The sequence below is a fragment of the Gopherus evgoodei genome, chromosome 5 (genome assembly GCF_007399415.2).
Source record: "Gopherus evgoodei ecotype Sinaloan lineage chromosome 5, rGopEvg1_v1.p, whole genome shotgun sequence".
Taxonomy (NCBI): Eukaryota; Metazoa; Chordata; order Testudines; family Testudinidae; genus Gopherus; species Gopherus evgoodei.
This window is the reverse complement of record NC_044326.1, coordinates 115,017,421-115,161,599: the sequence shown is the minus strand read 5'-3', so window position 1 is coordinate 115,161,599 and position 144,179 is coordinate 115,017,421. Positions and strand designations below refer to the sequence as shown.

The 144,179-nt window shown below is 42.7% G+C and overlaps 1 protein-coding gene across 3 annotated transcripts; it reads left to right on the top strand.

The window, feature by feature from the left end:
- Positions 1-22,572: 22,572 nt before the first annotated feature.
- On the top strand, positions 22,573-140,828 carry ELOVL6 (ELOVL fatty acid elongase 6). 3 transcript variants are annotated; one of them, XR_004000676.1, is made up of 5 exons: positions 22,573-22,846; positions 95,165-95,296; positions 129,117-129,268; positions 134,564-136,328; positions 137,176-140,828. XR_004000676.1 is itself a non-coding variant. In XM_030564621.1 (5 exons), exons 3-5 carry the CDS (start codon positions 95,226-95,228, stop codon positions 134,986-134,988), a joined length of 648 nt encoding a protein of 215 aa, XP_030420481.1. In that variant the 5' UTR covers positions 81,637-81,644; positions 81,858-81,859; positions 95,165-95,225; the 3' UTR covers positions 134,989-140,828. The 3 variants fall into 3 exon arrangements, 2 of the variants coding, with proteins under 2 accessions (XP_030420480.1, XP_030420481.1); XM_030564621.1 differs by lacking the exon at positions 22,573-22,846 and adding exons at positions 81,637-81,644; positions 81,858-81,859 and having other exon boundaries at positions 134,564-140,828; XM_030564620.1 differs by having other exon boundaries at positions 134,564-140,828.
- Positions 140,829-144,179: the final 3,351 nt, after the last annotated feature.

The following is a 144,179-nucleotide window of genomic DNA, read 5'->3' as shown; positions in this document are numbered from 1 at the left end:
AATTTGGGTCTCCCAGTAAGCTGTAGAGTCATTCTAACACTCTCTGGCCCAATGAATATTAAAGAATTGTATACAAAGTGGAACATCATCCACATGTCAGTGTAATGAATGATTCATGAATCATAAACTTTAAGACTAGAGCTGTGTGGAGAAAATCCACAAATTTGGAAATTCTCCATGAAGAGGAATGAAGCTCTGGCTCCTGGTCCATGCACCTGGCAGGCTGCACCACATGTGCCCTAGGGTCCCTGATTCTGAGGTAATCCTCATGGTGGGCTGCCCATATCTCTGGGCACAGAAAACCCAGGGAGCCCATGCTGCTGAAAAACTGTGAGCCTGGAAGCTAGGACCTTCAGGGTTTACATGCCCTTAGCTCCCTATCAGCCCACCAGGCAGGCAGCCAAGGAGCCAGGCAGGTGAGCTGGCAGGAACCCTGCTTGGGTTGTGTCAGCATTTTGTAAAAATTGACATATCTCTGCAGAACATTTCGATTCTGACACATCAACATATTCCAATGAAAAAGTGTTTAGTTGGAGTTTTTCCAGTCATATCTAAACAACAGTTAGTAAAAGTGCTGATTAAATACCTTGATTAGAAAATGTCAAAAATATAAATGCATGATCTAATTTTTCAGAGCTGCTATGCTTTCACATCTACCATTGGTTTCAGTGGGTGTTGTGACTATCACCACCTCTGACAATTAGGTGATTATCTCCTTTCAGTAGCTGCCAGCACAGGCCAACTTCTTCCCTGAAGGAAACAGGCACCAATCCCATTGAAGATGCGCCTACTTCCTCCATGGCTGAATTTAGCCTTTTGAGAGCTCATGACCAGAGAGCTCTTTTTCACATCTGAAAAAGGGAGGGATAGCTCAGTGGTTTGAGCATTGGCCTGCTAAACCCAGGGTTGTGAGTTCAATCCTTGAGGGGCTACTTAGGGGTCTGAGGCAAAAATCAGTACTTGGTCCTGCTAGTGAAGGCAGGGGGCTGGACTCAATGACCTTTGTTGTGTCTAGCCCCTTAGCTCAGGAGCAAGTTGCAGTCTATATTGGCCACAGTCTTCTGTGGCCATGTGCAGTATAAGGGTGGAATGGTGGGGGGGGGGAACCCAGGCCCTCTAGGTCCCGAGCCAGGGATCCTCTAATGGCAGCCTCTTTCTGCCCCCCTGGTCTGCTTTCCTTCCTTGGGCCACTTCCCCTTTGACCCTGAAAACCTCCTTGGCCCTGCATAGCCTGGCAAGTAATGGGGCTGGAGCTCTCCCTAGCCTGCCCAGCACTGCTCTGTCCGAGGGGCTAATTCCTTCCTCAGGAGCCAGTCCTTCTCCCTTGCCAGCTAGTGAGAGGCAGCCATTATATAGGGTCTCGCCCGGCCCTGATTGGCCCTTTACAGGCCTTTGTTGGTAGGCTGCCAGCCTGTACAGCCGCAAAGGCCTGTTTCAGCCCTTTTCTCAGGGGGTGGGGTGTCTGCCCCACCACAATCCAATAAAAGATGTTACCTTGGCCACCTTCTCTCTCTCAATTCTTTGACCAATATGGCTGCAACACTGCAAAAGACAGATAAAGTGTAGAGAGGAAAATAGAGGCACTTGTCCAAATTCATGCAGCAGATCAATGGCAGAGCCAGGAAGAGAATTGAGGTTTCTGAAGTCCCACGTCAATGCCTATCTACTGGATGGTGCTACTGTGGCCTTCACATCTGCATGTAGAAAACACTACTGAAACGATGCTTTCAAAATATTTTAATTTCACCTTTACTTCTGTGCATATATATAAACAAAACAAAAATTCATAGACCCCCACATGACTTGTCTTTAACATTTGTTTTTAAGCAACATTTTTTCCTATTCTCGCTGATGGTTGAGGGAGTTTACTGCTAACCCCATGCACTGATAGTTTTGTAAACCTCAAGGATGATGATACACTGGCTGTTTCAGGTAGGGTTACCAGATAGCAACTGTTAAAAAAATCAGACCGCGCCGGAGGGGGGTAATAAGCATCTAGATAAGAAAAAGTCCCAAAAACTGGGACTGTCGCTTTAAAAATGGGACATCTGGATAATGCATTCAAAACCTTTCACTTCTAGGTTATTAGTTCAAATATAATCCAAGTCCATAATGGTCAAAAATCACTATTGTATGACAGTAGTTCAGTGGCATATGTGACATGAGATGGCAGTCCCTCTCCTAGCAGATAAGTGTCCAGATCAAGACAATCACCATGATTGACATTAACTGGCACCTATGACAGCTTCAGATGATAAACCAAAGATGGAATGTGCATGAAAACTGAAGTTTCCTCTCACCCCTAGAGGTCAGGGTTGAGGCACGTTGATAGGGTAGTGTGGTAAATTATGTACTACTGCTCTTTATGCTATACCTATTCTTCAATGTGGATTGAAGTCCTAATTGACCAGTGGTTTAAGATTGTATTTAACTTTGATGTCAATGGGACTTAAGCACATGCTTAAGTGTTTTATTCAATAAGGATGCCCTACTGAATTGCGGGCCAAAGCAAGAACTTCAGTTTATGCAGGGATAGCACCACTAAATTCATATTCAGGAGCACTAAATTCATTTTGAAAATTCAATTTAAAAAACATACACACAAGAAATCTGAATGTGCAAAAAAAATCTGACTGCATGCATACCTCTGCACTATGAGTGAAAATCAGCTGGCCAAAAACCTAGGAGAAAACTGAAAATGTAGTCAACATTTTTCAAGGTTTTTTTTCCATCAAAAATCAAAATATCAATGAAAGTTCAAAAAAAATGAAGTTCATAAAATTTTGATCAGCTCTAATGACCCAACTTTTATTGACTTCAGTTAGAAATTTGCCTGCTTATCCCAGTATTTAATTTGGTCCTAAGTGTTCATGTAACTTTGGTTTATTCAAGTTTGTACATTCATTTTATAAAATCCATGTTTTCCACTGTAACCAATGACTCATTGTAAACCTGATAATTTAAGCAAGCTGTATGATAGGTTTATAATATTATCTGAACCTTGTCAGCTAATAGATGCGTTAAAATTGCACCTGTAACAACATATTGCTGTTTTTTAAATCTGTGTTCTTTCAGGCATAGCTAAGAAAGTTCTCTTACACTGAGCCATGCTGATGGACACTTTTTCTGCTTGTCAAAATAAGATGCCTGGAATCATTAACATTATGCTTCAGTGCTCATATTACAATAAATTATAACTGTATCTGCACACAATTTCAATTAGGCACATTCTTGTACAGGGATGCTGAATCACTCCAGTGATAGCTACCCCAGCACAAATTCTCACTAAAAAGTACTAATTTTTATAAGGTGACCAGAAGAGCTGGTAGTGCTGCCTATGTTTAAGGTTCCCTGACACTTCCTTTATAATACATGGTTTTCAGTTGCTTAAAGTTTGACAAAGCTGTAACCATTCATGCAGAAATTTTCCTGAACTTCTGCTTCAGGCTGATTTATTTTGGTAAAGTTTCAGTTAAAATGGTTCAGATGTTACTGAGAACAAAATTAGGGAAACATACATTATTTTGGTCATGTTAAAAACATTCTTACAACAGTTTCATTCAAAAGCTCTAGTGCTCCCATGCTTTGGAGCTAGGGTCACCAGAAGTCCCGATTTTATAGGGACAGTCCCAATATGTCGGGCTTTTTCTTATATAGGCTCCTATTACCCCGTACCCCGTCCCGATTTTTCACACTTGCTGTCTGGTCAGCCTATTTGGAGCAGAAGCTTGAAATTTTGTTGTGGGTAGAGGTGTTGTATTTCTCAGGGGGGGGAAAATCCCAAATTTGGCCAAGTTATAAGCCATTGAAAAATCTCTGTTCTCACATGCCTAATGGAGACTTGTTAGTTTGGCAGCTAAATTCTCTGAAGATGCCATCTGCACTGAACATGCCCCATTCCCACTGGCACAGGGAGCCTTAATTCTAACATGTCCTTACTTCGAGTGTTTGACTTTGCAACCTTAATATTTCTTTAAGATAGGGGTGTGTGTGTGTGTGTGTGTGTGTGTGTGTGTGTGTGTGTGTGTGTGTGTGTGTAATATAAATACAAGCTAATAAAGCACAAAGCAAAATAAACAATGCCATTACTATAAAAGTATGCTGGAGATATAGAGCCTCATTATTCTCTCATTTGTATGGGTTCAATGCAGGAGTAACTCCACTGAAGTCAATGGATGTAAAACCAGTGTAAGTGTGAGGAAAATCAGGCCTATTGTTCCTATAAGATTTTGCCTTGCTAGGACTGGTTCATGACAGAGAGACTGATTCTGATCTCCTACCAAAGTAAATCAGGATTAACTCCACCGAAGTCAATATCATGTAAAATCAGGGCTAAAGGTACAGTCCAGCTCCAGTAGTAGTCAAAGTAACAGCCAGCTTTCCCTATTTGCCTCTCAACCTAGCTATCATCAATCGGCTAATTTCTTATAGATTATTGTTTACTGCTTTTTAAAGTAAACTGAAGTGATTTCTGATTCAAAACAATTTCAGAAATTAAAAAATGCATTTTAAAGTACCAGTCAGCTATTTAAAGACATGACTTTTATAAAAACAGCCATGTTATAAAAGTGTTAGCTGTTTAAATGATCAAGTTAAAAAAATAAAAATTAGGACTAATTTGACCTCTTTTGTACCTTAACCTCAGTGAAATGCGTCTGCTTAAGGAAACAACTAGGAGATAAAGTCTGTGAGTATGAATAATCTCTCTAGTGAGGTATACTGACTACCTATAAGTGGGTGAAATACAATGGCCTGTAATATACAGGAGGTTGATCTAGAATAGATGAACTAATGGTCCCTTCTGGCCATGAAATCTATCAATATAATATAGTTTTCCTTTAATCTTGAAGTCTCTTTTATCATTTGGGTTCTTGTACTGCACCCGCCACTGAATTATCTCATTGCCTAAAGGAGCCATCAGTTAGAGGTTGGCTCCAGACCCTAGACCTTTGGATTATGTTCACTATTTTTCAGTCAGTTCAGCAGGATAGATGCTAAGCAATGGACCAACGAGGAGGTGGTTAATAATAGCCTGTAAGTCAGTGTAGGCAGAAGATATGCTGTAAAAGTCAGAACCCTGAATTCCCATGTTCTGAATTTACTATGTTTCAACCTTACTATCACTTTTGGAAAGATGCATTGACATTGCTATGCAATTTTGCATAGAGGTGCTCTATGCTACTAGAAAGGGAGGGTTTTTAATCTCGCAGGATGGGATTGCAAACTGGTGCCATCTGAAACCAGGTAGCAAGCCCATTCTCAGTTTCAGCTCCCTGGCACAAAAGGCATGTCTGCAGCATGTCAAGATAGGCATAAGTAAATGCATCTCTGATCTCAGCTCTGGCACTATTTGCTCTCTCTGATAGCTTAATTATATAATATAAAATAAAACAGTGTATCTTAATATATTTCTCTGTTTTACAAGATATATGTATGAGATAATTTATATTTAAAGATGTGTGTTTAATTTAAAAAAAAACATACACAAGAGAGAGAAAAGAAAAAGATATACCGGGAACTGCAACAAACTGGATGATTATTGCTGTTTGTACTCTCTCAAGAGCAATTTTCCCATTCCTTCTATCTCCCCTATTTCCCCCTGGATCCTCAATCATAGACTGTCTATTTTTAGATTGTATATTCCTTGAGGTAGAAAGCATGGGTGAAAGCCTTGCCCTGTTGAAGCCAGTAGGAGATTTGCCACTAACTGCACTGCAATGGAGCCAGGATTTTACCCCTAATCTTCTTGCTTGTCTCTATAGTACTAAAGTAAGGACTACATTACAGAATCCATAACCCTTGTGCAAATTCACAACTTTATTCAAGTTGTTTATATAACACTCAGATGTGCATAGTGCTTTACAGGCAATTTCTCAGCTCTCACTCAGGTGAAACTCTTACAGACGAGTTTCAGTTACAATCCAACAGCAAATGTGACTTTCGTGCATGACACTGAAGTCAATGAGAATTCTGTTTGAGGAAGACTGAATAGCACAGAAAGATCAGTCCATGCAGGCCAAATCTATACCATACCTAAGTCATAGTTACACCAAGGATATATTTAACTCAATGTGCTTACAACATTTCTGTTATGTCCTGGAATTGAAAAATGTCAAGCACAGTTCAGAGTTTCTGGGGCATGCATGTGCAGGCTGATGGAAAGATGTGATTCACTTCTGCTCTATTTAGAGTTTGTGTTTTTTTCTTCTTAAATTGTTGCAGCAATGTTTGTGTTCCATACAAATTGTAACTTGGCGCTCGTGTTTGTATGTGAATTTAGGGCTTGGGAAAGATGTGGCATTAACTGACCCAGGAACTGGGTCAAAAAATTGAAAGATTGAAAACTTGCAGAATAAAATAACTTGGAAGTCTAATAATTAAATGTTAGTGTCAGATGACTGATTTAAGAATGAACATGATGCTATTTTTTTCAGATTCATTCTAATAAACCTCTTCCCCTGTGTCTGTAAAAGCTGCTAGTCCTGAAGTCCTCTGTCTATCAGCAGAGCAGGTACAGCATGGGGAGCGCACAAGCTCCAATGCTCTGCCCACAAAAGTGCCCCAGAAGGACAACTAGAGGTGAGAGGATAGGTCTGTCTTCATGGCCATCCAGTCCTTAGCCTCTCATTTGAGGATGCCACGTTGTGCTATTTGTATGGATGGGTTTTGTACTAGGAACTGGACTGAGACCATTCAATTCACTCCACATAGGCCATAATAATGTATTTTTAAAAATCCACATGGAACAGTATGTCACCTGAACAACAGTCTGCCTTTGGAAGCACTCAGGGTTTTTTGTTTGTTTGTTTGTTTTTTTGGGGGTGGGCGGTAAATACACTAACCCAATATAAATAAAAACAGAATCAGCCTTCATAGTAGGTAGAATGTACATGCATAAAGGCACGGAGAGGGGAATATGCTATGGATAGATTTCATTATCCTCTTTTCAACCTGAAAGGGGAAGGCATAAATACTTACCACAATGTCATCAAGTCCTTACGATTCAATATGTCTTCACTAGACACAAGGGAAAAATATAGTACTTTCCTGGGTTACTGTTTGCAAAAAGAATTTTCACAAAGTCTATAATAGGCTAGATTCTCAATTGAGTAAAGTGGTATACCTCTACCTTGATGGTTCTGACCAGCTAAGAATGTGTCCCAGCAACTCTGTATCCTTACATAAATCTTAGGAGCAATTCTAGCAATTCTAACCACCGGCACCTCTCTTCTAACTCATACCAATTCTCCATTTTAAGGTATCCTTCAGTTTAATTAGTTTCCCTTACCTTAGGTGTATAAAATAAATCATATATGTCATAAATATATATGACCACATTTTGTGTGCATTATTCTTTTAACTCGGTATTGGTTGTGTTTCTTTGAAAGGATGGAAATTATGTACTATTACAAAATGAAGAACTTTAATGAGCATGTTGTAACGTTTTCAGTATCCACTGGCTGGATTCATAAAACTCACTTTGTGTATATATATATTTCATATTTCTTTTATAGTTTTGTTATAGCTGCAATTTTCTTTATTTGAAAATATGGGGTCAGATTTTTCAAAAGCTCTCAGTCTACTGTGTGCTGAGCTCTTTTGAAAATGTACCCATAAGAGTCATGATAAGAGCTAGCGGGTCCTGAGCATGCTTGACAATCTGGCCCCACATGGATAGTATATTCAACAAGAAGTTCAGCTATACAATGAAACTTGTGCAAGAACCTCCCACAGCCTTTTATTAGGCAACCTCTTAAGAGACCCCCCCCCAAAGTATCTCAAAATGTAATGGGCTTAATTTCACCGGAGTATCAAAGGTCTATTGTCCCAGGGCAAGAAGAGAATCTGATAGGAGCTAGGAGGGTCTGCCATTGAGGCTGTCTGGTCTCACCTTCTGCTGTGAAAAACAGAAAAATAGCTGGATTTAAATTGCAAGATTTTTTTTTTATAGGTCAGGCTGGGTTTAGTCCACCTGTGAGGAAAGGGGCACGGGATTCCCATATAAGAACCAGTAACAACTGTTGCCTCAGCACTCAGGAATGCCTGGGGACTGCTCCCTGTCTTTGGATCAGGGTGCATAGCACTCCAAAAGGAACAGAGTAGAGAAGAGGCCATTCCCTTCCACTCTCTATGTGCCAGCTTGTATACGTGCAACTCTGCATTGGCCAATGTACAGCTCTGCCTTAAAGTCGCAGTTTAAAGGCACACTTGACCTTTATGCATTTATCTCAGCAGATCACATTGGTAAGTATAGTCCTCATATGTGACAAAATACAAACTGACACTTTGCTACAGCACTACAGCACCGAGATACTCCCCTGACTGGTGCTCTACAAATGACTAAGATAGATGATATAATTTACAGGTTTTATTCTCTTTTAGCACTAACTTTAAATACAGCATGTTTTAATTTTGTTGAGAATGTATAGTGTCTATACAGTGTAATAATAATACTTTTCACTTAACATAGCACCGTCCCTCTGAGAATCTCCAAGATTTTAACATATAGTAATGAATTTAACCGCACAACCTTTAAACATGAGGTAAAGAAAATAAGTATTACAATCTCCAGTTCACAGAGCAAAACTGAGGCAGTTAAGTAAAAAGTCACCCGAAAGCTCTGCAGCAAACCCTGGCATAGAACCCAAATCTCCAGATTCTCAGTCCTATGCGTTAGCCATAAATAGTGTCTATATATATTTCTAGGGATTGGCCCATTCCCATTGGGCCTGAACTCACTGAAGTCCCTGGCAAAAGCTCCTATTGATTTCAGTGATATAGGAGTAGGCCCTTTGAGCTGTGGAGTCTCGGCTACAGGCTCCTGGAGGCAGAAATTCTGTCCAGATGGATAGGGAGAAGCAAAACAAACTGGCCATAATCCCTATTCTGCTGATGGGGGGGATCTTGGAGCTGGCTTGAACAAACCAAGAAGTGGTCAGGATAGGCCAGGGATGGTGGAGGTGTGAGCATAGTCAACCCCGTATTCACAGCCTACACACGACTGCAATGATATTTGTATAATATAGCTGAAACAAATGTGCTGATGTCATAAATAACAGCTGTATGAGGAAGCTAGTCTTAGTTCTCACTTTTCAAACCCACTATGCTTTCTCAGGTACGAGTATTTTCTCATATACTGCATCTGCTTTTAAAGTGTGTATTAATGTTTCAATTTCAATTCAAAATTCCAACCAATGACTAAATTGGCAACACTGCATGTAACTGCGGGGGGAGGGGGCAGGAGGAGGGGATTGGGGAAATTCAAGGTGGGGGTGTCTTAAGGAAATCCCTGCTTGGTATCACTTAATCCCTGCTCTTTTGCTAATAAACTTATTTTACGTCCCCTATAAAGCAATGCAGTGGTGTGTTTGAAGGGAAAGGTGTATTTACCCCAGTTAAATTAATAAGCTGTGATGTACTGACTCTTTACAGAGCAGCAAACTTAATATAGTCTATGAATGCATAGTGGGAGGGGCAGTGCATAGCAGAGAAACATTTCTGAGGAGCTTGGGGGCTGGAGTTCACTGATTGTTACCTGCTAGGCAAGGTTTGGGCCAGGAAAGTCTTGAGGAGTTTGCTGGTGAGGAAGACAGACCAATGGAGCAGGGGGCTGACTGACAGTCTAACCACCAGCAAAACTCACTCTTGCTGAGGCAGAGTGGTAACACCCAAAGTTGTGAACCACAGTATCTCCAGCAGCATGTTACAGGGAGTCAGGGCATCTAGAAGACATTGGTTCAGTGCATCCTTTGCTAGTCAGGCTATTCCTTTGCTGGAGTTCCAGACAGAATGTACAGATCGTCTCCCTCAGCCGAATTCTCAAGGTGGGCAATAGCAGTTTTGGGCCCTTTAAGACTAAAGCATGGATTTGGTGATCATCCTGATGTGCTGCAAGACTCATCTTTCTCCCACAGCTTTCCTGGTATAGGGAGAAGGAGACAACAGGTGAGTCTTACAGGTGGGAAGGGAATAAGGACAGAGGTGAATTATTATAGCTCAGTTTGGGAGGGGAAAGCCTATTTCTGATGTCTGCACCTAGAGAATTGATGATAGATGCAAATTTAGAGGAATCATAGAACCAGATTCTGCCACCCTTGCTCATGTGGAGTAGTACTTTATATATAGTTCTGGTGACATCAGTAGGACTACTGGAGAAGAAAGTTACGACTCAGGTCAGGTTTACCATAACAATTACTTAGATATAACTTACGTTGCTCAGGGCTGTGAGTAAGCCACTCCTCTGAGCAACATAAGTTATACCGACCTAAGCGCTGGTGTGGACAGTGCTATGTTGGCGAGAGAGCTTCTCCCATCAACATAGCTACCGCCTCTCACTGCAGTGGCTTTATTATGCCAACAAGAAAGCTCTCTTCCATCTGCATAGAGCATCTTAACATCTTAGAGCATCTTAGAAGCATAGAGCTTCTTAGAAGTTTACAAGAAGTGAAAATTTGGATAGATGACTAGGGACTAGTATAAAAATATTGCTAGCTCATGCAGGGCTATAATCAGGAAGGCCAAGGCACAATTGGAGTTGCAGTTACCAAGGGATGTGAAGGGTAACAAGAAGGGTTTCTACAGGTATGTTAGCAACAAGGAGAAAGTGTGGGACCCTTACTGAATGGGGGAGACAACATAGTGACAGATGACATGGAAAAAGCTGAAGTACTCAATACTTTTTTTGCCTTGGTCTTCACAGATGCAGTCAGCTCCCAGACTGCTGCACTGGGCAACACAGTATGAGGAGGAGGTGAGCAGTCCTCAGTGGTGAAAGAGAGACTAAGGACTATGTAGAAAAGCTGGACATGCATCAGTCCATGGGTCCAGATCTATTACACCCAAGGGTGCTGAAAGTGTTGGCTGATGTGATTGCAGAGCCATCAGATATTATCTTTGAAAATTCGTGGCGATCGGGGAAAGTCCTTGACAACTGGAAAAAGGTAAATATAGTGCCCACATTTATAAAAGAGAAGAAAGAGAACCCAGGGAACTACAGACCAGTCAGCCTCACTTCAGTTCTGGCAAAATCATGGAGCAGGTCCTCAAGGAATCCATTTTGAAGGACTTGGAGGAGAGGAAGGTGATCAGGAACAGTCAGCATGGATTCACCAAGGGCAAGTCATGCCTGACCAACCCAATTGCCTTCTATGAGGAGATAACTGGGTCTGTGGATGAGGGGAAAGCAGTGGACATGACATATCTTGACGTTAGCAAAGCTTTTGATACAGTCTTCCACAGTATTCTTGCCAGCAAGTTAAAGAAGTATAGATTGGGCGAATTGACTATAAGGTGGATAGAAAGCTAGCTAGATTTTCGGGCTCAATGGGTAGTGATCAACGGCTCAATGTCTAGTTGGTAGCCGATATCAAGCGGAGTGCCTCAGAGGTAGGTCTTAGGGTCAGTTTTGTTCAACATCTTTATTAATGATTTGGATGATGGGATTATTTGCACCCTCAGCAAGTTCACAGGTGACATTAAGCTGGGAGGAGAGGGAGATATGCTGGAGGATAGAGATAGGGTCCAGAGTGACCTAGACTAATTGGAGGACTGAGCCAAAAGAAATCTGATGAGGTTCAACAAGGACAAGTACAGAGTCCTGCACTTAGGAAGGAAGAATCCCATGCACCGCTACAGGCTGGGGACCAACTGGCTAAGCAGCAGTTCTGCAGAAAAGGACCTGGGGATTACAGTGGACGAGAAGCTGGATATGAGTCAGCAGTGTGCCCTTGTTGCCAAGAAGGCCAACAGCATATTGGGCTATATTAGTAGGAACATTTCCAACAGATCGAGGGAAGTGATTATTCCCCTCTCTTCGGCACTGGTGAGGCCACACCTGGAGTACTGTGTCCAGTTTTGGTCCCCCCCACTACAGAGGGGATGTGGACAAATTGGAGAGAGTCCAGCGGAGGGCAATGAAAATGATTAGAGGGCTGGGGCTCTATGAGGAGAGGCTGAGGGAACTGGCATTATTTAGTCTGCAGAAGAGAAGAGTGAGGGGGGATTTGATAGCTGCCTTCAACTACCTGAAGGGGGGTTCCAAAGAGGATGGAAATAGGCTGTTGTCAGTGGTGTTAGATGACAGAACAAGAAGCAATGGTCTCAAATTGCAGTGGGGGAGATCTAGGTTGGATATTAGGAAACATTTTTTCACTAGGAGGGTGGTGACGTACTGGTGGTTACCTAGGGAGGTGATGGAATCTCCATCCTGAGAGGTTTTTAAGGCCCGACTTGACAAAGGCCTGGCTGGGATGCTTTGGTTGGTGTTGGTCCTGCTTTGAGCGGGGAATTGGACCAGATGACCTCCTGAGATCTCTTCCAACCCTAATCTTCTATGATTCTATGATCTTCACCAGATGCACTATAGCAGCGTAGCTGCATCAGTGCAGCTGTGCCAATGTAGCGCTTCTAATGTAGACTAGCCTCAGTTTGAATAAGGGTGGCAGAATCAGGGCATAAGTAAATAAAGCTTTCTAATCCTTTTGAATTAGTAACAGTATGCCTTTGCACTCAGAACTAAAGACAAACCCCATCTTCTGGATGTCGATTTCTCACATTATTCCTTTCAACCACACATCAGCATCCTCATTTATTTAAAAGAAAAATCCCAGCATTAACAAGAGAGAGAATAAATATTTTGTGTTTGCTTCCTGTGGAAGGTACTCCAGACACACTGGTTAGATGTGACCCTTCAAAAATCTAGATAGTCTTTAAAAGTTTAATTGTTCTACTATTAAACTTTTTCTTGTATACTGAAGTGCACTGCACTATTTAAATTGCAAAGTGCAGTACCAGCATATGTTTTCCCTCATTTTCTTCGCAGCTTCCAGATGATATGGAGCAAATGATTTTGCTACTTAGAGCTTCAGAATTTGAAGCAGGTCACTGTACATGTAGGTGCAGCATTTTGTCTCTCATTCATCACTAACTACAGTTAGTAGCCCAAGTGATCAAACAAAAGAACAACAACAACAAAAAAAGCTTAGCAGTCATCTTTCCCTTTTCATTTTTCCAGGGGTAGCTGAGTCATTGTTGAAGAATTTTTTTCAACTTATTAAAATTTAATATATTTAATTTTTTAAAGCCACATTTTATGTTAAAAAGAACCCTTTTTCCTATTTTTAATATCAGTGACCATTCAGTTATACCTGTATAATCCTATCAAAACCAAAGGGATTGTGCAGTGTAACTAGGGATAGAATTTAGCCTACTGTGCCTGCCCATCATTGTAAATGACTTGGTGTGGGGTTTGCATGATGCTTCTACATTGGATCTAATAAAAATAACATTCTTATATCATTGCTCTCCTGCTAGAAGATTCCAAAATGCTTTACAAAAATGGCCCCATCCTACCACTGACAGCAAGCGAGCACAGCAAGCAGCTGGATCAGTGCCTACAGCACTGATTCTGCAATCAGATCTGCTAGTCTGGACTCCTGCATTTTTGCAGATCCCCTTGAGGCTGTACATGAGCACAGGGATCCTTGCTAGAAGATCCAGAAGCAGGATCAAGGTCTGAATGTGCTGAAAAGCAGCCATCGTTGGGGGGGTAGAATGCAGCAGGCATTTGGCACCAGCATTATTACACAGCAATTTTTAGAAGAGGGAGTGAGCCATTTTCTTCATTGGGATGCAGCAATATTAGCTATGCCGACGGTGGAAGTAAAAACAAATCAGCAGAGCTAAGAGAGGAGCTAGGAGAAGAGGACAAAATAGATCGACAACTTTTTTCTCAGTTCAGTTCCCAGACAAACAACTTACTTAAGATTGTACACAAAAATCAATGACTTAAGGGGAAAAAATCTTCAAAGAACGTTGTTAGCCAGATTTTCAATGCTCAGCAGCTTCCATTCTCAGACTTCTGAAAATCTGGCCACTTCGTTCAGGTGACTAGATGGGATCTGAGCACATTTGAAAATCTAGTCCTGTCCCTTTTAAACACACACAGACACAGAGACCAGAAATGTAAAGTTCATGTCATACTTTAAAATGTTGTTTTGAAAGTATACAGAGTCAAAGTAGTACAAATAGCTGTAATTGTTGTTTGTACCCTTCTATTCCTACCCACTCACCCCCAAATATATCAGATAATATTATACTGGCACCACATAGTTAAAGTTGTCCAAACAACCTGACCCTCCTCTTTCCATAGTGCAACATGAAACAATCTTTTTAACATGGGTACTTAGTATTGTATAGTGCAGCCTTTAGTATCGTAACAATGTTTTAAACCATTAATTATGAAAAAATAATGTATGTGTGTGTCAACTCTTCTGTGTTTTCTCTGCAGAATAGGTAAAATCATAGATTATATGGGAGAAAGGAATTATACAATCTTGGGGCTGAAATACAGGAATGGATGTTAGGAAACGTGGTTTCTCTTCCTGGCTCTGCCACAGACTTCCTGTGTAATTGCAATGCTCAAATGTAAGTGACTAAAGTTAGATATCTAAATTCATAGTTAAGCACCCAACTTTGAACATTGTGGCCTTAATCCCTGCTTCCTATCTGAAAAATGAGAATAATAATATGTGTTGGCCTCACGGGGGGTGTACAGAGATTAAATTCATTTCTGTAAAGCTGATTGATCTTATCAGATGGAAGGTGCTATGGAAGAAAATGTATTATTTTATTTATTGCCTAAGAGTATGAAATATTCTGGGTTCTGTGGCTGTATTTGCAGAATGAGAAGGATCAAAGGAGACAGCTAGTTGCATGTGGGTAGTGGAGTCCTGGAGCCATGTGGAGGGAGTAAATAAAATATGTTTAGGGCTATTTCTAATCTCTGTGGAGAGGATAGGCTGGTACCTGCAGTTTATAGTGGAGGGGTTGAGAAAGGAAGGGTGGTATTCAGTGGTGCTGGAACAATTTTTATCATGAGGATGCTGAAGGTGGAAATCATGTATTGTTGTTATTACTTCAAGCTGGGCGGGAGGGAGGGAAGGGGCAGCAGAACTCCCAGCATCCCAAGTTCTAGCACCTATGGTGGTATTTGTGGAACGTACATTATGTGTACAGGACCCTATGTGTTTCGTGAGCACAGAATTTGCCATGGGACCCACCTCTTGTCATAGAACTTAAGCTTTCATTTAAAAAAATGTTTCTATCCCTCATAGTTATGAAGAAAACCTTGATAATAGGCACTGTGTGTGCAGGGATGTCTGCCAGAATCTATAGGTACCCTGCAACAATAACTCTGACAGATTTAAACTGAACCCCAAAGATGAGTATTTAAATATCAGTAGTGTTCATAGTTTCACTGATGATCATTTCTGCAGAAATAGCCAGCTAATGTGTTTATCCCATAATCCCAAACCACTTCCCACACATTCCCAGATGCTAAAAGTCCCAACTCTTCCCTATCCAGTTACTGAAATTTTTATCTTCCTCTGTTACTTCTTCTGCCATGTGATTGAGCTTTGCCAGTATAAAAATCTGTGGCCTATTGAAAATGGAAAGTGTGAGGACAGTGTAAAATGCATTGAATTTAATAACATAGAGGTTACTGTGCTAGTTGTATCATTCATTTTCATGTCTAACTCATTGCAAACCTCCAGTGTTTAACTTAAATAAAGCTCCCAAAGAATTTCCAGACAACCATACCAGAGCTACAGAATCCAGGGACCTTGCTGAAGAATTTGGGTCCAGTTTGCCACAGAGCACACAGGATCTGGAGTGTGTAGAAGGTAAAATGTGCACATATTGTGGTATTTTGGCTACAGTGGGAAGATAAGATGGAGGAGGGTAAGGTCTTTGATTAGTAATTTGTGTTAAGTGGCTAAACTGCCTCCACACTTTTGAAAATCCCATTAGGTGCCTATCTGCATCTTTAAGCTCTTCTGAAAATCTGGCCCTTTGGCCTTAACCTTTCCATGCCTTAGTTCCCCATCTGTAAAATGGGGATAATGATACCCCCTCATCTCACAGGGATGTTGTGAAAATGAACTCATTAATGTCTGTGAAGCACTCACATGGTAGGAGCACCAGAAACCACCCATGAGGATATTAATAATCTTGTATTCAGTGCAAGGTTTGGACAGTGTTAATTAAATAAGGCTTGCGGTCACACACTGAATAAGGAATATAAAAAGAAATATTGAATAATTTCCCATTCACTGAATAAGGCAGGGGTCCTATGGAAAAAATAGTATGTATGTATGGAGTTACAAACTGTATCATAATGCATACAGACAAGGGGGCAGAATTAAGGTTGCATTTAATTTTGGCATTTCCTAACTTTGAGTGCTTGACTTAGTAGCCTTACCATTCTGTTAGTATTTTTTTAGGAGGGGGGAGGAATGTAATATGTATTTACAACTTTAACTCTAGTTCAATTAAGTTTTTATATGAGAATTTCTCTATTATTTTTTATTTATTTATTTTGCTAGAGTCCATGCAGACTTTGTATGAATTTTATAAACCCCCAGGACTTCATGTGGAATAAAAAATCTTCAAGAAGTCTGTGTGGAGATCTGACAGTAACTGCAGAAAGATTCCTTGCAGATCTTTTAACCTTTGCAGGAGTCCTGTGAGATTTATAAAAACCTGCAGAACTTCCTGCTAGTTTTATAAAGCATGTGAGAATCCCAATGGAGTTTATTAGCTTGCACTATCCAGTGTTTCCTGCACAAATTACAACTCAGTTTGAAATGTTGTGGCTGTTATATCCACCACAAGAACTCTTGCACAGGTTCTAAATACTGCTGGGATTTCTAGAGGGTTGCAGCCTGCACTGATTATAATCCTCACAGGGGTCTCTGCAAGAGTTATTTCCTGGGTAGAAATACCTGTGGTGGCTGTTACCATTACAGAAATTCTTACAGGAGTCCCTGCCATTGTTTTTCTTACTGCATTTTAGAGCCTTCCTCTTTCTCCCATGTATCTTGCCAGCTTTGATACGGACTTTAAGCATTCTCCAGTCTAAGGGTGCAAACATCCTAAACCTCATATAACCTTCCAGCTCATCTGCAACTTCAGACTTTTTAAATTCCCCTCACCCCCATCTGATCTGCAAATTTCACAGACTTGCCAAATTCTTGGCAAATTTTCATGAAAGGCCCATCTCATTCCAGAGGGCAGCCCATTAAACCAAATCTTAATCCAAATTGTCTTTTCCCCCTCACCTCATAATCAAAGTTAGAAAACGTTTCCAAAAGTGAAGATTACTGATACTTCAAATTGTCACAGATAACAATTTGTTTGAACCTTCCCTCCCCCACCCCAATGTTATTACACAGACAAGTCTTATCAATCAGTGACCTCACATTACTCCTGGGGAAATTCTGTGCCAAAAAATTAAAAATTCTGTGAACAATATTTTAAAATTCTGCAAAATTCTGCAAATGTTATTTGTCAAAATAACACTACATAATCACACCAGTTTCAATTACTGTGGTAATTTATTTCAAAATACCTGTCAGCAAGGATGTCTGTAACAATACAGACACACCACAAATTTCCCCAGAAGTAGAGAGTTAAGAAACCCCTATGACAACCTAGTTCCTGTTTCTCTGACCCCTTCCCTGCCAGAGCCCAGCTGAGGGGCCAGACACCCATAACCCTTCCCCAAAAACCCACCCGCAGGCTCCCCCCAGCCCAGACACCCGCACTCCCTTCCCCCAAGAGCCCAGCTGCAGCACCCCAAGCCCCCAACCCAGATACCTACAATCCCTCCCTCTCAGAGGAAGAAATGTCCTGATGCTGGGTCCCCTGGGCTTGCATGGCATTTCCTGCACTCCACCACCTTCCTTCAGGGCAGGCAGGGAACTACAGCTGCCATGTCTTCTATGTGCAAGCTGGGTTCTGATGGGTCCAGCAGGCCCTAATCGCGGCCAGCAGCACTGCAGCCCATTTCTGTGGGGGAAATTAATTTCTGCAAAATTCTGCATTGTGCACTGGTACAGAATTCCCCCAGGAATATCACATGAGAAATTGTAGATGGACTGGTTTTGTTTGGGCAAAATTAGGGGCACTGCGGTGGTTTTAGCTCAAAAAGGATTTATAGTGTTGATTCAGAAATTATTAGGTGAGGTTCTGTGGCCTGTGTAATGCAGGAGGTCAGAGTAGGTGATTATAATGGTCCGTTCTGTCTTGGAAATCTATTAATTAAAATAAGGCTGAGTATAGAAAACAAAGTACAACCTTACCTATGGAGAGAGTGCTGTCTCCCCATAATAACTGTAGCTTTATAGTAGCAATGTGCAAAAATTCATGTTGCTGCTGGAAGCATATTTGCAGGACACAGGATCAACCTATCAGAACTGGGATATTGCCATAAGATGATAGATTTATTCATTAAATAGGACTATACTAAACCACATAACGATGCACCAGTATTTGTTACAGAGATAGCCTTCAGATTTTATCAGATATTGATTTGAACACATTTCAGTATACAAATGTCCTATTGAAAATACACACAATATTGTGTTGAGCCAATTAGGGCTGCATGTAGCCTTTCAGGCACAGCCCAGCCTCGGAGTAGTGTGGACTGCCTAATGGGAGCACCAGAAGACTTTGTTCCTCAGGAAGGCATTCCATTGCATGTCTAGGGAGCACTGCTGGTTGGTGTGGAATAGAGTGACAAATAGTAGCATGGCTTATGTCCATTTTGTGGTAATGTGTGCCCCAAGAGATGCTAGCAAGGAGGACTCCCATCATCATTCAGGACAGCATAGGTACTGCAGTTCTGGTGTGACCCTGTACAGAGTGTGCCCTTTTTACTCCCTTGTGCATGTGCCAGCCATAGTCTGGTCTTCAGTTTTATCTGCTCTTTTTGTCTCCTTTCATGCTATCCTTTACTCTTGGAAACAGCCTCCTAATGAATGGTCTAAAAATGCATCTGTTCCATGTAGCCTGACAGCAATAAAGCCCCTAGGCCACTTTGTCTACTGTACCTGTTCACACTTTTACATTCTCAGTCAAGGCTATTGTGTTCTATTTATTTTTGTGCTTAGCAGATCTTATCTGTTGTAAAGTATCAGGTACAGCAATAGCACTATCCAAATGATAAATAATTCTAAGAGTGGGTGTAGAGAAGGAAGTGTTGTTTACTACTTCTCATAACACAAGAACTAGGGGTCAAATGAAATTAATAGACAGCAGGTTTAAAACAAATAAAAGGAAGTATTTCTTCACACAACACACAGTCAACCTGTGGAACTCCTTGCCAGAGGATGTTGTGAAGACCAAGACTATAACAGGGTTCAAAAAAGAACTAGATAAATTCATGGAGGAGGATAGGTCCATCAATGGCTATTAGCCAGGATGGGCAGGAATGGTGTCCCTAGCCTCTGTTTGCCAGAAGCTTGGAATGAGCGACAGGGAATGGATTACTTGATGATTATCTGTTCTGTTCATTCCTTCTGGGGCACCTGACACTGGTCACGGTTGGAAGACAGGTTACTGGGCTAGATGGACCTTTGGTCTGACTCAGTAGGGGCCATTCTTATGTCCAATCTTGAGAGGTGCTTAGTACCCAAACTATGGTTGTGTGGTCAAGGCACAGAGCTGAGGTTCAGGATATCTAGGTTAAATTCCTATCTTTGGCAAGTATCTCCTGTGTGACCTTGGGCAAGTCACATGGGGTGGGATTTTCAAAAGCATGTAGATTTGGCCTAACTCTGCTCCCCTTAGGAGTTTTACCATCGACTTCGGTGGAAGTAGAGCTGGGCCAACAGTGGGCACCTTTGAAAATCCCATCCTTAAACTCTGTGCTTCAGTTCCCCATCTGTCAAAAGGGAATAATATTATTTCCTTTCTATCACCCTTTGCTGTCTTGTCCCAGCACAACATGGGCTTGACTCTTAGTTGGGATTTCTAGGCACTACAGTGAAGAATAATAATTCAGTGTTGTCAGCCCTTTCAGTTATAACATGTCTTGTGATATTTGGTCTTTTGCTTAAAGTCCAAGCACCTGGAGCCAGAGGAAGATGTGAGTCTCTCTGTTTTCATTTTAAAAAGGTAAATGTCTAATCCTCAGGGGAGAAATCGAGAAAAGCTTGAAAATATTCCCCCAAGGACTCAAAAACCAGACAGCAAATAAAAAGAACCCCAAACTGATATTGATTGTTGATATCTCATGATTTGGAGTGTGTGTGTGTGTGTGTGTGGAACAGGGGGGAGGTCTGACTCCTGATTTTTGACTGATTGGGGTTGACAGTACTGAAAACTACAAAGTATAAACATATTCTAATCACATTGAACTCAATGCAAGTTAAGAGCATTCAGGTCTTTGTGGGATCAGCTCATTTATGACTAGATTTCTCTGTACCAAAACCTATTGCTTTAAACCTTCTCTGGTGAGACTGCATGCCCTTCGTCATACTGTAAAACACTAAGTACATATATAGTGCTGTCTAACTAATAAGAAGTCAGTGGCAATGACATCAGGATGTGACAGGTGAGACTGGAAAGACGTGTAAACAAACCTATGGACATGCAAGTGCCATAAACAGTAATCATGAGAAAATGATGGTTAAACAGCTAGCGACTTAGATTCCCTGACCCACAATGTGGACTATACTCTAAATAGTCACATAAACACACATGTCCTAGCATCATAAAGCTTTGGGTGCCTGTCTGTGAGTGCCTCTCTGTACGGGAGAGGTGAATGTAGAAAAGTTCAGCTACAACCACATGCCCACTGGATCACCTGGTCTGCAGTGATTTTACTTGCCACATGCAACTGCATTAACATATAAGCATCCTGCTGGCTTCCCCTTCTTATTCATCCCCCCCTGCCGGAGCACACGCAGGTACATACACTCTCCTGAGTCTGACATCACTTCATTCATACCTCAATTACAGAACAATCTAGAGAGGTAGTTCATTTAAACTGGAAAAAATAGGGGGTGGATTCCCCCCTAACTTATTTAGATCTTTCTGAAATATTTCACAATAAAGTAAACATTTCATGTAGACACTAGCCCTTGACCTAAATCTCAGTCCCTGCTTGTTTATTTAAAGGTCGCTTCAGCTGACTCTTATATTTCAGTGTTTTTGTATAATTTACTGAACATCCCTGTAGGCGAGTCCTGTCCCCCTTTTCAGATCTCAGTGGTGCAGGCCATTTTGACATTCAGCTAGAGAACCTGTCTGCTTCATCAACTGCAGAGAGAGAGAGAGAGCTGTCTCCTGGGTCCTGAAGCCCACAAAATCATTACACTTTGCACCCATCCCATCAACCAAAGAACTATATAAATTCATCTGCTAAGGACACAATCAGGTCAAATTCTGCCTGATATTTGGGCTTTATCAGAATCCTAAAAGCAATCAAATATTCCCATGATTTAAAATTATTCAAAAAAGATGGGGGGGGGAGAGGAGATAGATTGCAAACACTGCTGGGGAATGTTTACTTTTAACTTCTAAGTAGTGCAGTGGTCTGTGGTCCCCTGGGGTCTGCAGACTATGACTAAGATTTCCAAAGGGGTCTGCACCTCCATTCAAATTTTTTAGGGGGGCCACAAATGAAAAAAGGTTAAAAACCATGGAACTAGAGCACCCTTGTGTTGGAGCATGACCCTAGAGGTGAAAATGACTAATTACAAAAGTGAAAGTGACCAGTATCAGTGCTTAAACTGAAGGAGGGGGAAAAGCAGCATAGAAGGAATTGTTTGCTAGTAAAAAAAAAGTGGGGTTTGTAAAATAATTCAGGAAGTTTGTCTTCACATATTATTTTTAACCTGATATCTCTTTAAATTGTTTTGTGGGTACAACTTTGGGTACAGCTGAGTTGTAGGGGGTGAGGGAAATGAAGAGGGGAAGGGTTATGTGTGATGTGTAACATACATAACTATAAATATCTATTTTAGTGCTACCCACCCTACCACCCTACTTACAGTGCTGTATCTAGGGCCCTGTACTAACCAGGCTGAGTTTTCTGGCCAGTCATGTATGTTAGGATGTGCACAAGGCTGAACAGTGGTTGCCGGAGCAGAATCTGACTGAGGAACGATTATTTGCAAAGTTAATTGAAGGAAATTATTCAAATTAGTAGTAGTGGGGGAAGGGAGGAGGAGAGAATTTGATTGGGACAGTTAATCTAATGATCTTCCCCTCACCCCCAGGTGATTTCCTGTCACAAAGGGAAGAAATGTTAATATTCAGTTTCAAATCCAGTCGCCAAGAAAATGTGCTGTAAGCTTTGTTCTGGTATTAGCACTACTTAATGTTTCCTGTGATGTATATGTTTTTACCACTCTAACGTGAAAATCGTGGGTGAGTTCATTAGCAGCTTCCAGTGATGGGAGACTGGGCAGCGTGTCTCATTCAAAGCCATAAAGGAAGTGAACGTAATTAGATGCCAAAGAAGCTGATACTCAGGAGTGATTCCCTTAATGCTGCAACCTAGTCTAAGAGTATTTTACTTCCCAGTTTTTGCATGAGTCAGACTGTCTTGTTCTAAACGGTGGAGGATTTTCTAGCTCGGGGGCTACAGTTTGCACTTGCAGGAGGTATATGCATGTCACAGTGAGCAAGCAGAGACCAAACTCTACACAGACGGGCACTAAGACCGCAACGCCTCCATTTCCTCTCAGGGTGGATGCAGAAGCTGAGAGGAGGAGACCTCCAGACACGGGTGGAGAAGGATAGGAAGAGGAGAAAAGCAATGCGAAATCAAGGATATAGCTGAGAGAGACAGAAAGAGAGCGGGAGAGAGAAAGGGGCGATAGACGGGAAGATACGCAGGGGAAAAGATCTTTAGATAGCATATTTATTTTTAGACATAGGAAGGCATCCCCCAGAAGATTGGTCCAATGAACATGTCAGTGTTGACTTTGCAAGAATACGAATTTGAAAAGCAATTCAACGAGAATGAAGCCATCCAGTGGATGCAAGAGAATTGGTAGGTGATGGTTAATGTAGTATTTACCAGTAGCTAATGTAGCTCTCTCTCTCTGAGCATGTGTGTTTTATATCTATGGATGGATTAGATATAATTGACTACGGGGTAATCGCTGAGCCAGTCTCTGGATATTACTGGCTCCGATGAGGTGCAGTGGTGTGTGTGTGTGTATGTATATATAAACATGCATATATTGTGTGCATATGCACATTAGAGTGTGTGTGAATTATTCCAGTGACATAACAAACCACACAATAAAAGCTCAAGGATACTAAAATTGAGAGACTGCTCTGTTTTTCTAATTTTAAAAAGTTATATAACACCGATGGCATTCCCACTAATAAAATATTTTATAATGAGATAAAACGATTCCCTGCGACCTCCTTCCGTTTTACTTTTGTTCCTCTTTCCTCGTTCGCTGTTGTACCCCTACCATTGCCATCTCCCTTGTGCCCTTCTTTTCTCCTTGCAACTCCTTTCTGTACGTGTGTGTGCCCCATTTCCTCTTTCAGGGTCCCCCCCCTCCGTCCTCCCTTCCCACTGCTCCAGTTACCTCCTTCCAACTCTAACGCAGAAGAACAAGTTAAAAACAAAACACAAGGAACTGTCGAGTCCCCTGCTTCAAATACAACTTAAACTGCCTCCATGCTCCTATTAACTTTTCCTGCATGTCTGTATCGGGGGAGAGCTTCAGTGATCTGGATTGATCAGAAAAAGAGAAAAGTTAAACTGCGTAGGGGCAGGAGGGGAACTCGTGCAGGAAAAGTTCCCATGCAGGGCACATCATGTCTGCGGTGAGTGCCTGACAATCCAGGCACTGGAGGGTACAGCCAGCCACAGCATGGAGTCGCCCGGCAGGATTTGCAAAGTGCATGTGTATTCGCCGGGAGGATGTGTGAGAACAAACAAACGCTGGGTCCTCTAGGTGGAGGTTTGGAGCCAGAAAAAGCCTGTGGTGAGGTCTGCCCAGACACCGGCTGGCGGCATTCACAGAGCGCGAGCTCGCCGGCGAGACTGTCTCTTTCACGACCCGCCTTGTCCCGCTTTGATGAGACGGAGTGAGCAGGAGACGCTACCGGGTCGCTGCAGACAATGCACACGCTCTGCTGCTGCGATTTTAGGGAGCGGGGCTTTCCTGCTTGCCCGGGCGCCGAGGGGCCGGCTGGCTGGCCTGCTGCGGCCGCCGCGCGGGACTGCAGGGCCGCCATCCCCCGGGCGCTCGGACACACACACGTGCGTCTCTCTCCAGTGCTCGCTCGCCTCCCTTTCAAATCTTCCACGCTGCCTCCCGCTCCCTCCCAGGGCTGGGCTATGGCAGATCATCGCCCCATTCGCTGCCGCATTTAACCCTCCTTCTTCCCTGGCGCCTCGCGCCGGGGCCTAGGCTGGGGGGATGGCGAGCGGGCCCTGCTCTGGTGCATGGGGCTGGGGGTGTCCATAGCTGAGCTGAGGCGGCTGTCTCTGTTCCTCGCCGTGGAAGTAGCTGGAGGCTGGGGTACCTCGATCGCAGCAGCAGCAGCGCCGTGCGAGAGGGACTGGGGAGGCCGGAGGAAGAGAAACCATTGCAACCTCTGAAATGGCAGAATTGCCAGCACCCAGCTTAAAAAATCCTGAGTTGGGACCACCAAAATGGTGACCGCCTTGAAACCAGCAGTAGGACTAAGATTTTATCACAGATATTTTTAGTAAAAGTCAAGACAGGTCACGGGCAATAAAGTAAAATTCTGGGAAGCCATGGCTTGTCCTTTTACTAAAAATATCTGTGAAAAAAAATGGGGATCTGCCATCCCCACACTGCCTGCAGTGGGACAGCTGTGCGATGGCTAGGAGCTCTGGGGTCCCCTGCTGCCCAGGGTTGGGAGTGGGGCCCCTGCCACTTGCAGCAGCTGGAGGCTGTAGGGGACCCCTGCCACCCACAGGTCCAGGGGCCTGCAGTGGCTTGGAGCTTGGGGGGCTGCCACAGGTGGTGGGGGGGAACCTACAGCTCCTGACCGCCACAGGCTGAAGTCACAGAGATCACTGGAAGTCACGGATTCCGTGACTTCTGCAACCTCCATGACTAAATCATAGCCTGACTCATGAGACTTAAAACTAATTAATAACAAATGTTGGGTTCTTTCTACATGCCTTCTCGTTTCTCCCACCTTTAGGCTGCACTTGGGTCACTTAAGTTTTTCTGGGCAACCAAGACAGCTAGAAACTTCTTTTGTGTAGGAAATGAAAGCCAAGAGTCTCACCTCATCACATGCTTACAGGACCTGTGGCTTTAACAGACACACCAAATATCATGAGACTCAATATAAAATCAACACTAAAGTGGCCAGGTGAAAAGCAAAGCCCCCAGTGCAAGGCTTGAAAGCCTCCCACCACCTCCTCTGCTGCTGTGCTTTGACTGTGCGTGATTGTCCCCTGTGCCACCTTCCCCTGTCCTGCACCCCCTTCTCTCTCCCAGCTTCCTGTACCTCTCATCCCATACCCTCTGCATCTGCCGTCCAATGCACACTGTGCCCTTCATTCCTTCACCCTCTGCATTTACCTCCCGCTTTGTGCCAGACTTTCTCCCTTCTTTCCCTCTCCCTTTGCCCCCTATGCTTGCTTGTTTTGCTGCGCTCTGCCCCCCAAACCTCTCATTTATTTGTCTCTGTGCCGCATCCTTCCCCTCATATCCTGTGTCCCATCCCTTCGCTCCTTTACCAGGCACTCCCCTCACATCCCCTGCCATCTCTCTTCTCATCCTGCTACCCCAGTGAGTAACTTCCCTGTTTCCCCGGGGGGGGAGGGGGCAATAGATGAGGGATAGGAACCAGCTACAAGCTAAGGCTGCACATCCTGGGTTTGCTAGGCCGAATGATCCAAGGCCCTCACTGGGGTACCAGGGATGCTTCTGGGATAGCTCAGTGGCACACGTGGTTTCTAGAACAGCAATGAATTAAAATGACCAATGAATTAAAATAACCATTAAATGCTTTGGCTTCTCTGTTCACCTGAAGGAGAGATGATTAGGGAAATTAGCTCCTGAAGGGTACCTTTTGAGGCACTCTGTTCAGCCTGATTGTTTGTTTTGCCTTTGTTTGTTTTTATTTTCTAAGATCTTAAAAGTCTTATTAGGGTTGGGTAGCTCTGGTTCTTGTTCTTTTTGTTCTCTCTCTCTGCTCCTGGAGAAACTTATCCTCATGATGTAACATTTCAGTAAAGGGATGGAGGCAGGGATAGTCAGTGGGCGGATTGCAGGCCAAATCTGGACCTCCAGATGCTTTTGAACAGACTGCAAAATCTTTTTATGTACTTATTATCATTATTTTATTATTTTTGTAGTATTTTCTCTGGAGTCTGCACCTTGATTATACCTTGACAAAAAAATAATTGATTACCCTGGGGTGGAGGAAATTGTTGCCTCAGTAATACTTTCATAAGCCCACTAGGGAAACCGTGTGGCCTAATGAATTAATTCATGCCTGGAAGTCAGGCTCCTGTGATCTCTTCTTGGTTCTGCTGCATTTCATTATGTGGCCATCACATTGAGGAAATTGCATAATCACTGTGTGCCTCAGTTTCCTTAGGTGTAACAGGGGGATAATATTGCTTGCATAACTACCTGATTGATGCTTTGAAGATTAATTAGCTAATGTTTGTACATTGCTTTGAAGATGTAAAGTGTTGTATAAGTGCTAGATAATATTAAAATCCCCTTAAGTGCCTCAATTTACTGCAAAGGTTTGCCTGCTGCAATTCCAATAATATTAAGCTCCCAACTCTCTAGATTCAAGGGCGGGGGACAGACATTTTCATGCTATTACTTTATAGTTGAAGAGATTCAGTCATCCATGTGTAAACTTCTCAATCTAACTTCATCTGTTTTGAAGGCATTGATGAATTAAGACCTCCAGTTCATATTAAACTGTAGAAGGAGAGATTTGCTCAGGTTTGAGAACGTTATTGAAAATGAAATGGAGTCATGTCCACTGAGATGCTTTCTGCCTTGTGAGTGTTCTCTTGGAAATGCTCGTAAAAATTCTTTGTAGTTAAAGTAGATGATAAACCTGTTCAGGAAATTCACCTTCCTAACAAAACAATTAATCGTGTTTCCAGTATTTTAATTTTTAAGAGAACTTACGTGATAAAATTCAGTAGGTAAAGAGCATGAGGAAAGACTTCTTTATCTCCCACCAGAGTGACATAATGGGATTTCTATACACAAATGAAGGATGGTAAATGGCTTCTTGACTTTGTTATAGGCTTGATATGAAGTTGTCTGGACCAGGGTAATTAACATAAGGGCCCTAAAATAGACATATTAAAGACCATGTTTCAGGGATAAACGTTTGGTTTTGTAGCAAATGCAAATATCAGTGGAATAAGCAAAATTGTTGCTTTAAAAAAAATCAAGGCATTCCACTGGTGGGAGGCTTTATACTAGAGATTGCAATAGTCTTTTAAGTTAGAATACATCATCATCACCATAACATGGAGGTAGAAAAAAAGATCAGATAGATATGGCATTTATTATTTCAGTTCCATGTTAGAAATGTATCTTGATATCTTACCAGGCTACCTAAATAAGATAAATCTGCAATGTTTTACATGATTATTCTGAATGGATAGAGTGAAATGGATCTAGGGAATTTAACGTGTCTGCATTTTGGATAGCATGTTTGGAACCTAAATAGTTTATAGAATTTTATTCATACAAAGACTCAGCACAGAAGTTGAAGCCTACAGGAGAGTATGGCAAAAGTGGCTTTACACCCTTTCATGCCTTCTGGATTCTGGGCCACTTCAGTGACCAAAATGTCCCTCTACAATGGCCCATCCAGGGCTGCCCATGGACTTTGATGCAATCCAGAAACCTCATAGCAACAAGCACTATTGGCATGCTCTCACTCTCCAACTATGTCTCCAGCAAGCGGCGGGGAGCGGGGTGTGTGTGTGTGTGGAATTAATGGAGTCCCACTGACATATAATGGGAGTAACCATGGTAAATCAGGCCTTCCATGTTTTAACTCCAGATGTTCTTATTTTACTTCATGAAGACCCTGATCCTGCAATGAGGCCCATGGGTGGATGCAGTCCCATTGAAATCTGGGCTAAATTGGCAATGTAGTAAATAGCATAGTGTTTTTAAATGCAGGCAACATGAATGATGTTTTTTGTGATCTGTATGAGCTAATATTTGTGTTTCTGTTAACGTGTGTATGTATAATGTAACTCCATCCCTCCAGCTGTCCCCACAGAATCTCTGGTTCTTTCTCACTTAAAAATTAACTGAGAATGATTTTTCTGGCTGCCAAAGAAAGACCTGACAATGCACCACCCACTGGAGGTGAGATTACTGACTCAGCAGTTAATTTACAGAATCGCACAGTAGGCCCACTTGTTATCATAAAATCTTACTTCACTTAATGATGTAAGTATGTATTTTACATATAGCTGGTGGTTTCTTAAAAAAATACCAAACTGTACCTTGCTCTGCCTGTACTTTAGGAGCATTGACTTCAGCGGGAGTAAGATTGGGCCCAGTACTTGTTAACATGATTTCTTAAATTATGCAACCCCCTAGCCCTCCCCCCCGCCCCCCAATTCTTGAAAAGAAAAAAGGGAGGGAAGTATAGGAAATTAGCAAAATCTGCACACTCTTGTTTCTCTAGCTAAGCAGCTGCATGAGGAGTTAATACATTTTTACTTTTTTGTGTCAGGTAGAACGTACATATAAATGATTTATTTAAAGAAAATTTGCATTGCAGTCAGATGTACTGTGAAATAGATTCTAGAGCTGGGTTTCTAGTTTATAGCTGGAGTCAGTGAGGTAGCAGAATTGGTCAGTGATTGGAAAAAATGATAAAAATTAACTGAGTGAGCAATAAATCCTCACTCTTTCTTTCCTTGTACTCCTACAGACTGCCAGGTTTATGCCAGCAGCACTAAATGACTGTTGTTCCTGTTGTAATTGTCTAGCCAATAATAGTTATCTTCTGATGTCTGCTGACACTATGTTCACCAATAGGAAAGCCTGAGGTCTGTGCTGACTGCTGGAAGATTATGTATGTGAGGTTACGTCATGAGAGGGTTTGCCTAAAATCACACACAAACTTTTTCCCTGTCTGTTCTGTGGAACCTTGTACAGTTCATATAGTGATGTATACTACCAGTAGATGCTGCTTCTCAAACGGTTTCTTTTTCCAGGTTTGCTTATTTCTGAAATGATTTACTCGCTTTAAAACAAACAAACAAATATATATATATATATAGGCCAATATCTTAACTCATTTAACACCTTGCAGACCAGATGGAGTTCCAAGTATAAGTAAGAGCAGCATTTCGTCCTAACTCTGTCAGTTATTTTGCTACAAATGTTCTTTGGAGTATATTATAGAAGAGAGCTGTTTAATAAGAAAGCTTTTGTACAAAATGAAACACTGTGTGAAGTAAGCCAGTCATTTATTTAATGAGCACAGGCAACTCAGATTTGTAAACCTGAGACCAATAGAAATGTTTCTGCAATTTAAAAACAAATTCCCATGGCTGCAATTGTTTTTAACCCTTTATTGTCTGAAACTTTAACGTAGCACTGAGTGTGATTACAAACAAACTTGAATCTAACAGTTGATTTTTCAGAGTCAAAGCTGGGGGAAGTGTAAAAATAAAGAGCATAAACGTTGATAACTCAATTGGATTTTTAAATTCATTTACTTTTAATAATTTGCATAAGCACCACAACTAAAGAAATATGTGTTGTTCACATATGGAGCCAGTTTTTCTGGTCTGCTCAACCGAGGTTAAAGGTTGAGGGTATGTATGGAGGGCAGAGATGGGTTTAAGCCACTTTTGTGTTCCCACAATCCTGGGCAGAACCTATCCTCTGGCATAAATTAGAATCATAGATATGTAGGCCTGGAAGGGACCTCATTAAGTCATATAGTTCAGTTTCCTGCACTGAGACAGCACTAAGTATTATCTAGATGTTCTGTGACAAGCGTTTGTCTAACCTCTTAGTGATGGAGACTCCACAACCACCCTGGGTAATTTGTTTCAGTGTATAACTACACTTACAGTTAGGAAGTTTTTTCCTAATCTAAAATTTCCTTGTTGCAGTTTAACGCTTTTACTACTAGTCCTGTCTTCACCGGCTAAGGAGAACAATTTATCATCCTCTTCTTTATAACAATCTTTTACCTACTTGAAGACTGTTATCTTGTCACTTCTCAGTCTTCTCTTCTCCAGACTAAACAAACCCAGTTTTTTCAATCTTTCCTCAGAGGTCATGCTTTCTAGACCTATAATTATTTTTGTTGCACTCCTCTGGACTTTCTCCAGTTTGTCCACATCTTTCCCAAAGTATGGTGTCCAGAACTGGACACTGTACTCCGGTTGAGGCCTTATCTGTGCTGAGGAGAAGAACTTCTTGTGTCTTTCTTACACTACTCCTTGTGACGGGTTGGATCACAGAACCCCCCTTGGGAGCTGCCACCCGATGTGCCAAGACTACTTCTGTCCCTGCTTTCTCTGACAGTTCAGGATTCCAGCACCCCGTCTTGCTAAGCAAGACACTCCCATCTTCTTCAACACAGACCGAGGGTCTGAATTATTTGCCTCAAAGCTGCACCTGAAAGCAGCTGACAAAAGTGTGCTTGTCTTTAACACTCAGATGCCCAACTCCCAATGGGGTCTAAACCCAAATAAATCCGTTTTACAAAGCGTATGCAGGATAAACTCAAATTGTTCACCCTCTATAATACTGGAGATGTACAGTTGTTTGATCCCCCAGGTATTAATACATACTCTGAGTTAATTAATAAGTAAAAAGTGATTTTATTAAATACAGAAAGTAGGATTTAAGTGGTTCCAAGTAATAACAAACAGAACAAGGTAAGTCACCAAGCAAAATAAAATAAAATGTGCAAATCTATGTCTAATCAAACTGAATACAGATAATCTCACCCTCAGAGAAGCTTCAGTAAGGTTTTTCCTCAGCCTGGACACCTTCCAGGCCTGGGCACAATTCTTTCCTCTGGTACAGCTCTTGTTCCAGCTCAGGTGGTAGCCAGGGGATTTTTCATGATGATTCCTCTCTTCACTTTGTTTTGTTCCACTCCTTTATATATATTTTGCATAAGGCTGGAATCTTTTGTCCCTCTTTAGGTTTCTACCCCCTTCTTATCAATGGAAAGATACCAGGTTAAAGAGGGATTCCAGTTCAGGTGACATGATCACATGTAACTGCAAGACTTCATTGCTCACTTGTCAGCACACACATATACAGGAAGACTTACAGGTAGAACACACCCATCTGCAGACAATTGTCCTAGTTAATGGTAGTCATCAAGATTCCAAACCACCATTAATGGCCCACACTTTGCATAATTACAATAGGCCCTCAGAGTTATAGTTCATATTTGTAGTTTCAGATACAAGAGTAGTACATTTATACAATTAGGATGATCACACTCAGTAGATAATAAGCTTTGTAATGATACCTTACAAGAGACCTTTTGCATGAAGCATATTCTAGTTACATTTTATTCACTCATTAATTTTTTATGAAATCATATAGACTGCAACATCACACTCCTACTAATACACCCCAGAATGATATTTGCTTTTTTTTTTTTTTGCAATAGTATTACATTGTTGACTCATATTTAGTTTGTGATCCACTATAACCCCCCAGATCCTTTCCCACAGTACTCTTTCCTAGGCAGCCATTTTCCATTTTGTAAGTGTGCAACTGATTATTCCTTCCTAAATATGGTACTTTGCATATCTCGTTAGTGAATTTCATGCTATATATTTCAGACCATTTCTCCAGTTTGTCAAGATCATTTTGAATTTTAATCCTGTCCTCCAAAGCTTTCGCAATCCCTCCCAGCCTGTTATTGGCTGCAAACTTTATAAGTGTACTCTCTATGCCACTATCCAGATCACTTATGAAGTTATTGAATAGAACTGAACCCAGAATAGATCCCTGCAGGACTTAACATCGAGTTAACTGAAGGTTGTTCTAACTTGTGTGTCCCACTCTCCATGGTTCCCAGAGGTCATTCCAACTGCCAGGGAAGGCCAAAGTATAAGGATACCTCATTGACTCCACCATTCTCAAGAAATGCCCCCTGCACTAGGGACAGAGAAGGGTGATGCTGGAAAGCTGCTGTGCCACCTGTTTGGGATTCTCTTTGCACAAGTGTAATCTTTAGCGTGGATCTGCCAGCTTTACAGCTATGTTATGCCTCTGGAGCCCAGTAAAGCAATTTCAGTGAGGCCAAGAATTTAGTTTAAGATTTTTAAAATTACCGTGTTCCTTTAAATAAACTCAAATTCTTGGATTGTAAATATATATTCAACATTCATCATAGTTTGCCCAGCCCTTTGTGAAATGCACTCAGCATTATCCATTATTGTTGTTTATTTGTGTATTACAGTAGCAACTAGAGCTCTCAGAGAAGGATGGGGGAACCATTATGCTAAGCCATGTGCAGTCATGCAGTAAAAACAATCCTTTCACCCAAAAACTTACAAGTGGATCAAACAAATAAGTAGCATGGGAGGTGGAAAAGAGAATGAGGTAATAGTGTGAGCATCGTTTCACATATCCTAGTGGTTTGTCTTCCAAGTGCAAGATGAATTTAAAACTGTGCTATATTAAAGCACATCAGTAGGCACGGAGCAAGTAAGAAAAGGTTTCTATTGCCCTTAAAAAACTAAAAATCACACAGACAGGTCATTGTCATTATAGGCCTGATTCTGAAATTCTGACCCTGGCAAATGGAGCAGGTCCTGGACAGTGTAAAAAACAAACAGAAACCAGAAATGATAACATGATAATAGAATAAGGTATACGTTCCAATAAATGGCTGCGCACACAAATCTCCACATTTCCACCTAACGGTTCATGTGGTGGTGTGTGTGTGTGTCAGAAAGAAACTGAGGCTTGCTTTGGTAATGTTCCTTGCCTGAGTTATTGCTAAGTATGAGACCAATCCATCTCTTTGTTACCTTGAGTGGAGAGCACCATCATCCAGCAGAATACTCTGGTGATGCAGAAATAGAGGGAGTGCAAAGTGCACTGCATTGTCTCCACCCCACTGGCACTCTCAGCAAAATCCAGTCTGCTGGAGCTCCTTCGGGGTTAAGGCTACCTGGAGTTGCCAGGGATGGAGCTAGGGAAGAATGACAATGAATGGCATTTCAGAGACAGTCTCTTTATTGGGGATGTTTGTAAGTAGTTGTGTGCATGTGCGGCAAATACCAGTGTTTGCAAAGGGTTTAGAAGAATATTAAGAAAAATCCTAACTCTCAAGATATGTGTCAACATCTGTAACTAGGCTAACTTAAACTTACCACTGTAGCCCGTGGCCTCCTGTTCACTCCATGCCCATGGTGTTTGAACACAACCCTCATGTGGCGTCATTAATTTTTAAGTTTCTGAGAGCCAAGACTTCATCTTCTATTTGTCTGTAAAGCACCATTCCCACTTATAATGCTGTAGAAATAATAGAGTAATAACGATGGGCAACATTTCAAAAGTGCCCAAGTGACTTTGGACCCTGCTTCCATCTGCAAAACTGACTTAGGAGCAGTCTCCTAAATACCCCGTATCACTTTTGAAAATGGGTTGTAGGTTCATAAGTCGCTTATGTGCTTTTGAAAACTGTTACACAATACTATCCCCTAAGCAAATGCTGCTAGAAGCAGGGTAGGGGGAGGGGATTTCTGCAAGCATAGGTTTATTAGCCAATGGCGACATGAATTCCATGGGAGTCATGCTGTCTGAGTGGGAGAGGCGGGAAAGGAGCAATGTGGAGAGGCTTATTCTCCTCAGGACTGAAGTGTGTCTTCCCCATGGATCCTAGGTTTGAAAGCAATGCTCCCTACCTCATCCCTGCCCCTGCAAACCCCTCTCAGTTGTGGGGAGGATCTGTTGGAAACTGCAAAGTGAAACTCATGGAATTTCTTGCCCCACCAATAACCCTCCTCCTGGAGGTAATATTTGGTCATTAAGATCCATTCTAATATTTTGTACATATACACATGCACTTTGAATTACCTGCTTCGTTCTCAGCTAGGATTGGGGGGGAGGGGTTTCACATATTTTGTGTACTGTTTTGACTTTCCAATATATGATGTGCAACCTCGTAATGAAATGTAGGACAGTTTGGACTATGTGGGCATTTGAAAACTGATATAATTTCTAATTATGAGATGATCCCTCTATTTTGTCTACTGTGGTGAAAGTGTCAAACCACATGCATAATTTAAATGGGTCCTTCTGTACCCAAGATCAGGGTTTCTCAATCTTTTTCTTTCTAGGCCCCCCTCCCCTCAACATGCTATAAAAAGTCAATGGCCCACCTGTATCACAACTGTTTTTCTTCATATGAAAGCCGGGGCTGGCGTTAGGTGATAGCAAGCAGGGCAATTGCCCAAGGACGCATGCCACAGAGGCCCCCACAAAGCTACATTTCTTAGACTTCAGCTCTGGGTGGTGGGGCCCAGAGCCCCGGGCTTCAGCCCCATGCAGTGGGCCTTTGGCTTTCTGTCCTGGACTCCAGCAAGTCTAATGCTGGCCCCCTGAAACCTGCTCGTGTGCCCCCAGGGGGCCCTGGACCCCTGGGTGAGAACCACTGCCCTAGATAAATGCATTAGGTACAAGGAGCAGTCACTCATCAGTTTCTTTTTTAAAGGTCAGTCCCACATGTTAAGAAAAACAAGTGTACATGAGCATGCTTGAGCTGTTGTTAGCAGTTAGTTTGTTATGTTAGTCATGAATTTTGACTACTCTCAGGTATTGCACAATATACCACTCATGAGTTTCAATTTTTAATCAAACCTTAACAATGTACCACTTTTACTTAGGTTGATGTATTCTTTTTTCCCTCTGTTAGTGTTTCTAATAATACATTTACAGTTATCAACCCTTTGCAACCTGGCAATCCTTAACATCTCTCATATACAATCAGCAAATACCACAAACAAAGGAGATTATTCTTTGTTCCTGCCTATAATAAATAGATACAGTCTCATTAAATTCTAATGCAGCAATATGACTAGGGAGATAATGCAGGCAGACTAGTAATTTGTTAGGCTGCAGTCACCTAGTGAACTCTGTGGGAGCAGATTTCTGTTTTCAGTTGGGTTCAGTGTGAACATCGGTGCACTCACATAGAGTTCATTGCAGAATCAGGACTGTCGCTTATTATGTTTATACACTACCTAGCACAGTGGAGCCCTGACCTGGTTGAGGCCACTAGGTGCTACTGTGATATAAATTAAGTGTTTGTTATGTCCAGTGGGCCTGTTGGTCCTTATTAATGCAGAACCTGATCCTGCTTCCGTTGACTTCAGGGAGAGGAAGGTCTGGCCTATGATTTGCTGCTTGAAGTTAGCTGCTGGCTCAGGAATCTCATCTCCAATGAGCAGTATGTTTCCAAGCCTTTGTTTGACAACTGAAGAAGCCCCTCTTAGTTCACTCCTTCTGTGGACGGGGTAAAGGGACAGTAGTTTTTGCCCTGGTAGGACTTTACTGCAAGTAAATTTGCACCTATAATGATCACAGTTACGTGAGTGTAATGGGGACAACGACAACAAAGAGTTTGAGCCAGAGATAGTGAAAAATGGGGGGCAGAAAAGAAAGAGTACATGTCATGATTAAGACTATGATTTAGTCATGGACAGTTTACGGGAAATAAACAAAAATTCACAGCCCATGACCTGTCCATGACTTATACCTGGGGTAGGCAACCTATGGCACACATGCTGAAGGCAGCCCACGAGCTGATTTTCAGTGGCGCTCACACTGCCTGGATCCTGGCCACTGGTCTGGGGGCCTCTGCATTTTAATTTAATTTTAAATGAAGCTTCTTAAACATTTTAAAAACCTTATTTACTTTACATACAACAATAGTTTGGTTATATAGTATAGACTTATAGAAAGAGATCTTCTAAAAAGGTTAAAATGTATTACTGGCATGCGAAACCTTAAATTAGAATAAATAATGAAGACTTGAAACACCACTTCTGAAAGGTTGCGGACCCCTGACTTATACTATAAATACTCATGACCAAATCTTGGGAGGGGTCACTACTGGGGGGGGGTCACAACTGGGGTGGGTGCCCCGGGGGCCACGGCTGAGTGGAGCGGCTGCTCTGGCTGCCCAGGAACTGCTGCTGGGGGTGGCTGCTCTGGCCACCTGGGAACCGCTGCCGGGGGCTGCTGACAGTGGCTGCTCCCAGCAGCTGCTGCCAGGGGCCACCTGGAGACCGCTGCTGGGGACTGCCCAGAGACCACTGCCAGGGGCTGCCGACAGCGACTGCTCCGGCCACCACAGGACCACTGCAGTGGGCCGCCGATAGTGGCTTCTCTGGCCACCCCCTGGGACTGTTGCTCGGGTGGTCGCTGGGGCCTGCCACACCAGCCGCTGCTCGGGCAATCCCCGGAGCCAACTGCCCAGGGCCAGTTTCCCGGGACCGCAAGCAGCAAGCAAGCCACACTGTCTGCCGCAGAAGTCATAGAGGTTGCATGACTCGCATGAAGTCACAGAATCCATGACTTCTGCAACCTCCGTGACAAACAGGAAGCCCTAGTTATGATTTCTGCTATGGCTAATATATTACTCTGAAGTCCTGTTCACTAAAGTTGCCATGTCCACGTTGGGCTCAGTTACTTAGGGCTTTTCCATGAGCCCTGAGCAAGTGGCAGTGCATTGTTGTGCTGCCACAGTAACAGACGGGAAGGCAAATTGTACCTCCCAGTCACAATCTTGCCTCTGTTTTTCCGTTACCTTCAGGGCAAGTACCCTTAGCTAGGTCTTTACTCCTCCAGTGGGGTTTCACAGTGCACCTGCATAACTATGCTTGCTATAGTATGACAGGACAGAGCCAAGGCTCCACCCACCCACCACTGTGTGTACAAGGTGGGAAGGCACTTTGGAAGGTATTCTCCTCCCTGTACTGCTACCTGCAGTGCAGGTAGCTGGCACCAGGGTGTAAGGGAGTGGTTTGTGCATCTTTCCTCCTTTGCACTGCCACATGATCCCACGTCACAATCTGGCCATTAATGAAGGCTTGTATCATAACCCTTCTTTAAGCCAATATACTAAATCTGCTGACTTATAGTAATAAGATTGGAGAAAAAAGGATAATTGATATTTTTGCATCTGGCTGTACTGTTTCTGTTTTCATGGTTGTTATACTTTGGAGAAGATGGAGGATGGTTGACTTTGAGCTAGGAATTCAGGGAATTATGGCTGTGTGGTAATTGGGATGTGTAGAGTACCTTCCTACATAGGAAATTAAAAATATTGAAGGCCATCTCGGGAGCAGAGCTGCGGTTTCTGTTCTTATTGCTCTCAATGATAAATCTCATTAGCATTCATGGAGCTATGATAGCTTGTTTTTTATAGTACAGAGTCTGTAGGAAGCGCGCATAGCAAGACTCTATAATCCATCATTTAAAAAAAGATTAGGTCTGGGGAGAAGTTGTACATTTTTCAGAAATGGAAATATACATTTTAATTTCCACCTATGGCTTATTATTTTAAAATGGAAATTAGCATTGGTCAAGATTTAAAACAAACTTTCAGCTGAATCTGACTTCATTGTAGGCACTAGCTAGCCTTATGTAACCACATTATCTTGTCACTTGTCTACCCTCACCCTTCCTCCTCTTCTGTCTCCTATTCGACAAACTCACTTGTTGCATCTAGTTTTTTAGTCTTCAATTTAAGTTCTTTGGGACAGGGACTGTTTTTATTCTGTTTATAAAGCACATAGCACAAGGACTCCCTGATCCTGCCTGAGGCTTTCAGGTGCTACTTTACTACTAATAATAACAGGGTGCAGTGCTAGTTCTCACATAAGCTCTGATGTCAGATCAACCTATATTTGAGTTTGTTTCTAATCTCCCCAGGCTAGCAAAAGCAACTGGTTGAGCCCTTGTGTGGACTCAGTTATTTTGATTACTATCAGCCCCATTTATTGATTAAAAAGCAGGACAGAAGGACTTCAAAGGGAGTACTGTCTACCCTTTGGCTAGAAGAATAGTGACATGACAAAGAGTCTGCAGGGAGTCGGTGTCACACAATGAAGAAATGGTGACCAGATCTTACCTGTGCATAGGAGCTCTTATCCCTTGGTGGAGAGAAGTAGAGTGTAAACAGCAGGCAAAGGATGTTCAAGATCTGTTGCTATGTAGCTGCTGCAGCTGAAGTCTGCAAACTGAGTGAACATTTAAAAAAAAAAAAATCCTCTGTTATGAGCTTTTCAAATTTAATATCTTGATTATAATATCTGACTTCTTCATGTATTCTAGGATATGAAACTTATGCCCAGTGAAAGAGCATTTGTATGTATAAATACCTTCTCTGTAAATGTCGAGCAAACATTAATTAAATGTAAATACACTGGGAAAAAATATGACCCCAGAATTGCAAGGGGCTAATTGACACTTCCAGAGGAAGAGACAGTGGGGCCAAACTGACCTCAGGGAAATGATCTGCTGAAGACATTGGAATTATGGATTATTGGATGAACCTGACTCTGTGTTTTAACGTCTGTATTGCGGTGTATGTGCGTGTGCGTATGTGTTGCTCGGGTGGTTCAGGGATTCCGGGGCCAACCTATAATTACCCAGGTCATCCCATTTACCCTTTTAAAATATTGGCACAACATTAGCTTTCTTCCAGTCTTCTGGAAATTTCTCAGTGTTCCAAGAATTATTGAAAATAAACATGAACGGTCCAGTGAGCTCCTCAGTCAGCTCTTCTGAAACTCTTGCATGCAGTGTATCCAGATCTGCTGTTTAAAAATGTAGCTGCTGTTTAACATCCTCCTGAGTTCTTATTGAAATGGAAAATGTTTCTTCATCTCATGATATGACTATATCTATTTTTTCCCAAATACAGAACAGAAGTATTTATTGAACTCTTCTTCCTTTTGTATATTATTATTGACAATTGTATTATATTCATTTAGTAATAAACCCGTACCATTGTTAGGATTCTTTTTCTTCCTTAGGCCTTGTCTACACTACAGCCACGTTACCAGGTCAGTATAGGTTTGGTTCTTATCCTAAATACCATACTGCTAGCCAATCCTTTAGTGTCTAAAACTAAAGGTTTATTATAAAGAAAAAAGAAAGAACAAGAAGAGAGATGTTAATATTGGTATTCATACTATCCTAAAGTGTCTCTCAAATTCCATACAGCATCACACCCAAGTTGATTTTTTTTAATTTTTTTTTTTTAAGCAGTGTGGCCTCTTTCTCGATTGTGATATCTGGTAAAATGTTCTTAAACAGTTCCAAATTATGAGTAACAATTTTCTGTTTAAATTCTCTCTCAAATGATTTAGTTCATAATTGTTTTCAGCGTTGTGAAACTGGTCCTTCTAAAGTGCCAAGTATATATGTTACTTTGTTTGACTTTATTCTGTTTGTACATCACATATGTGATCAGTATAGGCAGACAACAGCTAATTTTTTGTTGCGTCATTCTTTTGCTGTTTCAGAACTTAATAAGTAACTTAGAATTAAATTCTGTTTTAACAAAAATTGTACATGGCCTGATGGATGATGTGGAAAACTCCAAATTATTATAATATATATTTCACTAGCACTGATAGGCCCCAACCAGGTCAGGTCCTATTATACTAGGTGTTGTGCAGACATGTTATAGAAAGATAGTCCCTTTTCCAAGAGTCCCAAGGCTTAGACAAGACTCAACAGATGGGTGAAACACAGTGTAACTTTTTCCTCCAAATGGTCAAGATAAATATTGGCAGTCGGTGTCAGTAATGCAAGAGTGAGATCAACTGTACTGTGTCATCACCATCACTGTGATAAAATGGTGAACTTTGCACTGTGCCCAATGGTGTGATGGAAAGAGAGTAGCTTTGTGCTAGTATGCAGAGCTGGCTCTAAGTATGTGGCGCAGATGGGGAGGAGGGTAAAACAAACATACAAAAAGGTCAGTCACAGAGTTAGCATGCTTTGTTTGCATGGAGAAAAGTCAAAAAGAAACTGAAATCTGTCTATCAGTGATCACTTGCTTCCATTGCCTGGTGTCCAAAATATGTCCATCCATTTTTAACAACAACAATAATATGTTACACCCAGAACATACTTTTTTATTCTGAAAGATTCAAAAAGTTTTACACACTTATATCGTATGGGAGTCATTTCACATTCCACTGGAAGGCAGTAGTGAGTTGATGGTGTACAAGCAAAGCTGCCAAACAGTTTTCTAATCAACGTCAGGGCAAAAAGAAAAATTAAAACTTTGGGAAGACTGCAAAATAAAACAGTTGAAACACTGAATTCACAAAGAACTGTTCTGTCAATAGACACACTATCTAAAATATTTTCCACCTCTGACTCTAGTGAACTTTCAGACTCTTTATAGAGCTCAGGCCAGATTTTCAAGTATTCAGCACCCACAGATGAGGCCAGATTTGCAAAAGAGCTCAGCTCCCATATACATAATTGAATAAGGGCCAGATTTCAAAATTGCCCAGGATTTAGTATCTCCCATTGCAACAATTATGGCCAGATTTTTCAAAAGACTTTAGTGCCCAAGGTACTACGCTCTAAAAATGCAGCCACGTATTTTAGTGTCCAAATGGGATTTCAATTCAGTTTGAAAAGCTAGATTGGGGATGCTGAGCTCTTCTGAAAAATCTGGCCCACTGTGCCTACACAAGATGTCGTTTCGACAGCCTGGGAGACTGAAGTCATCTGTTCACCCATCCAAGTAGTGCTGGGTGGACAGTGGCAATGAAGGCTTCCCACACACTCTTCCACCAATGTGCCTCGCTCCTGTCCTGGAAGACTTACCTTTCCCATGCCCTTTCAATCCCTGGCATTTGCTGACTGTCAACAAGAGTGCAAGTTGTTACTTATTATTTTACTGCTTTTTGCCCTTCAAACACTTTGCAGACTTTATCTAGTTAGTACTAATTTCTGGTGATTTTATTTGTGCTGTGGACTCCTGTCTGCTAGGAGCTGACTCAAATCAACTTAATTGTCCATAGGACTCCAAACAGCTGCAAGATGGCATTAAATTTCAATCACTAGAGACGTGGACTAAAACACATGAACTGCAGAATAAAGACTGTGCTGCATTAGACAAATTGACATTGTATTATTTGTGAGAGAACTGTGAGCCATATCTAGTCTGCAGTGCATAATCATTGATGCAGCCTCTATGTGGGATACTAGCATTGGTTAAAGACAGGTTTTGGACTATGGTTTGTCATCTTACTCTGTGTATTTCCCTAGTTTTTGTCATCTTCCATTGTCTCTGGACCTTGTTCTACATATACCATTCCCTTTCTCTACATATTTCCACCATCCCCCTCCTCCCTTTGTGTGTGTGTGTCTCTCTCTCTCTCTCTTTGATCTTCTTTGTATCTTTTTTTCATTTAAGAACAGATAGGCCCGCAGCTCTGGTGAGCTGGGGTAGCACAGAGTTCCTGTGCAGAAGAGTTTGCCAGCAGCACTTACTGTAGAGTAAAAGTGACTAGTCAGTTTCGATCTGAGCTGAAGCTGCTGGAAAAACTTGTCCAGGCAGGCATGTTGCACTATTAGAATCTTGCTGCTCTGGTTGTTGTTGGACATGCTGCAGATACTAGTTGCTGTAAGGAGGTAACCAGCTACCTCATTCAGATGCATCGTGGACAGGTAGGATCACTCAGCTGCTTATTTTCTGAAATTTGACAGTCAGAACCTAACATTGCACCTTACTATAATCAAAGCAGACAGAGTTTTGAGTTCGTGAAAACATTTCAGTTACAAGCCAATAGGTTTGTGAAGGGGGGTAAAACAAGCACAGGAATATTTGCATTTTGTCATGTTCAGATAATCTCCAGTGCAAAGAACCATCAAAAGTAGTGTCATTTACTATTTGCATTATAGTAGGACCCAGAGTTCCCAATCTAGATCAGCCCCTCATTGAGTGAGGAACTCTGGAATAGATACTCAGCTAATGTTAATTATCATAGCACCCTGGAAATCAGCAGCACTATGCCAATTTACATCAGTTGAGGATCTGTCCCTATAGATACACATAGTAAGAGACAGTCCCTGTGTCAAAGAATTTAGAATGTGAATAGAAGAAGGATTATGGTTTCTATTTTGAAGATGGTAATTGAGATATTGAAGATGGTATAAGAGATGTATTGAATGACTTGCCCAAGATTACACAGGAAGTCTGAGGCAGAGCCAGGAATTAAAGCTAGGTCAGTGCCTTTAACACAAGCCATTCTAGCGGCAGCGCTTTAACGTTGCTATTGAGGACATACCCTTAGACCCTGAAAGGTGTGTCTACATTGCACCAAAACACCCATGCAGCTGACTTGGGCTCTGGGGCTTTAAAATTGCAGTGTAGATGTTTGGGTTTGGGCTGGAGCCCGGACTCTGGGATCCTTCCCCCTTTGGATCCCAGGCTCCAGACTGAGCATCTACACTGCCATTTTATAGCCTCACGGCCCAAGCCTGTGAACCCTAGTCAGCTGACACCAGCCAGCCACAGGTATTTTTATTGCATATTCTAAGTGACTGTGCCAAAAACTAAATCAAAGGAGGTGTATACCATTAAATTTGAAATGCATGTACATGCTCTTCCTCTCTTAGCAGCTTGAAAATCTTGTTTAATGTTGGATCTTGTCTTTCTCAATTCAGCAATATGAAGCACGTAAAACAAGAATAAGCACCTTTCATGTGCTGTCCATACATTGCATTTAGCCTAGGGTTGGTGATGAAGTTGTTATTAATATAGAGAGAGACGATAACAGAATAAGCCAGTTTAGCCTTTGCAGCATATGCATTCATTCAGTTGGGCACAGGAGCCAATATAAGTTAGAGTATGCCTTACGCTCCTGGGTGGGCCAGGTATGGGGGTGGGGACGAGGGTAAGAAAGGTGGCTCATAGTATTTGATGCTGAAGGTTAATTATCTAAAGGCAGTAAAGTATTTTGAGACTATGGAGCTCTGTATTAATACTGAGCATTATTACTAGGGTCAAAAGCTGCTAGCCTGTGTGTATTCTGGGGGAGATATTCAAAAGTATCCAAGGGACCTGGGAGCACAACCCCAAATGACTTTCAATGGGACTTCTGCGCCTCCATCACTAAGTCCCATTGAAAGTCAGCGGGACTTGTGCTCTGTGGTCTCTTTGAGCCTTTGGAAAACACCCCCCTATATGTACTAAAGCTCAGAGCACAGCAGCACTGCTTTCTGATGGCTGAACTAATCATGCTGTCTGCTCTTTATTTTATGTAGGTGGAGAACTAGATCTTGCCCTTCTCTTGTTATCCGACACATGGGGCAATAGTGGTGGATTCCTGGGCCATGCATCTTGTACCAAGGGGTGGTATGAGGGCAGACTACCATAGTGCACTATTTGGTGGTATTTACTGCTGCTTGGAGCTGGAGCCATTGACTTAGGGGCAGAGTCTCCCCATTACTCATGCTGAGTAGTCCCTTATTCTGAGTAGTCCCATTAGCTACAGAACGAAGAGAGAATCTGGCCCTTGTTTGCTATATTTTCTGCTAGCATGGACATGGCTTGCATGCTGGTATGTTCTTCAGGTGGACTTTCAAATGCACTCGTGTTCAGTATGAAAGGATCATACCTGGCTGTGTACACAAGGAGAAAAGGCTCAGCCCCTGTCAGCAGCCAAACTTTCAAATTTGTGAATTAGGCAAACACTATTGCCCATTCCATAAGTGAAACCAGGGATGCAGCCTGCTTAGACAGTGTCTTGGGCTACAGGCACCAAAATATCCAATTCCACCCATTTTGTTCAGTGAATTGGTAAAACATCAATTTTAAGAATTGCAATAATGGAGGGAGAAGGGAAGTTGTCAGCTTTTAATACATCAGACACGATGATTTGTACTTGTAACCTCAGTGCATTTGTGGTCATGCACTGATAAACTTAGCGCTGGAATCAACTATGGAAAGACTCACAGTGAGTTGAGTGAGAGTTGGAATCTTAGTGCATAAATAGACCAGTTGGCTTTAGCACTAGACTCAGAGTCAAATTCTTGACTGCTCCTTAAAGTTTGAGTAAACAACGTTTACACAGGTGTTTTCTAAGAAACTTGAGCAAAGGGGAAGAGATGGAAAATGGTCTTCTTTCCCCAGCTCCTGCACTTGGAGCATCACCAGAAGGCCACATAGCTTGTGAGCTAACTTGTGGCAATGGAGAATAAGGAGAAATTGACTGGAATAACTCCATGTAGGCACTCTTTTTATGGAATATGAGTATCCACATAGGGAGTTATTCCACTATAGCTATAGCACTTAAAATTCGGATATAATTTTCTCATGTAGACAAGGCCTACAGAATGTAAAGGAAAAATCCAAGTTCACATCACCATTTTAAATGTTGTTTACATGTAGGATATAAACTGGATATTTGTGTGTGAAAATATAGTTGAATATAAATGTCCTGAAAGTATCCCTGGTTTATAAACAGCAGTGCAGAGGCAAACAATAAGAGTGCAGGGTTCTGATGAAGTCACGATGCATCAACTGATTGGAATCCTAGATTTTGGAAATTCTCATTGTAACATCAAACAAAGGCAATTAGCAAAATCCAGAATTCAGATCAGCAAGATTGCAGGGTATCCTAGTTTCCTTAAGGTCCAGAGATTTCAGCAAAAGCACAGACTGTATTTGCTTAGAGGCTGATTCTCCTATTTCACTTGTTTTGTGCTGGTGTACATCCACTAATTTCAGTTGAATTATTTCTGGTGTATGCAATCAGATCCATTGACTGAAAAATATTTGCAAACCTGGGCTATGGCCTACATATTTGGCACCTTCTTTCTATTCAATTCTCAGAAGCCACGTAACATTTCTTTTACTGAGGTGCCTGATTTAAAGAGAAGTCAGAGCACAGGCATAGATTTGTAAAACAGACTTGAGTGCATTATATGACAAGCAAAGTGAATAGGCTAATTCTGAAAATATATTCTTTATCAGGACAGTTTAATACAGCATTAGCATCACCATAATCCTCTGTTTTAGTAAATATAATATAGACTACATAGACTCATAGACACTAGGACTGGAAGGGACCTCGAGAGGTCATCAAGTCCAGTCCCTTGCCCTAATGGCAGGACCAAATACTGTCTAGACCATCCCTAATAGACATTTATCTAACCTACTCTTAAATATCTCCAGAGATGGAGATTCCACAACTTCCCTAGGCAATCTATTCCAGTGTTTAACTACCCTGACAGTTAGGAACTTTTTCCTAATGTCCAACCTAAATCTCCCTTGCTGCAGTTTAAGCCCATTGCTTCTTGTTCTATCATTGGAGGCTAAGGTGAACAAGTTTTCTCCCTCCTCCTGATGACACCCTTTTAGATACCTGAAAACTGCTATCATGTCCCCTCTCAGTCTTCTCTTTTCCAAACTAAACAAACTCAATTCCTTCAGCCTTCCTTCATAGGTCATGTTCTCAAGACCTTTCATCATTCTTGTTGCTCTTCTCTGGACCCTCTCCAATTTCTCCACATCTTTCTTGAAATGCGGTGCCCAGAACTGGACACAATACTCCAGCTGAGGCCTGACCAGCGCAGAGTAAAGCGGAAGAATGACTTCTCGTGTCTTGTTTACAACACACCTGTTAATGCATCCCAGAATCACGTTTGCTTTTTTTGCAACAGTATCACACTGTTGACTCATATTAAGCTTGTGGTCTACTATGACCCCTAGATCTCTTTCTGCCATACTCCTTCCTAGACAGTCTCTTCCCATTCTGTATGTGTGAAACTGATTGTTCCTTCCTAAGTGGAACACTTTGCATTTATCTTTATTGAACTTCATCTTGTTTACCTCAGACCATTTCTCCAATTTGTCCAGATCATTTTGAATTTTGACCCTGTCCTCCAAAGCAGTTGCAATCCCTCCCAGTTTGGTATCGTCCGCAAACTTAATAAGCGTACTTTCTATGCCAACATCTAAATCGTTGATGGAAATATTGAACAAAGCCGGTCCCAAAACATACCCCTGCGGAACCCCACTCGTTATACCTTTCCAGCAGGATTGGGAGCCATTAATAATTACTCTCTGAGAACGGTTATCCAGCCAGTTATGCACCCACCTTATAGTAGCCCCATCTAAATTGTACTTTCCTAGTTTATCTATAAGAATATCATGCGAGACGGTATCAAATGCCTTACTAAAGTCTAGGTATATCACATCCACCGCTTCTCCCTTATCCACAAGGCTTGTTATCCTATCAAAGAATGTTATCAGATTAGTTTGACACGATTTGTTCTTTACAAATCCATGCTGGCTATTCCCTATCACCTTACCACCTTCCAAGTGTTTGCAGATGATTTCTTTAATTACCTGCTCTATTATCTTCCCTGGCACAGAAGTTAAACTAACTGGTCTGTAGTTTCCTGGATTGTTTTTATTTCCCTTTTTATAGATGGGCACTATATTTGCCCCCTTCCAGTCTTCTGGAATCTCCCCCGTCTCCCATGATTTCCCAAAGATAATAGCTAGAGGCTCAGATACCTCCTCTATTAACTCCTTGAGTATTCTAGGATGCATTTCATCAGGCCCTGGTGACTTGCAGACATCTTACTTTTCTAAGTGATTTTTTACTTGCTCTTTTTTTATTTTCTCTTCTAAACCTACCCTCTTCCCGTAAGCATTCACTATACTAGACATTCCTTCAGACTTCTCAGTGAAGATCAAAATAAAGAAGTCATTAAGCATCTCTGCCATTTCCAAGTCTCCCGTTACTGTTTCCCCCTCCTCAGTGAGCAGTGGGCCTACCCTGTCCTTGGTCTTCCTCTTGCTTCTAATGTATTGATAAAAAGTCTTCTTGTTTCCCTTTATTCCCATAGCTAGCTTGAGCTCATTTTGTGCCTTTGCCTTTCTAATCTTGCCTCTGCATTCCTGTGTTATTTGTCTATATTCGTCCTTTGTGATCTGATCTAGTTTCCATTTTTTATATGACACCTTTTTATTTTGTAGGTCACGCAAGATCTCGTGGTTAAGCCAAGGTGGTCTTTTGCCACATTTTCTATCTTTCCTAACCATCGGAATAGCTTGCTTTTGGGCCCTTAATAGCGTCCCTTTGAAAAACTGCCAACTTTCCTCAGTTGTTTTTCCCCTCAGTCTTGATTTCCATGGGACCTTACCTATCAGCTCTCTGAGCTTACCAAAATCCGCCTTCCTGAAATCCATTGTCTCTATTTTGCTGTACTCCCTTCTACCCTTCCTTAGAATTGCAAACTCTATGATTTCATGATCACTTTCACCCAAGCTTCCTTCTACTTTCAAATTCTCAACAAGTTCCTCCCTATTTGTTAAAATCAAGTCTAGAACAGCTTCCCCCTAGTAGCTTTTTCAACTTTCTGAAATAAAAAGTTGTCTGCAATGCAGTCCAGGAACTTATTGGATAGTCTGTGCCCCGCAGTGTTATTTTCCCAACATATATCTGGATAGTTGAAGTCCCCCATCACCACCAAATCTTGGGCTTTGGATGATTTTGTTAGTTGTTTGAAAAAAGCCTCATCCACCTCTTCCACCTGATTAGGTGGCCTGTAGTAGACTCCCAGCACGACATCACCCGTGTTTTTTGCCCCTTTTAGCCTAACCCAGAGACTCTCGACACTTCCATCTCCTATGTCCATCTCCACCTCAGTCCAAGTGTGTACATTTTTAATATGTAAAGCAACACCTCCTCCCTTTTTCCCCTGTCTATCCTTCCTGAGCAAACTATACCCATCCACACCAACATTCCAGTTGTGTGTATTATCCCACCAAGTTTCAGTAATGCCAACAATGTCATAGTTGTATTTATTTATTAGCATTTCCAGTTCTTCCTGCTTATTACCCATACTTCTTGCATTTGTATAGACATACAGATCTGTGTCTTTCTAAATATTATATAGACCTCCTTCTCCTTTCTCAGCTTTAACTGGAGCAATTTAAGAAAACTGCAGTGATGCCTTCCACAATATGCTATTGAAATAAATAGCTTATATTGCAAAAGAAGGCCCTAATACAAGGTGATATATTGTTTAAATAAGCAGAGCTGGATGAGGTTCTGATTGCACATATTGACTTTGTCTGGGATATTAGTCATTTCACAGAGAGTTCAAAAGCGAGGATCAGGCTAATGTGTGAGAATGTGCTGACTCACTGTTGTACTGCTTCCCTCTGCCCTCTCCCCATTTGTGTTCATCTTTATCTCAGCTATTAATGTCGTGCACAGACACTGCAATACACAGAGTATTCACATTTGTCTCAGATTGTGGTGGAAAGTGTCAATGTTTGGATACAATATTATTATCCACCTGCAAGCTCTCTACCCAGTTAAAAAAAAATGCATGAAACCCAGTTTTAGTAGGTTTCGCACGTTGGGGTTTGTAAAAGATCCAAAACCAAGGGATCCCCCAAAGGTTAATGAAGGATGCAGGGCCCCTTACTGGATTCTTTCCTATTGTCTAGAGGTCCTTGTGAATCCCCCAGTGATGTTTCTGTTATTTAATGTTAAGCACCAACAACATGCTTCTCTTTCTAAAAGATACAAATTATAAACAGGCTCTACCTCCAAAGAGTTTTCAAGCTACACATCACAGACACGGTATAGAGGACATGCACTGAGAAACCCAGAGGAGAGAATAGCTAGAATGATATATTTATTATTATTATTTATTATGATGGATCACTTACTTGATGATTACCTGTTCTGTTCATTCCTTCTGAAGCACCTGGCATTGGCCATTGTTGGAAGACAAGATTCTGGGCTAGATGGACCATTGGTCTGACCCAGTGTGCGTTCTTATGTTCTTAGTAATTGACTTACTTCTTGTGGGCATCATGGAAGAAGTGAGTCCATAGAGGGATTTGAAATAAGAGTTCCTTTTTTATTAGGCTTTTGAGGTTGGCAGCCCACAAAATAAAACTTTGTAAATGCTTCATGTTGTGGGGGTTGGGGGAGGGAAATCACCTTATATGGGGTATGGTCATGCTCACCACATTCGTCCTACTTCCCATCAGCTACGAAAAAAATAGATGGAGCTCAACTGATGGTAAGTGAAGAAAGCTATCTAAATCTTGGCTCGTTGGAGAAAAGATCAGTGAAAGACATCTGGAGCTAATGGAAAGATATTCCTGGAGGTGAGAGCAAGGGCCCCATGGAAGATGGTCTTGAGGGGCTGGAGTCACAAGGCTTCATCCACCAGAAAGAAGCAGTGGTTTGGATGTAGCAGGCTTTGAAGGGAGCAGTGTGAGGCGCTACAAATATAACATCATGACTAAGAAAGTGATTGCCTTCCATTACATCCCTATTAGGGACCCTAAAGAAGGAGAATGCCACCATCAATACTACATTTTGGGATTGATCACAGTCCAGTGCAAAATTTAATTTCAGTGAGTATTGCTTCAAAGCTGTCTCTTGGGGTCTATTTTGGATGCACTTGTCAGACACCGTTTTCATGTGAAAAGTGACAAAATTCTAGACAAAATCAGTTAGATGATATTGTCTGGTAATAATAATCCAGCCATCTTGGTTTATTAACATGTGCAGAGGAGAAGGTACCGAGCAAGACTGAGCTGAGGTAAGGCCCAGCAGCTCTTGAACAGTAAGCTGCCAGGCAGAAAAAACTTCCACCTGTAACCAGCTTGTGCTCTACTATCCACGACCTCTGCGGACACAAACCATGGGAGGTTCCACCTCCATGGGTCTGACAGAGACCAGCCTCATAGGTCCTGTTTGGTTCTCTGCCCAATATAAACCTAAGGGGCATTGCAGGAATGGTCTGGGCAATAGCACAGATCTCCTGTACCTACCACAACCATTCCTGCTCTTGAATTCCTGGGTTTGGTCTCAGCTTGATTTGGACCTCGCCTCCTGACTCAGACCCTGAAACCTGATTGGACTCTGAATATTCGTATCGACTCCAGCCTGGAACTTGACTAAGAACTTCTCTGTTACTCTTGGCCTCTGGTTTGACACTTCTTCAACCCTTGATCTTGACTGCCCTTGTCAGACCCTGACACTTGGCAATGCAGCAGCCCTCTCATTAATGCATGATCCTGGTAACTCGGGCTCTCTATCTTGCTCTTCAGTTTGTATATTGGGAATATATGTGCAACACTCCACAGCCTCACTGTACAGAATTCACCACTTACAGTATCTTTGAAATCTTCAGTTTTCCTCTCTGATGCCATTGCTATGTCTGCATATTGGTCTCTGTGGTAATTCTGAGTGTTTTGGCTTGATGGCTGTGCCTTAAAGCAATCCATCTGAGGGATTTTAGCTTTTGGTTTTTAGGCATGCTTTGTTTATCAAAAGCACCCCACTGAACCATGTTGTCTTATCTCACTCCTGACTGTGGGTTTTTAAATAGTGCAGATTTCACGTTATTAGCCAGAGCAATGCTGAGCATTTGCAAACAGACATTCTGGATTTTAAAATGTTAGGGATTTAGGTTGGGTTTTCCAAAAGAGCTGGAGGGAAAATACTTTTGTGGTATTTTCACTGAGCAGAAAGTCACTTTTCAGGGCAAAAATGTCATTCCACTTTTTGAACCAAATCCTCTGAAAGTCTTTCCAGTGCAGAACTTCCATTAGCTTCACTGGCAGCTCCATGTGTAAAGAACTTGCAAGATCAAGCCCTTTATTCAGCTTTATATTTACATTTTATCATCTGGTCCAAATGCAAACTGGGCCAAATATTTGCTTCCAACAATTTCAAATAGATCTATTTTCTGGTTTATTCCTATTGAGACCTCAGTGCAAAGCATGTCCCCGTTGGCCATTGCAACTGTGTGTAAAGGCTGAACAGAGTTTCCTGTCCACATTAAATTTGACCTCCTTTCTTTTCTAGCCTTTTGAATTTGCATTACGCCTACTGGTCAAGAGCATTAGTTATCTCTGATTTGAATTGATATTTCTGTATCCTCAAACTAGCAGAAGAATTTGAAACAGACATATTAGTGCAAGAATTTAAAAACAAAAAAGGCCTTATTTTTGCCAATAAATGGTATCACATACGCTATTGGGTCTGTTCTAGTAACATAGTTCTTAGCTTCTGGTGCCTATTGCAGGCAGATAGGTTTTTTCTTTTCCATGCACTCTGCCACAGTGAGGACTGAACCAGGGACCTCTCAAGCAAATGAACTCTTTTCTTCTCACAGACTGCAACTCCTGCTTCTGGCAAAATTTTCTATGTCCCCTTCTGCATGTTGCATGCTGAATATCTAAGAGCAGAATGGTTTCTCCAACACATAGCTATCCCTACACCCCAAGCAGGTTCAATTGGAAAAGAGGCCTTGCAGCCCAGGTTCAAATACCTGCTTAAAAAGTAGGCAGAAGTGACTGATTGTCCTGTTAGGGGAATATTTCCCCACAATTTAGAGGGCTCATTCCAGGGCTGAATTATGGCAATCCTAGATCCTAAGCACAGTCCACTCATGTCCCCTTCCCATGACCCTGCCCTTACATTGTGACCACGCTTCTGTGCATGGCCCCACCTCACTGGGTGGCAGCTTTGCTTTCAGAGCTAAGGCGAGGATTGTCTCATTCATCTTTCAGATCTGTTATTTCAGACTATATGCAGCTGCAGCAGAACATCCCTGCATTGGTTATATTAGAGTCCAGGTTTTCAAGCTTGTTTGCGTGCATGAGGGCTTGAAATGGCTATTTTTTCTTTTAAAAGAAACTTGAGATTCTGACTCATCACGAGACTCCAGAAGCTGGGGCCCTAGGCCTGAGTCTATATTTTCTGTGCTTTGATCTAGCCCTGTTTATTGCCATCCATGGCCCTCTGTCTTTTTTGTACGCTAGTAATTAAGCTTCTCTTTTGGGTGACCTTGATAGGAAAACTAGTCACATTTCCTGGATACATGATGACTTTCCTGTACTGACATACTTTTTACTATCACTCAGCCAGTGGCGATCCAACGCTGTATTCAGACCTAAGGGGGACTTTTCAAGGAGTTCCTAATAGAGCTGGACCTGTGATATACTGGTATCATAAATGGCATGATTGTCTCAGTTTAAGGAATGTGCCCGTGTGTGGCAGGAGACATGGGATGAGGAAATACAGTTTACAGTGGTGTTCAGTAGCTGGTGAAGAGAGCCAGACTGGTTCTGTTTATTTTGGCTGATGCATGTAAAACTACACCAGCCAAAGAGTTCAAAGAAATCTTCCTCTGCAGCATGAGGCACAGGTCATTTGCAGTTTAAACTAGTGTAAATGGTGATTTCTCTGACCTTAAAGTCTATGAGTCTAAGCTGTTTAATGGACAATAAAACCCCCTTGCACTGAAATGTAAGGTGTGTAATCTAGCACTGGAAGTTTTCCTGTCCTGTTCAGTACCCCCAATTGCATCCTGCTGGTTATATGGTTGTAGAACAATATACTCAATAATAAATACCAGCCATTCCTCTGGTATTTTGTTTTGACACCTTCTCAGCTGATGTAAGTGCTTCTCTAGTAACTTAGTTTTAAGTTCCAGCGTTTCTCCACTGCATTAAATTTTAATCTGCTCTCCAGTGGCTGGTAATTTCCATTCTGATTTGCTGTGATGAAAAATGAGCCTAGAATTTGGTTGATATTTCTGGCCTCAAAACACTTTGGTTTTCTTCTAAGTCTGGTTTTAAATTGGAAACTCAGGCCCGCATCCCCAGCTAAGAGATTCCAGATTAAAAGGCTTGAGAGCTGAAGAGTGTATCCCCTTGAGCAAGGAGGTATAGCTGTGGACTGAGCTTCCAGAGGAGATTAGACCAGTGGATCTCAATCTGGAGTGCATGTTCTCATGGGGGTACACAAAGGTCTTTCAGGGAGGCATCAATTCATCTAGATCAGTGTCTGTCAACCTGGGGGTTACAACCCCAGGGTGGTGGTGGGGTCACAGGACAAGTTTAGGGAGGGTTGCAAGTGCAGGGCTGGCATTAGGGGGTGGCAAGCAGGGCAACTGCCCGAGGCACCATGCCACCGGGGGACCCACAAAGCTAAGTTACTTGCCTCAGCTCTGCCAGCCAGGGCTCCAGCTTCAGTCGAGGCTCACAAGTGAAAAACAGGTTCACGTATCACATTGAAATGTAAATACAGTATTTATATTCCAATTGATTTATTTTATAATTTGTATGGTAAAAATGAGAAAGTCAGCAGTTTTTCAGCAGTAGTGGGCTGTGACGCTTTTGTATTTTTATGTCTGATTTTGTAAGTAAGTAGTTTATAAGGGATTTGTCTTGCATACCCCAAGTTTCATCTCAGTCTCCCGAAAGGGGTGCAGTAGTCTGGAAAGGTTGAGAACACTGGATTAAACTAACCAAAAGCTCACCACCAGCACAGAGCAAACTACTTTTTCATTAAAAAAAATTTCCACTAAAATGAGAGTGAAGACTGTGGTTAGGAAAGCTTTCCCTTGGCATATGGGAAGGAAGGACAGCAGAATTACTCCTTAATATCCAATCTGGACTTCTTGGTGCAGAGCTAGTTTATCAGTGCAGTGCTTAGATACTATAGTGATGGGCACTAGAGAACACCTTCTACCAATATCTGTTAATATGAAAAGAAAAGGATGCAATTAAAGGTAAAAGATACTTTGTTTCTAATTCATTTCCTGTCATTGTCAGAAATCTCATCTATTGAAATCCATTGCATGTTTTTTCCAACTCTTCTGTGCTCTTTAGTTTCTATACTGCCCTCATCACTCTGGTACTTAACTCTACTTGATATCCTGTTATTGGGCCTGGTAAATTAAGTCTGTCTTGCATAATTAAAATGCATTTCAGTTCAACTTGTTTTTTTTTTAAATGTTAAGGGCTAAATTCTGCCCTAAATTGTTTGAGGAAGAGGTATAGAGGCATTGCCCAGTTTATCCTACAAATGACTCCTGCCAGCCAAGACAGAAATCCACAGGAAGGAGGGGATGGATGTCAAGGCAGTTGTCACATGATGAAGTCGTCCTCTGACCAGAAACAAAATGTGTCCTGACTAGGGCTTGCTGCTGCCTGTAGCACATGCAGTAACCACTAGTGGAGTTGGGCATCTCCCTAACTCTTTTACCCAAAGGGCTGGAGTCTGTGTTACATAGGCTGATGTGTTAACCTGTACACTTTCTCTTAGCACTCAGTTGAGTGCTGTGGTGTGTGCTCACTCTGTTTGCCCAAGGAGGCTGATTCTATATGTTCACTTACTCCTCCTGGAAGCCAGCCATAGCAATGGTAGCCTAGGGAATGATTGAGCTCCAAATCTGCCAGAAATGAGAGCATCTCAGAAGATAGAAAAGTCCCTGCTGTTGTCTATGGTTTGTACTCAAACTTTACTAGGAGCTGGGAAAGTGTAATCAGAATATCAGGACATCTATTAATCTTTTTAAAATTCCAGAGATTGTGTATATGGTTAATGACCATAGTCAAAGTACAGTAGCAACTGAGCATCGGTTCTTGTGTCTCCTTACCTTTCATTTGATGTATATGTAATATTTGATATCTCCTCCTTAATTAATGAAACTACGCATAGAGACTTAAATATGATCAGACTTTCCTTGAGATATAATAAGCCAAATTCATCTTGGGAGAAATAGATGGAATTATATCATGGTTGAATTTGGCCAATTATGTGCATTAGAAGATCAGGTGCATCACAAAATTTCCTTTCAGGTACATATACACCAGGGATTGACAACGTTTGGCACGCGGTCTGCCAGGGTCGGGCCAGTTTGTCACATCCGCAAGTTTGGCCGATTGTGTCGCTCCAGGCCAATGGGGGCGGCGGGAAGCAGTGGCCAGTACATCCCTCGGCCTGTGCTGCTTCCCGCAGCCGCAGTGGGAGCCGTGATCGGCCAAACCTGCAGACGCGGCAGGTAAACAAACCAGCCCGGCCCACCAGGGGGCTTACCCTGGCGGGCCGTGGGCCAAAGGTTGTCAATCCTTGGTATACACAAATGCAGAATCTTATGGAAGTGTCTTCCTAGGGGATAAGATCCCCGCTATAGAACTGTTGAAGTGATCTCATTCCCTTTTAAATTCTGTAAATTTTTAGAATAATTTCTGTAGAGCCCTACTGGATTCATCCCTTTAAAGTTCTATAGGACTTGTGCATATGGGGAGAACAATGAAAGCATACGGAAGACACTTGGGAATTAGTGCCAGAGAAAAAAAACAGAAAGCAAATGCTGTATTGAATTGGACTTGATTTTTTTCTCCTTCCAGTATTTGCAGACCATTCCCTTTCTGGCTAATGAGAGTTACTTGTGGGAAGCTTATGACTCTAAATATTATCTAGATGTATACCCAAAACTATTGATATACTGTTACCTTTGAGACTGATACAAAAAACGATGAGCCAAATTCAGCACCAACATTCATCTTGTGCAAAGTCATTGCCTCAGTGAGGAATTATGGGATGTAACAAAAAATATGGCCAGGTAAATTCAGAGCTAAGGTTCCTATAGCAAGTATAATTCTGCCCCTGTGCATTACAGTAAGCTCTTAAAGTACATGATCACATGACAAATACAAAATGTAATGTGCTCTGATAATTACAGAAAAGGCAGTGCTTAATTTGTACCATGACTTGCCAAGGCTGAGCCCTGGTACCTCTAGACTTAGCAGTTCATAGCCCTGGCACTTCGGGGCTTTGTTGCATTGGTTACGAATGTAAAAAAATTACTTGAGCCCCGGCACCTCTTTCATTACAAGTTTAAGCACTGAGAAAAGGGTATATTTCAAATATACATTCATAGTACAGAATTAAGCACTTTTACATAGTCATATTAGAGAAGCTGTATTTAAAGTACAGCTCTGGAATAATTACAGAAAAGCAGAGTACAACATTTATACATCTACTGTTTAAAAAGTGTAGTTCCTTGTACAATGTAATATTTGCTGAATAAATATAACACATTGTCTTAAGTTGCACATTAATGTGAGGAATGCAATGCATTAGTGCAAGAGGACAAAGTTAGTTTGCAAATGATAAAACTAAATGTCCTTACTTTTGTGCAAATAAAGGCTTAACCTTTCAATTGAATAATGAAGTTTTTAAATATAATTTCTCTTGATTCTTCCTGCTGGCCATCACATTTTGAAAACAAAATGCACAAGGCTTGCTACATTCTTATCAGACTACTGGTGAACAGATATTTCAGTATCTCAATCATGACAGTGTTAACATGCTGCCTCCATAATGTCCATCCACTTTCTTACTGTGGTTCACAAGAGATGTATTTAATGTGCTCTATAATTCATCTACTGTTTTCCACGCACGGTCAGCGAAGAAATGAACATCTCATGCAGAAATATGCCAAGTCTCGTTTTTTTCCTTTGCTACATGTAAAACCACAACATCCCTCCTACCCTTTCCCTCTCTTAACTGTGAATTGTTCACCTATATATTTAACCTTGATTTCTCATATTGGGCCCACCTTGGGGTTTTCTATACTTTTAGTTGTTCCCATCTTGCTGTTGTTTGCTCTGACATTTCCTTCACACACAGTGCATGGGGAGGAATTTCTCAGTTTACAAAGTAACCCCCCCTTTTGTACAGCCACAAAAGGCCAACACATCAATGCCTTTCTTTACGCTGTTGCTGTTAATCTTTAATAAAATAGATGGTGGAGAAAATGAGCAGATGCAGCATGTGTTTATGGACTCCAATCAGAAGCAATGGTGCGAGTGTGATTACATCATGTCTCCAAACAGCATATGTAGAAATCATGTCTGATCCCTCACTTACCCTGTTTTGGACAGAGACAGTTCAGCCTTTTCTCTCCATCAGAGCATTGTCAAATGTCCTAAGAGGAAGAAACAGCACGGGATACATTCTTGTGCATACAGTAAAAGGTCAGCTATTGGTTGTCATATGCAGAGGCAGAGATGGAGCTTTGACCTCCTTACTGGATGTACAGGGATGAATGAAGGAAACCCTGAAGACACTGGACCAAATACACACCCACTGAAGTCAATGGCAAAACTGCCATTTACTTTAGTGGAACATGGGCTTGGATCATAATCTGAGTTCATTAATCTCTACTTTCAGAGAAATTACTGGCTACCCATCAACCCCATCTATTGGGGCAAAGGATTTATACCTAGAAATCCTCTGGCAATGTGCATGTTGCCAATGAGGACAGTAGTCAGGGACTTGAAACCATCTTTATATGGCTGCAAAGAGCAGGAGCAGTGGATTTCATCTCAAAAGACTAAGTGACAATGAGGGAGATCAATCTTGTTCACTCTTACGCAAAGTGAAAAATGGAGAGCTAATCTCCAATGACTTGTGGAGAATGATTCTCGCTGTTCAAAATTGCATTTGCAAGCATACTAATGTAGAAAGTTTTCTAAGACTGATGGGAAATTGGTAGAAGTTTTCATCTCAGACCTACTTTGGGTTGTGTAGCTAAAATGGGGATAAGAATCCTGCTGGAACATATTTTCTTAGCTTTTACCCTAATCACTGTTCCTTCACTTTTTCCTGTGTAATTCAAACTACCTTGTTCTCTTTCCAAAGCATATGCATATATATATAGGGAAAAGAGAACAAGGTAGTTTGAATTACACAGGAAAAAGTGAAGGAACAGTGACTAGGGTAAAAGCTAAGAAAATATATTCCAGCAGGATTCTTATCCCCATTTTAGCTATATATATATATTTATTTTAAAGAAAGAGATACAAAATGGAGTCACGTTAGAGATTGGTGAAATTCTGTGGTCTTTGTTGTGCAGGAAGTCAAGCTTGATGATTATAATGCTCCCTTCTGGCCTTAAAATCTATAAATCTATGAATAAACAAGAGTGAATTAAATGTGAGATCTGGAGTGTTGCCCTGACAATACCAAGCATTGGAACATTATTCTTCTGGTGGTTTTACACAGACCTAATAATTCTAATATAAATACACCTCTACCCCAATATAACACTGACCTCGGGAGCCAAAAAATCTTACTGCGTTATAGGTGAAACCACGTTAAATCAAACTTGCTTTGATCCGCTGGAGTGTGCAGCCCTGATTTCTTCCCCCGCCCCCAGCACTGCTTTACTGCTTTATATCCGAATTCATGTTATATTGGATTGCTTTATATCTGGGTAGAGGTGTACATACAAATCAGTTTAATAGGTACTGTATTGACAGAGACATGTACAGTGAGGGCATGTAAAAATATCTAGCATTTTGAAAGATTTTAGTCTTTTCAGCAATATTCCCTATCAGTATAAATAGGAATTCTTCTTCAAATGATAGAATCTTTCCAAAAGCTAAATATTTTTACAGCACCTACTCTGTAGAAAAAAAGTGTTAGAAAACTCATCATTTTTATGGTCTCAAATTTTTTTAATTACAAAGTAAAGCAAAACACACATTCAATTGACTTTGTATAATTTTACATGCACATAGCTCTCGATACAAGATGAATCAGGAAACAACCCGACTCAGGCTGTATGCTGTAGCTCTTTGTTTCCTACTTGAACTCAGAGGTCCTAAACATAAGTTTAATGATCTGATCTGGTAGTCTGCATATATTTTAGGTTGCATAGGTAGTGACACCTAGAGTTAAGGTTGCCTGACACTTACCATTATAAGACTCCATTTTCAGTTGCGTATAACTTTGCCAAACTTAAACCAGTCAGGCTTAAATTTTCCATGCTGAGTGTCTGCCTGATTTTTTTGGGGGTGGAAGTTTCAGTGCTCTCACACTGGGGTCCAGGTAGCATGGAGGAGAAGGAGCAAGCAGCCTGACTTAATGGCAGAGGGCTGAGGAATGAGGTTAGGGAGGAAGAAGAGATGCAGGGTAGGGAACAGGGATGGGAGCTCCGGGGGAAGGTCCAATTTGAGCAGTATGCCTCTGGAACAGTCACTTTGCCTTACTGAATCCTGCCTACATGACACAGTGTTCCTCAAGGCTAACACTTCACTTCTAATCTGACTCTTCCCGGTAGTGGCAGCTGCAGCAAAAAGAGCCTGTCCAAGTTGAAGCTCTGGGGCAAAGACTCCTCTGGACACTATACTTTGCGTCTAATGAAGCCCTTCTTTCCAGCTCTCTTTCCCCCACTTCTCTCACTGGGTTTCAGGGAAAGAGATGGATGGGAATAAGTGATTTCCTGACCTGACTATTTTGGGGAAAAGTTTTGGAAACTAAAGCTACCCTTCAACTTCCTCTCTCGGACTCTATCACTGGGACTCCCCGTGCTGCTGTTTTCTCAGAGAGTGTAATCTCAATACAAAGTCTTGCTTATTGACAGCCAGCTGAAAATCACGGAAAGATTTTCTGGAGAGTGCTGTCAGTGAAAGCAGAAGAGTGGAGAGCATGAGCAGTTTCCTGTTGCAGTTACAGTAAGAGGGACTATGTGTCTCAGCTCATAAAGTAAAGCACATCAGACTCCCCAGTTGATGCCTATTATAAACTCTTATCTACTGTTGAATTTAGGACAGTTGCCAGCCACACATGTCAATTTAGACATCATCTATGTAGTCATTGACTGCTGAACAAAGAAAGCTGGGAGATAGTCATATATGAAAATTTGGACAGTCGACTGTGAGTGGCAGCACCACTGCATCATGTTGGAGGGACAGCCAGGCCAGAGCTGAGATGGGGAGCTGTAACAGGATGCCAGCCAGGAGGTCCTGAGCCAGCCCCTTTTAGCCCAGCTCCAATTAATTGGGGCTGGCTGAGTATGCCATGCCTAATTGATAGAAGAGAAATACCTGTGGGCCTTATTAGCCAGGGGGCTATATAGGGCTGGCAAGTAGGCAGGAAAGAGAGGAGAGAGAGGGACGGGCGGGCGGGCGGGCGGGCAGGCAGGCGTGAAGGGCTGTGCGTCCCTGCTTGCTGGAGAAGCTAGCTATCCGCCAGGTGGCTAGTTTGGAGCGGTCTGTAAATAGAAGGTGGTGGGAGCTTGCTTTATAGTCATAACTATAAAGGGAAGGGAACAGCCCTCCTGTGTACAATACTATAAAATCCTTCCTGGCCAGAGACACCAAAATCCTTTTACCTGTAAAGGGTTAAGAAGCTCAGGTAACCTGGCTGATACCTGACCCAAAAGACCAATAAGGGGACAAGAAACTTTCAAATCTTGGTGGGGAAAAGGCTTTTGTTTGTGTGCTCTTTGTTTTGGGGTGTACACTCTTGGGACTAGGAGGGACCAGACATCAATCCAGGCTCTCCAAATCTTTCTGAACCAGTCTCTCATATTTCAAACTTGTAAGTAACAGCCAGGCAAGGTGTGTTAGTTTTGTCTTTGTTTTCTCAACTTGTAAGTATTCCTTTTTGCTAAGAGGATTTACCTCTGTTTGCTGTAACTTTGAACCTAAGGCTAGAGGGGGTTCCTCTGGGCTCTATGAATTTGATTACCCTATGAAGTTATTTTCCATCTTGATTTTACAGAGATGATTTTTACCTTTCTTTCTTTAATTAAAAGCCTTCTTTTTAAGAACCTGATTGATTTTTCCTTGTTTTAAGATCCAAGGGGATTGGATCTGGACTCACCAGGAACTTGGTGAAGAAGTCTCTCAAGACTATCCAGGGAAGGGAGTTAGTATTTGGGAGTGGTGGCAGCAAAACCAAATCTAAGCTGGTAATTCAGTTTAGGGGTTCACATGCAGGTCCTCATATCTGTACTCTAAAGTCCAGAGTGGGGAAGGAACCTTGACACATCCATAAGAGGTCTCTGGTTGATTTGTGGGCACAGGGGTCCCACAGAGCGGGGGTGAAAAGGAGGCCCCTCGTTACAGTGGCCCTGTTAAAAGTGCACCAAGTGCACATTGGCAGAGCTTGAGAGAGTAATAACACTTTTTCTTTTCCAATCTGACCCTAAAAAGAGATTAGTTCTAGATATAAGTATATAATATAGAGCCATATAACTCTTCATTTCTTCTTCTTTGCAATATAACTTATACTGTTTGTCCAGCCAGTACATGCAATGAAACTTGAGCTTACTGGTGAATGACGGTCTCTTATGCAGAATGTAGGAAACTTTATGAAAGATACATGCTACAGACCAGATTTTGAAAGAAATTGAAAGCACCTAAAAATGTAGGTAGGTGACCAGTGGGATTTAGAAAAGCACCCAAGCATTTTAGGCACCTAACTCATATTGAAGTCAAGGGTAGTTAAGTGCCTCACCTGCTTAGGCATTTTGGAAAATCCCGAGGGGCACCTACCTGCCTCTTTTGAGGACAGATTTTCAAAGGTATTTAGGTGTCTCAAATCTTCCCATTACCTAAGTCTTTTTCTACTCTCCAGCTCATCTACAGTCAGGGAGCTCTTCTGCTGTTCTGATCTAGCAGCAAGTGACCTCGTGCTCTCAGCAGGGATGGTGTGACTCACTAGCAGCCTGATCCAATATAAATACAGTAGTGCTGATTGGCAATATGTCAAACTCATTAGGCTTCAGCGATTCAGACACAAGGTCTGCTCATGATAATATGAATTAAAGGCAGACAAATCAAAACAACTGTAAAATTTTAAAAAAAGAGCAGATCAACCAAGGGCCTCGGGTAGCTAGGGTCCATGGGTGTAATTGCACCCAGAGAAAGCAGGCCCGGATCGACCAGTGTGCACTCGGTGCACTTGCAGACAGGGCCCCTCATCTCAGGTTTGGCCCGGCTGCCCCTCCAACATGATGAAGAGGTGGCCAGGCCGAATCTGAGTGAGTGACATTGCGACCTGGCACGCAGGATTGCAGCACTGCTCAGGTTTAGTGCCTGCCATTGTAGTGCTGGGAGCAACTTGGCTGCTTAGCTGGTCCCAAATCCCACCCTTGCCGGTATGGTGCTGGGCTTGAGGTGGGAATGGAGTCAGGGGTCAAGTATATCTGTCCCACTGGCAACAGGGCCACAGTTCAGGGAGAAGCTGCAGTGGGAGTGGCCCCCTGGCTGCATGCAGGGCAGAGTCCTGCATTCCCATGGGAAGGGCTGTGACCCCACAGGCCTTGGCACTCTCTGACCCCATAATTGCAGGGAGGGCAGTGACCCCATGCTGCCCCCATTGAATTGGGAAACTATATCAGTCCCTGAGAACAATCAATATATAATTTGCTTATTAATATGAAGATCTCTCCAAACATGAAATGTTTCTAACAATCTCATCCATGGCAACATGATCTCTCTGATTCAAAAATTGTGCATGGTCTTAAAAAATAGGAAAGCTGATGTTTTAAGTACTGAGTTGTCCTGGGAAGTGGGCTGCTTATGTTAGCCTGTCGTAGGAGTAAAGTATGCAGTTAGGTCACCAGAGACTAGCTAAGCCTTGTAAAGCTGCTTACCTTGTATTAGAGAACCTAAGAGGAGGCTCATTATTTCTTCTCTAAAGTTATTTCAGGACTATCACTGGAAAGTGCAGAGGATCCCACTTAGAAACCCCCCCAAATATTAAGATATATTATCAGTTGAACAGCAACAAGAAACCAATGGAGAGAACATCTTTTCAACTGGGTAAAGTCATGAACACTAGATAAAAGATTAAATTTCCAGTGGAGCAAACTGTAAAATTCAGGCTGAGCTATTAAACAAATACTTTTTTTGTGTACTGTGGTTGTGCATTAAGATAGATCCCAATGTACTCTAATACAAGGGATAAAAAGGTCTGCAGGACCACCACCAACTTAGTTCCTTCTTACCGCTCATGGTCTAGGATGGAGCTTTAGTGTTCGTGCTGGCTCCTTCTGACGCTGCTGTAAATAGTTTTAGAAAAGTTTATTGTCTATTGGCGTATGTCTACACTACAGAGCTAGGGCTATGATTCCCAGATTGCGTAAACATATGCTAAAAACGACAGTGTAGCTGGGGTAGCCCAGGCAATGGGAGCTGCAGCACAGGCTTAAAAGCCGAGTACGTGCCCGCAGGATTCAAGCAGAGTTGTGCTCTGCACAGCCAGCCTGTGTCACTGCTACCCTGGCTACACTAATATTTTTGCTTGATGAGACCTAGCACAGGTATGGCTGTGTGAGCTGGGAATCACACCCCTAGCTCCAAGTGTAGAAGTAGCCATAGTTAGTTAGCTCTTAATATAGTTAATTAGGAATTAGTTTATAAGGGTCTGGTTCCTTATCTTGGAAACCTCCTGGGGTGGGAAACCATTGCCATGCCTCACCCCTCTCAGGTTGTCAGGAGTATGCCTAAGATCTCCAGCTTCAGAAGCTACAATACCTGCCACAAGTTGTTCCTGGTCACAGGATACCATGACACCTGTCTGTACTGCCTGGGAGAAGTGCACATCCCTTCCAGGTGCATTATCTCCAGGTTATTCACAAGTAGGACTAAACAATGTGGAGAGTTTTGATGGAAGCCATGAAGATGGGAGCAGCTTCTGAGCGGGAAACCCTGATAGTATGTTGGCCTGAAGGAGGTCGTCTTTGGTGCTGCGTGGGCTGATAACCTCCGCCCCTCTCCAGCTCTGAGAGTCTGGAGAACAGATCCGAAAGCAAATGGGCAGTGAGATATAAGTTCTTCCATAAGGATAAGAAGAAAGATTCCCCTTCCAAGCCCTCTAAAAAGAGACAGATTTCCCATCCCAAAGCTAGTTATTGGCTCCATTCTCTGGAGTAGGACCGTCTGGTACTGGGAATGATCAGACTGAGATTGAAAGAGAAAACTACAGCACCCTTTGGTACCGGGGATGCCTCTTCTACACCAAAACCATAGTCCGTACTGTCAGATCTGCCTCCCCCTATCTTCATGACTCAAGTCATGGAAATGATTCCATCAGCTTTGGGAGCCAAGAAGCAAGCTAAAGACATTTTCCTGCTCCCAGAACCGGAGTAATCTCTCCTCTCCAGACTCAACTCCGGCCACTGGAACTGCAGCTGGTACCAATACTGTTACTGTACCTACCTCTGTCCCCATACACAAGTAGGGGTCGAGTCAGTCTCTCTGGTACCAACAATGAGAAGAGGCAGGTCACCACCCACTCCTCTGATACCAAGGGCTCCCCATCTGCAGTGGTGCTGGGACACTTTTTATAGTGGGGGTGCTGAAAGCCAGCAAAACTGCAAATCCCTTTTTTATCTTATGTCTCCCGCTTTACCCCTATCTGCGCCTCCGCTGCTTCCTAGAGCTGAGGCTGGGAGCAGGACTGTGGCTCCGAAAGGGGGGAATGCGGACAGGAGTAAGGGGTCCAAGCCTGAGGCCACAGCTAGGACTCCAAGTGCAGGACCGGGAGTGGGGCCGACAGCTGGAGCCCCCCATAAAACCTGGGGATGATACAGCACCCCCCTCACCCATACTTCCCACGCCTATGCCCATCTGGATCTGGAATCTGAATTCTCAGAGTTGGGAGAGGACTGTGTCATAAATCTGGTCCCTTGGTATGCCCCAAGAGGCTCTGTGACAGGTTGGAGCCCGGACAGGGGATTTGGAGGTTCCAAGGTTTCTTACCACTTCCATACAAGAGAATATTTCCCCTATATTCACTGGTACCCTGCCATGTGAGGCACTGTACCAAAGATTTATGAGTTCCCACAGAGGCTGTATTGGATCCTAAAAGACCTGCTGGTCTTCATCACCCACTACAACCACATCAAGGAACAAGGAACCAAAGCAGACCCAGAGTTCCCAGGATAGAAGAGGAGCTCCCTCAGCCTTCTCAGGAGCCTCAACCCCAGCAGCAACAAGAAGAGCAACAAGAAGAAGAGGAATCTATACCTATGACTTTGTTCCCTTTTTTTCCTGGATGACATGGTGATTCCAGCTTCTCCACCTGATGACCCTAAAGCTTTCCAGGACTACTTAAGAAAGTGGCAAAGTCACTTCAGATTTCCCTGGAAGAGGTCCAGGGAGCACCATAAAAACTGCTGGAAATTTTGCACAGCTAGGGCCTGAGCACGGTGGCATTCTCTATTAATGAGGCCATGCTTTAACCCACCAGTGCCCTCAGGTAGACACCCATCACAATCCCACTGGTATCCAAGCGAGCTAAGAAGAGGTACTTCATTACTGCAAAAGGATCAGAGTACTTATTTTCTCCCTCACCTCCTAGATTGCTGGTGGTATCTGCGGCCACTGAGTGTAGTTGCCTAAGACAACCCTGGTCTATGCCACTTGAGAAAGACTCAAGAGCCTTCACCTCTTTGGCAAGAAGATGTATTCCATGGCTTCTTTGCAGTTCTGAGTCTCAACTGCCAAGCTCTGATGGTCAAATACAATTTTAACATCTAGGACAAGCTGGCCAGCTTTGACAATAAGGTGCATCAGGACGTTAAGAGCTGTTCCAGGCCCTGATCAATGAAGGGAAGCTGGTGACAAGATTGGTGCTTCAGACTATCCTATATTAAGTGGGCTTGGTGATGAGACCCATGACAGTTAGGGTAATCTGCATGGATATGCACCAGTTCCAGAAGGAGATTGTCTCCATGCAGAACTAGGAAAAGCACAATCATTCCTGTTTGTTGATATAATAGACCTCCATCATGTTGTCTGATAGTACCTGGACTGACTTGCTGCAAATGCAGGGGAGAAATTGTTTGCAGGCTAGTCTGAGTGCTCTCAGCTTCAACACACTGACATGAAGCATAGTCTCGTGAGGGAACCGTATCCTCTGGGCAACCTGTCCCTCCATGTGTGTTCCCTGTGGTCACAGTCTTTGTTGGAAGAGGGGTGTTGAATGATACCCCACACACATACTTTTCTTTTATCCTCCTACCAAGGCTAAGGGACTTGGTAGCTCAAGACTGTGTTTGGCTGGAGTATAGATAGTGCACAACCAGGCTTGCAGACATTTGAGTGAATACTTGTGAACAGAATCACATAAGTACTTGTGGCCATATGGTCTAATAGTGCCAGGCAGGATTGCATGCATGTTTTGAGGCTCAAATGTAGTCACTAAATGAGCCTGGTGGCGGAGAGGAAGTGGTTCCTCGGTATGTAAGTCTTGGCTGTAACAGCATCCAGCCTTGTCCTGATGAATTCTATTGACAGAGGGTTCCAGGATGGACTTTCCCAGGTTCATTTCTATTTCGAGCTTCTCAAATGGATGCAGAAGCATAAAAGTTGCTTCTCATATTTCCTGGGAAGATCATCCCTTCAGAAGTCAGTCATCTAAGTAATGGTAAACCATGGCCCCCTGCCAAGGAAAGTGAGCTGCTACCACTGCCAATACCTTGGTAAACACTCCTGGTGCTGTCGAGAATCCAAAGGGGAGAACTCTGTATTGATAGTGCTGTTGACCAGCCACAAATCTCAGGAATCTCCTGTATGCTGGATGAATGTCTATGTGAAAGTATGCGACTTTGAGATTGAGAGACTTGGACAATAGAGTCACCATCGTGAAATTTAAGCAGTGGATTAACTTCTTCAGTTTCCTGTGGTCCAAAATAGATCTCCATCCACCTTTCTTCTGGGGAATGAGGGAAATGCCTTGAGTAGAACCCCTTTCCCCTTGTTTTAGGAAATAAAAGTTATTTTGCTTCCAGCTGAAGGAACAATTCTACCTACAGCAATAGGATGTTCTCATGGGAAGGGTCCCTAAAAGAGCATGGGGAAGGGCAGTGGGGGCAGGGAAGAGAACTGGCTGGTATACCTCAAAGAAATGACCTCTTCTACTCATCCTTCCATTGTGATTTCTGTCCAGACAAATAGGTAGTGAAAAAAACATCCTCCAAAAAGGAGTAAAAAAGCCCGAGGGGTTGTGAAAATCCAGGAGGGACAGTTGGTGCACAGCTGTTGAAGGTCCCGTCAAAATGTCAGTCCCGAGGGTGGTTGTGGTTGGGAGGTAGAAGATGGTTGTCCAAGAGCATCTTCTCTGATGCTTGATTTGCACTGCTGCTGGTGATAAAATTCAGGTGGGACTGGTCATCTGGGATTTCTTTTGAGTGCAGATGTGTACTACCCAGCAATCACAATGTGGCTCAGGAGACCTTCAGTGAGTGAAGGGACTCATCTGTTTTAGCACAGAATAGAGCATCACACTTGAGTGGAAGGTCCTCCAGTATTGTTTTGAGCCTCCTTCATGATTCCCTAGGAGGAGAGCCACGAGCTGCCAAGGATCCACAGTACTTTGGTGGATACTTTCAGCAGGCATTTTTCCACAGACACGAGCGGGAGTTACATGACCTGACTCTCCTGGAGGTGTTCTGATTGTAGGTCTCCTATCCACATATCTCTTCACCTCCCATGTGAATAATAAGTGAAAAGAGTTTTGCTCCAGAGGGGATTGCAGTCCAGGCGCTCTGGGCAACATGTTCTTCATACAATGGTCAGGAGCCCTGAGATATGTGTTCCCTCCAATTCCCCGCTTACTCTGGGTATTGAGAATCAGGCAGGACAAGACACAAGTCATCCTTGTAGCACTGGGGGGGGGGGGTGGGAGAGTGACAGTTCTAGTACTCAGAGCTTCTTCAATTATCTGTCCAGTTTCCTCTCTGTACTCATCTGATATGTCAGCTGCTAACCCAGGACGAAGGATGAATTTGCAACCCAGCCCAGCTATGCTTCACCTGAGGGCATGGTATTTGGATGGACATCAGAGTTAGAGGTCTTATTCATCTGATGCTCATTCTGAACAGCAGAAGAAAAGGCTACCAGAAAATGTTATAAAGCAAAGTGGTGTAAAAACAAAGCAAAGTTATGTACTGGTGTAATCAGCAAGGAATTTTACCTGCTAAGATCCCAGATATACCAAATTACCTCTTGTCCTTAAAATCTTTGGGGTTTATGTATTAGCTTCCTCAGAGTACATCTGTCAGCCTTCAGTGCGTTTCATCCCCCAATAGACATCTACGCTGTATTTACCCACCCACTCACTGCCCACCTCCTGAAGGGACTGGCTTGCAACTTCCCTGCATCAGAGTAGCTGTGTTAGTCTGTAGCCACAAAAACAACAAGGAGTCCGGTGGCACATTAAAGACTAACAGATTTATTTGGTCATAAGCTTTTGTGGATAAAAAAATCCACTTCTTCAGATGCATGGAGTGAAAATTAGAGAAACAGGCATAAACATATATTGGCACATGAAGAGAAGGGAGTTACCTTACAAGTGGAGAACCAATGTTGAAGGCCAACTTCCCTTCAGTAACTGAATTGATACCTTGTTTTAGCAACCCTCACAGAGCCTCTAGGTGAGCTCTTTGCATGCTGCTCTCTGCTACACCTTTCTGTAAAGATAGCATTTCTGCTTGCTATCGTCCTGGCCAGAAGCCCTAAAATTTGGGTGCCTGACATGAACTATCTTAGAGGAGTCTGATTTTCAAAAAGTGCAGAGCAACCACCCTCTGAAAACCAGGTGTCCCTTACAGGGGTCTCAGGTTGACACCTGAAAATGGAGGCACTCAAAATCACTAGTCACTTTTGAAAATTTAGGCCATTATGTTTAATAAATCCCTGTTCCTTGAAACTCTGATTGCCTGATGCATCCTTTATTACTAATGAAATACTAACTGCATATGTTTACAGTAGAGTAACATCACTAATATAGGCCACTTTCAATGTGGCCCATTTTACATAATTTTATATAACTTTTAAAAGAATGCTCTGGCATCACTGGGTTTGGCTATATTAAAATGTTGCTTTGTCAAAGGGCCACGAGACTGGCTCTAGACTGGCTTGAGTGAAACTGATTATTTTAAATATTGCCATGGTTTTCCATGAAATTTTGCTGACCACACAGTACAAGCCTTTCATTATTGTATTTCTCCTACCCCTGCACACCAAGGCATTCAGGACACTGTGTCTCGAAAAACACATTTAAAAGGATAATCAAACACAATACACTGATGTGTGAAGGGTGTGTGGAGATCCACAGACACAATTTATAGCTACTTGTCAATAGCTTAAAATGCATCAGGCTGATGCTAGCCACAAGAATTAATGAGCCTGCTCCCTCCTCTTCTGCCCCACCCTCCAGGAGAGAATTTAGTCCAATAAAAAACACTTTCCTGTGGCCAAGAAACAAGCAAAGATAAAGGTAAGGTAAACAAGAAAGGTTAATTCAGATTATGATATATAGAATGATAGGTTCATGTTTCTATTGAAAATTATAGGTGCTGTAGGAGGTGGCATGTGGGATACAGCTGGTAGCAGTCTTTCCTCTGAAATAATGGGCCATTACTGAAGCAGTGGTCCAGCATGGTAGTAAGGGGAACTGCAGTGTGAAGGTGCCATCTTCTCAATTAAACATAAAACCTAAGTCTAGACCACGTGTGGTTATAAGAGAAGAGATGTTCACCTTGGTGAACTGGTTGAATTTTTAGTTGAGTAATTACATTATGCCTACCTAAAATTCCCCATGTAGTTTTAATGAGTTTCAGTTCCTGTGTAACCTTGAGCAAAGAGCTTAATTGCTCTATGCCTCAGTTACCCATCTGTAAAATGGACAGAGTATTTCTCGCTGTGCTAATGGGGATGTTGTGAGGATAAACTCATTGATTTTGGGAGGAGCTCAAGTACTATGTAGGGGACCATCTAAGGACTCAGATGGAAGATCCAGTCATCTTCATAAAATCATAGAATCATAGACTATCAGGGTTGGAAGGGACCTCAGGAGGTCATCTAGTCCAACTCCCTGCTCCAAGCAGGACCAATTCCCAACTAAATTATCCCAGCCAGGGCTTTGTCAAGCCTGACCTTAAAAACCTCTAGGGAAGGAGATTCCACCACCTCCCTAGGTAACCCATTCCAGTGCTTCACCGCTCTCTGAGTGAAAAAGTTTTTCCTAATATCCAACCTAAACCTCCCCTACTGCAACTTGAGACCATTACTCCTTGTTCTATCATCAGGTACCACTGAGAACAGTCTAGATCCATCCTCTTTGGAACCCCCTTTCAGGTAGTTGAAAGCAGCTATCAAATCTCCCCTCATTCTTCTCTTCTGCAGACTAAACAATCTCAGTTCCCTCAGCCTCTCCTCGTAAGTCATGTGCTCCAGCCCCCTAATCATTTTTGTTGCCCTCCGCTGGACTCTTTCCAATTTTTCCACATCCTTCTTGTATTGTGGGGCCCAAGACTGTACACAGTACTCCAGATGTGGCCTCACCAATGTCAAATAAAGGGGAATGATCACATCCCTCGATCTGCTGGCAATTCCCCTACTTATACAGCCCAAAATGCCATTAGCCTTCTTGGCAGCAAGGGCACATTGTTGACTCATATCCAGCTTCTCGTCCACTGTAACCCCTAGGTCCTTTTCTGCAGAACTGCTTCCTAGCCATTCAGTCCCTAGTCTGTAACAGTGAATGGGATTCTTCCATCCCAAGTGCAGGACTCTGCGCTTGTCCTTGTTGAACCTTTGTGTGTCGGGTTGTGGAATTTTACATCTTACATCCCAGATGTATCTCTGCTTCAGCAATGGTGGAATTGATCACTTATATTACTGTAGTTTGTCAAATGCTTTGGGATCTTTGGCTGAGAGGCATTATAGAAATTAGTCATTACAGAAACTAGTCATTGCTTGTTATGTTGTTTGGAGACCTGAACAGCATGTGTAGCAGTTTAGTCTGCTATAGTGTCTTTAGCAGTGGCCTGTACCAGATGCTTAAGAATAACATAAACCTCCACCACTGATAATTTAGCCAAAGAATTGTGCAGATCTATAGCATGGAGGGAAATTTCTTCCTGAATGCAGCTGGTGATTACTTTATGCTCTGAAACATGAGAGGGGTCAGTGATAGCTTCAGTAGGTTTCAGCTGAGCTATTGTTGTTTATGCATATCTAATTCTCTTTTGAGGCTTGCTAAGCAATAATAACCCACAGCATTGTTAAGTATATATTAACCCGCAGCATTGTTAAGTATACTAAAACTTCTTCTGCTCGAGTCTTCTTTGTTGTATTTACTGCTGAATAAACAACTCTGAATTCTGAAGTTCTCTGTCCACAGGCCAGGTATAGTACAAACAGTGGCACTGCTCTGATTTACCAAAGTGCCTCAACACTGATATGAAAAGACTACTTCTAGACGTGAAAGCATAGTCATTCTCCACACCCTCCACCTCTCTGCTGAGAGTGAGAAATTGTGATGTTGGTTTTTCTGATGCTTCTTTCTACTAGGAACTGAACTGAGACCACCTATTCCTTTCACATGCATTATCAAATAGCCTCCAAATAATAATGACCTTTGGTAACTATGGACATAGGCCAGATTTGAACTATTGAACTGGAGGTAAAAGGATCTATATCCCATTACCAAGCCACTATCCAGTCCTTCTCATTAACATTTTAGTGGCAAAAGCTCAAATGTTATTTCATTAACAGTCATGAAACTAACTACACTTAAGTGCATCTATTAGTAGTGAAGGCAACTGACTTTTGTCCTCTAGAATAAATTCAGTCTGCATTAAGAAAATCTTGTTTTCATATCAAATGAGAGGAATACATTGTAAATGATTAAGAAAGAAATTTTTTTTAAAAATGCAGACAGCTTCTAAACACGTAGTGCTGGGTGCTGCTGATTTCTTAATGCAATCAATTAATGGAATGAATAATCAAAGTGTATCTATTTAGGGAAAGAGGGTCTTGTGCAGCATTTTCATTCTTACTGACTACTTCAGAGGTTCAGAAGGTTTGCAGAGTGGTACTAGGTAAAATGTTTGCATCAAAACTCAAACCCAGTTACATTAAGCCTGGGTTCAAGATTTGATGTTTTGGTACAAAAATTTGCACCCTATTCTGAAATATCTGCCCTAGCCTCCCTGTCTTCATAAACAACCTTCCCATTCCCCGCAAGCCTGGGGACTCCTTACTGACAATTACTGTATTCAGAGAAGGACAGTGGCCTTTTTCCTCTCTCTACTGTCTCTAGGGAGTGTGAGCTGGCCAGTCTCCCATGTTCACTTTTTAGGGGGACCTTAGGTGGTGGAATACTGTCCAATGGTAGGAGGTAGCAGGAAGTGGCCTGAGACTCTGCTATGGGTGAGGCAGGAAACTCTTTTCTTGCTTTAGTAGCTCTGCAGGGAGCTGCAAGGACAGGTAACACCTTCCAAGGTCAATAGCTAGGGAGCGCTCAGTGGTTCCCAATCAATCATAGAATCATAGAACTGGAAGGGACCTTGAGAGGTCATCTAGTCTAGTCCCCTGCACTCAAGGCAGGACTAAGTATTATCTAGACCAGTGCTTCTCAAAGCCAGTCCGCTGCTTGTTCAGGGAAAGCCCCTGGCGGTCCAGGCCGGTTTGTTTACCTGCTGCATCCACATGTTTGGCCGATCGCAGCTCCCAGTCACCGCGGTTTGCCACTCCAGGCCAATGGGGGCTGTGGGAAGGGTGGCCAGCACGTCCCTCGGCCGGCATCGCTTCCCGCAGCTCCCATTGGCCAGTGGGAACCGTGATCGGCCAAACCTGCAGACACGGCAGGTAAACAAACTGCCCTGGACTGCCAGAGGCTTTCCCTGAACAAGCGGCAGCCCGACTTTGAGAAGTACAAATCTAGACCCCCCTGACAGGGGTTTGTCCAACCTGTTCTTAAAAATCCCCAATGATACGAGTTTCCTCAACCTCCCTAGGCAATATATTCCAGTGCTTAACCACTCTGACAGTTAGGAAGTTTTTCCTAATGTCCTTGCTGCAATTTAAGTCCATTGCTTCTTGTCCTATCTTCAGAGGTTAAGAAGAACAATTTTTCTCCCTCCTCCTTGTAATGACCTTTTATGTACTTGAAAACTGTTATCATGTCTATGCTCAGCCTTCTTTTCTCCAGACTAAACAAACGCAACTTTTAAAATCTTCCCTCAAAGGTCATGTTTTCTAGACCTTTAATCATTTTTGTTGCTCTTCTCTGGACTTTCTCCAATTTATCCACATCTTTCCTGAAATATGGCTCTTCGAACTTAACAAAATACTCCAGTTGAGGCCTAATCAGCGTGGAGTAGAGCGGAAGAATTACTTCTCGTGTCTTGCTTACAATACTCCTGCTAATACATCCCAGAATGATGCTTGCTTTTTTTCGCAACAGCATTACACTGTTGACTCATATTTAGCTTGCACTTCTTCCTAGGCAGTCATTTCCCATTTTGTATGTTGAAATGATCAAGAAGGTGAGGCCATGTAATTCCTTGCATGTGGCTGAGTGAGAACAGTTTTGTTATCATGGTGCCCTCAAAGGCTACGGGAGCGATAGCTCAATGGGGTCCAAATCCCAAATAAATCCGTTTTACCCTGTATAAAGCTTATACAGGATAAACTCATAAATTGTTCGCCCTCTATAATACTGATAGAGATATGCACAGCTGTCCTCCTCACCCCAGGTATTAATACATACTCTGGGTTAATTAATAAGTAAAAAGTGATTTTATTAAATACAGAAAGTAGGATTTAAGTGGTTCCAAGTAGTAATAGACAGGACAAAGTGAATTACCAAGCAAAATAAAATAGAACACACAAGTCTATGTCTGAATTAAAAGCCTTCTCCAAAGAGGCAGAAGAATCTGCATTTGAGTGCCTACCAGGGTGCACAAAGAAATGGGAAAACGCAGTAGACACTAAAGCTAAATAGTGTGAACAAAGCTTGTCCACCATAGATTTGCTGTTAATCTTGTGTCTTTTGGTAATTCATCTATGGGTTAAAACAAAGGAGTTAATACTCATGGTACACCCTTTAAAGAGGTGGGACATACCTGGTTTATGGAAAAAACTTGTACATGCCAGGAATGGTAACAAGACAGTCCCACAAGCATATTACTTTTCAGCCTATACCTGTAAACAGGCTGGAAGATTGGGACAGCAGCAAAAGCATAACAGGTTCATGCTGCTATATAGAAGGGGAAACTGAGGCACACCACCTCATGGCATTGGTGGCTAATTGCCAAGACACCTACACTTTAACAGATATTGCTGTCTGCATTCTGTTAGCAATACTACACCCCAAATGTTTTCAGGCACCTGAGGACCAGGAACCCCAAAACTTGCTAGAACAATTATGAATGACATCATATAGTTTAAAGGTACTGAAAGGGAATGTGACCAAAGACAAACAGGGATTTTACATGTATTGCCTCTGCCGTGAACAGTGTTCAAGTCTCTGGCAGTAAGTTCAGGAGGAGGGTATGACGTTGTACCCCATAAAGCTTTATGGAAATATGCTTATGAATGTGTAGATGCCATAACTGGAATATGTTTTATGCCACATATGCCCTGTAACATATCTCTGTAAAGGTTATGATCAACTGAATCTATTCATCCTGTTTGTATGCATGTGTCATTGTTGTGTTCAAAGTTATGAATACTGGCTGTGTACTTGCTTGATTTCTAAGTAGCCTTAGTAAAGTATTTGGTCAGCATCTTGAGAAAGGAATGTGCAAGTTAAGTGCTCAGTCAAGAAGCAACCACAATCTGGGTCCCACTGGGATAGGTACTTTACAGACACATAGTACAGGGACAGACATGCCTCAAGAGCTTACGGTGTAAATAGACCAGACAAAGACAGGGAAAGGAAGAATCCCAATTTTACAGAAAGGGAACTGAGAAATTAAATGACTCATAGAAAAGTTAATGGGAGGAGTATGTGAAAGTGTGATTTGGCATTATACATAACAATGATTTATTAGTTACTGTAAAACAAAGATGAAGCTGTAGGCTTTGTTTTTAATAAGTCCTGCTCTTATTTTTATGCATTAGTTGCCTTCTAAAGGCTTGTCTAGACTAAGTAAACTTGCACCAGAGTAACTACATTGATGTAAGCCAGCGGTTCTCAAACTTCATTGCATCGTGACCCACTTCTGACAACAAAAATTACTACACGGCCGCTGGAGGGGGGACCAAAGACCAAGCCTGCCCAAGCACTGCCACCCTGGGCAGGGCAGGGGGACAAAGCTGAAGCCCAAGGTCTTCTGCCCTGAGTGGGGGACATGTAACTTTAACCCTGGGCAGTGGGGCTTGGGCTTGGGCTTCAGACTTGCTGTGACTATTGGCCAACACCAGCCTTGGTGACCCCATAAAATGGGGTCCTGACCCACAGTTTGAGAACCCCTGATGTAAGCATACTGCTGCAGATCCCAGTGCAAGTGGGAGCTAGCATTAGTAAGTTGCACTGGTGCGGTGAATTTACTCTGAGCAAAAAAGCCCAGTATAGACAGGGCTTTCTTTTTCACTGGGGGCATGAAAACATGTTCTTATGTACCAGCGAAAATTCCCCCATGAGTTTGGTCCCTCACAGGTTCTCTGACGCTGACCTGGGAGGAAGATGAGCCTTTTCTTGAATAGAGATGTAACCAGCATACTCCTACCAGTTGGCCTGCAGGTAATAGGAGTTGCATGAGTGTGATTTCCAAGGAGCACCTTTCCCCTGTGGGTAATACAATCCTTCCATGATATTCTCTGTCATTGCCAGCTTGGCACTGTAATGAGAATGTATATTTCAGAATCAGAATCACATACAAAATCTTGATACAAAATGTGTTCTATTACCTGAAACAAGGCTCTCTAGTAGGCTCTCTAGTAGGCCAAACATCGCAATTGAAGTGGGTAGGCAAGAAATGAACTCCTTTGAGGGAAGTGTCTTGTGAAATTAGAAATGCAAAGGGGTAATGTGAATAATAATCTAAAACAGGCAATAGTGTGTAGCCATGAAGTGCAGTTGAGGGGCCAGTAACATCCTCTGCAATTATTTGCCATGGTCTGTCTATGACTATTGGTTTCAAAGGGCCAGAAGAGCAGTAGTTCTATGCATTGTGCAGTCTTCACATGCGTTCACGCGATGCTGAATGTCTGAGTGTAGCACTGGCTGCCAACCATAACTAGGCAGAAGTTTCTTCATCTTCATAATTCCCAAATATATTTCATGAGATACATCTAGGACTATTTGTCACAATGCTTCTGGGATGATCACCTGGGCTCCTCTACATAAGATATGCCCAGTCGTGCATCTACAAAATTCGTTCTGAGCTCACAGTGAAGAATGTTTACAAAGTTCTCTTAAGGACTGGGTCTGTCCAATCTGTTGGTATAGTATGCATTACCTTGTACCGTTCAGCATCTTGAAGAGTGGTTTCAGTGGTCAGCCCTTAGTCAAATCCTCAAAAATTGTTTGTTTATTTTGTTAGCTGATGAAGAATTCCAATAGTGAAATATACAAGCCTAAAGTGTCCCAGGACTACTTTAAATTCTGCTAGGATATGTCTAGCATAAAACCAGAAAGAGAATCAAGGAGATGAATGTGGCTTCCTCATATCCCCACATCCAGCTTCTAAGCTGGCACTCTGGGCATATAGCTGGAGAGTGGTTGGGCCGGAAGAGCTGCTTGCTTCCACCTATTGGAAGAGAGCAGCTTGAACTTCCTCCAATGATTGCCCAGCTCAACTAGTCAATGCAGGGATATGTGTGGCCATGGCCCCATTCTCATTCCTCCCATACCCTTTGTAGCTGTTAGTTTTATGGTCCTTGCACTCAAGGAACCTGGTAAACTGGAACTAATCCTTGTGCATGGCCATTGCCAGGAGCGGGAAAGGACTTACCAGCTGGCGCCCTCTACTCCCCTGACATACTCATGTAAGGCTAGCCACATTCTACCCTTTAACGTGTGAACATACCTTTCTTGCTTTGTCTCTAGCTTTGAATTTCTCTCCTTCTCTAATGTATTATTAACTCTGTAAATTGCCTTTGGATACTCTGTAAATTGCCTTCTACAGAGAAGCTAGTTATTTTGTGTTGTATTGCACTCACACCCAGAAGTCCCATTCAGTATCAGGGTTTTGCTGTGCTAGTTGTTGCACAAATATGTAGGTAGCTGTCGTCTCTGCCCTGAAGAGCTTACAGTCTGCTGTTTTTGTACTGGAACAGCTCAAAAGTAATGGAATCATCTGCGCAGGTTTTCAGGTCAGGACTGGGGGGGTTATCAAGCCCTCTGTTTCACAAGCATTCCCAATCACATTTTTAAAAAGAAAAGCAAAAAGAACTTACCTGTCTTCCCTCCTTACCAGTGTGAGAGCAAACTGAGGTGGCTAATATGGAGGGATGGAGTTTTTTGTGCTGTAGACATCTAATGTTGAAGAGTTGTAAAAGCAAACAATATTAGGGTTACAATAGGGCACCATGACATCCCTTTCTGTTTAAAGTGTCTGTGTTTGTTATGTATACATGCCAATTACATGTGGCCTTTGAGCCCATGGCAACATGCCATTGCAGTCCTCAGTAACATTTTGGTTGTGTTTTTGTGGTAGCTTTGTGCTAGTGAACTTGCCAAACAATAGTTCAGATTATTCCTCACAAATTTTTCATTGTTGTATATTTTATTTAAAATGAGTATAAGAATACCCCAAGCCTTCTCAGTAGTCAAAAAGTGTTTTGCGTTAAGCAGAGGCAGCAAATCCTTTTTCACTCTTTAGAAATTGAAGTGGCTTGCATGCAGCAGTTGCAGTATTCTCTTTGACACAACACTAATGCCATTTGACTAGCCAAATCCATTCCCTACACCTCATATTTTAAAAGGAAACTTTGGATAGAGGGAGTATTATTGGGGTATATGCCAAAAGGTAGTTTAATATCCCTCTCCTAAACCAGGTAAAAAATGCTTCCACATACTGTATTGGAGAATAGAGATCGTTGACAGTGAACATTTTCTCTCTTGGCTACCTGCAGCACATAAGAGTCAGTTATGACCAATAATGCCATTTTTCCTGTGTTAATTAAAATAGTAATTGCATAACCCCAGAGAGCCCACCAAAATCACTGTGTACACATTGTTACTTTCTATTGTCTGTAGTTTTTAAGTTTGATTAGAACTCAAACTAATTAACTGGTTTGGTTGAAACATCTCAGAAAAATCAAACTTTACTCAGTTTATATGTTGCAAATTTGGGACAGGCACACTGAGTTTTTCTTATGAAACACAGAGGTTGTACTCCTACATTAAGTGCAAAACAAAACACAAACTTAACAGCTGTGGCTTCATCATAATTCACGAGGCCAGATTCTGATATCCTTAGACATTTTGTTAGTGAACTCATGTTCTTTAATAGGACCACTTGAGCAGTTTGGTACTATTCAATATGGGTAGGGCCATGAATCTCAGCATATCTGCTTTACCTTCCATCCACCTAAAGCACTTTACAAACATTCAAGTGTCATAACAGTCCTGTGAGTTAGGCAGGTGCTATCCCCCTCTTATAAAGGTGTAAACTAAGACATAGGTTAACTGGCTGGTCTGAGATTACAAAAACTCTGCTAGCGCTAAGACAAGAATCTGTTTTGCCTAACTTCCAGGTCTGTACCGTAACCCCATTACTGTTTTTTGGGAGGAGGTTCTGAATATGAATCTAGCATTTCTAAAATACTGGAGAGAAAAGTCCATCTCTGCATTCAAACATAAATATAAAGGACAGTGTTCTGTAGGTATAGTTCTGATTTTTTTTAAATGAACCACCAGCTTCATATAAGATTGACAGATACCTAAAAGAAGGGCTTTGTTGAACTTTCTGTTGATAGCTAGACAGACTAAAACATAAACCAAGGTCTAAAAATAAATATATTCAAATTCAGCACAGCAGTGAATGTGTTTAGGGTTGTTTGGTTTTTAATCTTGGCACAACCTAATACACTTGGCAGCCTCTGCTCATGAGATTGCTGGGATCCTGCAGGTCAAGAACGAAGTCTAGTTCTCTTGTCTGTGTCTGCTCAGGAGAGGCCCAGAACCAAACAGTAGTTATAATGAAAGACAAGACTGGGGAAGACTACAGAATTGCACAGTACCTTTGTGAATTTATTCTAGAAGATAAGCGGCATACATATGTTGTTAAATAGCTTCTTCCTCCTTTCTCTGCCCTGTACCTTTATACAGAACATAAAATCTCACTGATTCATTTTCATCAAAAAACAATTTTCTAGCCTTCTGAGTAGATGAGAAAACATGAACACAGCTAAATACATTTTGCAGTAGATGGAATAAACTCTCTGAAGTGCTCACAAAGTGATTTTCAAAATTGCATTTGCGTGTGTGCAATTTTTGATGAATACAAGTATTCACATCAAAAGCGTTTTTGTCTTCATTCAGTTGTGGAACATAATATACCATGTGATTTTTTTTCTAACCAATCACAGTTAGTCAACACAGGCAAATACAGGTAAGAAATAAGATACAAAATTTTAACTACTGCAACAAATCACCAAGGGAAATGGTAGATTCCCAATGTCTTGATGTCTTTAAATCATGCTGGACACTTTTCTGGAAGATATGCTTTAGCCAAACACACATGATTGGGCTCAATAAAAGAGTAAATGGGTGAAATTCAATGAGCTGCGTTGTACAGACATTCACACTAGATGAGCTGATGGTCCCTTCTGGCCTTAAGATTCATGAACTTCAAAAAGAAAATAGGGAATAATCACAGAAAACTGCTTGTGCCAAGCGCCAGTTATGAAAATAATAATTGAAAAGGAAGACCCATTAGGAAACTGGAATCTGCTCCAAGATATTCTGCAAGCAGATAAGTTATTGATTACAATTATTCTCTGAACTCTTCTGTATGGCACGTTGTACAGTCATGTTGGCCCATACCAGCAAAATTACCTCTGTGAAACTGCATCAACCTCTAAGTGGAAAAAAGAGTGGAAAAATCAGGCTTTTTAGCTATAAAAGTTGTCAACTATGTAATTGTAACCCTTCTGCCAGGCTGAATTGATAGCAGCAAGGGCTGGGTTCAATACATAGGGGTCCCTTCCCTACAACGTAATGCAAAACCAGCTCGAGCCCCCACCCAGTGACCTGGGAAAATCTTACACACACTCCTTGGCACCTCGAAGAGGCAATACTTCCCCTCTCACAAGCACAGAGTCTCGGTGTAGCAAAAAAAGTTTAATTACATGAGATAAACAACAAGCATTAAATTGGGAAAACACCTCAACTAGAGTTCATAGACCAAACCATGAGCAAAGACCCACCCCAGGGAATTGAGCCGTGTCCGTTTCCCTGGGCTCTTGAGTCCAGCAACCCCCAAATCACCCCAAGACTCCAAAGTCCAATACCCCAGATGTCCCTAGAGTCCAACAACCCAAAGATCACCTGCAGTCCCAAAAGTCGCGCAATCCAAAAGTCTCTGTCCCAGGTCAGTGCAGCCCCAGAGTTCGAGAGTCTATCTGCAGAGGTCTCCCCCCCCAGCCTGGGTAGAAAGGGGCACCTTACGTGGTCCGGGGCCAACTGCCCTGCCTCTCCGTGGGGTTCTGCTTCCGCCTTCTCCACGAACTGCTCCGCTCTACCAGCCACTCCACTCTGCTCCTCCAGCCGTCTTCATAAACTGCTCCACTCCGCCAGCTGCTCTGCTCCACCAGCCGTCCCGTGATCCGCTCCAGCCATCCCCGCAAACTGCTCAGCTCCACAAACTGCTCCACTCCGCTCTGCCAGCTGCTCTGCTCTGCAGTATAGCTTCAGGCTCCCCAGCTATTTAGCACAGTACTCAGTGCTCTCAGCTCAGCAATTCCAGCTATTTAGTGATTTCAGCTCACAGTAGGGGAGCCCCAGTGCTAGTGCACCATTAGCCCATAGTGAGTTCAGCTCAGTAACCTGTATCTAGATTCTTAAGGGAATCAAAAACCAACTCTGATATTCCACAGTGAAGAGAGGAGTAAGTGGAACTGATGCTTCTGACTCACACAAGGAGCCTGCACCCCCAGGTACAGATACTTGCCCCCAGCTTCTCTCAATTCACTGGGTTTTGGAACCCATGTCCCTTGTCTAGCAAGTGCTATTTAGTTGATAGTGAAATCCTTTATCATAAAACAGTTTCGTAGTTCCTCATTTACTTAATCAGGGTGACAACACTTTATTCCTCCTGCCCCAATAACAAATAATTTGGGGATCCCACAGCTGTGAAAGTAACCATTTTAGGCTGCCGTGGGCTATGCTAGGTGGAGTGGGTGTGCCTATGCAAACACGATCAGCCTCTGAAATTCTTTTCCACACATGCCATAATTCACCACCAGATGTCAGGGTAGAGCTCATCCTGACTCTGCTTACATAATTAACACGTGCAAGATAAACTGCATGACTTGATGCTAAAGATTAACTTGCCATGAGCGTAAAATAGCACCAGTATACACATGGGTAACTTTTGGACATCTTAGTCTATTTATGGTGACATAATATCTCCATGATGTAATTACCTTGGTCTGGATGGATGCCTAAAATGTAACCTTTGGAATCTTAAAATGTGGTGCATAGCTACCATCTTGCATAATTTACAATAGATATGAAAGTATGGCCCATGGAGACTACTGATTCCAGTAGGCCATAGTCCAAGTCTCCTATTCATCTGTCTCTGTGAATATCTTTGTCTTTATGTCTTTATTGCTATTGAACTCAATCAACAAGCAATTTCCATTTATCTAACAAGGAAGAAAGATACAGGCAACTAGTATGGTTGTGAAGTTTTTGGTTGGCTGGTTGGTTAATTTTTCAGGTGTCCACATATGATATTATACATACCCATTAAGTATGGCCCTGAGAATCCTGGCAAAATACCACTTTAGCTGTGGGTGTTGCAAAGTCAGGTCACCCCTAAATTAAACTAGAAAGAGAAAACTGTAGTAAGTGGACTAGTATTTGTTTGCAGAAGGAAATGATTAGTGATAGCAAGAAGGCATGGCACTGAAAAAAGACTTGCATTGTGTGCCAAGGCATACCAGTGTGACAGCCCATTCAGTGCTAAGTGGAACACGGTTGTCAGTGCTCTCACAGCTCAGTGAGTGATATACAGGCTGTGCTGGGCACACAGCAAAGAGCAATTTATGTATAAATTTGGAAAGCTTTGTAACATTTGGGGCATGTTCTGGAAAATGGCATCTTAGCTGGGGCCTTTTTCTTCCCTCTCTTCCTCTCTGCCCCACCCCCCACACACTGTATGCTACGGAACCAACATGTTCATTTGTAGTCCTTACAAAAACAGTAAAAGAGCAACAAGAGTGAAAGGATGAAAGAGAATGTCTTCCTTAACTCAAAAGGCATTAATATAACTGAATTCATCTGCAGGGATAACATCTGGTCATGACATGAAAGCAGTGGCACAGATTCACTGATGCTCTTATAAAAGCTGTAATTGTTTGAAGAAACTGGTAGAAGACAGTTTCCTGCATGTAGGTTTGAATACAGCAGGTACTCTTGACTTGAACTGCTTTTATCAAAAAGGCCTGTTAAGTGGTTATGTCCCATAAGATGCATTATTTCCATTGAAAAGAGCCTACTTTTCCATGTCCCCCAGTCTCTTAGGAAAAAAATGTTCTACTGCACAAGTTTCTAACATTTACTGTATGTGGTGTGGTAATTTCCCATTAATTCAAGACAAGCCTGCCTTTTTATTAGTCATTTTCTTCACCTGCCACATAGAGAGATTTATGCAACAGCCACAATACCGGCTGTTTAAAAAGGTGCCAGTCAATATAATCACATCTACAGCTCGCAAATGATTTACAAGGCACCAGTGTTTGCCAAGAAAAATAAAGACTTGAGAAAACTCTTGGTTTTTTTTTTTCCTTTTGTTCTACAACTGACCATAACTGTTAAGCTTTTCAACACCTTTGTTGCTTATGGAAACAGTAACCCCATACCCTTTTGCTGGCTGCCACCTTAACAAGTATAATAAACCACGCCGATTGGATGTCTCTATGGATTTCATACTGGATTATCTCTGGAATTTTTGGCTTAGATTTTCAAAGCAGTGTAAGGGGTTTGGACACTCAATTCTCAGTCAAATTAATTAATTGAATTTCTCATTTCCTAAAATAAGGTAATCAAACTGTTACAGAATTCCTGTCTGGAAATTTTCAAATGATCCAAACCACAAATTCAGACCTGGTTTGGATATTAAACAGAGCAATGACTGCAACAAATGTACAATAGGAGGACTTTACTCATGAATATGAGGTCAGAAAAATGTGGAATTGGAGGCTTCTACTGATTTTTCTCACTTTTTACATTTATTTTTAAAAAGGCTGCCTGATGCATAATTACCCATAACTTCTTAATTAACTAAAACTTATATTTATGAAGTGAATAATGAGAAAACCAAATTAAAAGTTACATAAAAAGCCACTGATGGACAGTCAGAGTAAAAAAAAAAAAATTCCTGGAGCTATATAATGTGATAAAATAAAGTATACCTACATCATATACTATTAGCTGTATAGTGTTCTATAGCTTGAGATACGTCTGTAGATTTACTATAGGAACATGAATTGCCCTTGATGGCGGTGGGCGTTCTGCTTAAAAATCACAACAGCACTCAGCCATTCACAAAGTTGGTTTTGAACTTTACACTGCTGTATTATCGCCTAGCTATTGGTGACTTCATTAAGTCCAATATTATGAGATGCTCATTTAAAAATTGAACAGAGCTACTTTTAAAGAAATAGCAATTTGTTGTGGCAGTTAATACCAGTTATTGCTTCTACCATAGTAGCAGACTGTTCCACTATAGTCTGTTCCATTATCGTTGTAATCACTTGCACCCTCACAATCTGTTACCTTGTTTCTTAATCCCCTTTTGTATTTTCCATATTCTAACAGTTACTAATGGTTTGTGCACCAGGCTGGTAAAATGGGGGTTATACAGTCCTTTTTGGATACACTAACATTGGTTTTTTTTATTTAGTACTTTAATAAGCTATATTCTTTATATTGCTATTTCTAAAGGATCCTTGAGCAAATGGGAATGTTTTATTATTTGTTTGATTAATATTCCATCCTACCATTCCTTGATTTCTGCCCCAAAATCTATTTTCTGGTAAGGGCATCTTAGAACAGCAGTGGAGCTAAAATTAAGGTTTGGGGGCCTGGTTCTGCAAATTCCTGCTCTGATGTGTAGGGGCTGTGTGAGAGCGAATAAGGGCTATCTGGGTGAATTAAGTTCTGGGGGGGTCAGTGTGAGGGAAATTGAGCACTAGGGGCAGGAAATTCATTCCAAGTCTGATAGACTGCAGAACTAAGATTTTACATTCCAGTGAGGTGGCTGTAATGGAAGCTAAATGAGTTGTTGTTTTTTCCCCCAAAGCCATCATTATATCCTTGAATTCCTGACCAGCTGGGCTGTTCTACTTGCTTAGCAGCCCAGTGAATAGAGACTGCTTCCACTTGAGACTGCTTCTCACTCTCAGGTGGTTGCCAGCCTCTCCACAAATGAGATGAAGTGGATTGAGATGGGTTTGGCTACTTCCGAAATGTATTGTCTTCATTGCTGGAGTTTTACTGGTTTCAGTGGTTCTGGATTTAATGGTGAAGCTGGAGGCTGTAATCTATTACATGGCTCTCATAGATTAGTGAAAGTCAACAGCAAGGAAATGTTGAGTTTGTTATTCATTACTGGGGATTTAACCCTCCTCTGGGAATACAAAGTGCCAACCCCCCTTAACCATGGTTAAATGCTTGTTCAAGAATACACCATCTTAATGACCTAACCAGTTAAGATTCGGGGCCAAATTCTCTGGTGCATTCAGTCTTTACTGGTCACATTAGAGGTAGTGGAGCTGCAAAGGAGAGGGTTGCCGCTTCCTAATCTAGGATGTGGTGTTTAGAGCTTTTTCAGGGCTACTGTAAATAGTGCCTGTCATAGTATCTTTCCCCAATCTGAACCTTAGAGTCCAAAAGTTGGGGTACTAGCATGAATTCCTCTAAGCTTAATTACCTGCTTAGATCTGATAAGCTGCCACCAATCAGGAATTCCAGTGCCTGATACACTCTGGTCCCCCCAAAAACGTTCCCTGGGGACCCCAAGACCCAAATTCCTTGAGTCTCACAACAAAGGGGAATAAATTATTTCCCTTCCCCTTCCTTCCTTCCTCCCAGCTCTTTCCCGCCCTGGGTACACTAGGAGATCACCGTGATTCAAACTCCTTGAATCACCACACAGAGAGGAATGTTACCTTCCCCCCCCCTTTTCCCTTCACCCAGAGGCAATACAGATTCAAACTCCGTGAATCTAAAACAAAGAGGAAATTCACCTTTCCCTTCTCCCCACCAATTCCCTTGTGAGTACAGACTCAATTCCCTTGAGCCTCAACAAGGGGAAAAAATCAGACAGGTCTTAAAAGCAAAACTTTTAATAAAAAGAAAGAAAAAAGGTAAAAGTTATCTCTGCAATTTAGATGGTAAAAGTTACAGGGTCTGTCAGCTTATAGAAACTGGAGAAAAAGCCTCCTCCAGCAGAAATACAATTTAAAATACTTTCAGCCAAATACACATTAGAACTCTACCAGCCAGATACACATTAAATTTCTACCAGCCAGATACACATTAGCAAATAAAGAAAAAACAATCAAAAAGACTAAACCGCCTTTCTACCTTTTGTACTTACTAAATTTGAACAGAAGATTAGAGAGCCTGTAGGTATGTGTGGTTACTCTCAGAACCCAGAGAGAACAAAGCCAAACCCAAAAAACACAAACAAAGGCTTCCCTCCACCGAGATTTGAAAGTATCTTGTCTCCTGATTGGTCCCCTGTCAGGTGTTTGGTTCCCTGTTTGTTAACCCTTTATACGTAAAAGAGACATTAACCCTTAACTATCTGTTTATGACAGTGCCCCAGGTTGTGGTCTGCCTTTTAAACATTGCTGGAGCACAGCATGGTCTAGCCACATCCCTGATTCACTCCTGCTCTGCCCCCTGCACCAGCAGAATCCCCAGCTGGTAGCATAAGCAGTGCAAAGGTTTTGTAACCAGGCTCAATGTTGAGTCCTTTTTCTCAAACCTTCCTTGTTGATGGGGAAGGTTGAAAAGGTTGTGGCAAGATTTCTGCAGCGCTGTCTGGATACCTCTAATTTCCTATCAGCCACGTTTTAGGTCTGGGTACTCTACAGTGATTTAATTAGTAATCTTGGTCACTGATTTCCTCCTGGCAATGAAGGAAGATTAGGAGTCCTGTCAGATTTTCTTAGATCTGTCAAGAAGCCCTTGATACTGATGACCACAGGGTGCTGTGGGCATGCTTCCAGGACCTGTCAGAATGGTGGGTCTGTTCTTTGGCAGCTCTGTTCTTTCTTTCCTGAGAGGTGTGAGCAAGTATTCTTGGGTAATTGGTCACCCACTCCAAGGGTTCTCACCTGAAGATTCTGTTGTGTCACCTCTCTGCTTCAGTGTATATGTGAGGTTATTATGATAGATAGCAAGTTGCTTTGTGCTGCAGTGCTATCATTATGATGACACCCTGTAACTGTGCCTTTGTAGGTCACAACTGACAATGCCAAATTCGGGACGAACTGCTGAGAAATAGGGCAAACACAGCCCAAAACTGGTGGTTATTTTTAATAAGATATACCAAACCAACCACGAAAGTAAACTGCTGTTTCACCACACTGGCTGACAAGAAAACATGATGGCAGTTTTCTCAGGCATTCCAGTTTCTATATTACCACCAAAAACACTATATTCAGAAATGAGTGGTTCTTTACAATCAGTCTCATCAAATAGGTTTTTCTGATCCCAAAGGACCAACCACACACCCAGGTCAATACAGAACTTAGATCTGACCCAAAAAAGCACACGGATTCCAGTCCTTTAGTATCTAAAATTTAAAGATTTATAAAAAGAAAAGAAAGAAAGAGTTAAAATTGGGTAACGGAATTAATTACATACAGTGAGGGCAAAGTTATTGGTTTAGGCTTGTAGCAGTAATGGAATAAACAGCTGACTTAAGTCAAGTCTCTGGAATTCATCCACAGCTCAGATGGGTTATTTAGTCTTCTGTTCGGTTTATTTAGTCTTCTGCTTCAGTTTTTAGCAAAGTTCCTCCAGAGGTAAGAAGCAGAATTGAAGACAAAATGGAGGTGTTTTCAGGGCCTTTTATAGCTTTTGCTATGTGAAGGGCATCCCATTGTTCTTATTGTGGGAAATTACAGCACCAAGATGGAGTTTGGAATTACACGGGCAAGTCACACGTTCATGTCGAATTTCCCCTCAGTCATTGCGGGAAGCCATTACATACACTCCAGACAGCAAGTTTACATGACAGTCCACTCAGTGTAAGTGGGTGTCTTCCATAGTCCATTGTCAACCAAGTGTTTCTTGATGAACCACTTAATTTGAACAGTTCCTTCAAGATGTGCTGGCTAGCTGCCTTGTGGGTGTTACCCCAGGAGCCAACATTTGAAATCCAAGTATAGAGCCAATACTTATAACTTCACATACAAAAATGATACATTCATACAGATAGTATAATCATAACCAGCAAAATATAACCTTTTCATAGACACCTCAGTCAGCAACCCTTGTACAATATTTTCTGCAAATTTATCACAGTGGTTACAACAGTGATCACACACCCATATCTATATTGTCTTTTACTAATATCCAGACAGTGCAGATGTCTTGCTTTCCTGGCCAGTTCCTCCATCCAATTTTTTTTTTTTTGGTAAATTGATCTTCTAATTTATATTTTTCATGCATGCTTTTATTTTGGTTGTCCAAGGATAACATTCTAGATCTGAATGAGTTAATATGCAAACATTTCCCAAATACCTTCCATCAATTTTGCATGAATAAACTTGAACATATCTTTGGATGCCCCTGTTGGTAAGGTTGGTGTGTGATTTTTGAGAAAGTCTTCGGTGTCCCGTTATATTTCTTTGGAGTAAGTCATGTTAACCCTCTTGAAAAAGAAGAGGCCCCTGCATGACATTTTTCACAATCCAGCGGTAGCTGTGACAATATTTCTGAGCAAGTGCCCCTAAATGTTGTAAATGGTCATTGTCTGTTGGAGAGTCGGTCACTTAGGACAGTTATACAATCAGCTTGCTGCTGACTTTTATCATTAAATATCCTATGTTCCATTTGGGTAATTACATTTTTCCTACCTTCATTCCCTTGCCATTTCAATAGATACTGTCATTTAAACTGCTTAAGAGTTACTGTTGCTATTGCAGTGGTAGAGGACTGACATTTCCATCACAGTGCATTGGATCTAGCACAGGTACTATGGCAAAGACAACCTTATTCAAACTTCATTGGTATGTTGTTTGTAGTGTACCAAATTGTGCCATTTTAATTAAACATTCCACGCCAAGAGTCCCTGAGGCACCTACATTTCAACCACCTAAATCCTGGCAATCCAGCAGCTTGGCACATCTCATGCATAAGCCCCAGTGGAATTCACAAACTAGGCGTCCCCCCTCCTAAGTTGCCTTTGGGGCCTGACCCGATAGATGTGCTCAGAGCACACGTAAACCCATACAAGAGATGACTGAGGAGGAGGAGATGGTGTCCCCCAACTAGTTAGAGCACTCATCCAGGACATGGGAGATCCCCACTCTGCGTCATGAGGCAGGAACTTGAATTTCATCACCTAGGGCACTGCCATAACCATAATCACCGTAGGGGTCCACTATAGACCACCACCTCAGGAGGAAGAGGTGGAGGAGGAATTTCTAGAACAAATGACAGAAAAGCCCAAACACACAAGACCTGGTAGTATAAAACACAAAATGTGCAATAAGTTCTTGGAGTGCATTAGGGAGAACTTCTTGTTTCAGAAAGTGGACAAAGTGAGCAGGGAAGCAGCATTTTAGATTGGATTCTGAGTGACTGGGAGGAATTGGTTGTGCATCTGAAGATTGAAGGCAATTCCGGAGTCGACAGGAGAGCGTTCGGGGACCGATATATCACATCAAGATGAGACGCAATATATCGATCCCCGAAAAATCGATCGCTACCCACCAATACGGCGGGTAGTCTGGACGTACCCTAAGATTGCCGCAACATGTAGTGAGAGAGACTTTGCTTTAATGCCTAACTCAACAAGTTAGAGAATTCAGTTTCATTTTACTTTTTTCTTGTAATCAGTCTTGACTTTTATGCCTCATTACTTGTAGTCCCTTAAAACCTATATTTCTGTAGTTAACACATTTGTTTTATTGTTTTATCTAAACCAGTGTGTTTGGGAAACACCATTTGGGATAACAGGGTTTGTGCATATCACTTTCTTTTAATAAAATGACAAACTTTATGCGAGTTTTAATGTCCAGGAGAGATCTGGGCAGTATAAGATGCACTTTTCTGGGGGAAAGACTGGGAATTTGCTGGTGTTGCTCTGCAGCGTAATTCAAAACTGGCTGACTATAGCACTCACACAATACAACTGGGATTAATTTACATGCTGAAGGCTGTGTGTGAGCAGACCAGGAATGATAGCTCAAAGCAAAGCAGTGTAAATGGCATCCCAGGTTCATCAGTCCAGATTATACTCTGTCATACTAGCATTTTGAAAGCCAGTTTCTATTAGAAATCTAGTGAATGGGGAAACATTGTGAGGCTGACTCCTGTTTGTATAGTATTTTCCTGGTAGCGTGTTACTTGGAAGAATCTTATTAATGAGTGCACTTTCCCACGTGAGTGACTTTCATTGTCACTGCTCTAAATATAAATGTCACAGGACATTTTGCTGTAGGCATAAACCACATTATTCTGACATGCATATCAGATTGGTCTTCTGGTATATTTCCCTCCTTTAAAATTCTTAAGTACTGTAGAAATAGTTACAGATTTGCATATTTACTTTCCAGAGTTATAGTTACTATTTATTATATAAAGCTGACAAATCTGTACAGAGAATCCATCCTCAATGATTCTTCTCATTGTATCCATGAAGCTAGAACAAGGTTTTGCTTTGTTGGTATTTCAGAAGTGCAAATGCTAAGGTGATCAGGAATGGTTTCACACCTTTTATATGAAGAGAACTTGCAATTGTAAATTAACACCTTGAAGAAAGCAACATTGCCTGAGTTACCAAGAACAGGCTGCTTGCAAAATGAGCGCATAGATGTGCTGTATAGTGTAAAGTTTCTCAGATCAAATGTAGTTTAAAATAGCCATAACCTTTTTCTGTGGAAGGCTGATTCTGACAGAGGAAAAAACACTTAAAAGTATCTTACTTTTCATTTCACCAACAAGAATATTTGGCCTAAAAAAACACTTCAGTATTTTACAGATTATATTTTGGGAGAGGGAGGAGGGGGAGAAGAGGAGGAAGATTTATCACTGGATACCTTTGTCTTGTTTACTTTCTTTTGTTTTCCTACCTTAGGCCAGGTGACTCAGTCTCTCCCTGCCACTTCTTGATACCTGAATTGGCTTTCCTGGAGGCAACACTTCCTGTCTGTGACTGACAAGAAGCACTGTTTCTGGTGGGATGGATTTTCTCCATCTTTCTTTGTTTCCTTCAGTCTCTGCCTCTCCTTTCTAAATTTTTAGTGCTTTCTGTTTGCTGTTTTCTATCTCCTGGTCTCACTGTACTTTTACTCCCGCTGTTATTACACTTCATTTCTCCTTCCTCTGTTTTCTAACCTTCACTTCCTTCTCTTTTCTGTCAACTTCCTTTGCTCTTTTTCTATAGTCATCATCCTCTCCTTCCCTCCTCCATTTGCCTCCCACTTTTGTCCATCTTCTCCTACAACCCTTTCCCTACTAATTTCCTTTCTGCCATGCTAAGGTTTCCCTTCCTCTGCTGTTGATTTCCAGAAGATCTCCCCCACATTTTCACCTGCAAGTCCACACATTATCTTCCTCCCTCTAGTAACCCCCATACTGAGCATAGTGCTCTGTACAGCTTTTAGGAAGATTCCTCCAGTCTGACTGTGACACAGGCAATTTTCAGAGGCTTCACAGAGTGCAGAACACTCAGTACCGACGGTGTTTAATCCCTGATGACTGGAAATGTAGGAAGGTGGAAGACAACTGTGAGAGGCAGGAACTCCTGCAAAATGTGGGGGACTTGGCAGCCTTGTCTTTCTTTATGACTACTGTGTTATCCCTAGAGAACAGAATTGAAGGAAAACATATGAATGTGCTAATGCTGAAATTATTAGATGTGAGACTTTGCTACTCACTTACTTCTTTGGGTTTTGAGCTTCAAGTCTTAATGTTGCTTTATTGTTCTGTTGTGTTTAGATTGTAATATAAGAATAAAATCCCTGATGACAATCGTATTACAGTGTCCTAGAACTACTCCAAAACTCTGTCTATAGAATTACTTCTGTGTTACTAGTGTCGTGCTGGCCAGAACTATTGCAGTAACATCTGAATAGCATTTGATTACTATTGCTTTATATCTGTTCATTAGCAACTGGACTGAGACTACCAACATTTCACACAGACCATTATACAAACATTACAAAATAACTTTTGGTCATTACTGATCTTGGCCAGATTTGAACCCATAATATTAGTGTGGAAGGCTCTGCAGCCCAATAACCAATCACCTGTATTACTCTCAGTCCTCTAATACAGTCTCTCTTAAAAAATAGTTATTCCATAAGGGGAAAATAAAAACATTCAGACTGAGAACCATTCACTTTTTCTATCTCAGAAAGAGAGCGGAGGGATACTTTCAATATCAGACTCCTTTGTATACAATACTTGTCATGACCTCAAGGCTGTACTATTGTGCTCCTCTTAATTTAAAACTGTTCTGTACAGTACACATCTCCAATATAGTCAAATTCCCTAGTATTTGTTAGCACCAGTGGGAAGTCTTATATAGATACTGTACCATTTAAATAAGGAAATATGGAACTCATTAAAAAGCTGGTGAAGTGACCTAAAATGTAGCAACTCCAATTAGTGTAATATAATTACAGTGCTGACCTACTTGGTTAGACGTAACACAGAGCAATAATTTCATGAATAAGAGCCTAAGTGAAATGCCATTTGGGTAAATAAATGTTATCTTGCCCATGAAGGGGGATATTTATGTTTCTTTCCTGACTGTGAATGTTAAGAACAAGCATTGAAACTGCATTATATCTACTTTATTAAGAAAGAAACATGATCCCATATTTCCAAAGGTATTCATCCACATACCTAAATGTGCAGAGAGGCACCTAGTGGGATTTTCAAAAGTGCCTTGGCAGTTATCTATATCTTTAGATACCTAAATAAAAAATTGACCCATAATTACTTTGACGTATTATATATTCCATAGGGATTCATTTAATTTCCTTCTATGACAGGGCATGACTCACCACTGCTACACCTCCTGCTGGCCATCCTGGGAATTAGCTCTGGTTCACTGGTGCACCCTTGTCTAGTGGCATCTCACCACCGTCGCTTTTGCCATCAGGACCCGTGTTGCTCTCAGGACCACAGTGTCCTCTTCTGGACACAGCTCTCCAGCTGTGCCCCGCTTGGTTCTCTCCCCTACCCCCATTTGTGGGGATGCAGCAGTCCTCTGTCCAGCCACTTGCCTCAGTGGCAGGCAGCAGTCCAGGGTCTAGCCACCTTTGTCAGTGGCAACTGGGACCAAAGGGTGTGGGGAGAGGGCCCAGCAGTCACACGCTGCATCACCTCTAACCCCTGCCACCTGTTTCCCTGGGCCATTTCCCCACAGTCCTAGAACCTTCTCTGCCCTTGTATCTGGGCCCCAGTCTGGCAGCAGTCAGCCAAGAGCTCACTTATGCTCCCATAACCCGCCCAGCACTACTCTGACTATGGTGCTGCATCTTTTCCCTCCTTCAGGAAAGCCAGTCCTCCCTCCTCAAACTCCAGGGAGTGATTGAAGCTTCTCTGTTTAGCAGTCCTTCTTATATGGCCCAGTCTGGCCCTGCCTGGCTGTCTCTCTAACCTTCTCCTGATTGGCTGTCTCTGCAAGCCCTTTCCTAAATGGCTGCCTCCTGCACAGCCTCCCCGGCGCTGCTTTACCCCCTCTTCTGCCAGTATGGGGCAGACGCCCATCATACCTTCCCTGCGGTGATTCAGCATTAGATACAGAATCAGCAGCTAGAGAAGAACAAATAGAGAGGGTCCTCTGTGCACATTGTTAGATGTCACATTTTTCAGCACTTCCAATACATATTTGTTTATTTATTTTAATATCCCATTGTCTGAGCCTCTGGTTGCATTTACATTAATAGATCATCATTTATAAGACCTTTTAACAACATACTGCCAACAGCTGGAAGAATCAAAAGACAATCCCTCAGATCTTTATTCCATAATGCATCATAAAATACACAAAGTCAAAGCAATTCTTCCCAGACCTTTCCAGAACCATCCTTTAAATCAAACGCTTTTTTGAGTTGATCTCAGGGAAAAGTCTGAGCAAACAAAGAGGCTCTAACACCTTGCTCTTAAGTTCAACAAACTTGAACACTGGTAATGCAGAATAGGGATCAGTTCCAGAGTCATGAACACTCCAGAGAAAATGACTTGCCTCCAGGCCACCCAGAATTCAAACACTGTTATCAAAAACACCTTGGCTGATCTCAGCTCTTCGGACGGTATGTACATCAGGGAGAGAGACGGATTAAAGCAGCCAGGATGCTCAGCATGCATGGGTTTATAGATTAGCACTGATGCCCAAAACTATATACATAGAGACTCAGATTTTCAAAACTTTCTAGGAGATTTGGATGCCCAGCTGAGGTGTCTGATTCCTCCTCTGTGGGGGCGGGGATTGAAAATACCACTCAGAAGCAATTACAAAGCCAATAGGATATACAGAGAACAGGTATAATGTGCTCAATACAGCTTTCGTTGCTAATTAAGCAGGTTGCTGGGTTTTGCACCAGTTGAAGATTCCCTGTTGGGTGGCCCCAGGTAGTGAGCATTACTCTAGTCCAGCCTAGAGATGACGAAGGTATGGATAACTATATGGGCAAGACCATAGCCAAGAAAAAAAGAAAGCAACTCCCTAGACAAGCATAGACGTAAAACAGTGTGATTCCAGTCCAGAACAATTTAGGGTCCAAACAACCCCTGAGGTGTGAACCTCATTGACAAAGGATGAGTATACCCTGTACAGAGAGAGCACACACCACTTCATCCAATTTATTTAGAAGCCCATTGGTGCCACCTCCATCTAGCCTGGAGTGAAATTCAGCCAACTCATCTTCATCAGTGCCTCATCTCCGGGAAGCACAAGGCGGTACCAGCCAGGTCTGATTGGGAAAAAAAGCATAGTGCTAATGATAAACATGCTGTTGTAATTGCCACTCCAGTGGCTCTCAGTCTCACTGTGTTCTTCAAGGGAGGACAGTCCCATGCTTGTCATGAAATCTTTGAGATCCTGAGTCGATGTACGAGTGTTCTTATCCCCAGGGACAGTGAAGTTAACGTAAGTAACTCCAGTGCCAGGCCAGACAAGAATATTTTCAGCTGGGGAGGGTGACTTGGGATGCAGCAGAGCTGTCCGTATATCAGCATAACTCTGCATGCAATACTATTAATTGTTTCTTCACTCCAGTTGATGATTTGTTACATGTTGCATTAACTGTGTCAAGAGAAACATACTTTTTTAGGGCACATGAAAGTACTATGTTGTCCAAGTCTTAACGCGATGTCTTTGGGCTCACATGGCTATTTAGCTTTCATCGTTATATGATATTTATGTTTTGTTTATCACTCATTAAGGCTTAGATGATACTGGCTGACTTTGTAGTACTACAGCAAAGAGCAATCTGCTGTAGCTGGGTATATCTAGTCCATTGATATTTATGATGACTCATTTTCACTTTGTTTGCAATTACACACTTCGTCCAAAAATCTGCTCCTAAATATATAGCTACACAGTTAGGACACTAGTAATGTTGTGCATCATTATTAATTTGGCATATAGACACTTGTTACAAGCCATCGGAATCTCGTGTGTGCGTAGAAAGGAGTCCCAAATGTCATCCTTTTCTGACCTTCCTCAGTTGAGCCTCAGTGAATTATAAGAATGAGGTTCAAATGCTGGCTGATGGAAATACATATCCTGATGTATCATTACAGGCATTTTCAAGTGACATTTGCTTTGTAGTTCAGTTCATTAGCAAGGTAGTATATGAACATTTCAGCACACTCATTAGACTTCTCCACAGAGAATAATCCTGCACTGCACTCAAATTGGTTCTCATGAACTATAAAAATCAAAACAATATGACCACTGATTATTAGAACTATTGGCCTCTAGCCAGATTTTCCCATCTTTTAGAAGCCTCTTCAGATTTTATTTTGTTTTGTTAAGTTAGTCAAAATTCTTATTTGAGGAAGCAATGAGAGACAAGTGCGTGTTAAGCAAGAAACATGCAGGCAGCACTATATCAATTGAACATGTTGAATGAACCATTAAACCTGATCAGTTGGTTCAGATACGAACTGAACATTGATTTTTAGAACTACATGCGCGGCAGAAGACCAAATTGGCCATGCGCCATCTGTTTTTCTTCACTAAAGGAAAACGTTCCTGAGTAGGGGGAGAAATTATCTGCAATACAAGCCAAAGCTTGCAGTATTTACTCAGGAAAGTTTCAATTGAGTCAATTGGAATTTTGCCCTGAGTAGGAACTTCAAGATCTGGATTCATACTCGTGATTTGACTATTCCATTATTCAAATTAGTAGCAGAAGTGTGTTCAAATGGGAATTGTTTTATTTTTAGCAAGGAAAGTGACAAGTTCTTGGCAATCATCTAAAGATGAGAAAACACTGTGTACAACTGATGAATGATAAATATTTTATGGAGATTTTTTTCTTCACTTTTTTCCAGGAAGAAATCTTTTCTGTTTTCAGCTCTATACGCTGCCTTTATATTTGGTGGTCGGCACCTAATGAACAAACGAGCAAAATTTGAACTGAGGAAACCACTAGTGCTCTGGTCCCTGAGCCTTGCAGTCTTCAGGTAGGCCTTTTTTAAACAGCAAGGAATTGTTTGCATTAGTTTATTATCTGGGTTAAAAGAGATACAGCCATAACAAGAGCATCAAGATGACAAAAAGCTGTACCTGAAGAAGTATTTGTTTAGTTGTATCATTTAATGTCTTTGAGTCCTCCAACCTCCCCTCACCCCAAAATAGTCCTATTTTGCCTGTCACATCACAAGCATCTTAAGAGGAGGAAACTAATAGCCAATCTCTTTAGGAGTAAGGTGGGAAGTGATTAAATCAGAAGATTACTTTGTATTATTGTGACAGCCAAACTTTCCTATTGATCTACATTTATATGGTTGTATTAGTAGAATCCTTGGGCCATGATTTTGATCTGTTACCCTGATATAAGTCTGGAACAAGTTCGTTGACATCACTGGAAGTTACGCTGGTGAACTGAGATCAGAATCTTTCCCTTGGGTTATTCCAAGAAAGTTAAATAAAGAATTTGTGAATGCAAAGGAGGATAAGAGGAAGTGGGAAATAATCTTGCTTTGCTATGACCTACCTCCTCTGAGCTTGAGCTTGGCCCATTCAAGTCGGTGGTGAAACTCTTATTGAGAGAAAAGACAGGCCGTTTGTCACCTATTTGACCCAGCTGTGAGTCCGACTGATCTTAATGATAGCTTTCCCCTAATATCCCTTCCAGGTACACATGGTAGCAACTCAGTTCACCAACCACAGTCAGCTAATGTACAGAGAAACTAGGGATTGTGAATTCCAAGTATCACAGATTTTGGTGTTTATACAGAACATGTGTTATAATTCACTATGCTGCATGAAAACAATTTGTAAACCAAAATCAAAGGCCACTAATAGCTGCATATATTTCTAACTCCGTGAATTATTCATTATAGCAGTTCACAAACCACGATTCAGGTTTGTAAAGTGAACAGAGGTGTCAGTAGAACACTGTGGCTGGTTTGCAAATTATGTCACAGACAGTTAGTTTGAGGGTTTGTCTTCGCTACAATAAAATGGTGTGGGTTTTTTTGTTTTATTTTTAAATGTTGGCAAGTTTTGACTGACAGTCTAAAACCTAGTTTAGAGAGGGCAATGTGTACTTTAGATTGACTCAATCAGCTAGCCTGTGCTTGCCTGTCCCTTATCTGCACTAGAGCTTTATAACCTGTTAGTTTGAGCGTGCTAGCTAAGATGCTGTTAAACAGTTATTCCCAAACTCTTTACTAAGGTGACACACCGCTGCCTTTTATCTTTTGTTTGTAACTCACCATTACGTAGTTACATATATGCACCCTCTGCTCCGGCACTGCAACCCTAATCCCAGCTGGGGGTGCTGAGGGTGGGAGAATGGAGAGCAATCCCACCCCATGCTCACCACACAGTGGCAGCTCCTGTCCCATGTGGCTGAGCCAGCTTCCCAGTCCAGGTCTGGCCCACTCTCCACTCAGGTTTGGCCCAGCCATCCTTCCATCTCTGAGGGACAGCCAGGTCAAATTTGAGCAAGTGATATTGCAACCTGATGCACAAGGTCATAGGGTCATAGACCAAACCTGAATGGCACTGTAACTCCATGCACTAGGTCACAATGCCCAGAGTGGAGAGCCAAGTCCAGCCCCATGGGACAGGAGCCACTGCTCCAGGGTGAGTGCAGGACAGGCTCTACTCCCCTCCTCCCCATCCTCACCCCAACACTTGTAGCCTCTTCTTGTGCTAGGCTGGGAGAAGCATGTGTTTGCCTAGGCCACGGCCTAGTGATCAACTGGTTAACCCAGCCCTGTACATGCCAACCAATCTAGAACCATTCTGTGACTCATTGGTGGGTTAGGACCCACTGTTTAGGAAATACTATTCTTAAAATAATGATCTTTTGCCTAGTGAAGACAAGCCTGAGAGTCCTGACTAAATTCTACTCTAAGTTCTTACATTATGTCTTACATTATGTCTATGTATAATTTTCTGATAGCACTGCATTCTCCACCTCCTATCCTACCTGGACCCATAGGGTTGCTGGGCACCTGTTAGCATTTGCTGTACTTTATCCCAGAAGTGGCTGAATATCAGTGATGGGTGAACTTGTTCCTAGATGGTATTCAGTTTGTAGATGTTTGTAAAGTGATTTAGGATCCATTTGGATGAAAAATGCACATAATTACAATCCTGTTTCCAATAAAATATAGCCGTTAGTTGGTAGCTGCCTTCTGTAACATTGTGTTAGCTTAATTCCCAATTTGAAAAAGTGTAGTGCGATTTCATAACTGTCTTTGAAAAAGGTCACCAAGATGATTAAAAAAAAAAAAATTGCATTCAGTGCAGGTTGGCCCCAGGCTGACATGTGTTGAAGTAAATGTATAGTAATGATGACCTGATACCGTTTTTAAGGCTTTTTTTTATTGAGGGTTTCCGAACATAAATAATATACTCCACTCAGGAGAATGAACATCAGAAATGTACTTTACATTTAGTAAATGATCTCAACATGGGGCTAAAACACCCAGAAACTGAAATATGCTAGTGCACTTGGTCAGCGGAGTATCTTGCTACAAGCTATTAAGCCCATGTTCTGTGATTTGCATCAGCCACCTGCAGATTTCTGGGTGAAGTTTTAAGGTGTCGGTTTGACTTCTAAACCTGTAGGTGAGCAGGACCTAACTGCCTACTTCTCTCCATTGCCATGCTGTCTCAGTTGAGATCAGCAGAGGCACGTGAGCTGGTACCCCATCAGTGTAAGCAAGAAGAAGCAGTTGTCAGGGCATTCTCTGAGAGGGAAAATTTTCCTTTGGAATTTGCTTCCTCTTCCTTGCACTCCACCGTCTAAATAGCCCAGTTCCAGTGACTTTCAGGATACATTGCAAAACTCATCATTCTTCCTGCATGCTGGAAAGTGCGGAGAGGAACGGGGGTGGGGGGCGGTGAGAGGAGACTGCAAAGGTGGGCAGTTGTTGGGTAGGAAGAGAGGTTTGAGTTTTTAAGTTGCCTGGGTTACTGGTGGAGTTATATTAAAATGTCTGGCTGCCCTTAGGAAGGACCTTTTTTTTTTTTAAGTTAAGGGTACCTAAAACATATGACTAGATGTCCCTTTTAGCAATCCCATAAGACTATATAAAGACTATATTAATTTTGCTTCAGTAGACACTATTTCAAGGATAGTGGTACTATTAGAGTAAGTTTAAGATGTATGCCCTAGCCTAAGACTAGCTGTAGACTCGAGAGCATCTTAACTATGTGATGCAATTACACTGTATAGGATGAAAGGGGGAGAGGGAGAAAAGAAAATATAACTATACGGTTGATTTTGAGCAGAACAGGTGCGATTTTTCCATTGGAATGGTTTTCTGACAGAAAATATCAATTTTGCTGAAAAAAATCAGTTTTCCATGGGAGGAAAGCTCAAACTGATGGCTCTCCAATTCCAATTTCACTGTCCATCTGTAGGCTTGTCAGGGCTGAGTTTTGGCATATTTAGGCTTGGCAATTCATAGCCTCAGCACCTCTGGGTTTGCTGCATCCATTACGAATGAAAAAAAAATTGCTTGAGATCCGGCATCTAATTGCTTGAGCCCCAGCACCTCTTTTATTACAAATTAAGCACTGTGCCCTGCTCTGGGACCACAGAGTCTGAACACCCCAGTTCTCTGCCTCTCCACCCGAGGTGCGGGGTGGGCATTGAGCAGCCAGGCTCTTTGCTTCTCTAGCTCCCTGAGCTGCATTGCCCTTGCTCCGCCTCTCCCACAGCTGGTCTAGATGGCTCTTGTCAGTTTCACTTTGTGCTAGATCCTGTTTGTTTCACTGGACAGGAGCTGTCCAGGCAGGCAGCTAGGAAGCAAAACAATTCCATTTTGATTCTCCCAAAAGGGATTTTTTCTTGAAATCTGTTCCCATGAAAATGTTCATTTTTCACTTTTTTATCCTAGTCCAGGACTAACTTCCCCTGCTTCTAAAAAAACAACAACACTAAAACACAAATTATTGGGAGCTTAATGAGAGTTCATTAATGTGGTCAAGCGTAAATTTTAGAATAGAAATATAGGGCTGAAAGACACCTTGAGAAGTCATCAATTCCAACCCCTGTGGCAAGGACTAAGTAAACCTAGGTGATCTCTGACAAGCGTTTGTCCAGCCTGTTCTTAAAAGCCTTCAAGGATGGAGATTCCACGACCTCCCTTGGAAGCCTATTCTAGGACTTAACTATCCTTATAGTTAGAAAGTTTTTCCTAATATGTAACCTAAATCTTTATTGCTACAGATTAAGCTCATTAGTTTTTGTCTTGCCTTCAGTGGACGTGGAGAACAATTTATCAGCATCCTCTTTATAACAACCCTTAACATATTTGAGGACTGTTATTGGATTCTCCCAAGACTAAACATGCCAATATTTTTAACCTTTCCTCTTAGATTTAGAAAAACCTCTTATCATTTTTGTTGCTCTCTTTTGGACTCTCCAGTTGGTTCACATCTTTCCTAAAGTGTAGTGCCCAGAATAGGACACAGAATACTCCAACTGGGGCCTCACTGGGGCTGAGTGGGATAATTACCTTCCGTGTGTGACATACAGCATTCCTTTTAACACACCCCAGAATGCTATGTACAACTGCATCACATTGCTGACTCATTGAATTTGTGATCCACTATAACCCACCTAATTATTCCCCATTTTCTAGTTGATTTTCTTTCTTCCTAAGTAAAGTACATTGCACTTGTCTTGACTGAATTTCATCTTGTTGATTTCAGACCAGTTCTCCAATTTGTCAAGGTCATTTTGAATCCTAATCCTATCTTCCAAAGTGCTAGCAGCCCTGCCCAGCTTGGTGCCATCTGTACATTTTATGAGCATTCTTTCCACTTCCTTATCCAAGTCATTAATGAAAATATTGAATGGTACCGGACACAGAACTAATCCTCTGGCACCCCACTAAATGCATCCTCCCAGTTTAACAGCAAACCATTGATAGCCACTTTCTGAATACGGTCTGTCAACCAGTTGTGCACCCACCCTATAGTAATTTCATTTAGCCCACATTTCCCTGGTTTGCTTATGAGAATGTCACATCATGGCAAGCCTTACTAAAACGAAGATATTTCACATCTACTGCTTCCCCCCCATCCACTAGGCCAGTAAACCTGTCAATGCCAGTAGCAAGCAGCATTTCTGGAGGGTGAAATTTGACTTGTTTTTTTGTTTGGAAATGTTGCCAGTTTTCAAACATTTCTCTCATCTATAATGTAGTTTTTGCAGTAAAAATAGTTTTGCAATATCAACAGTTATAACCCCAAAATATTTTTTTCATTTTGAAACAACAAAAACGTGGTTTTTCATGTGTTTTGCTAAGAATGTAGGCATTTGTTTCCTCTCACAGGCCTATTGACCCAGTTCAAGTGTGAGAGACTTAAGAGTAATTCTTTGGTGCTGTTTAAAATTATTTTAGTCTTATTTCATTCAGCTCTCACAGTTTAATTACATGAGCTGGACGTACTGTACCCATCTCAGTTCTTCGATGAAGTTCCATACGGTTCAGTTTTTGAACCTTTGCTGTTCTTGTTTCCTCTCATTTGGCTGCATAATTTCAGCTACAGGATGAGTAGCAATTAACCACTATCATTGTGGTTATGATGCTGGAATAGAGTTTTATTTTTCCATCTCAAATGACCTAAGGAAGAAATTTCTGATTTGATTAGGTGTCTAATTGGTATTCAGTCTTGGATGTTTGAACACTTCCTGAAGTTAAATTCTGAAAGAACACAGCTAATCTGAGTTGCCAGTTCCTCTAGATAAAGTTACTTTACATCCTGTTACAAAGGTAAAGTTAGGGTCATCTTTGATACTTTTTTCTTAGCTATAATACAACAAAAATGTCATGCCATCTGTGACATTGCACCCCATATGTTTATGGAAATATGTTTATAAGTGTAAATATGATGTAACTGGAATATGCTTTATGCAAAAGGTCTCTTGTAAGGTATCATTACAAACCGTATAATCTACTGAGTGTGTTCATCCTATTTATATGAATGTATCATTCTTGTATCAGAAATTAGGAATATGAAATTGTTCTATTGTCCTCTTGTAGTTATGCAAAGTGTGTACCATTAATGGTGGTTTGGAATCTTGACAGCCCCCATTAACTAGGACAATTGGTTGTAGATGGCTCTGTTTACTTGTAAGCCTTCCTGTATACATGTGTATCAGCAAGTGGGTAATGAAGTCTCACAGAACATGTGAACATGTCAGATACTGGAATCCATCTTTAACCCTGTGCGTTCCCATTTAGAAGTGGCGGGGGGGAGTGTCAGAGAGAGAAAAGGATGCCCGCCTTGTGCCAAAGCTATAAAAGAGGCTGGAACAGAACAAAGGGGTCCCAGTCATGTGGAATCCCCTGCTTTTCACCTAAGATGCCCGCTGGAACTAACAAGGCCTGTACCAGGGGACAGGTTTGGGCCCAGATTAGGATGGAGTCTAGTCTGTGAAAGAAGCTTATTGGAACATCTCTAAGGGTGAGATTTACCTGTATTCAGTTTCTTAATGTATTAGGCTTAGACTTGCATGTTTTGTTTTATTTTGCTTGGTAACTTACTTTGTTCTGCCTGTTATTACTTGAAACCACTTAAATTCTACTTTTTATTCTTAATAAAATCACTTTTGTTTATTATTGCTCCTGGGGGAGCAAACAGGTGTGCATATCTCTCTATCAGTGTTATAGAGGGCAGACAGTTTATGAGTTTACCCTGTATAAGCTTTATACAGAGTAAAACGGATTTATTTGGGGTTTGGATCCCATTGGGAGCTGGGCATCTGGGTGTTGAAGACAGGAGTACCTGCTGAGCGGTTTTCAGTTAAAGCCTGCAGTTTTGGGGATGTGGTTCAGACCCTGGGACTGTGTTGCAGCAGGCTTGCATTTCTGGCTCAATGAGACAGCGCTCTGGAGTCCCACGCTATCAGAGAAAATGGGCTCAGAGGTAGTTTCAGCACTTCAGGTAACAGTCCCAAGGGGGTCTCTGTGACCGAACCCATCACACCGGCATTTCCAGGACACGGCTGAGCTGTGAACAGTGCTTTCACAGAAGGACCCTGGGTTATTAATTCGTGTTTTCATTACATTTCAGATGGATTATTGCAATTAATTTTTCATAGGTCTTCCAGAATATTTATTGTATATGTTGCACTATTATCTTGAATTGTGCAACTAAAGCTTAGATAGATTAGGTGTATATTTGACCACCTACTCTTCACACGAAGCAGCAACACAGCCTCATTTTCCTTTGACCTCTCTCCTTAAAATTCTATGTACAGGGGAAGAAGTGACATAATTGCTTCTAATGCCACCAAGGGCTTGTCCTCACCACAACTTTTTATCATGCTATTACATGCTAGTTAATAAACACAATTATGACATAGCTGGCATCACAGAGACTTGATGGGATAATATGCTTGACTGGTATATTGGTATAGAAGGGTACAGCTTTTTGAGGAAGAACAGGCAGGGGGAAAAGGGGATGAGGTGTTGCCTTATATATTAAAAATATATACACTTTCTGCTGAACAGGTCTCAAAAGATTATCCTTATAGCATTTCATTGGAACAAATGCTGACAACTTTTTAAACTATTATGCCTCAGCAAATCCAACAGTTGGTTTATGAACGAGCCTGTTAATTTAATAATCTCAAACAGTGAGTTCTAGTGAAATGAGGAGGAGAGGAGCAACGGCAGAACATGGAGCTAGAGATCTGTGTATTTATCTGTAAGCTACAAGTTTGTTTAGAAAAGCAGTTCATCTTCCTTTATCTGCAATGTTCCATTCAGGGTCTTCTCTAACTTGCTGTTAGATTGCAAATGTATATATTGTTTACTAACTGCAGACCAAATCCTGAGAGCTGGACTTCCACTTAAGTCAACAGAAGTTCTGCCAAAGTAAAGACTTAAAATTAAGTGAGAATCTGTGGCCCTGGCCCTGTAATTGCCATTCATTTTATGGCGCTGAGCAGTTCATTATAGCCATATTATAACTTTTAGCTTCTTTAAGCCTCCTTTAATCTGTCAAATACTAATCTTTCCTTGTAATTTAGGTTTTGCTACATTTGTTTGCTGACTGTTTTACAGTTTTAGTGATCACTAGTTCTCTTCGGTTGATGTAATTCCCTGGTAAATCTTTTACTTTATTACTTTTATTGCATTATTTGGCTAGGGTAATTTTAAACTCCTGGATACCTACATTTCAGTACTAAGTATTCCAGTTGCTATAACAACTTGATACATTTGATCCGGTAAGAATCTTAAAATTATCCTGCAGAGATAGGTATTCCCCTTTTTTGGATTACTGTTCAAATCTCCAGAATATTACAGTTATTCTGAAATTTTCTTGAGATAACGTTGGGAGCCTAAAATAGTTTCAGTAATAATGCAGGAACTGAGCAAAAATGCCCCTGAAGCATTCATTAAGGATTACTTAAGAGATATGTTATGCTTATGAATTCCTTTAGGGCTACTTTAGAAATCCTTAAATGGATTCCTTAATTCTTATAAGATTTCTTGCCAAACACTAGGTTTAAGCTGAAAATTGAATATTTTTTAAAATAATTTAGCCATAGTCCAAACTTGTTAATATGAATATTGTAGAACTAAGAAATGTTTCTTGATAAGGTTGTCCACTTGACAAGAAATTATTTTAAGAGTTCTGGGGAGTCAGTGGGGCATACACAGAAGTTCAGTTATTTTTGTGGATGGATTAGTGAGTTTTTATTTATAAAACGATAGATTCACTAAATAAATATCGCTTCATCAAGATGCCTGTCACCCATATCAGAAATCCAGTAAACAGTTTCAGTTGACAGCACACATGCAAGACTATTATTTCCTTGCTTATACAGAAAGAATCAATGGTATGAAACTGTTGATTAGTTTCTACGGGACTATTTGGAAGTTTCGTAGGGACTGTCAGATGAAAAGTTAACAGTGGAAAAGATTAATAAATGTTTTTTCCCTCCTGGAGAACAGTTAGTTATTCTTCATTGGAATAGGGTTAAGCTGATGTCCCAATAAGCAAATGATGTTATCTTTCGTATCTAAAGAGAGATGATTGACCAAAGCTAGTCTCCAGCATGATGGTTGCTGCTGTTTCATCTCCTAGCCAGAAGCTGCCAGACCTTCAGTAACCAGTGAATGGTCTCTTTGGTGGACCCTTATTTTCTCTCTGGCGTGGCACTCCCATTCTGTTTCTACCAATTTCCACATCTGGTGAAAAGAATATAAGCAAGGATTTAATCATGTCACTTATTTCTTTGGTGGTTGCTTTTTAAATTGGTGAAGTTCTTTTCAGCAATTCAGAGAGCTTCATTTTATTGATCGTTGATGTGCTGTGCTCCATGGGATTGGCTGAATATTGGAATAAAGTAGCTAATCCCTGTCATAATGAGGGTAGATTTGGGGCATCAAATTGCATTCCCTGGAGAAGGAACTAAGGTTCTACGAGAACAAACTGGAAGGTAAAGTAGCTGGGATAGAAGTCCTATTTACATGTAAAAAAATCATTCAAGTGGTAGCCGCAACAGCTGGCAGAGATATTGGGTTTTATCACTTTAGTGATGAGCAGTGGATGGATTTTATTCTACTGCAGCATGAATGTGATTTTAAAGTCTCCAGAGGGACAGCGTTCATTGGTTCTCAGCATTTAGGACCAATGGGAGATGCTGTTGTTTGGATGTATTTTAATGAGATCTCCTGGCACTTGAAGGAATAGGTTAGGCATGATATTTTCCGATTCCATTAATGCCAGGGACAGAGAGACAGGTTCTGGGGATGTGGTGGGTCGTAACTGAAAATTCCGTTGACTGAAGTTGGGCATGTAAGTGTCGTCGCATTCTTGGTTAGAATCATGTGAGACTCTGTGAGCTATCAGATAAATAGTATTGATAAAAGTAATTGGGGATGGCATTTAGTTAAGGCAGAGGACTGGTAGTTAAGACATCTGGGTTCTGGGCCTGTTCTGCCGCAGACTTCTGTTGTCATGTAAAGCAAGCTACAGAGATCTCTCTGGGCCAGATTTACCTGTGCTATTAGTGGCTGCAACTTCAGTGAGGCTGCAGTTGTATCAGCTTACGTCAGCAGTAAATTTGGCTCCCAGTGCATCAGTGTCCCACTTTGTAACTTTCCTCTCCCCGCCATCCCAGGGTGGACTGAGGATTCAATCATTCATATTTGGGAAGTACTTTGAGACCTTGGGACATGAGGCTCCTACAGGAGTGAAATTTATTATGTTCTTCTTCGAGTGATTGCTCACATCCATTCCAGGTAGGTGTGCGCGCCGCGCGTGCACGTTCGTCGGAAACTTTTTTACCCTAGCAACTCCAGTGGGCCGGCAGGTCGCCCCCTAGAGTGGCGCCGCCATGGCGCTCTATATATACCCCTGCCGGCCCGCCCGCTCCTCAGTTCCTTCTTACCGCCGTGTCGGTCGTTGGAACTGTGGAGCGCGGCTTAGCTGTCCTCCACGTCCCTAGCTCTCCTAGTTCTCTATCGTTTATCTATAGTTCATCTCTAGTTCCATTATAGTTGTTAATTAGTTTGTTAAGTAGATAGTTTAGTTAAATAGTTGTTAAGTAGTTCTTCGCCGGGGGCTTAGCCCTTCCCGGCACCCGGCGCCAGGCTCATGCCTGTTTCGCCGGGCTTCAAGCAGTGTGCGGCCTGCAAGAAGCCCATGCCTACCAGCGATCCCCACGAAGCGTGCCTGAAGTGCCTCGGGGAATCGCACAGATCCGACAAGTGCCGCATCTGTAAGGCTTTTAAGCCGAGGACAAAGAAGGAGAGGGATCAGAGGCTCCGAACTCTCCTAATGGAGGCGGCACTTGACCCGTCGGCTTCGCAGGCCGTGGTATCGGCACCGGCACCGGATCGCTCCGGCACTGAGGAGACTCCTCGGCACCGACCCTCTCCGGCGCTGGAATCAGAGCCAAGGCCGTCGAAGTCTGATACTCCGGCCAGGCAGACCCGGCTTGAGCGCCCGGCCTCGACATCGGCCGCGGCGCCGCCGGCACCGTCAGCACCGTTGACTCCGGGCCCGGCGGGTCCGTTGAGTCCGGTGCCGCCGAGCTCCCCCATGAGATCTGGGGTTGAGGTAGTGGTCCCATCCACACCGGAGACCTTCGCCTCGGCTCGGGACCTTATTGCCCTGACTGAGCCCACTCGGCTGCCAGCCCCGGTACCTCCGGTGCGGGTTGTGTCCAGAGGCAAGCCCATGATGTCGGCGCCGCCCAGAGACAGTCGTTCGCCATCCAGGTCCCGACGTCTTGGGCGCTCCAGATCCCGACGCCGCTCGCAGTCCCGGCACCGCTCCCCTCAGCGGCACCGGTCGCACTCGCGGCAACGGTCGGCATCGAGGCGGTCGCGGTCAGGCTCCAGTCGGCGACTCCGGCACCACGACTCCATGAGCAGGTCCCGACGCTACTCGCCGCACCGGTCGACCTCCCGGCACCGAGCTGGTGGCAGGTCCCGGTCTCGGTCGACCTCCCGGCGCCGAGCTGGTGGTAGGTCCCGGTCGACCTCCCGGCACCGAGCTGGTGGCAGGTCCCGGTACCGAAGCGGCACCCGGTACCGATCAGGATCCCGGCACCGTGACAGATCCCGGTCCCGGTCCCGGTCCCGGCACCGATATGACTCCCGGCACCGGTCCCCGGCACCGAGACGATCCTCCGTGCCGGCCCGCGCAGACCCTTACCATCCGGGGTCGGCCCCACCGTGGCCCTCGAGACAGCCGTCCGTATCCTCCCAGACGGACAGCGGGTATGCGCTGGGCACCGACCGGCAGGCGGCGCTGTTCGGTGATCCACCGCTGCAAGACCAAGGCCCACAACAGTGGGGATTCTGGACACCCTGGGCGTACCATCAGGCCCAGGGCCCCCAGCAGCTCCCTGCTAGACCGGCGACTGCGGAGCGTAGGGCCCCTGAAGCCTCCTTGTCTCGCCCCCCTCCCTCCCCGGAAGGGGAGGAAGGGTCCAAACAGCAGGACTCCGCTGCGGCTCCGGAGGCAGAGGCGAGGGCTGAGGAAGACCCTCAGTTAGACACTCTCGTGCCTGGGGTCTCATCATCCTCCTCCCCGGATGAGGCGGTGGCGGGTACCTCCTCCAACAGTCCCCCCCCGCTGGATCTCAGGGCGCACCAGGACCTCCTCAGGCGATTGGCTCAAAATCTGAGTCTGCAGGCAGAGGAGGTCTCGGAGATAGAGGATCCAATTGTCACCATCCTCTCTTCTGATGCTCCCACCAGGGTCGCCCTGCCCTTTATACGGACCATCCAGGCCAACGCCAATACTATCTGGCAGTCCCCGGCCTCCATCCCTCCGACAGCGAAAGGAGTCGAGAGAAAGTACATGGCCCCTTCTAGGGGATACGAATATCTACATGTTCACCCGACTCCCGGTTCACTGGTGGTGCAATCGGTGAACGATAGGGAGCGTCACGGCCAGGAGGCTCCAGCCCCCAAATCCAGAGAAGCCAGGCGGATGGACCTCCTTGGCCGTAAGGTGTATTCGCTGGGGCGCTGCAGCTCAGGGTCTCTAACCAACAGGCCCTGCTGAGCAGATACGCCTTTAACTCCTGGGTGGCAGTGGACAAATTTAAGGAGCTGCTGCCACAGGATGCTCGCCAAGAGTTTACGGCCATCTTGGACGAAGGCAAGAAGGTCGCCCGCACGGCCTTACAAGCCTCCTTGGACGCTGCGGACTCGGCTGCCCGTACCCTCGCGTCAGGAGTTACGATGCGTCGCATCTCCTGGCTGCAGGTTTCCGGCCTTCCGCCGGAGCTCCAGCACACTATACAGGACCTTCCTTTCGAAGGCCAGGGCCTGTTTTCTGATAAGACAGACCCCAGACTCAAGAGTCTAAAAGACAACAGGGTCATTATGCGGTCCCTCGGGATGCACACCCCCGTGACGCAGCGTAGACCCTTTAGGTCGCAACAACAGCAACAACGTAGGCCGTTTTCCCAGTTCCGCCAGCGGCAGGACCTTTACAGGCGCCGCGGCAGGAACGGCAGGCGCAGGCAGTCTGGGAACCAAGGGGGGCAGAACCAAGGCTCCTCAAAACCCCCGCCTGGTCCTAAGCCTTCATTTTGAAGGTGCGCCCGAGGGCGCGGTAACAGTTTCCCCTATGGATCCTTCCCCCCCATTTTCCAACCGCCTTTCGTTTTTCCTCCCGGCGTGGTCCCAAATAACATCGGACCGCTGGGTCTTAAGCATGGTGCAGACGGGATACCGCCTGCAGTTTGTTTCGTTTCCTCCTTCCCGCCCTCCTTCCTCGTCCCTCTTCAGGGACCCCTCTCACGAGCAATTCCTTCGGCAGGAGGTGCAGACGCTCCTCAGCAAAGGAGCTATAGAGGCGGTTCCGGAAAACGAGAAAGGCAAGGGGTTTTATTCCCGCTACTTTCTGATCCCCAAGGCCAAGGGGGGCCTCAGGCCTATCCTCGACCTGCGAGAACTCAACAAATACCTCGTGAAGTTGAAGTTCCGCATGGTATCCCTGGGGACCATTATTCCATCCCTGGATCCGGGAGACTGGTACGCCGCCCTCGACATGCAGGACGCGTATTTCCACATTGCCATTTGGCCGCGCCACAGACGCTTTCTCCGCTTCGTTGTGGGGGCTCTTCATTATCAATTTGCAGTCCTCCCATTCGGCCTGTCCACGGCCCCGAGGGTGTTTACAAAATGCATGGCAGTTGTCGTGGCGCATCTTCGGCGCAACCGTGTCCACGTGTTCCCTTATCTGGACGACTGGTTGATTCGGGGCACGTCGGAACAGCAGGTCAACAGCCATGTCCGCATGATCACCGCCATATTTGCAAGTCTGGGCCTCTTGATAAACACAGACAAGTCCACTCTGAGGCCCACGCAGAAGGTGGAATTTATCGGGGCCGTCCTGGATGCCACTGTGGGCAGGGCCTCGCTGCCTCTGCAACGGTTCCAGACCATGGCGGCGATCGTTCAACGTTTGCGGTCAGCCCCATTGACGTCAGTGAGGACATGTCTAACCCTGTTAGGCCACATGGCGGCGTGCACTTTTGTGACCGACTACGCTCGGCTCCACATGAGGCCTCTCCAGCTGTGGCTTATCAGTCATTACAGGCCGGCAAGGCAACCTTTAGACATGTTAGTCACAATCCCCCAGAAGGTCTTAGATTCTCTCGGCTGGTGGTTAGACCAGTCCGTATTATGTGCGGGTCTTCCCTTTCACCCCTCTCAGCCCTCGGTATCCCTGACAACGGATGCCTCAGATCTAGGCTGGGGGGCCCACCTAGGGACCCTGCGGACACAGGGCCTGTGGTGCCAGGAGGAGGTGGGGCTCCACATCAACATGCGGGAGTTGAGAGCGGTCCGCCTTGCTTGTCAAGCGTTTTGTCATCAGCTTCAGGGTCGTTGTGTCGCCGTGTTCACGGACAACACGACGACCATGTACTATATCAACAAGCAGGGAGGCACCAGGTCCTCCTCCCTGTGCCGCGAGGCGATACGACTCTGGGACTTTTGCGTAGCCCACTCCATTCACCTCAGGGCTTCCTTCCTCCCTGGAGTACGGAACACTCTGGCAGATCGATTGAGCAGATCCTTCCTGTCACACGAGTGGTCCCTTCGCCCGGACGTCGCTCTCTCCATTTTCCGGAGGTGGGGTTATCCCCGGGTGGACCTCTTCGCGTCCAAAGGGAACAGGAAGTGCCAAGCGTTCTGCTCCTTTCAGGGCAGGGAGCCGGGGTCGATAGCGGATGCCTTCCTCATCCAGTGGTCGACCCACCTGTACTATGCATTTCCCCCGTTCCCTCTGGTCCACAAGGTCCTCCTGAAGGTGCGCAGGGACAGGGCTCTCGTGATCATGGTGGCCCCGGCATGGCCCAGGCAGCACTGGTACACCATGCTGCTGGACTTGGCCATAGCCGACCCAGTTCCCCTGCCCCTTCATCCGGACCTGATTACCCAGGACCACGGGACCCTCTGTCACCCAGACCTGCAGTCGCTGCACATAGCGGCGTGGCTCCTGCGTGGCTGACTGGTTCCGAGCTGCGCTGCTCCACGCCTGTGAGAGAGGTGCTCTTGAGCAGCAGGAAACCGTCCACAAGAGCCACATATTCGGCGAAATGGAAGCGCTTCTCCTGTTGGTGCGTAGAGAGAAATCTCCGCCCTATGGAAGTTTCGGTAACCGAAATCTTAGACTACGTTTGGTCCCTCAAAGGGCAAGGTCTGGCCTTATCGTCGTTGCGAGTCCACCTAGCAGCTATCTCCACCTTTCACCCGGGTGCGGACGGTCGCTCCGTTTTTTCTCACCCGACGGTGTCGAGATTCCTTAAAGGGCTGGAACGTTTATTCCCTAACGTCCGTCCCCCTGCTCCAACCTGGGATCTTAACCTGGTGTTGTCCCGGCTCATGGGGCCCCCCTTTGAGCCGTTAGCTACTTGCTCCCTGCTCTACCTCTCTTGGAAAACTGCCTTTCTAGTGGCTATCACCTCAGCTAGACGGGTGTCGGAGCTCCGAGCTCTTGTGGTAGACCCCCCATATACGGTCTTCCACAAGGACAAGGTGCAGCTGAGACCACACCCTGCTTTTCTGCCCAAGGTGGTCTCAGCCTTCCACGTCAACCAAGTGATTTTCCTTCCGGTTTTTTTCCCAAAACCTCACTCCTCAGGCAGGGAGCAGCAGCTCCACTCGCTGGATGTTCGTAGGGCTCTCGCGTTCTACATAGAGAGGACTAAGCCCTTCCGAAAATCCCCCCAGCTTTTCGTGGCGGTAGCGGACCGTATGAAAGGGCTTCCTATCTCCTCCCAGAGGGTATCCTCTTGGGTTACGTCCTGTATCAGGACCTGTTATGACTTGGCCCATGTCCCTACGGGCCGTGTGACTGCGCATTCTACCAGGGCGCAGGCGTCGTCGCTAGCTTTCCTCGCCCGTGTGCCCATCCAGGAAATCTGTCGGGCAGCGACCTGGTCATCGGTCCACACCTTTGCTTCCCACTACGCCCTGGTCCAGCAGTCGAGGGAGGATGCGGCCTTCGGAACTGCAGTGCTCCGTGCCGCGACTTCTCACTCCGACCCCACCGCCTAGGTATGGCTTGGGAGTCACCTACCTGGAATGGATGTGAGCAATCACTCGAAGAAGAAAAGACGGTTACTCACCTTTGTAACTGTTGTTCTTCGAGATGTGTTGCTCACATCCATTCCACACCCGCCCTCCTTCCCCACTGTCGGAGTAGCCGGCAAGAAGGAACTGAGGAGCGGGCGGGCCGGCAGGGGTATATATAGAGCGCCATGGCGGCGCCACTCTAGGGGGCGACCTGCCGGCCCACTGGAGTTGCTAGGGTAAAAAAGTTTCCGACGAACGTGCACGCGCGGCGCGCACACCTACCTGGAATGGATGTGAGCAACACATCTTGAAGAACAACAGTTACAAAGGTGAGTAACCGTCTTTTTCTTCCTCTCCTTCCTGCACTCTGTCATCCCATCTCCCCAAGAATTCACCCTCCACTTAACAGCACTTCTTCCTTCCCATTTTTCCTCTTTATCCTTCCAGCTCTGTCTCTTCCTCCCTTTCTTTTAGTCTCTTATCCCTTCCCCTGTCCTTTCTTCACTTTGCCCCAGTTTGCCTTTGTATTATTATTTCCCCCCACTCCCGCATGCTGAATTTTTATTTCTTGCCTAGGGTTAAGCCAGACCACAGCAGTTTTTTCATGAAGATTTTGTTAAATAAATGTGTACATCTTGGACTAGATTATGCTCAGGTCTGCACAGATTCTCAAAGGAGTTGTGGTGCCCCCCAACCTCTCCTGGCACAGGGATCAGGATCAATCCAGCTCTTTATATTGTGGGATTTTTCAAAAGCACCTGAGGTGCCTATTGATTTAAATGGGAGCTAGGCAGCAAGGTGCTTTTGAAAATACCAGTAGGCCCCTATCTGCATCCCTGTGTGTCTAAATAGCTTTAAAAATCTGGCCCTAAATCCTCTCTACAGCACCCAGCAGAGCTGTTCTCATATCGCACCTTGGGAAAGGCATAGCAGGGATTACTCCAGCTTGCATTCCACTGGTGCCCCTGGAGCTACAATGCCTGCTTAAGGCACATTGCCTACATGGGAAAGACCATGCCCAATCGAGGCCTGTGTCTCCATATGTTGACATCTGTTCTCATCACTAAAAAGATTTTTCTTAAACTTTCCTGCAGTTCCCTGCTTATTAATGTTTTACATTCAAAGTATAAAATTTAGATTCATGATCATTACTCTTTATTTGTATTACTCTAGGACCTAGAGGCTCCAACTAGAGACCAGACCCACTGTGCTAGGCACTGTACATTCACACACAATAAGAGACAGTCCCAGCCTCAAAGAGCCTGCCATTTAAATAGGTGAGACAGACAGACAAGGAAAAGAAAGGAAGCATTATTATCCCCATTTTACTGATGGTTATCCAGGCCAGTGAATTAGTGTATGCATATTCAGAATGTACATATAGCTCCATGTTTTTGAGAAGGTCAGAGTAAGCTCTAATAACTTGTAATTGATAGATTTGTTTGTAGGTTGTAGATGTGGTTCTGTTCTATCTGTAGAAGAATGGAAAAGAGGGGGACTGAAAACTTCCTAGGTTAAAGCACTCTGTATGCAGGCAGAGATAGGAGATTTGGAGTCTGATCCTGCAAAGGGCTGAATATACTCCATTCCCATTCATGCTGATGGAAGTTGAGGGCTGTTAATATGCCACACTGAAAATTTGAACAAGTTTATATAGATCTCTAGGTTTGAAAACTTTTGTCTATAGTAAACAAAAATGAAATATGTTATAATTACTAGGCTTTCAGTTGGGTTGTTAAGGGTTTTTTAAATACTTATGACCACTTCATTAGTCCTTCCTTACTTTTATGTGGCATGGAACTTGGATTGTATACTAGAAATACAGCTCTCTCATTTAAATTCTGTAAACATGAGCCACGTTATACTTCCATTTGGGAGGTGGATGGAGGTGCCTAGGCTATAAAAGTAGGGAGAGGAGACCTGAAGAGAGGTGAGAGTGACCCAAATAAATATTTTGCATAACTTATTCTGGAAAACATTAGACAAATCTTTACTCATAGTGCTAATTTACTCTGTTCTCACTTTATGTCCAGTAACTGAAGAGCAATATCTCACTTTTTATACACACACACAGCGCAAACAAACCCTCAGGTGGGAAAGTAACAGCCACCCACAGACACTTTTACTTATCTATTGATATATATGCAATTGCCAGTGCATGCTTAGTAGAGCCATGTAAAGTATTTGCACAAAATTCTAAATCATTCTGAACTTCCTCGGTTCTCTTTTTGTTCCAAATCGAAAGCCAAATCACATTAACTGAAAAACGTACAAAGGAGCCTTTTGAGACCTCATGGGTCAGTTGTTTGTTTTGCTCTCAAATGCATGATTTCAGTGGGTATTTTTAAAGAAGGGACCAAGTCATCAGATTCTACTGAATAGAGCTTTGAGATTTTGAGCAGAATCAAACCTAAAGCTTAAAGTGCATGTGAACTTATCCATAGTGAAAGAAAAAATAATAATAATAATTCTGTGTCAACGCTAGTGATGAAAACTATAAGGCTTAGCACAGCTTTTGCATCATATACTCTGTGAACTTTCGCATTGGCGGGCTGAACAAAAATAAGTTCCCATTCTTGTTTAAACAGTGTTAGATGAACGTAAATATTCCTAGGCATTAGAGCTTAACAGACACATATTTAAAAGGTTTAGATGCACAGTACCCTAACCACTAGGCTATGGGATATTCTGATGGGGGGAGGGGCTCCTGCCTCCCTCAGTCTCGCCTGTTGAAGCTGTTCCACTGTGTGTAAATAATTAAAAAGTCCGTGGGCCCAAGAGAGAGAGGAAGCAAGCATGTGAATGATGCCATAGCTTGGTGATTAGAGCACTCACCTATGTGGTGGGAGACCCAGGATGGTGGTGCCAGTGACTCTTTAATTATTTATCTAAAGTGGAATAGCTTCAGGTAGAGACAATGGGGGGCATAATAAACTATCCCATAGCCCAGTGGTTAGGGCACTCACCTGATAGGTTTCAAATCCCTTCTCTCCTTAAGGTGGAGGGAGAATTTGAACTGGGGGACTCCCCCATCCCACGTGAGTACCCTAACCACTGGGCTTAAAGTTGAGGGAAGTTCTTTCCTCTCGTTTAGCTTGTATGTGGGGCCTGATCTGCTAGGTGGCCTCTGAGCACACTTTCTGGATTAGGCCCTGCAGGCAAGTTAGGCAGAGAAATTTATGTATTTTTTCAGATCATGCATTGCATTGGAACTTAAGCATCCAGATGCCTAGAGAGAGGTTGTAGTGCACGTGCATGGAGGCAGAAACATAGGCACCAATGGAGCTGTTACTGTAAAAACTGTAGGTGATGAGTGAGTTTAGAATGCCTATAGCATTCTATGCCTGCCCCACTGCATAGTGAGTCCAGGGGAAAGAGTTGAAGAAAGACAGTTATTGAATTTTTGGAAGACTTCTGCTGCTCCTATATTGCATTTTTGCTAAATTGGTAGATTTTCAGCTGTGTTCTTGTTCCTAAGACCCTGCACATTTGTAAACTTCCCTAGAGCTCTGTGTATCAGCACATATATTTAGGCCTTGAAGTTTTTGCCAGGACATCACATGAGCAAATAATGAAAATGTGATCTAAAGAGGTGTAATAACAGCTCCTGTATCCTTAAAATATTTATCCTGAAGGGTAGTAATGCATCTCTTGGAATTCAGATGGAGGATTTGGGGCTTGTAAGTTGAGAAGTATTTACAGAAAACCTTTACAAGTGAAATGTTATTGAAGGATGCAGTGAGTTAGATTCCTGCCTGCATACTGCCTGCTAAAGGACTGTATTTATGCACTAATTCAATAGTATAAGCCCTTCTAACTGATATAAAATAGAGCACAAAGCCCCTTTTGCTTGTCTCAAACAGATCTAGGAAGGATGGTCTAGAGGATAGGGCACTGAACTAGGACTCGAGACCTGGATTCAGAGCCTGGCTCAGTCACTGACCTCCTTAAAAGTCACTTAAACTATCTTGTGTCTCAGTTCTCTATCTGTAAGATGAGAATAATACTTTGCCATCTCATAGAGGTGCTGTGTGGCAGAAACCATTAATGATTGTGAGGTGCTCAGATACTGTAGAGGTGAGGGTAATAGAAGTACCAGAACACATGGTAACAGAATCGGGGGGGGGGGGGGAGCTAGACTTGAGTTCAAGTAGTTCCAGAAGTCAGAATTTAGAGTAGCTTAGAGACTGATGCTCGGTGAAGGTCTCTTTATATAGAAGATGTCTGAGATGGAACCAAAGGCATTATTGGCGAGAATACCACTGTGACAGCCTGCTCGTAGAGAACTACTTATGGAGCAACCCAAAAGGGAGGTGATAGTTCTCTTGAAGGAGAAAGTAATTAAGGATATTGAGGTCAATGGTAATTGGGACAAAATACAACATGGTTTTACAAAAGGTAGATTGTGCCAAACCAACCTGATCTCCTTCTTTGAGAAGGTAACAGATTTTTTTAGACAAAGGAAATGCAGTGGATCTAATTTACCTTGATTTCAGTAAGGCATTTGATACGGTTCCACATGGGGAATTACTAGTTAAATTGGAAAAGATGGGGATCAGTATGAAAACTGAAAAATGGATAAGGAACTGGTTAAAGGGGAGACTACAACGGGTCGTACTGAAAGGTGAACTGTCAGGCTGGAAGGAGGTTACTAGTGGAGTTCCTCAGGGATCAGTTTTGGGACCAATCTTATTTAATCTCTTTATTACTGACCTTGGCATAAAAAGTGGGAATGTGCTAATAAAGTTTGCAGATGACACAAAGCTGGGAGATATTGCTAACACAGAGAAGGACCGGGATATCATACAGGAAGATCTGGATGACCTTGTAAACTGGAGTAATAGTAATAGGATGAAATTTAATAGTGAAAAGTGCAAGGTCATGCATTTAGGGTTTAACAACAAGAATTTTAGTTATAAATTGGGGACACATCAATTAGAAGTAACAGAGGAGGAGAAGGACCTCGGAGTATTGGTTGATCATAGGATGACTATGAGCCACCAATGTGATATGGCCGTTAAAAAAGCTAATGTAGTTTTAGGTTGCATCAGGTGAGGTATTTCCAGCAAAGATAAGGAGGTGTTAGTACCATTATACAAGGCGCTGGTGAGGCCTCATCTGGAGTACTGTGTGCAGTTCTGGTCTCCTGTGTTTGGAAGGATGAATTCAAACTGGAACAGGTACAGAGAAGGGCTACTAGGATGATCTAAGGAATGGAAAACCTATCTTATGAAAGGAGACTCAAAGAGCTTGGCTTGTTTAGCCTAACCAAAAGAAGGCTGAGGGGGGATATGATTGTTCTTTATAAATATATCAGAGGGATAAATATTAGGGAGGGAGAGTAATTATTTAAGCTTAGTACCAATGTGGACACAAGAACAAATGGATATAAACTCGACACTAGGAAGTTTAGACTTGAAATTAGATGAAGGTTTCTAACCATTAGAGGAGTGAAGTTCCAAGGGGAGTAGTGGGGGCAAAAGACATATCTGGCTTTAAGACTAAGCTTGATAAGTTTATGGAGGGGATGGTGTGATGGGATAGCCTAATTCTGGCAATTAATTTGGCAATTGATATTTGATTATCAGCAGGTAAGTATGCCCAGTGGTCTGTGATGGGATGTTAGATGGGGTGGGATCTGAGATACTATAGAGAATTCTTTCCTAGTGAGTCTTGCCCACATGTTCAGGGTTTAACTGATTACCATATTTGGGGGCGGGAAGGAATTTTCCTCCAGGGCAGATTGGCAGAGGCCCTGGAGGTTTTTCGCCTTCTTCTGCAGCATGGGGCACGGGTCACTTGCTGGAGGATTTTCTGCAGCTTGTGGTCTTCAAACTACAATTTGAGGACTTCGATAACTCAGACTTAGGCTAAGGGTTTGCTACAGGAGTGGATGGGTGAGATTGTGTGGCCTGCGTTGTGCAGGAGGTCAGACTAGATGATCATAATGGTCTCTTCCGACCTTAGAGTCTATGAGTGTTTTTAGCAGTGTTACAGCTAAATACAAGTTAGAACAGACTGTTTAGCATAAGTAGTTAACACATATTGCAAGGGACCATTCAAGGTGAAGGGGCCTGTTAATGCCCCTCCAATCATGGGAAGAGGAAAGGGAGACTGGGGTTGATGGGTGGGGGGGAAGTGGCTTAATGATTGTTGAAATAAATCCAGTATTTCTATTCAGTCCATTATTTTTAGTGTCTAGCAAAATTATGAATTTAAGCTCCAAGGCTCGTCTTTTGAAGGTGGTGTGCAGGTTTCCCTTGAGAATGAAGACCAAGAGGTCAAATATAGAGTGATTGCTTTGTGCACACTCTCATTCTTGGATCTTGTTTAAAAGAAACCAGATACAATTTGATCAGCCCAGCATTCCAAAAATTCAGAGAGACATCTTATTTGAAAGCTACGTTTTTATCAATTGCAGTCAAACCTTGTTTATCAAAATGAGATGGGCGAAGTGAAAATAATGAGGATAAGCAGGGTTTGGGATAAGATGAAGGCTTTTCTATATATCTAAGACACAATTCAGAATAAGAATCAGTTTGACTCTGAATTTTTGGATAACTAGAATCAGGTTAAATAAGGTTTGCCTGTACTCTTTGGGTCAGTGTTTTGACTCATGCACCTGGCAGCCAACATAATGCCGAAGAGTGCTGTCCTTATGTGGCACTGGCAAGGTATGAACCTGTTGTCAGACTACAAACCGATTTCTGTCCTCTTTTCCAGCTGGAGTTGGACAACATGCCAAATTGTCATGTCTGTTTTTGCAGTGCAGACACCTCTCCATTAATCATTGAAATGAGATTGGTTAATTCCACATAGGTCACTAGACAACCATAAGATAGTAATAGCTTTCAGCCATTATTAACCCACTCCAAATTTTGACTGGTTACCAAGAAATCAGTAACTTAGCCTCTTGTGAAGATTAGAGAGACAAGGTAGGTGAGGTAATATCTGTTACTGGACCAACTTCTGTTATTGGGACTGACATGGTTACAACAACACTGCATATCTCATGGTAGCGGATACAAAACTTCAGTTTAAAGCAATGGCTTGATGCAAGATCATGCTTATACAGTCACGGATATACAAACAGCAATACCACAGTCCTTACATTTGTTTAAAGTAGGAATAATTCCACTGAAGACATGGAGCTACGCTTGGGTAAAATCATTAGGTAAAAGCGAGATCAGAATCATGCCTAAAGTCACATTACTGTTCCCACTGGCCAGCTAAGGAAAATTTGTTGAAGCTGTGAAAAGATGAATTATTACTTGTTGTCAATAGGAGAATCCATTCCTTCCGAAAAATCCAATATTACTTATGTGACATCCAAAGTGTGCATAAGTAGCTGTGCTCAACAACACTAAGAAGGCCAGCCTCTTCCCCACTGCAAAGCTGTGCACCTGTGGAAGAGTGTGGATGTCTTCATTTAAGGAAACAAATGGTAGAGTAAGACATGATTAAATTTAAAAAGGGAAATAACAGCTTCAGCAAATCTGTCCAGTCTGCAAGTACCCAGTAGTACCCTGTGTGCTATCAAGTGTAGCAAAGTTATTACTGACTCTGGTTAATTGTTCTATTCCTTTGCAACTTGAATTCATTTACACATTCATTGGTAATAACAAGAGAAAAAAGCTCACGTGTTTATGAGAAACAATGTAGATATGTGCCAGTTTACTCTTCAGGAATACATAACTGAGGGAAAGTATAAATGGGGTTATACTGCTCATTCATCCTTTGTTTCCATATATCAGATAGTTCATATTCATAGAAAATCTAGCAGGTCCTATCCCTGCAAGTGAATGGAATTCCAATTCAGCAGGAGGACTGTTGACAAATGTTACATGATGTCCTGGTGAATTCTTCCTTCAGATGAACAGAGGGACACAATATGGGCTTTTAAAACAATACATTTTAAATAAGTGTCCAATAAATATTAAAAAAAAAAAGAATGTTGATCCTAGAATTTTACTCAATACCACCACATACTTGTGTGCTGGACAGAAAAAAATCCTTTAAAACAAAAGTTTGACCAAATGAAAAAGAGAAACATATTTGTTGTGAATAATAGTTTCTCTTTCAAACAAGCTTTAACGCGCACACAGTCCCTTCTTTGACGACCATTCTAGAGGAATGGAAACCAGCCATCAACAGCTAAAATTAACACGAGCTCTCATGCTGATGGATAGCTTGACAGCTGGGAAAAATGTCCCAGTTGCAGATGATGCAAGTCTCGCAAACCTTAAATGACACGGCTTGTGTACATCACAACCCTTGCTTGAAGTGTCAGGTTGGTTGGAACTTGGAAGCTGCAAGGTGTACTTGGAATAAACCCTCTGTACTGCCATATAGCTGCAGGTTTTTCACAAAATAAAAATTTTTGAAAATTCAAAACAAAACAAAATGTAAAATTTTTGAGTGTTATAAATTTTGTTTAAAGTTTCAGGTTTTTTAATTGTGTTTTTAAATCATGTGTAAATTTAAAGTTTTTTACTCAGCTCTCTCTTATACACAGCACTGTTTAAACTCCCATAGGTCTGCCCCAGCATGAGCTGTGGTCAGTGTAAAACCTGGGCACAAATCCACAAAGGACAGATGTTTTTGTTTGGTTATTCTTAAAGACCTACTCAAGAATCTTGAAGGGACTTCCCCAGCACAACAAGAACACTCCCTTTCAACTGCCAGCTGAAGGTGTTGATTCAAAAAAACAAACAGCTAAAATATGAATGATAGTTTATTTACATTTCAATGCAAAAAATGCAAGAAAATACTTTTTAAAATTCTCTTTCTCATTCGTTGGATGGCACAATAATTACAAGAATGGCAAATTGGTTGACAAATTGTAATCTCTGTGATTACTGCAGTTAGAACCAGCCATTCACTCATATCTTATTTCATAATGCTTACGCTAGAAAGTACACTCTCTTAATATTAAAGTTACTAAGTCAAGCACTCAGTTAGGAATTTGTAGGTTGCCTGTGCAATCCTAATTCAGCTCATTTGTATGTATGCATTAGGATACAGTCTTCAATTACATAATCACATACTATTTTTTCCACCAGTACTTGTACAATGCACAGGATGGTCCGTGTTCTAGAGCTGAATTAAGGTTATGCAATGAATGAAGCTGTTTCGAAGGACCTTTGCACTGTTTGCTCAGACTATCCTACAGTGCTTATGCATGCCAAAGGAATATCTGTTTCTCAACAACAGCCTCCTGCCAGCCTTCTCTCAGATCTGTGGAAAAACTTGTTCTGTAATAAACAGGAAAAAGACCACTATTCTAAAGGCTGCAAAGACCAAGGATCATATTTATCTCTGGTATACGCAAGTACAAGTCCTGCAGAAATAAATGGAAGTTATTTCCAGTTATGCCGTGGCTGAATTTGTTCCCTGTGCTTCTCATTGGTAGACTTTCAAACAAAGCTGGTCACAGGTATTTTGGGATGCAGCTTCAAAAAGGTCCAGTAAATATGAAACATTTTGAAAGAAGCTTCTCTGTTGCCCTTATAAACATCAGTAGGAGAGTAGAAAAGCCTTTTTAAATATTCTTAAAAGACTTTTTAAAAAATCTTTTATATTTCAAGGTTCTTCTGTCCGAAATGTGTTTTATGTATTTAAAAAAGAAACTGGCAGTGTCTCTTACAACATGGGGAGGTATGGGGCAAATTGACTTATGTGGGCCCAACTCCATTTATGTTAGTTATGAACTGGATGCACTGTGCATGTGATATCACAGATTTGTAGTCTCCAGATTCTAAAAGCTGGTTCTTCACTGATCTAGAGTTCAAATAAGACAACTTCCAATATGAGGATTTGAGACTGGCTGGGTTGATGGTTTTGTGACTTCTGTTTACAGGAATAAATGTCATTACACATACAGATCATCTGTTTACAGTAACTCCCCACTTAATGTCCTCTCGCTTACCATTGTTTCGATCTTACGTCCCTGCTCAGTTACAGAACATGCTCCATTTAAAGTTGTGTAATGCTTTGCTATAATGTCCTTTGGCTGCCTGCTTTGTCCACAGCTGGCAGCCTCCCTATCAACTCCCCTACATCTCCCTCCCCAGTGCCTCCCGCCCGTTGGCAGACCCTGCAGATCAGCGCCTTCTCCTCCCACCCCCTGAACATTGCAAGCCACTTGATTGCCACAGGCAGGAGGGAAGGGGGAGGAGCGAGGACTCAGCGCGCAGGCTCCCCCTCCCTCCCCTGCCTCCTTCCCACAGCAATCAGCTGGTTTGCGGCATTCGGGAGGGAGGGGACGGAGGGGGAGCCTGCACGCCAAGTCTTCACTCCTCCTCCCCCCTGAACGTTGCAAGCCAGCTGATTGCCGCAGACAGGAGGCAGGGGAGCGAGGGGGAAGGAGCGAAGATGCGGTTTGCAGAGTAAAGGGGGAGGGCGGAGAAGAGGTGGGTTGGGGGGGCTTGGGGGAAGTGAGGGCATGAGCGGGCCAAGGGTTGAGCCCCCCCGTCCCTGGTGCTTGTAGAGTAGGGGAAACTGCCGCTGCTGCTGCGCAACATGCTTCTAACCTACAGCACCTTCAGCCTCCTTGCCTGCCTCATTGTCTCCAGGGCCAGTGGGCTGTGCCTGTGTGGGGTAAGGCAGGGGCACCTCCCAGCTATAGTACTGTACTGTATGGCAAAAAAAAAAAATCCTGGCTCCTAACCCCCCCATTTACATTCATTCTTATGGGGAAATTGGATTTGCTTAACATCGTTGCACTTAAAGTCGCATTTTTCAGGAACATAACTACAACGTTAAGCGAGGAGTTACTGTACTATGAACCTTGATAAAATAATTATTTTTCCTGTAGATGCCCTTATATAACCTCCTGCTATGCATTTTTGTCTCATTCAGCTAAGCATAGAGATTTTCTGTTAGGTATTTTTACCTCATCTCTCATCTATCTCAGCATGTTTGTAGTACACCATGCCACTCCATGCTGTCAGTGTGAGGGATGCCGTTGTTTCAAATATGCAGGCAACAGCTCAATTTCCACCATACTAAAAGGAAATATAACCTGTTACACATTTGTAAGAGATTGCAGCAGTTACATCAGCATGCAGACATGCTGGCACAGCGAGGCCACCCCAAGCCATTAAGAAACCAGTTCTTTGGCAGAAGAATGGAAATCTAATACAATAAAATATCTTCTATTGAATTAAATGTTAAGGCTAATGAACTTGTGTTACCTGCTCAAAAAAATTTTAGGAACTGACTTAGAGACATTTCTACCTGACTCAACATATTTCACCTGTAAATCTTCTAATTATAAAAAATTGTGGCCTCAATTCTTTTTTTTATTGGGCTACAGCAAAAGAGGCTGAAGGCTGCTGAAGCGTCAAACTTTGCATGGAAGTTGATCTCAATTAGGAGCATGTGCTCTCTTAAGTATGAAATCTCTTTGATTTGGATTTTAACTATGAAGCATGGTTGGTAGAAAATCTGGCTAACTCTACAGATGTGCACTTCAACAGAAACTCACTGCTGATACATGGGCAGTTCAAGGAATAAACACTTTTTTATAAATACGTCAAGGCAGAATTAAGGCTCCCCAATTCTCAAGGGTAGGCCAGAGCCACAATGGTTGCAACTAGACAGCTCTGAATTCTGCCACTGGATTTTTAATGGGCCCTACAAGTACCCTAAAACTCTTTCCGCACCCCGACGTGCTCCCTATATCTAGGGTGACCAGATGTCCCAATTTGATAGGGACATTCCCGATTTTGGGGGTCTTTTTCTTATATAGTCTCCTATTACCTTCTACCTCCTATCCCGATTTTTCACATTTGCTGTCTGGTCACCCTACCTATGCCTGTTAAGAGGTATCCTGACTTCCAGGAGGGTGATAAAGCCAGTGGTATGTTATGTCCAGCTCTATATTTTATTGTTACATATTAATTCCTGTAAAAAGACACTTTATAAAGAAAAAGAGGGAAACTGCAAGGGTGTGTTTGCTGGAGTTTTTTAAACTTGTGGCAGGAAGCCAGGTTGGAACCATTTCCAGGGGAGGCTCCAGGCCCCAGCGCAGCAAGCACGTGCCTGGGGCAGCAAGTTGGGGTGGGGGCGGCAAGGCGGCCTGCTGGTCGCGGTGAGGGCATCAGTCAGGCAGCCTTTGGCAGCATTTCTGTGGGAGGTCCGCCGGTCCTGCAGTTTTGGCAGCAATTCGATGGCCGGCACGCCAAAGGTGCGGGACCGGTGGACCTCCTGCAGGAATACCACCGAATCCACATGACCGGGGCGGACCTCCCGCAGAAACACCGCCAAAGGCTGCCTGACTACTGTGCTTAGGGCAGCAAAAAACATAGAGCCATCCCTGGCCATTTCTAAGCAAAAGATCTACCATGAAACAAAGTGAGACTGAGTAGCTTTAGGGATAATATTGTTGTCCTCATTCTAATGAAGCGCCCTCCTGAGTGTTAGAAGAAAGTGACTTTCTCTGAATCTTTACCATAGTCACATGACAGCCCGTTCTTCCCATGGATGTTCTCAGGGAAGGGAGTGATACCCACACTGCAAGTCTGGAATAGCTTGGCTTTTCCTGGAATTAGTGGTTCAAAGCTCACCCTTTTGTTCCAACCCAGACTTAGTGTGGGTTGGTGGATGTGAGAAGATGAATTTGTGATGAGATCTTACAAGCCAAGCTCCTCTCTGTTCTGGGTTTAAGTATCCCATGTGTATAAGCAGAGTTTTGCCTGAAGTCTTTGGCCAGAATTTCTCCACCTTTATGTTTGTGCAGTATTCTGTGATCCAACTGGCTGCACTTCATTAGTGCCATATGTACATAGTTAGTAAAGCATGGTGGGATCCTTTGGAATAAGAGACACTGTGTACATGCAAAACACAGAGATCTGGACACAGCGTACATATGTAGCACATAGCTAATTCATTTTAAATTTAGCAGAACCATACGCAGAATTCTTACAGATTCCAGTATGGTCCCATCTTCAACTAGGCCTGCAGACACAAAACTATGCCTTTGTTTTGTTTCTGTTTTTAAAGAACAGCCATAGTGCTATGTTTGTGCTGTCTGACAGGCGGAATTGTTTGACTTCGGGCTGATGTTTTCTGTTCTGAGATGTGCATGTTATTCAGAGCCAGAAAATGGGCTTTGTCTCTAGCTCTGTGAGCAGAGAGTAAAATATATATCAAATATTCCAGGTAGAACAACACACAGCACTGATGCTGCAGCGAGCTAAACAAGAAAATTGGATATTTTTGGATAGTTCTAAAGAGCTGAAATAAGACCACATTCTCTGCTCAGCACTGCAGTGGCAATGTTTTAGTATATATAGTAGTGTTTGTCAGATGCTTTCATATCTATGTAGCATGGGCTCCGAGAGTAATTCAGCCCTGCAGAAGCAGGTTCAATTCCCATTATTATGGTTGTGTAGAAAGAACGTTGTCTAGTCGTTAAATCAGCAACGTAAGAGTCAGGGTTCCTAGAGATCATTCCTAGCTCCTATCTCTAACTTGCTTTTTGACCTTAGTCCTGTCACTTAACTGCCCTGTGTCTCAATTTCCCCCATCTCCAAAATGGGGCGATGATGCTGTCCACTCAAAAGTCTCATGGTCTTAAGCCATGTTTTAAAACGTTTTGAGTCTCATGTTAAAAGGAGAAAGTAAGTGAAGAGTATTATTTTTATATTAGCAGATATTTACCTGTCCATAACATGATCAAAACATATCAGTTGGATGCTTGTTAGCCTACTCAAGAAGGCACAGCCGGAAGGGAAAGAAGTGCAGGCCATTTTTTAGTTGAACAGACGCAGTGCAGTATGTCTTTGATAGATCTCTTCATCTGGAATGGCTGTAACTTTTCAGTAGTTACCTTCACTTTAGAATCCCAGCTGATTCCCACTCGCCAGACTGCTTTGGTAGGCAGTGCATTTTAATGCTCACAATAGTGACAGTACAGACCAGGGCCTGGGCAAAATGAAGCCGAAGTGATTTACTGAGCAAGCAGTCCCATCACCCTCCTGCACATCATTTCTATGCGAGACATAAATCAGTTGGTTGATCTCACCTCACAGAAGGAACGACTTGATTAAAGGAGTGGGGGCACAAAAAGCAGCCCCGTTTCTCTGAGTTCACATGCACTTTGGGGCATTCACTAACATTACTCTGTCTGGTAACCTCAGCTTATCAGCTAGTTAGAGTTTAGGCACGCAGCACACCCCAATATATCAGTTAAATGTATGTATTATGCTGGAGGTAATGTTGCTTTCATCTGCCTAATATAAAAGATCACTATGGTTGAGTAAGGAAAACTCTGGGTAGAATAGTAATCACAAATCACTCCCAGTTGGAAACATGGAGGTAGAACAAAGTGTCCTGCCATGGGATTGCTATTACCCAGCTAGGCTTCCAGTGTAATTGGGAATACATGGACACACACACACACAGAGATAGTACCAAAGGGAAACCACAGAACAATACTAACAAAAAAGAAATATATAAAGACGCATGTGATCTCATCCATGCCAAAGTAAGAATTGATCAGTTTGCCCTAGGGGCCAGATTTTACTTGGATATCAATCTAAAGTAATTGCTTGGGTTTCCAGATTTACACTAGTTTTAGCTCAATCAGAATTTGGTCTGTTATTTTAGACAGACACTATTCTGATCTGAGCTTAAATTCACGATTCAGAAATCTGTTTGATTTGCAAACGTTATTAAAACATGATTCTTTTAAAAGAGCGATGGACATAATGTTGCTTGCAACTATTTTACTTTGTAATAGAGGATATTTCTTTCAGATTTTTTTCTTCCCCGTTTTATTTTCATGTCAGCAAATGCCTCAGTGCTGACATTAGACTACGTGTTACTGCATATCCAGAACATATTCCATCTGATCCCACTAATCTCTGCTGTCCCACCCAACTCCTAAATGAAACAACAGCAACATGGCTATCCCAGTCAGCCTGTGGAATTCACTGTGCTGTCTCCTCAGGACTGAGAATAAGAAAGCATAACAGGAGTTGAATACTTACTAGCTGGAAGAAGAGGAGATACAGCAAGGAGCATTCAATTTACATATAGCTGCTTTAAGGTTGCAGTTGTCTGTCTCTTCCAAAGTTAAAAGGCCAGCCCCAGAAAGCTATGAGAAAAGCATGCTGGGAGAAAGGCTCTACAAGAAGGCAATACTACACAGAAGAGAGACTGTAGGGTCCAGGTAGATGCTAAGGATGGAGATGTTTTTATACAGCACCTACCACAATGGGGTCCTGGTTCATGAGTGGGGGGTCCTAATAGTTATTGCAATACAAATGATGATATCACCATCATATCATACAATGAAGCTTGACCTTTAGAAGAACAAGATAACTTGTATGTTAATAACTCCTGTAGTTATATATACTAATAGAATACCCAAACCTCATGCTTCAAGATATAAGGTGATCAGTGCAGGAGTCAGCAAGCAACATTTCCCTCCACATGCAGCACAGGTGAAGAACCCAATACTTGATGCTCCACAGGAAGTCAAAAACCACTGTAATGTCTGGTACAATGTTCTTGTGACATGCTATATATGGCGGTGAGGGTGAGGAGGGTGTTTTGCTGGCCAGCAATGATCAGTTTACACACACCTATTAATGTTGTAGGTCCAGAAGTCAAGAGACTTTATACAAATGATATAAAGACCTAGATTAATAGATTCACAGGTTTTAAGGCCAGAAGGGGCCATTATAATCATGTAGCCTGACCTTCTCTGTAACACAGGTCATAGAAACTCAACTAGTAATTTCTGCCTGAAGCCCATAACTTTTGTTTGAGCTCAAGCATATCTCTGACAAGATACAGTCTTGATTTAAAGCCTGCAAATGGTGGCGAATCCACCACAACTCTAGGTGAGCTGTCCCAATGGCTGATTACTCACACTGTTAAAAATGTGCACAGTATTTCCTCTTTTTCTGCATGGTTGATTAATATGTATTGCCTATATGCATACATTTCCACAGTCAAATCCATCACAGGAACCCTCTTACTGTCATGTGGCTGTCCATGACAGGGGACCATGAGCTGAGTGGGAGACATGGGCCAGGAGGTGAATGCAAGGCAGATAAGGGACAGTGGAGGAGGTGATGGGGGCAGTGACACAGTGGTGACAGGGGCACAATGATATGAGACTGTGATGGAGGAGGTGATGGGAGGTTCTGGTAGGTCACAGTAATGGGGGCAGTGAAGGAGCATAGAGATGCAGAGAAGTGATGGAGTTGGTGATGTGGAGCAGTGATGGGGCAATGTCAGAAACCAGTGGTGCAGGGCACTGGGAATGGGGCACAGGGATGGAGGAGGCGATGCGGGGCAACATGATGTGAGATAGGCAGTGAGGATGTGATACTGGGAAGGGATGAGTCACAGTGATGAAGGAGGTGATGCGGGACAGTTAAACTGAGCAGCGATGGGGCATGGTACTGTGGGACAATGATGGACCTTAGGGATGTGGGGAGGTGATGCAAAGCCGTGCTGGCGCACAGCAATGTGAGGTGACGTTGGCCGAAGTGATGCAAGGCAGCGTTGGTTGAAGTGATATGGGGTAGTGGTGGGGCACAGTGATCCGGTGTGGTGAATTCTGTATGCCTGAGCGTTCATATGGTGAAAGGCCTGAACTTTTTTCAGGTTACTTAAAGTTCCTCAAAGTATGGACTTCAGAAATGCTAGTGAAACCACTCAGTTAATCAGTATGCATGAGTGCTCTTGTAACTTAGCAAGCAGAGTGAGAACAAAGCCTTTCAGTTTCTCTCCACATTCAGTTTTCAAGCTGGAGTGTAATGCATCCAGAATGGCCTTTCATCCTTCTGGGTATTGAGCCAACAGCTAGGGGTTGCAAAGTGAAGACCTGCTCAGCTACTAGATGATGGTACAGCTGGTGTTGCTGAAGCAAAGCTGTTTCAGTAGTGCCACCTGTATACCAGTTGTAATCTAAAATTAGCTCCTCCATCGATGACTCTAATTAACACCATAATGTACATCCTAATATACCTCATTGACAGAACACAACATATCTGGCTGTCCAAACAAGTTTAAGGAAATAAGGGTGATTTGTGCGTCTCATTAAATGAATTTGTCTAGTGCTAGTTTGTCAGTTCCTCTATTAGTAATGAGTTAAGAGCAAACAGTGTGCCAAGTGATGTCTGGGACACAAAATGAAGCCAGCCAGGGCCTCTACCAAAAACATTTACAAGCTTAAGCTCCTTTCTTCAAGCAGGTTCCCCACTGAAGTCAGTGGAGTTCTGGCTGGGTACAGGATTCCACCTGGATGAAATTCATTGCAGGACTGGGGCACAGAAAACAGATGACAGAATACACTGAGAAACTCAGGGGAGGGAGTTAATAAAAAATGCAAGCTGCTATTAAACTCACTGCTTGTGGACTGTGCAGTTTCCCAGCCAGCAAGATCAAAATTCTGCAGGTTGCACCCTCAGAGTTAAGGAGACATTCCCATCTACTCTTGACACCTGAAGTAGCATTTCCCTAGGACCAAAAGAAGGGAACTGACATGACTGTACCAGATATTTCAGTCCAATAAAGCATCCATATTCTCCACTCACTCTGGAAATTCAGATTCACTTCTTGAAGACAGTGAAGTTACTCTAGCTATACACCTGAATCAATATTTGGCCCCAAACTGCTAATAATTAAGACCATTGCTAGCTTTTTACTATAATGATTTGAAGTGATTAAGTTTAGCTAGTAAGTAACTATTGAATGTTCTTTATTTTTTCTTTCTTTTCTGAAGTATATTTGGTGCTGTTCGAACTGGTGCTTATATGCTGTACATTCTGATGACCAAAGGCCTGAAGCAGTCAGTGTGTGACCAGAGTTTTTACAATGGACCTGTCAGCAAATTCTGGGCTTATGCATTTGTGCTAAGCAAAGCACCTGAACTAGGTGAGTACCCCGCTCTCATTTTTATTTAATGTGCACGTTTGGGGCAAAAGAGTTTATGCAGAAAACATGCAGACCATTCAGTGCTGCTGAAAACTGCTTTTCGGGCTTGTAAATAAAAAAGCCAAACCAACCCCTTCCCCCCATATTCCTCAGTCGCTAAGGTTTATGCTCAATTGAACTAAGATTAGAGCAATGAAAAGTTGAACAAGATGATTCCCAAACCTCTCAGGTCAATTCACCTTAATTTTTAGCAGTTTTGATTCAGTTTAGGCGAGCTTGGGTTTTTGCTTAGTTAACTCATGCTCCTGGGTTAACCCGTGGCATTTAGCACAGCTCTGAGTTGGGGACATTAAAGAACCCACACATTGTGCCCCTCCTGTAGCTCCCCAGTACTCCTGGGATGGTACAGCCTGCTCATTCCCAGTGCACCCAGCTAACTCCACAGCCAATCTAGAGGGCAAATAGGCTCATGGCCCTGTACCTCCCAGCCCCCTCTCTGGGGCACAGTGTTCTACTAGGGGCAATGGATGGAGCAGTCTCTGTGCTCCCCCAAGCACAGGGGACCTTATTTGTCCTTGACTTTTTTGGAGGGTATGGAAGGAGGCAAAGAGACCTTTTGGCCCCTTGTTTTCCTCATTATTTCTACACACCTATGCTAGGGTTAGGGACAACCTAACCCCTATTAGCAGTTCATAGTGGAAGTGAGAGTTACCTAGTGTTATCTGCTAGATTGGGGGCAGTCTGTCACCTGTTGATTAAGGAAAATATTCATGCTGGGGCAATCTCTTCTCCCACAAAAGGTGACTGACAGTGTCAAATAAGCCCACGTTGTATTGTTTTTCATTTCTCTCTTCGTAAGATTCCTTGTTTCTCCTCACACCTTATCTAGAGGTAAATAAGTCTTTATCTAATGGTTGTGCCAGCCAGGGCATTGGAAACTTCATTCCTTTATTTTAATGATTATATACACAGGCTTCCTGCAAAATAGTTGGGCCCTGACCCCTCTTTCTAAATTTAGTATTTGTTAGCTCAGGAGTGCTGGACCATGAAGTGCTCTCTCAGATATAGTACAGGCACTGGCAATGCAAGCTTCCTCATACTACCCTGCTAATATATCCAAGCCTGATCTAGACAGGTGACATATAGGAATGATATTGTAGGTCTGTCTTCGGTCCTTGGTCTCTTCAGAGCTGGCTGATAGGTGCTAGTTAGTGTTTGTGGTTTTGGTGATGTGGGCACCTAGTGACCATCAACTCATTGAACAGAACTAAAAATTAATTGTTTTTGGGTAGTCTGCTACCAACTAGAGTTGGATATCAGCCACTGAGCTAGTGCCCATGACTTCTTGACTGAAATTGAACAACCAACCTACAGATGTACTTAACGTCTGATACGTCCTCTGCTATGAGCTTTTCACCAGTAAAATGGCATTAACCTCAATGGAGTTATTCTTCGCTTATATCAGCATAAGTGAAGGCATACTCCTGATGCAATTTGTTCAGAATAAAAATAAAGTTTAATAGAAATTCCCAGAATGTGCAGCCAGAACAAGTTATCCAGACTGGAGTATAAGGAGAAGAAGCAGTTGACTGCTCCATATGGCCATGGGAAGCCACCCTAAAAGACACCTAGGATCAGTAGAAATTGAGGGTTGAGGAAGGAACCAAAGATGTTCCATCTAGAAATAGAAGTGTTTTTAGGTCCAGGTTCCTGGGGCTATTCAACTTTGTGCAGCTGGTAGCTCAGGAACATACCTATTAGTCAGCAGGTCAAGAAAACCTGATGTAACCTATTGTTCAGTGCTCCCCCTCTGTGTTGCCTGCACCAGAGATGAATCTGTTACAGCTGTCAGCCAGGGTCTTTAAACTCAAGCTGTTGAGGTTCACGGTTAAGCTCTGTAGGTCACAGGTTCAATAACCAAGAATAGACATCAGACTGACTGTATCTAGTGTCAAGGGAAAGTTGCAGCCTCGGGCTTATCACTGTACTTTGACTGATTACACGGGGACAGGTCCGGAACCCAGTATAGAGCAATACACTAGGTTCCTCCATAACCTTATCTAGGCCTGCCCCATAAATAACCACAAAAAGAAATCACTGTCAGACTGTACAGGGTGCCCCATGTCTGAAGCAGTCAGTCATTACAGTTAAACATTAATAGAGTGATTTGCAGAGTGACTCAACTCTGCCTTATTGTATATAAATCTGAAAGCCACACACAACAACATCAAGCTATGGAAGCAAGAGGCTTCAGGTCCCATTCTACCTCAGTTCTGTTTTATTTGTCCTTATTTTATGTGTGTACACATAGGAACATTGTGTTTCCCCCTCCCCTAAACATACCAGAAACCTAGTTGGCAGTTTGCTTCTTCCAGACAGAAAATAAACACCTTTCCCATAGTACTGTAGTTCTTCCACCTTCCCTCCTATTGGATGCATATTTTGTAAGTGGTTTTTTCCCCAGCATTTTTTGTAAGGCTATAAAGAATATACTTGCTAGAGTATGTTTAGTACCCAGCCCGTATGTTTGCTGCTCATGGGACTTATTAGTATGAGAGAGAATGGTCGTAATACAAAGTAGGGGACAACGATTCAGCAGCCCCCCAGTTCACAACTGAGGCTGCAGATTACTGAAACCTCACAGAGCAGCAGAAGTCACTAGATACAGATAAACAGCAGGAATAGGTTTGTATTTCAGCAGCAAACTCAGTTCAGTGGATTTCAGATTAGCAGTTTTATCAGCACATGAGACAAGAAGACACACAGCCCTCTTCATGCTGTTTCAGACTCTTTGGTTTCTTACTGTTTGAATTACATGAAAACTCACTTAGATTTGGTTTTGTTAAAATTAGGAACTATCTGCTAGAAATGTGGATTCTAACCAATGTGACTTGGCATTCCTGCAGCTAATGAAGCAAACAGAAGTGTGCGTAACTGTAGCATTAGTATGTAAGGCATAGATTTAGTTCCACCCCCTCACTAACGTTCATCTTTTGGATTTTCCAAGGATATATGCACATATAAACACACTTTGTGGTTCATGCTTTACACTCCCCCCCCCCCATAAATCACTGTCTACAAGAAGAGCGTGTGCATATAAATAAAATAATTAAGATCAATGCAGTAGTGGCAAACAGCAGGAAGAGAGGAAAGAAACAGTAAGTGGAAAGAAGACTAAAACACATTTCTGCAACAATAGCATGAGAAGTTGGAAGAAAGGGATGTGAGGTATTTCAGAATTACCCCGTTTTCTCTCTAAAACCAGGAAGTGTTTACACATGCACTCCCTCTCCAGTGGTACAGGTTACATATACAGTAGCATTTTGCATAGTAATAAGTGAATGCAGATATTTCAGGCTGATTTGCATAAGTATCAAGCATTCAGATACTTATTCATACTGTATGATGCTATCACACTAGTCAGTCAATCCAGAATGACTCCATTGCCGTTAATGGAGCTACTAAGAACAAAATTTATTGACCTAAGTCTTAAAAAATGAGTTCAAACTCTCCTGAGAAGAGGTTCTCCCTTGAGATGTCCTGTACTTCCTGCTTCAGTTTGGCTAGAAACAGCAGAGGACTTTTCTTTTTACAATTTCCATTATTTAGTACTTTTAGTATTATTATTATTATTATTATTATTTATTTAGTCAAGCCACAACCAGGAAGTGCAGAAATGTGGGGAAAGGACAACCAATGGCAGAAAAAAAAGTCCCAGAAACTTTTCAAAACCTCAGACATGGTTGGGTGCGAGCTCTGAGTGAAGTGTCAGTGGAAGGTGCAACCAAGATTCTCAAATGTAATTAGTGATTTGGCTCAGGTTTTTGAGGCATCTTAGATGTACCTTATTAACAGAAATTGCCGAGCACCTGCCCCTAAAAATCAGCCCTGTGCAGGTGTCCCAAGTTGGCAGCCAAAAACCTGAGGACTCAAAGTCACTAATCATTTTGAAAAACTTGATTGTATTCATTGTTTTATGTTATATTCCCTCCACCTCCCCAACCACTACAGTCCCTTTAACAATACTGTCAGTTAGGTTAAAAAAAATCCTGCTTTCATGGAGGGAAAAACCTAAAGCCTTTTGCAGAGAGACTCACTTTCTTTGTTTGTTAATGAACTTTGTGTAGATCAGCAGTGAACGATTTGACAATAGTTTGCTCAAGTTATAATATTCTTCATACAAACTCTGAAGACACGTATATTAAACAGATTTCTTAAGAGTTACACAGACACAGAACTTTGCTACAGAAACATTTTTAGTATAGTCCCTCCTGCTCCTATTTATGTTAACACTGAGTACCACAGATGACTAGATATTTATTGGTGAGAACACAATGGCACAAACTCTTCCCTGAGTTACCCATGACTGTCACTTCATTGTGTAACTCCACAGAGCCTGATTCTGCTCTCACACCACTGTTATTCCACTGGCAAACAGACACAGGAAAGGACGGATCCATAAAGAATTTTCTTCACTTTGTCCTATATGCCAGGATCCAGTGATACAAAATCTTTGTACTCTGTGATTGAAATTTTCAAACCTTGGGGGTAGGGGCGTCTACATTTAGGCACTTAAATCCATATTTAGGCACCTAGTAAAAACTGGCTGAGCAGCTACCACCAATTGACTTTCATGTGAGCAGGGGTTGGAAATCGAATACTTTCATTCATGTGCTTTAGGGGTCTAGTTTTAGGCACCTAGGTTTGAAAATGTTGACTTGAATTTTTGCCTTATAACCTCAGGGACAACACAGAGTCAGTCTTCCCTTACTATAATTAGCTTTGGTTTGTTAAATGTGGTTTCCTGGTGTCTGTTAAATACCACTGTTTCCTGAAGTTGCATCAGATAAATGGACATTGCTTGTGCTCAAAACGTCAAAACACGAGTCAAAAATACAATGCTTACGAGAGACTTTCACAGATTGCCTCCTGAGCAGAGAATGTCTCTAAATTAAGCAGTAGCATTTTAAAATAGCAGTTAGCCATATCACAAAGATTGGATCCTATGTTCTTTTCAAACAAAGACCCCACCAGTACAGACAGTGTTTGGACCTGGAGTTTTGGTTCCCTATCATAAAGATAAAGGGACACTTATAAAATCTGGCTCTGAACATACATACAGAAGTAGTTTCTAAACTCCAATAAAGTTATGGGGTGTTTAGATCTGAGGTTTTCATTAATGCCCCAAAACTCTACAATCTAAATAACTTCCCACCATTTTAAACCTGGCAGAACATAAGAATTATAAATTAGGTTGATTTGTTTCTGATATTTCCCCCGTCTTTTCTCTTACAGGAGATACAATATTCATTATTCTTAGAAAACAGAAGCTCATCTTCCTGCACTGGTACCACCACATTACGGTACTGCTTTATTCTTGGTACTCTTACAAGGACATGGTGGCTGGCGGTGGCTGGTTTATGACTATGAACTATGGGGTCCACGCCGTTATGTACTCTTACTATGCCTTGCGGGCTGCTGGCTTCAGAGTCTCACGCAAGTTTGCCATGTTCATCACCTTATCACAGATCACTCAGATGTTGATTGGTTGTGTAGTTAATTACCTGGTCTTCTCCTGGATGCAACAGGGGCAGTGCCACTCCCATGTTCAGAACATCATCTGGTCTTCTCTCATGTACCTCAGCTACTTCGTGTTATTCTGCCATTTCTTCTTTGAGGCCTACATCGGCAAAACTAGAAAAGCAAGGAAGGCCGACTAGTGGTATAAAGAAGACAGAAGCCATAGCTCAGGGTCATCAAGAAAAACAAAATAAAAACAGACAAAAGAAAATGGCACAAGGAAACATGTATGGTGCAGCTAAAACTCGGCAGCTTAGGGACAGCTGAGTTGGTTTAAACCAGTAAGTTTATGATCCTATCATGGTGAGGACTCACTGAATTCTACTCCATCTCAAAGGACTGCTGAGGAAAGACATCTTCCTTCTTGTACCTGCCAGCTCTGAAAAAGGAAGGAAAATAACATTTTGTGGGGGAAAAAATAAGCGTTGTTCTTCCCCAAAGATGGAAGAAAGACTTTTATTAAAAACAAATTATTTCTATATCCTTTCTAATCTTTTTTCTGCATTAAATTTGAAGAAAACAAAGCAGAGAGCAAACTGTTTGTGTCTATGATACCAGTACAGTTACAAAATTAAAAACTTTATCCTAAAGGGTTGACATGTTTACCCCAAAAATGAAAAGTGAATGCTATCTTGAATGTTTATTATGGAAAGTCATTGAACTCCATTGCAGTAGTGAATGTAGTGGATAAAAGATTGATTTCCCCATTCTGCACTATGCTGTGCATGCAGATCTGGTATGCAACATCAGTGCTTTGAGCAGGCAGGGGGACCAGTAATTTTACAAGATTTTAATGTAATGAGATGTGCTGTTGCAATACATATAATATCTCAGAGAGTGCTTTTTCCAAGTGCATCAAAGTCAAGGAATTTCTGCAGCAGAATAATACAGAGGGTTAAATCAATCTCTGTTAAATTACCTGGGGCTAGCAACAGAGCAGTGGATGGGGAGGGTGAGGGAGAGAACCCCCAAATATTTTTAACAATTATCTGTGAGTCTCAGACTAATCAGCAGTATAATAGAAGTTGAAGAAAATGAAAGTGGGGAGGAATCAGAAGAAAATCTAGATAGCTAGAGATAGGCACTCTCTCTATCTACAGAATAGAGCCCTGTGGTACAGCACATATTTTATATTTTTGTGAACTTCAGAAAAAGATATCTGCAACCTTAATAGCATTCGGCAGGACTGTATGTGACATTGGGTAACACTGTGTTTCTGCATTTGCTTCATGAGCAGTGCTAAGATGTTTAAAGTGCCCTCCTCTGGTCATGTGGAGATACTACAACAAAACATACTTGGAATAGTTTTTCTTGAGACTTCTATAGAAAAATTAGTCTAAATGAAATAATTTTGCTGCAACAGCTTAACTCTAATGTCCGGAGAGAATTATCCTTAATTAAGAACAATCTGAACTGTAGCATCCTGCTGACCACTTAAGAAGACATCCTGTTCTCAAGTCAGCTACAGATAGAAGAAAAGGTATTTCACTCTGAACCTCAGAGAGAGTTAGTTGATAAGAGCCATATTTTTTCAAAGAAAAGTAGATTGCATTACCTGTAATATTTCAGTCCTTACAAAGCCAAATAAAATGTGTACAAGTTCCTAGTATTTAAAAAAAGCAAGTATGTAAACTTGATGTTAAATGTATTAATGTACTATTCTAAATTGTATCAGTTTGGTAGTTTAACTAAACAATTAGAAGAACTAGATGAACAGAATAGGGGTTGTTGTTCTGCATAGAATATACACAACTACACCCATATACACGTTATGTGACTTGTCAACAAGAAAAAAGTCCAGTGGAAGAGAATCACATTTTCTGGCTAATGCAAAAATTGTCATTATCTTTCTTGCTTTAATTTGAGATTGTACAGTACAAAGTATTATTATTATTATTATTTTGGCTTTAATTGTGCTGACATTCATAAAAACAGAGCTGCTTAATATCCTATTAGAGACGAGAAGGGCTTTCAGTGTCTCATTATGTGAAGAAGAAAAAAAATAAAGTTACATTCCGTATTATGTGAATGCTTTTAAAAGAATCAGAAAGTCCTTGGGGGCCTACCCATAACTATAACAAGCAGAAGAACAAGTTTACATGTGTGTTACTTATGTTATTGATGTTCTGGCCTTATTTTATGGTACACAGTCAACAGCAAAATGTGATATTTAGTAATGAAGATGACGTGAGCTTAAATGACAGAACTACTGTATAAGAGCTATTAGACAAAAAGAATTAAATGTCCAAACGATGGTATTTCACAGATTTGGAAGTAGATAATTATAATGCACAATAAGCTGTTTTCTCCTGCTTAATTTTTGCCAGGGCTTAAAGGTCGCAGTAACTGAAGAGAAGCAAAATAATTAAGGATGAAAAAGACAAAATTAAACTTGAATTCAGTCAGAACAGAGGCATCAGTAACAAGTCAACGATTGTGCCATTCAGATGTTCAGTTCTGTGTTTCTGTGGTCTCTAATCATTTCTATGCAGGCTGAAATCAAAAGGAGGTGAAAGTGACCCACGTGTTTTGAAATTACGGGTGAAATCCTGACTCCACTGAAATCAATGGGAGTTTTGCCATCGACTTGAATGAGGCTAACATTTTCACCCTATAATGCTACTTCTTTTATCTGAGTAATGGGAAAAAACTACATTCATTTTATTTTATGTTTATTTAAAGGCTCAGTAAACATTACAAATAAGAAGCTAGACCATTGGTAGGTAAAGTATTGTGGGCTAATCTCAGTAGTTTAACAGAGAGGAAATAATGCAGTAGACTTTTTAAAAACAATTATTTCTGTGCAGTATTTTCAGAAAATACTGTATATTTTACACATTTTGTTTAATTTGTCAAGATGAAAAACAAATGATACTGTGTTTAAACATATAGGACGAAATTGAAATCCTGGGAGTTTTGCCATTGACTTATACAAAACCAGAATTTCACGCACTTAGTAATGCTTTACTCCACTACGAATACATCTGCAGAGCAAATTAAGATGTGAGTATAGCATGGGTAGGCATAGCCATGCTAGCTGGATTAAAGCTAGCGTGGGTAACAGTAGTGAAGATGTGGTAGCAAGGAGTTCAGCATGAGCTAGTAATCCAAGTACATACCGAGGTCCCCAAAGTCAATGGGAATTCAGCTACTGAGTAAAGTCTTCATGCAAATAAATGGGACTACTCGGATAAGAACTACTTATTAGTGGATTGCAGGATCAGAACCGTATTGGGCAGTATATTTGAGTAAATTGACGGCTGCACTGAAAATTGAACGGTCATTTGCTTTATCTGATGCCATACCATGGACTCATTTACTTATGTCCTATTTATATTGCAGTACTGTACAGTAGAATTTCTATTGATGAAGTTTCACTGGATTCAAATGTGATAGTCTCAATTCTTTTAAATTAGATCAAGTCCAAATACAAAAATCTTTGTTTTTATATTTTTAGTTTCAAAAAAGCACATATCCTCTTCAGGCCCCTGTCATTTAACCCGATAACATCAGGGTTAAACCTATGGGGCCAGCTTCAGTCCTGTTGTAATTCCACTGAAGTTTATGCAGTATTGCCAATCCAAATTGTTCAAAATTCATGAGTCAGGCCCTAAAAATCATGATTTAAAAATAATAAGTGTTGGGTTTAATTTTCTTTGCCTTCAGCATTTTGAGCCTTAGGGGTAGGGGTCACAGTTTCAACCTCTGCTCTACAAACATGAGAGCTAAAGACTTATCTTTTTTCAATGAAAGCTAAGACTCTGTTGTAGTCACATGACTCCAGGAGCTCAGACTGTAAGAAAAACTCACAAGTATTGTAAACGTAGGATAAAATAATGACAGTTGGCAGCACAGTTCATGGGATTCATTTGGCCTTGTGAAGTCAAGGAAGTTACACGAATTATGAATTCAGCTCACTGGGGCCAAATTCTGTTCTGATTTACACAGGTATAAATCCAGTATGATTTCACTGGAGTCAGTAGAGTTACTCTAGATTTACACTCATGAAGCTAAGAGCAGAATTTGGTTCTTGCTGAGCAGTGATATTGTATAGTGACTATTTAAAGAAAATATTTTCAACTGGTTAATAAAAATGTCAAAAAGTAGGATAAGTCTGAAAGCTCTTTAAGTTGTGCCTGTGGGAAAATAACCCATGTTACAAACATATTTGTACATCAGAGTCACAAATGATTTGTGTCCAATCTCCCAGATAGCGCATAAGAGTGACTGGATGCAAAGGAGAGCTACTCCCATGGAGCCCAACCAGGAGAATGTCATAGTAAACTAACAACTGTTTTTACCTTACAAAATAAGGACACAGCCATGCAAATGGAATACAGTCAACAAGCAACCTGAGTAGTTGGAATCATGGATTAGGAGGTATGTTACAGTAGATATGACAAGGCAATCCTGTCCTGTTTTCCAAGAGATGATAGTTACTGATAAAAGCCATTTACAAATCAGGGTACTTAGGACATTAGATGTGAGAGGTTAAAATGTGGATTAGGAACCTTTCTAAAAATGAGTCTAATGTAAATGTGTTGTATCCTATATAGCTTATACTACTGTGGCTGGTGGAAAATGGTGTGTCCCTACACATTTTGTTGAGTAGTTAATTGCACAGTGGCTCCTTGGTCCCACTCAAGTGTTTGACAACTTCAGAATTGTTCTATGATTTGTTTGACCCTGAAGACTTGATTTCCATATGCTTCTTCTCTCTCATAAAATTAAGTCTTGGGAGAATATGTCAGTTGACAAACACTTAAGTGAGCTAAACTCCTCTCGTATTCAGCTAATCAGTTTTATGTAACAGACTGTGTAAAACACAAATGATTGTAACAATGAAAACAGCAGCCTTTGTAGGCAGGTGCCAGATACAGTATGTTAGTGCACTGTGATGTATCAAAACAAGTTAATTGTTTGCTTTCTGTCCTATATTTCAGAACCACTTATAACAGTATAATATATTTATAAACAAATAAATATAGGTATACTTTATGTATAGTAATAAACTGGCTTTGATAGAGGAAGCAATTTGAATAGATGATGATGAGCTCCAGCATTGGTGTGATGTCTCTCTCCTTCAGGGCCTGATTTGAAGGTCATTGAAGTGGCTGGAAAGACATCCGTTGACTTCAGTGGGCTTTGGGTCAGGCCTTTACAGTCCAATCCTACAACGTGATAAAAGACCTAAATCCTGCTAAATTCAATGGATGTTTAGGTTGCTCAGCACATCACAGGCCCTGAAGACAAGTCATTAATCCTTAGCCACATTACCCTCCCTAAATGAACTGCAGAAATTATAAGGAGAAATCGTCAATATTTTTCTATTATTTTATTTCTATATATCTTATGTTCATTTAATTAAAGACAAAAGACCCATATCCTGCAACTGGATTCACGCCCATGCAAAGCTCCACCAAAGTCACTGTGGCTGTACGTGGACAGAGAGGGCTTTACACACTTGGAACTAGTTGCAGGATCAGCACCTCTGGGAGCCAAAACCATCTAGCAGGTTTCAAATTAACCAGCTATACCAAGTTAGATCAGCTTTGCAGAGTGAGTTCTGCAACTTGAGAGGTAATGGCCTTTCCTAAAATGTCACTATCTCAGTGGAATGCTGCATTTTGCCAACTCTATGTGTTTGAATCTCTTTCCTATTGGGACATATAGCAGTATTCCCCTTACATAATGATATTCCTGAGAGGTCCCGCTTCTTCCTAATCCTGGGCAGCTTAAAATAGGCCCATCTTCCAAAAAACAAACCCACCCACCCCACAGCTCTGATTGACTTTTCTGCTTTCTCAAAAGCCAATACATCTTTTAGGCTTCTTGGAGTATTAAAACTCAAGCTAGATTGCTATTCAGATAAGATTAAATGTGTACAATAACTAGGAGAGAATAATAAGAGAAATATCTTTATTTTGCCATTTTCAAATGGATATTTCACTACATAAAAGGAATATTATTTTTATTTTTGGGGAGGGATATTGCTATTCAAAATAAAATTATAACTTTTGGTTCAAAATAAATTATTTTTCTGTGTTTTATTTTCTTATATTATCTCTTGGGGTAATAACTCTGTCATATGTGGTTATGGGGTGACATAGGCAATTCTTTGGCCATCAAACTATGGTGTTTCTATTGTATCTCACTTCATGCCCCACCTCTACTATGATTTTTATACACAAGCATCTTTATTCTTTCCTAGTCTATAATGTATGTATGTTTTAAATGTGCATAAAAGGAATTTTTACTGGTAATGGGTTTCAAAAGGATCATAATCTTTTGATTTTAACTTTAGAAAAGCTCTATTCATCATGTTTATATTACATTAAAGACTGGATTTAAGGGCAAGTGACCCGGGCTCAGGGAAAATAGAATGTTTGAAGTTAAATGTTTCCGGTAGTCTGTATTCAAAAGTTGAATAAATGGAGGGTGGGAGGCATCGAAGACACTTCTTGCTTGGGATGGCATTTGGTTGAAGACTGGCCCTGTAGCACTCTGAATGGAAAGGTGGAATGCACAGACACAGAAACAGTCCTTTGAGAAACTGTACACTCCTTTGCTTTCATAAGACTGAAAGAGTCACAGTAACTTCTGCTGATGTTTCCTGAGCAGGTCTCTCCTTTCTGTATGGAGTTCTTCCCAACCTCCATGTGCCCTTTAAACCCCTTTAACCATCAAACAGTTTACTCAGCCACGTCGACAGTTCCAGTGGTCTTCCCGCGACTTCATTTGTCCCTACACACCATCCAGTATTTTATTCTTCCTACCCCACCCATCCTCAGAAGAGAACTGCTGGCCTACCACATGAGAGTTTCAATAAACAGCCCCCCCTCCACACACATACACACTGATCCAGTTTGGAACAATGCTTCTCTTTTTAACAAAACATTAAATACAACTTTGCTTGTTCCAGGCCTCAGTACTGGGAACTGCAGCCTACACTACCACTGACACACTTCACCACTGAAACATGGACACATTCTTCCACAGCCCTACATCAACAAAAACATACGTTTTTAAAATTTTGCAGTTAAATCCATATTTTAATGTAACTAATTATGCTAAACTTTTAATGTACAAGCATATTATTTTGCTGGAAAATAACCACACTGTGACAGACCCAGGCCAGTTGGGAACAGCAGAGTAGTCCTATTGGTATCCAGGAGGTGGGCAGGCGAAGCCCGCCCACTTCTAAAGGACCTCCCCCCCAGCCTAAGGGGAGGATCCACAGGTCTGTGACACCAACTAATTCCGTGGGACAACTAATGAAAAAACAGGATCGGGAGTGAGGTCACAGGGCTAAATGAAGGGAATATGATGGGGACACCGAGCAGAGAACCCCAGACAACGCCCACTGCTCCTCGAAGGCGTCAAGGGAGCCAGCGGATGCCACCCAGAGGAACTCTGCCTGGATGCGTGAACAGACGGAGGAGCAGAAATAGGCCCCACAGTCGCAGGAAATCCCATCGGCCAACCTCCTTTCCCTGGTTTTGTAGATGGCTAGTTTGGCCAGGGCCAAGAGGAGGTTGACAAGGAGATCTCGCGACATGGTGGGGCCACGGACAGGGAGTGCATAGATAAACAGGTGAGGGGAAAAGTGCAACCAAAAATGCAAGAAGAGATTCAAAAGGAGCTGGAACAGGGGCTGCAATCTAGCGCACTCTAAATAAATGTACGCCAGGGTCTCTTTCACGCCACAAAAAGGGCAGGTGTTAGGGACGGGTAAAACGCGCCAAGTACACACCCGTGCTCACGGCCCCATGAAGGAGCCACCAACTGACATCCCCGGCGGGCCTCAGGACCAAGGCAGAGTATAAGCTGGCCCACCGGGGCCTCTCACCCTCGAGAGGTGGCAGGAGGTCCCGCCACTTGGTATTGGGGCGGGACATGAGGGTGAGGTAGTGGAGAGTGTGGAGCACAAGTGTGTACAGATGTTTCCTTGGTGTGGCCTGGAACAGAACCGGCTGCAGATTGTGCAGCCGGCTCGCAGTGAAAGGGTGAGTGAGCCGATTGGGTCCACGGGGTGGGGGCCTGATAAAAAGGTCCACGGGGCCCGGGGTGGAGGTTGGGCGGGTCATGCCCTCTCGCAGGACCCGGTCGAAGTAGGCCCGAGGAACAGGCAGTAAAGCGGCCTTCACCTCCTGAAGTACGCGCCGGGGAGTACGAGGTCTGGAGAGCCCCATGCGTTGAGCGAGCGTCAGAGGATCCAGCCAGTCTCCCCGGTCGTAGTCCAGAAGGTCTCCAACCCTGGTGACTCTCGCCAAGACCAGCCTCTGGCACACCACGGGGAACTCCGCCACCTGCACACGAAGCTGGGTGTTGTGTAGCAGGGACTCCGCGAGGAGATCGGTCCCTATGGTGGCCGCCACAGACCTGGTCATTGAAAAGAGCTTCCAGGTCTGGAGGAGGTCTTGGTAGAAGACTGGCAGCCTGGAGAGGTCTCGCAGAAGACCTCTCGGATGGAGGTAAAAGAGCTGCCGGTCGTATCGGAGCCCTCGGAAGTGGAGGAGGAAGGCGTGCGCCAATACGCTCCACGCCGGATTACCTGCACCATACTGGAGCCTCTGCAGGGCCTGGAGGCGGAAGACATGGACTTGAGTGTGTAGGCACTTCAGGCCCTGCCCCCCCCCCTCCAGGGGCAGGTGGAGGACTTCTGCAGAGACCCAGTGCATCCCTGGCCAAAGAACTCCAGAATCGTCGTCCAGAGGTTGACTAGGAAACCCGGAGCCGGGACCAGGGTGTTGAGCCAGTACCAGAACATGGACAGGACTAGCTGATTGAGCACCAGTGCCCTCCCTTGAAGGGAGAGGCACCGGAGTAGTCCCATCCATTTCCGAAGCCGCTCCGTCACCCTGCCCTCTAAACCGTGCCAGTTCTCCAGCGTAGCAGAAAGGTAAACCCTGAGATAGAGCAGCGGACCCACGCTCCACCGGATGGCCTGAAGCGCGGGTGGGAGGGAGCTCGCCTGCCACCCGTCCCCGACCACCAGGCCAGAGCTCTTGACCCAGTTGACCCGGGCGGAGGAGGCCGCCAAGTAGATGGCCTGGCAAGCCTCCACCCGCACCAAGTCGCCCGGGTCCTGGGCCACAAGGAGCACATCGTCGGCATATGCTGACAGGACCAGCCGCAGCTCCGGCTCCCGAAGCACCAACCCCGTCAACCTCCAACGGAGGAGACGAAGGGCTCGATCGTCACAGCGTACAGCTGACCCAAGAGGGGACACCCCTGCTGCACTCCTCACCCGAAGCTGACCGGCTCGGTCAGGGTCCAGTTGAGCCTGACTAGACACTCCGCAGAAGTGTACAGCACCTGGAGAAAACCC

What these genes read in the sequence shown, in the direction of transcription:
- ELOVL6 (XM_030564620.1), top strand. Translation starts at nt 22,758, where the DNA reads ATGAACATGTCAGTGTTGACTTTGCAAGAATACGAATTTGAAAAGCAA. An exon ending in CAGTGGATGCAAGAGAATTG is followed by an intron (nt 22,847 to 95,164) that starts GTAGGTGATGGT and finishes ACTTTTTTCCAG; the next exon opens with GAAGAAATCTTTTCTGTTTT. An exon ending in AAGCAAAGCACCTGAACTAG is followed by an intron (nt 129,269 to 134,563) that starts GTGAGTACCCCG and finishes TTTCTCTTACAG; the next exon opens with GAGATACAATATTCATTATT.